The sequence below is a fragment of the Drosophila bipectinata genome, chromosome XL (assembly GCF_030179905.1).
Source record: "Drosophila bipectinata strain 14024-0381.07 chromosome XL, DbipHiC1v2, whole genome shotgun sequence".
NCBI classification, from domain to species: domain Eukaryota; kingdom Metazoa; phylum Arthropoda; class Insecta; order Diptera; family Drosophilidae; genus Drosophila; species Drosophila bipectinata.
In genome coordinates this window covers 5,810,067-5,954,245 of record NC_091734.1, presented here as the reverse complement: position 1 = coordinate 5,954,245, position 144,179 = coordinate 5,810,067, and the positions used below count along the sequence as shown (strand labels likewise).

General features: G+C 40.4%; 1 protein-coding gene, 1 long non-coding RNA gene and 2 other non-coding genes across 4 annotated transcripts; 2 read left to right on the top strand and 2 right to left on the bottom strand.

The window, feature by feature from the left end:
• Positions 1-91,696: 91,696 nt before the first annotated feature.
• Positions 91,697-142,885, bottom strand: LOC138926237 (uncharacterized). Its single transcript, XR_011442648.1, has 3 exons — positions 142,761-142,885; positions 117,300-117,372; positions 91,697-91,813 (listed from the first exon to the last, which is right to left on the bottom strand). It is a non-coding gene; the product is annotated as an uncharacterized lncRNA (long non-coding RNA).
• Positions 94,564-104,569, top strand: Scgdelta (sarcoglycan delta). The gene is made up of 6 exons (XM_017254179.3): positions 94,564-94,970; positions 98,793-99,373; positions 99,510-99,630; positions 101,511-101,772; positions 102,982-103,105; positions 103,220-104,569. Exons 2-6 carry the CDS (start codon positions 98,849-98,851, stop codon positions 103,406-103,408), a joined length of 1,221 nt encoding a protein of 406 aa, XP_017109668.2. The 5' UTR covers positions 94,564-94,970; positions 98,793-98,848; the 3' UTR covers positions 103,409-104,569.
• On the bottom strand, positions 137,742-137,814 carry TRNAV-AAC (transfer RNA valine (anticodon AAC)). The gene has a single exon. It is a non-coding gene; the product is annotated as a tRNA-Val (tRNA).
• TRNAG-GCC (transfer RNA glycine (anticodon GCC)) lies at positions 137,949-138,019 on the top strand. Its single transcript has one exon. It is a non-coding gene; the product is annotated as a tRNA-Gly (tRNA).
• Positions 142,886-144,179: the final 1,294 nt, after the last annotated feature.

Genomic DNA, 144,179 nt, shown 5'->3' with positions numbered 1-144,179 from the left:
GTAACAAAACAAAGCGTTTTCTGCGTGATTATCAGCGGTTTTTGTGATTAAAAGAAAATCGGAATCGCTTATAATTAACACAATTATTATTGTGGGGGTTTCTATCGTTTATTTCATGGAAATTATTGAATATTTTTGTATCTGCTTCAAGCTTTTGTTTATTGATTTTTGTATTTAATATTAAGAGTTTAATTCATGGAAAAATGATATATAATTTTTATTTTTAACAAATTTGATTGTTAGAAGAACCCTGAACCTTTTCACAACCTTGTCAACCTTGTTAGAGTGTCCTTTACTATTTTAAGGTTTCTAAAAATATACTCGATTTTGTTGGGCTTTAGTAGGTAATAGTATTATATTTAGAGATATAAGTAGATGGAAAATATTATATCCTTTTCAAGGGCTTAACAGTCGCAAGAAGCCTCTCCGTCTATCCGTCTTAGTTAGTCCTTATTCTTCAACTATATTTCCTTAGAAACCAAACTCCAATTCAAGAAGTTTTCAGTTAATTTTAGTTGACGGCGACTTGTTAATTTTGAAGCCATGGTTCGATCCTGGGAGTGTCCTATTCCCAGGTGTCCTGTACGTGCACAGAATGCATTCGGCTACAGTTAATTTAGTGTTTGCCCCAACTCGTCCTTATGCGTATGCACAATCCAGTATCCGCCAATAAGTATGTGCCGGGGGGATGGATATAGCCAGGGACCAAGGACCAACGACCAACAGCCAAGGAGCAGGAATGAGGTACGAGGGACTGCCAGGCAATTGGCAGCACTTGACGCCTTTTGCGTGTTGCGACCGAGGTGTTAACACAAGTATGCCTGGCTTTCCAGCCTGCCTGCCTGCGCCTTCCTGCCAGCCTGCCAGCCATCCTGAAACTCTGATGACAATAGAACAATTGGCCACGGCCATGGCTTTCATTTCGAGTGGAGTGGAGGAGGTTTTTTTTTCGCATATTTATACAGGTGTGCCAGGCAGATGATAACCGGAGCCAGCCGAAGACTTTTCCAGTTCTCAGTTCCTGGTCTCCAGTTCCCATCGCTCCCAGTTCGCAGTTACCAGTTACCAGTTCTCAGTTCCCTGTTACCAATCCCAGTCACAGTCACAGCAGGCAATCAGTCTATGTCAAAGCTGGAGGGACTGCATGAGGTGCCTTTGATATTGTTGACACAAGCCGGGTGGACGCACGGACCGAATGAACATCGTGGACAGGACAGCAGAACAGGACACTGTTCTGGCCATAGAGTGTGTGACGGTGTGGTATGACGGTGGTTACACTGATGCGAGGGCACAACAATTTTCCAAAGGATTAAAGTTGTCGTACAGATGCCTGATTGCGTGCATAAAAACATCGAGTAGCAATAACATCAGAACCAGGACGAAATACAACGAAAAAAATGCGAAAAAAACTGAGGTGGAAGACCACACACCGTCACCTAGATCAGGTATAAATGTTTTTCTTTTCATGTATACTCCATTGGCTTTGAATTTAAGGCTACGAAAAGCTAACGAATATTAAATGCTCTTCTAAAGGTTTGAAGAATGGTTTTTTAGAGCAAAATAAAAATATATTTAGGTACCTAATTAAATATAATTAGGTAGCACTAGCTTGTATTAGTTATTATCCTTTATTAGCTATTTATTTTATCTAAACGGAGTCGAACTCTTACCTACAAAATACCAGAAATAGAGACTCAAACTATAAGCCTTCAAACAAAAAAAAAATTATAAAATATCCCTTATCCTTCGTAGTCGAACTCTGTTTGGAATTAGTTGTTTTTAGTCGATTTAAAACCGGTAATTTACATAACGTATCCTGTGAATCCTGTGTACTCCCAACACCCCTTTTGGCTAACCCCCTCTCCCCCGGGGGAAACTCAACCCCGTTAACCCCCTGCCACCCTACCCCCCTCGGTGGCAAGGATATCAGGCAATTCGCGTGTGTGTGCTCGCTCCTGCAAATTGGTCGACGCGATGCTCCCTTTGCCACTTCACGCGTTAAGTGCGCATTCATACACTTGAATAATTTCGGGGCGTGTGTCGAGCTGAACGGGCGATTAACGGACTGGAGTTATCCTTCCGGCAGGCGGACTCCACATTCGAGGACTATACTAAATTAGTTCCAGTTTATCGCGTTGCAGAAAAATTCGAGCCAGGGGGCAGGTAACGATCCTATTTGCATTGATAAGTTAGCTTTTTTTTCCCAGTGAAAATGGCTCTTTGAAGCTAATAGGGATTTTGTCACTATTCTTGAAAGGAATATTATTTTAAGGATGTAATTCAGAGGTATAACCTAGTCCCAAGACAAGCCGTACTTCAAAAAACCTTAAGCTTAGTTTTCGAAATTTTTGGAATGAGAAAAAGGAGGGTCCTGGCATATTCCTGAGCATTTTATTGGAGCCAGAGCTCCGGTTTCAACGTGGCCTTATCTTTCACGCATATTAATAATGGCTTCGTCATTAGACTCTTAGAGACACACAGGCAGGTAGGTGCAGACAGGTGCTCTGGAGGCAAAAATAACAAAAATACTGCAATAAAAGCAACAAATTTTTAAACACAACCAACCAGCCAGGCAACAGCCAGCCAAGGAAAAGCATGCAAAAAGCATAGCACAACCATGGCGAAAAAAGCAAAAGCAAAAGGTAGATGTCCCACGCAGTTGACGTTACAACTCAGCGGAAAAAAAAAAAAAAATAAGCAAAAAAAAAGTGTAAAAGGCAAACATCCTGAAGGAGTTGCCTTCGCCGAGTTGGTGTTGGCTTTGAGTTTGGCTTTTACTTTGGCTTTTGTTGGCAAACAGCTAGTTGTTGGCTAGAGAAAACCAAGCCAAAACGCCGTACAGATTCCATTTTAACATCTCATTAACTTGAGCGGCAGACGTGCCTGGGCAATGGGTAATGGGTAATGTCCTGGCCCAGGACCAGGACCCTCTCCTCTGATGCTGGGTGCCTTCTCACGGCATAAAGTTGCAATAATTTAACAATTCCGCCAGCTTAATTGCCTGCCACATTTCATTTTAACTTGGCTAACAAAAAACTTAAAAAAAACCAACGCGGCAAAACCCAACTCAGAAGAAAGAAAATCTCAATGCCCGGAAACCCATTACCACAATGATGGATTGGAATATCTTTGGTTAAATAAATTATATTCAAGCATATCCAATCCCAGGTATTAAGATTAAGGAATAAGCTGCAGCAATTTTTGAAGTGATTAAATGGAAAGTTTTTTAAGTAGTTTTTTATTAAAATGAGATTATCAGTGGAGAAAGGTAAAAGTTTTGAGAGGAAAATTGGCTAAAGGAGCTAGTATTCTAGTTAAATATATTTTTTAAAGAGTTCAAATATTGCTAAAATATATTTCATATTTTCTATAATTCTGTATCTTAAAGTCCTCTTCATTTGTCTTTAAAAGGAACCCCTCTCTTTGAAATCAAGTCAAGAAAGCTCATATATGTCTTAACCCTCTGCCTTAATCCTTACAAAATAAAATTCCGGGTTTACTTTTTCTCTTTTTCTTACTTCTCCCTTATTTTGAGATTATTTTATGAAATTGCCTTATAAGTTTTCCACCTTTACAGCTTATTTTCTCGAGACCAGCTCGTTCTAATGTGTCAAGCAGATACGCTTAATGCGAAATTAAATGAAAACACCTTAATTGCAGCCGCGTCAGACATGCCACTCACACAAACACACCGACCCACCCACTCCTACTAAAATATATAGTAAGATATATATATAGAAATTTACAGTAACAGTTACAAGGACTATTGCCAGACAGGCAGGACTAACGCACACACTTGTGGCTTTGGATGGCGTTTTATAATTTCACGCATTTCCGCCGGAAGAACAGGACATACAAAGACACCTATACACTTGAGTTGTCATGTGTGTGTATGGGGGATCCTCCAGATCCTGGCTAGCAAGGACTACACCTTTTCGACGTGACGCAAAATGTCATGCGGTTTGGCTACCAAAAAGCGTTATAAAAATGTTATTATCGCACCATTATGACACTTCCAGATGCTTATTATGATGAAGATAAAGGTATCACCTTAGCAGTGCTTTCTTTTCTTCGTCTTCTTCTTCTTTTTGCACTTTCTTTTGCTTTCTTTGGCTTTTATTCCACTCTAAGAAATAAGAAAGAAAAGCCAGTTGCCGCAAAAGAAATGAAAAGAATCCCAGTTGCCGGGAATGGAATTATAAAAAGCTCATTCACTTGACAGAATGGCAAGCAAATCAATCAGTTACTTAATAGTTACATAAAGGTTATCAGGAAAATTATTGGAGTTTTAAGGAGATAGTTTTTAAGTTTATAAGTATTTTAATATATTTTTCCATTATAAAGTGTAAGAATAAAGTGTAAGTAATAAAGTGTAAAAATGTTCTGCTTTTCAGAATTAAATCTTAAAACCCTTTCAAACCCAAAACATTCAGTAATAACCATACATAACTTTTAAAAAAATCCTTATTTATTGGATTTATAGTGGAAAAGTATTCAGAAAATATTCCGATTGATGTCAGAGCCCCATTTCTTTGGCCTTAAATGGTTAAATTCTTATAATTGCATTCCCAAGTGCACTCAGCTACCAGAATGCGAATTGCACATGCCAATCGGGTTTCGCACATGATGGCTTGTACATTTGCCTATACATATAATCTATAGTATATATATATATATGTATGTATATAAGAGAGGGGAACGAGTTGGGGGGGTCAGAGGTCATGTACATACACATAATAGTGTTAGCATTGTGTGAGAGAACGTGCCAATGTGTGGAAGTAATTTGTATTTTCATTAGGTTGGCAAAATTTCCATAACTCTCGGTTGTGTTTTTCAGTTTGCTTGTGTTTAGCAACAATAACGGGCACTACGAACTCATCCTTTTCTATTTTTATTTTTTTTGGGAATGGAGGAGCCTGACTTTACATAGAGATTGCATTCGCACATCCTTGTGTATGTCCTTCATATATTCATGGGGTCCTGCGGAAACTGGCAACAGCTTACGCTAAGTGTCTGAATGTCGGAGAGTCGGAGTGTCTGCCCACGGCCATGACGGGATGTGGCTGCACATTAATGTAAATATTGAGCAAATAAAGTCCTTGATGCCAGGACAAGCGCCCAATTACACACTCGTCCTTTGCCTCTCGTTTCGTTTCGTTTCATTTCGTTCTGAAAATCATTCGATTTCATGTGATTCGATTCTGAACTGACCTCAGTAGCGAGGATTTCTTTTTTCAGATTTTTGTTTTTTTTTTCTCGCCAGGATTACGTGCTATCAGGATGAAGAGTGAGGGGAGGGGCGCGGCGAAAATAAAACCCAGACATCATCGCATTCACGAAAACCCAGAAATCCTGAAATTCTAAAACTCAAAGCGGATATGAATTGTGAACGCGGAAAATGAACAGAAATTAAGTGACTTCCGTGGCAAATGTCTCGCCGTCTGGCCGAATGCAAAATGTTATTTTCAAATGATGCTGAAGAAGGGGTTTATTTTGGGTTTTACTTATATACATACATAAAAATATATAACCCAATACACCTAACAACACCTAGTAGTAGAAAACTACTACCATCAATCAAATAATAAATACACTAATTCTCACTTGAATTTATTGGCTTAACACGTTTTGTTTCATCTAAGCAATTAAATTACAATTACCAAATCGTTTATAGACTATTATTACTCTTTTGTGTGAAATGGCATGGGTCTTTATGGTTCGGAGGATTTTTTTTTATATTTTTTATGAGCTTTCTTTTTGATAGAAACACGTACGCGAATATTTGAATACAATATGTGAAGGGGATGGCTGAGGAATCCAGCAAGGCGAAGGTGTAATGCTCTTTGGGTTTTTAGCTTTCAAATAAATTATAAAAATAGTCAACCCATTTAAAAGCAAGAAGTTTATTTTAAAAAGTCTGAAAAGCGGACAAGCCCAACTTATTGGAAAGAGCTATTTATTTTTCTAAATTGGATAAAGTTTAATCTCAAAATAAATGAGAATAAATCCTTAAGAAATCAAACAAGCAAGGAAGTAAACAAGACATCTTGCAGAAAATCATACAAAACTGTAGGGTATTCCATAGTCGATATCCTTAGAGGAGAAAGCCCCCGACGAAAATTCGTAGAGAAGCCATTGGAAGTGGCGATTGCACACCTTTAACTCCGCTCGTGACAAATTGAAAACGAAAAGGCATCATCGCCAGTTGGAAATCATGGCTGGTAGTCCTGCTCCTGTTGCTTCTCGTCCTTTCCACAGATATATATGTGTATGTGTGAGTGTGGGTGTGTCCTGGGTTATGAGTTATGAAAATCTACATATAATGGAGTAAGAATGTGCATGAATATGAATATAAATTGAATTTACTTCGCATAGTAGAGTGTAAATCGTATTTATATTTATTTGACCATAAATAAGTGCACGGTACATAAAGAATGAAAAAATATATATAGATAGAGTTTATAGAGTTTATACCTTGAAGGCTAAAATAGAAGAGATAAAGTGATATTTGAATATCAAAGAAATAGAAATAGTATATTCATGTTTGTGACCTTGCCATGCCTAGTTTAAAGTTGTCACAAATATTAATATCACATTTCATTTAGAAAATTGTACATTTCAAAGGTATTGTGTAAATAAATTTAAATATTTAAAGGCTGATTTCTGGCTTTGAAAGGGGCCTTGATTGAAACGCCTCGGGACGAAATTGTTTCAGTTTTATTCTCGTATTTATTTATTTATTTATTTGCCTTTGTATTTGTCTGCATGTAAGCCTTCAGTTTTTTTTTTCACACACATTTCACAGATTGAAAGCTAAAAAATAAAAAATGAAAAAAACATGTTCTTATACCTAGATTAGGCCATTTCCTTTATCGTGTGTGTGTGTGTGTGGAATGTGGCATGTGGCAGGATGCTTTTATCTGTTTAGCGTGTTTATTTGCACAGGAAACTCATTACGCAAATCTCCCCCAAAGCTATACGTAAATCCTTTTAGGGTCCTTGGAGGCTGATGTTTGGAGAAGAGTTCCCCCGTCAGCCACCGAGAAGCCCAAAGCCCGCATTTCGGATAAAGGTCTTTCGGTTCGACTTTGATTTAATCGACTCGACTTTTTTTTCCCCTGATTGACCGACCAACAGACCAACCGACCGGCCAACTCGCAATCCACAATTCTCAAAAACAATGTGACAGCTTATGCAAGATGTTGTGGACTCTGAATGGTTGCTGCTGCAAATGCAGCAAATAAAAGTGGAATTTTCAATTTCATTTGCCACCTGCGTCACAGCGGCATCCACTCTGTCTCTCAGTCGTCCTTTCATTTTTTTTTGGCTTGACGGGCAAAGTTAGTGAAATGCAAAAAAATAAAACCTACAGCTTAGTGAAAGTTATAATACCCTTGCCAATACAACACCAAATTATTAAGCTTATTTATTGCATAACAATTTAAGGCCTTGGATTTATTCCATTTTTTTTTTGTAATATTCCAAAAATAAACCGAAAACAATGGAGAATTTTATGTCCTTTGGGGTAGTAGGGAGTAGGGAGTACCACTTGTAAGTGCAATCGTTGGCTATGTGTATTCTGGAACTTTAATTTCAAGTGCAACTCTAAGTAACTCCATCTGAGAGATGGCAACAACAATGGCCAACTTTCGTACATTAAGCCGACAAGAAGCGGAGGTTTGATGATAAAATTAAACCGTTTTTTCTCTACCCTTTAATCGTGGCCCGCAAAAGTATGCTATAGTTTTTGTCAAAGTTGTAAAAGGGCTTGGCATTTCTCAGAAAGCGTCTTATTTGTTGGGAGCTGATAAGGAATCTGTAAAATATCTGTATTTTAATCTTTAAGCATCTTTTTAAGCATCAGCTTAAAAAAAATATATTCAGAACAAAAGAAGTACAAAGCCCATTAAAAACTCCCCAAAAGGTACCAGGTGTTTTATAGCTTTAATAAAATACTTTATTCCTTATCCTACTTAATAAAATCTACTGATCTTAAATTCCTTAAAATTTAGGATCTCCAAAGCCTAAGAAATACTAAGCCCAATTTAAACCTCTTTCCCCCCAAAAAGTACTAGGTATCTTACAGTCTCTAAACTACTATCTCCAACTATCTGTTTCAAGGATCTACTTGGTTTTAAATGCTGTTACGAATCCAAGGAACAGTTCCAGTTGCATGCCACTCTGTTGTGGGTGTTGGGATAAAACGGTAAATAATAAACAAAACGCAATGGAGTTCGGGGCCCAGGGAAATGGGATCTAGCTTGAGTTCTGGATGCGTTCTTCATCCTTTTTTCCATTTTTTTTTTGTGTGCCTTGTGCCTTTTTTTTTTTATTCCTTCTCCTTATTTATGTCGACATCTATGGCGGTACCCATACCAGAAAAACTCACGGCAGGTGCCGCTATCGAAAACAAAACGTAACAAAAACCAAGCAAAAAATGTCTCACAACTTTTAATTAGTTTTTGCTTAAAAGTGACGCACAGAGCACGCTTCCACGCGTTTATGGCACGAAGGCTCAGTTACTGGGATCCCAGGGATCCAGGATTCTGGCCAGAATAGTAGAGACACACAGAGAGAGATATAGAGAGAGAGGTGTGAGGATTGGATTGCCTCGGATTGCCTAGGATTGCCCAGGATCAACGTTAACTGAAGAGGAAAGGACTTTAGGCGTCTAGGCGTCTAGTAGTCTAGGTTCCTTGTTTGCTATTAGAAGATAATCGTACCTGTGTGTTTACATCCACTTACCGGACCAAAAAAAAACTAAGACAACGACCAACCAATGTCAGAAATCGTATAATGACCTTAAATTTTGCAATATCCTGGATGCAAAGGCCAAAATTAATTGCATTTCGTGTCCGGGACACCTTGGGGTTTTTTGCGAAAAGCAGAAACAACAGTCGCTCTTTGCCAACTTTAAATGAAAGGACATCAGCGGGCTTGGGCGTTGTGATGGAGAAAATGTTAATTACTTTTAATGCTATGACGGAATGTCAACAGGGGTTCCTCTCGCTAAGTAACTCGCAGTTGCTAGTAGTTGCGTTGCCCCCTCGGGTTGTCCTGACCTCCATTGAGAAACTGCAAGGCGTTTTGTTGAAAGTCAAAAATCGCTAACCATATGCCGGAGCTCTATATAATTACCATCGCTTACCAAGCGGTTTTTGCTCCCTTCACCCGATACACAGTGAGAAATTCTGCAGACAAGCAGGCTTTGCCTTATATAACAAATCGTATTAGATGATGAAACCTGTTTCCAGTTCAGTTCGGCTCCGTCGGCTAACAAGGTTATACAAAATCGTAATCTGAATCTAAGTCTTGAAAATAAATTCATCAAAAATTTAGTTTTGATATTTTAACATTTTTGATACGAAAGTTTCCAAGTCAAATTTCGATTGTGAGTTTTGTCCATTTTGAGATTTCAAAATGGGATTAAAAGGAGACGCCATGAAGGCGTTTGGCACTAAGGATTTTTACAAGATACTGGGACTGAAGCGTGGTGGTCTGACCAGAACCATCTTACAGGGCGGCTACCAACGAATTATGGAGTACTCTGCCACTCGGCCGGACAAGTGCCGGGTGGTCTACGACATAATGTTCATCCTCACCGATAAGGCTCGCCGGGAACGCTACGATCTGTACGAGAAATGCCGGAAGGTGGCAACAGGATGCGATGTCTGTAGTTTTGAGAATATATTCTCCATGTGCTCCGAGTTAATGGGCATGTCCACCGGGCCATTCGAGACGAATAATCCCTTTGGGACCTTCATTAATCACTACCGCTACTCCGAGCTGGAGCAGTTCGATGTTCAAAGGGCCTATATCGTGAACCATGGATGCATGTTGAAAATAATAAGAGCAGTGCCGATGATGACGATTGAGGACGAGAAGCGAATGCGTCACATGGTCGGTAAAATGGTCGCTCTAAAGCAATTGCCACGTCATCTCAAATTCTTCACCGACACGGCCAAAGAGCGGCGCATCCGCCATATGCATTGCAAAGATTTCACCGAGGAGGCCAAGCAGTTCCAGACAGTGCAGAACGTCATCTTGAAGTTCGGCCGGGAGCGTATTGATGCCCAGTATGAGAAGTTGAAGGATGTAATTCGGGCTAATAAGCACCGATTCCGTGGAAAAGTCCCTAAACGTTCGAATTCGTCCGAGGAGGACGATTACGAGACGGACGACTGCCTTGGGGTAATTGATCCAGAGGAGTCAGTCGGTAACGTCATTCTGAAATATGGAGTAGAAGTGGCAATCGGACTAAAACGATTTCAATCGTTGGCCGACCTTCAATAGCGGAAAGTTTAATTTGTTCTTAAAAATTTGTAAAGGAGATATTAAAAAACTCCCATTAAAAAAATTGTTACTTAAAGTAACCTAAAATTAACAAGCTTTTAAAAATCTTCTTTAAACTCGTGGTTGATTCTCAAGGATCTTGTAAGATTTTTCCCTGTGCAATCGTGTTGCAGACACCTTTGAGGATGTCAACTTTTCAGCGTTGCCAATTTTGATATAATCTTGGCATCTTTTCAGGGCCGGAAGTTGCTCCAACCCCGTTGCTCCTCCCTAACCCCATGGACTTGAGTTAATTTAAAATTTTTCGCCAGCTACCAGCTACCTGATTTGTTCTTGTTGTTTCGGCTAGATGCTTTTCATCACTCGCCCTGACAGTAAACGCCCGGGAAAGTTATATTAATGTTTTTGGTTAATTTTATTGCAACCAGTTGCCGTAGTTTCCTTCGCACTCCATCCGACTACAACTCTGAATGTTTCTCTAATTTAAAGCATAAACAGCGAAACCAGGGTTTTGGGTTTTATAGGAGGAGGTTTTCAAGGGTTATTTTGAACCAAATTGGAGAATAAAGTAAAGTTTTTCATTGTCCGCACGGCAAATTGAAATGAACAAACCGCACCAAAGCCCCGGAGAAACTTCCACCATCTTATCTCATCCAATGGAGCTATGCAGTTGTGGCCGAGGCCAAAATCAAAAGGTTGTTTTGCTTTTGACCCAAGAACTTTGTCACTTTTTAGCCTCTTAGTCTTAGGCTCCTTTAATGCTGGGAGTGGACTTCTTCTCTGCTGTGCTGTGCTGTGCTCGGCCTGGCAAGGAATGGAAAGGATTCGAAAAGTGCAGGCCAAAAACCAAAAAAGGACGAACGCCCACAATTGACCATTTGGCTTGGGTGCTTGGGAATCTTTCCGCATTGGTAATTTGAAGACGGCCAAAAATTCGCCTCGTTTAATATAAATTGCGCCACTAAAACCATTGAGAATAAATATCCTCTTTCTGGCACAGACACGATTCAATTTTCCGGAGATCCTTATTATTTTTTATTTTTCTTTATTTATGATTAATCGTCTTTAGTGCTCAAGCATTTCCATAAAAAAAATAGAATGGAAAGATTGCAACTGTCTTGTAATAAAATGCATCAAACCGAGTCAAGTAAAGTCCAACTTTGCCGCACAGGATGCTTCGATGCTGGATGCTCCTGACTTCTTGTTTTTTGTGGTCCTGGCTGCAGTTCTTTCCTTCGAAATTGAAATCGAAACCTTTATATTTCCAGCTACCCAGACATCCCTAAGACTCAGTACAAAACGTGCCAAACTGGCTGACTTTGGTGCTGTAAACAAACAAATATGAATTTCAACTTTTACGGGTTATGGGTTCTTGTGCCTCAAACCCTTAGACGCTTTTTATTGAATTGAACTTGCATAATAAACTAAATTATAAGGACATTATTTCTTGTTGTCGCTATTTGTGAGGACTTGTGGGCTTCAAGAGCAATGTCTGCCTTGAATTTTGAATTAGATAACAATTATAGCTTGTATATTAAATTATATAATATTGTTATGTTGTAAGACCTTCATGTTCAATTTATTTCTAAACCAAGCTCCCTTCTTATACACAAAATATATGCGGCAATTGAGAACTAAGTCGAAATCAATACGAATACGCTTAAATCGCATAATGTACGAGCATTTGAATATAATTTTGTTCCAAAAAAAAAAAATAATAAAAAAAACCAAAAGCGGATTGAACGAGCGGGAAAGTGAAAAGCGGATATAGAAGGGGGGACCACGGACAGATCCATTGTTTGGTTCGTCAAAAAACTTTAAGGACTCCCTCTGTTTTTTTTTTATTTTTCATTTCAGTTGCGTGTGTCTGTCTACGGCAAAGGACCAAGGAGCAAGAAGCAAGAATCAAGGAGCAAAGGAGCCTCGGGCCATTGAGGCGTTAGATGCCAAGTTGTATGCCACAACCGAAAGCAATGTAATGTAAATGAACTGCTGTCATTGCCCCCCAAAAACACAAAAATCCAAAAAAAAAAAAAGTTCATGACAGGTGAGAACACGCGGCAGAAATCAAATAAATAGTAGGGTGCGAAAATTTTCACCATTTCCGTCAGAGAAAGCACTCATAAAAATCAAGTTTTATGAAGAGGAAATTGCTACCCTAATTGTATTGAAAATTTGCAAAACTATATGATACCCCGTACAAGCTATTAAAAGCTATATACTACTAATAGCTTGTTTACATTTTAATCATATCGGAGAGCCTTTAATTTGGGCTTTAAAAAATCCATTTCACCTTTACCCTCAGACTACCTCATGCCATGCTGGTTAAACTTTGTCGGCTTGTTAGGCAGCTGGGTCGTCCTCGAAATGTCGAAAGTTGAATGTCGGCAGTCCTTCGCATTATTAAGATTGTTAAAAGCCAAGATATTGATTTATGCAGATAAGCGCTATTATGCCAAAGTGCCAGTGAGCTAACCATCCACCTTTCCAGCCAGCATCCACCTACCCAGTCTCCCAGTTCTCCCGGACCTAAAAATCCGAACCCAACTGCGACCCTGACTGACTCACCGACTGACTGACTGACTGACTGCCTAATGGTGCCTGTTAGGCATGTTTGTCGTTAGCTCCTTGCTTGCTCCTTGTTACCGAGTATGTCCTTACATCCCCGGCCTCATCCAGACACTGATGAGCCTTAGGCGAGACCAAGGAGTCGGGGCTTCTATGGCTTATACGTTACGTTACGTTCTGTATCGCAACTGCATAGTACAGCCTGAAATCCCGAGTTCCGAGTCCCGAATCACTTAATGCGGTTTCGGTTCCCTGGAAGATGGCTCTATCCCCTCGCAGGCTCGACTTCATCATCAGAGACACAACATTTAAATTTCAATTATTTTCACTGTGACAACTATAAGCCTAACACGATGTGGCACCTTAAGAGATACCTGGATAGAGAAAGAAAAACACATTTTCTTCACCGAAAAATAACTTGAAGTAAAAAATTTAAAAAAAAGGAACAACCGTGACTGTCCCGTGTCTCTCTGCTTTGGTCCTTAGTCCTTGGTCCTTGGTATTTTTTTGCGATGCGATAAATCAAAACAAATCCCATTTGTTGAATTTCAATGTTACGAAGCAAACAACTTTCAAGATTTGTAGACACACCTCCGCAACTTATACTCTCTTTTTGTTTTCCAAACTTTCATGTAAAGCTACTTCATCCGTAGAGTATTCCCTGGTGCGGCTTGTCAATGTCCTTGCGAAAGGACGACCATAAAAAAAAATGCAAATGCAATACGTATTGATGGGTGAACATGTGTGTAAGGCTCTTCACATTGAAATCCTCCAGCACATCCATCTCTGGCCCGTCCCCCCCGATGTCTGCAAATATCTGCTTAATTTCCCCATTTCAATCTAAAGTAATTATTATCGACTTAGTTTGGCATCGGATTGAATTGAATCGAATCGAATGGATAGGACAGACACACACACACCCACACACTCCCCCACACACCAGCTGACATCGCACACAATATTGTAGAAAAGTGAAAGCCTTGAATGTGTCGTGTTTTCGGCTAAATCGTATCCTGGCAGGAAGCGATTTGTATTTCGTATACAAAATGTATATACATATGAACGCGTATGTATGCGGGTGACACCTGTAGATCTCTTACCTTCGTCAACAAAGTTTGAATGGACTTTGAGAGGTGCTAATTGCATTGGATTTGTGTCCCTACACAGGACAAAATGGTGGGGAATTGGAACACGTACAGTCTCATCTCTCTAAGTGTGACCTTGCTTTAAAATATTTAGTGGAATTTAGTACATTTATTTCAGACTCTTTAAGAAACTGTTTCTGTAAGTGTGACCTTCCTTTTAAATATTTTGCAAAATTAAATACATCTATATCCTATTGTAAAGTAAGTCTCCTTTCCTTGTGAGACAACATACGCTATGTCCTCAAGCCTTAAACATCCTGCCAGCTAAAGAAAGAATGTTAAGGATGCGAGACTCCGACTCCTGCTTCTATGCGAGAGGGAATTTGGAAAATGCGCGCCAACATTTCATGGCGTTTATTTTCTGGCTCGTAAATGCCAAACTGACAAAACAGTCTATTGGCCCGGCCAGGTTCGGTTAGGAACACGGAGCGGGTCATCGCAAAACGTCATCGTAATTAGCTCCTGGCGCCACCAAATGAGTTAAATGAAGTTGCAAAATAATTTCCAGCGATTTTAATGAACTCTCCATGGCCAATGTTTGCCGCCCCAACTCCCCCAGCTCGTTGGCTCCTCAAAGTGGGAAAATGGGGTCCTCTGTTTTCACAGTTTCCCCACTTTCACAGTTGCTCGATTGGGTCAGGAGTGGGTAACAACTTTTTAAAGCCAAGGATAGAATAAGGTTATTCAAGAGCAATTCATTCATTATTTTTAGTAATTTGTTAATGAACCGATTAGCTTTTTCCAGGGTATTTGGCAAGTCGGGCTGTCGTAATTTTGAAAGGACGACCGGAAATCAGAGAGTTCTCCAATGTGCGTGGGTGGAAATGGAGATGAAACTCGATTTTTGTAACGATTTCCGCTTAAAGGCATAAAGGATATGAAGTAGGTGGTTGTTGTGGATTTGTGTCATTAAGGGTTCAGTTCAGTTCAGTTCGGTTTGGTTCGAGGCATTAAATCAATGGGGATTAATTTTTGACATTCAAGCTTATCGTTTGCATAATTTCTTTTACCTTTTTGTGCAACTGTCCAGCAGTTGAGAAATCGAAATTGATCTGAGAGTTTTTCATGTTTTCTTGTTTCCACTTAAAAGTGAGCTCCTGACTTGGTTTTGAATTCGCAAATGAATAAATCCATTTAAATTGCAACATTCATGGCTGGCGACGCAACTTTTGTGCGGAGACTGGAAAGGGCCAGCGGAAAACGCAATGAAAACGCATTTCGAATACATTTTCTTGGCTTTCTTTTTTTTGTGCCACCTTTCCCCCCCCTCGGGTTTTGCTCAGTTTTCTTTACTGTTTTATTATTTTTATTTTTTTTTTTTTGCCCAGCAATCATCGTCACACCCACTAGCCCGCCCATCAGGCCATCAGCCCACCAAACGACCAGACTCCGATTGCGACTAACAAGCGCAAAGTTAAAAGGACAGCTGCTGGAGCAGTCGGTCGCCGGTACATGTTTGTATATAAAAATACTATATATATATATAACTATATATATTTTTGTATATGTGTGTGTTTGTGCATCGTATACTTAATATACGTATACATAATATGGTATGTATCCTTGTGCAGACAGGCTGGCTGGCTGCGATGCCTGGCTTTCGCTGGCTTCTCTGGCTAAAAAAATACAAAAAAATAAAAAAAATATAGTAAAAAAAAAAAATCAGCTACAACCAAAAAGAATGCTAAATCATGGATGAAGTGGATTCCGAGCACAGCTTGCTCTGCATCCGCGCCCGCCGTATAATTGCATTGAACGCAGGCGAAGGTCCTGTTTCCACTTTTCTTTTTTTTTCTTGCGCTTTGCTTTCTTTATTTTAATATTTATACTCTATAGGGGGGTATGATGGGCTTTGACGTCTTTAGAGATTGTCCAACAGATTTTTGGGCTAATTAGTTTCTTAACTTTCAGTTTATCTTTAATTATTAATCCTTTCTATAATGCCCTTTATGGAAAAATGAGATAAAGGGCCCAAAGGTCTTCGTTTTTTTGGGAAGTTAGTCACTCAGTTTCGGATTTAATTTAATAATTTTCTTCTTAGTTTCAAAAAATTCAAAAAAAATGAGAAATTATTTTACTTCTTCTAGGGAAAAGCCAGTTACTATCTTAGACCAGTTCCCAAGCTTATAATTCATTATAGTACCAATTTCTATAATTAAGACTTATACAAATAATATTTATAATATTATCCTATAAATTTTATTTCAAAAAGAGCATCCATCATTCGTTTTATCCCTTAAAAAGCCTTTCTAGCTTTATATTTTTTTTGTTGCCGGCCATCGCTTTCGTTTTTACGGATCCACAATGTACGGCAAGAAAGGCTACTAGCAGCAGGAGGTCAGTGTCAGAGTCAGCGAGAGGCGGTCTCGGCCATGGTGGACCCGGATGAGGTCCTGCCAGGACGAGGTCCTCCGTCCAGTAGTCTTAGTGGCAAAAGGCGTAAGCACAGCGTCACACGGTGCGAATGATCGTTGCCATATTGTGCAAATGGCTGGCTAGCCAGGACCATGACCAGGACGACCAAAGCCCAGGCCAGGACGCAATCTGACGCCGACGGCATAACGCCTCCCCCCTGCTCCACTGTCCTGCGTCCTGCGTGTGGGTGCATTCATAGTGTCCGTGTGTGTGTGTGTGTTTATACGTATCTGTGTGTCGCGGCTGCTAAAAGGAAATTGTGATTGCTGCATAAAATGCTTTTAGAATGGTTGCCAATCGATTTTGGCACGGATTGGCAATGGGGGGGATTGTGAGGCAGGGGTGATGGAGAAGAGCTTGCCACAGAAGGAGGCACCACTGTTAGGTGGATGTGGAGGTGTTAGTGGCTGGGTGACTCTGGGTGGTCTGGTGGGTCAGCCGATAAGCGGCTGACGTCGCATCTATGGAATGTGCGATTTAAAATTGATTGTGAAACATTTGCACAGAATTGTGTTTCGTTGCTGTTGCTGTTGCTGTTTCTGTGTTGCTCTTTTGTTGCTCGACTTCGACAACAGCAGTTGCCGGGGCAAAAAACAAGTAGCAAGCAGAAACCGAAATTGTGCGGCTTGCTCGACACACAAAATACTATCAAGGACCTGGCCCCGCTCCTCTGCCCAGGACTGCCCGCCTGTCTGGTTTGTTGGCTGCCATCCTGGCTCGATGGCTGGTTGGCTGGTTGGTTGGATGGCTAGATGGGCCGCCCCCATTGTCAGATGACAGAGTCACAAAGCAACAACATGTTGCCATTGGCATGAATTGGCTTAACAAATTATGTGCAACATTAGAGCTCCTGCCACAAAGTTCGCGGTTTGAAAATCACAGGGTATATGCCGGCATTAACTTCAAATCAAAATCATTTACAATTAATGATTGAAACAAACTACGCATAGTTTTTTGACTACACAGGACCTAATAGTCCTGTCTGGCTGCAGACAGCAGAATTTGGCTATCCTGGCTACCAGGATACTGATTACTATTTATGGCTGGGGCCCCAAATGTATGCGTCAGTCTGTCGAAAGGGTAGTCCTTGCGTCGGGACCCTCAATTAAGTCACGTGCTGGCATTTAAGTCCGAACGTGCAAAATGAAACATTTCGGTTTTTTTTTTTGCTGTATGTTTCGGGGAAGGATAACAGAGGCCGCCAGCTATTAAGTGGCGTCTCGTCGCAGTGTCTCACTTTTACACAGGACGACAGGATACGACGCCAATTGTGTGTCCTCGTTGCCATATAATTGTATCATTTACTTGAGCACTCGACCAAGTGGCAATCGACGCGTTTTTATTGGCGTCTCGTACCCTCAGCCTTCAGCCGCCTCCGGACAGGAGAAAAAATGTCCTGGAAACTGAACAGACTCCTCCGTCATCCGCTGATTATGAGAGTTATGCAAATAGACTATATACAGACTTTTAATATAGCCAACATATCATAGAGTTGCAAAACAAAAAGAAATCAATTGAAACTTTTGCTCAAGTGTCCTGCGAGTAAGAAGCAAAAACAAAAAAAAAAGAAAAGAAAAGGATATCATCCTGTGGATAGTAAGCGGATAAGAAATATGACACGAGAACACGAGAATAAAAAAGTAACTTAAATTGGTGACGAAAAGCCAGGCAACAAGGCAGAAGCAGAACCAGAAACCAGAAAGCAGAAAGGGATTTCGAAATATCCTGACACAATAACAAGTAGGGATGATGTAGGATGGTTGCAGGGCGGTTAGAGGATGGAGGACACTGGGTCGGCAACAAAGATTGCGTTTTGGCTTAGCCCCGACCACGGCCCATAAACTTGTTGAAAGCTTTTGCTTTTGACTGCTACTCTGCTTTTTCTGCCGGTTACCCAGTACCCGGTACCGGGTATGTATATCTTTGTGTGTGAAAATGGTGTGGCATAACTAGCGGGGCTGCAGATAAAAATAACAATTGAAATAAATGAGCAAGGTCGGTATGGTATGGGTTGGGTGGAAAGGGTCTTAATGCTCTCAAACAAACCAACAAACGAAACGAAACGAAAGTAGGAAGTGACAATGAGCCCAGGACTAAGGAGCAAGGAGTCAGTAGCAAGGAGCAAGCGACGAGGATTGCTGCCTTTGCCTTTATTTTATTTGCATACTTTTAGGCGGCCGTCGGATTCAAGACAATTTGTGGTCAAATTGTGTTTGACTTTCTTTTTTTTTTCCCCCGCCCGACCAAAGTTTTCTTTATTACGCCTTAAAAAATAGAAGCCGGAGTAAAAAAAAAAAAAAGAAAAATTCATAAGAATAAGAGCGGGTTCTGATTACTTTCTTTTATTTTTTTTTCTTTCTTTCCAGCTAACCTTTGATTGCTGTCGTCTCAGACTCACATGGTACTCGCTGAACGAATCCTGCCGAGTTCATCACTTTGCCAAACAACTCCATATTACTCGAGAGTTTTCATATTTTTCCCCATTTTTTTTTCTCATTTTTTTTGTCTTAATTAATCTTATTTTGTTTGGAGTGGTTGTGAGCCAAAGTTGTGAGCCAAAAGTGCCGAAGCGTAGGAAATGCGCGTTAAAAACGAGGTGGGAGAGCAAAGTAAATTAGCTAAAAATGTTACCAGCGAAGCAAAGATGAAGCTCCAAGATGAAGATGAATGTTTCGACATGGCGCTAAAAAGGCCAAAGCCAAAGCTAAAGCCGAAGCCAAAAAGGCTGGGTTTATTGGTAAGGGTTGTTCGTCGTGAGTTCTGGGCCTGGAATTTCTCTGGCCTGGACTCCTACCCGCCAATCGACCCACAACGTCATCAGGTGAAGTGCAAAAGTTTCTGACGGACAACGGACAAGCGGACACGCGGACAAACGGACAGAGGACGCCAGTCGCGAATGCGAATGCGGATGTGGCTGGGTGGTTGGGTCCTGGACTGTAGTCCCGGGGATTTCCACAACGAAACTGGCTGTAGTAATGAAGATAACATTTCCTGTTGTCAGCATTTGCAAAAGTTGAACAAAGCAGGCACCCTTCGCTTTGATGACGTCGTTGTCCGAAACGTGGAAAAAACCTATTCCTCATTTTCAACTTTTTTTTTTGTTTTTGCGTACATCTAGTCGTGATTTCAGACTAGAGATCTGCCTATATGTCCTAGTACATCTTCATTAGTTCACACTAAATAAAAAAATACAAAATACAAGCAATTAAATATAAACGTAAAGTCGTAAATTGTTAAATGCCAACATATCTGTCCCCCGAAAGAGAAAACTAAATTATTTATCACGATGAACAGTCGGAATCCCGATGCCAGTGCTCTTTGTTTGACTCTGAGTTTGGGTTTTAATTTGTGAACAACATCCTGGGGAAGGACAATGGGGCTGGCGGGGCCAGGCTGCGGAGCCAAAGTCATTTACACTGCAATTAATCATGATTACGCGAATGTGCGCTGCGTACTCCAACTACGGTTGACCACTTCTGCGATGGCAGAGCGAGTCCTTACGCCCAGCTCGTCCTTTTTCTATCTTTCTTGTGCTTCTCCTTGTGCTCTCTAGTCTTTCTTTTTTTTTTATTCCTCAACGCTTAAGTCGTAGACGTTTCCTGCGTCCGCTAATTCACTTAGCCGTGCCACCCCAGCACTTCATCACCCCGAAAACTTTTTGTGTTCTACTAGTTGCATGCCCCAGGACTTGAATTAACTGCAAATTTTCCCGATCCGATGAAAAGCTCTAGCAAACGTCCTGCCAAGAAACCCCAAGAACTCAACCGGCATAACCAAAAACCAAATGAATTATTTGCCATATCATGTGGCGGCTTGTACTACTAAAGATATGTGGCCATGTCCAGGATATGTCAAGGATATGTGCCAAAGCCAAGCTGGGGCTGAAGGAGGCTGAAGAGCCGACCTACCTGTGTCTTTATATAAATTATATAAAACCCAATGAATCATGCAATAATAGATAAATAAATAAATCAGGTCTTGACTGCAAACAGCTGCCGGTTAGTCCTGGAGCTTCAGGCACGTACAAGGCTCTTCGTCCTTATGCCATATGGAAGACTTACTGGCTTATGTATATGTTTGTGTGTGTGTCTGCGTAAGTGTGTGTGTATAGCTCAACAGGCTCTAATTAGATTACATGCAAATTAAATGCAGCAAAGAGCAGCAGCACGTAAGTAGAGGTATACACACGAATATATGAAATTCTACTACACAATTACACTGAGAAAATATGAGAGAATTATTCTGAAAGTAAGCTTTAATCAAGGATTGTGTTTTGAGTTTTATATATTTTTTATAAATATTTTATTAAAGATTTTATTAGATTTTAAAGGTAATAAATGGCTTAGGATATTGGGGTTTTTTCTTTAGGGTCTTAAGGATCTAAAAACTTTAAAATATTTTATTAAAAAACTAAAAATAGTATATTTAAAATGTATATTTCTTAAAGCTAATTATTATATATTTTATAAAAAGTCTTACAAGATTTAATAACCTCAATAGTTTTTGCTTAAAAATTTCTATAAAAGTCATTATAACTATTATTCTTAGAATATCTTACAAGGTCGTATAAACTAATCTTAAAACTTAAAATCTTAATCTTAAAATCGAATTTTAATCCTGAAATTTTTTTTCAAAGTGATATATTTATATACTCAATCAAGTAGTCTTGTAATTGGTTATTTACCTGCTCTGCCACCTGGCTAGAAAATCTTAATCTTGTCGAAAATCTCGACTTCCAGCTGGGATGGATGATCACTGAACCACAACAAAAAAAATGTTTACAAAAAAAATAGAGTGTGTGTGTGTGTTAGGTGTGTGTATGTTGAACTTTTGAAGCTTTAACTGGATAACTGGCCAGTTTTGTTTTGAAAAAATGTGGCTTTAACTTGACTAAAGTGATGTTACATATGCGAACAAAAAAGTTTGGCTAGTTTGCCAGTCAGAAGGCAAGTGAGATTGGTGAAAGCCAGAGCACACTAAACTGCCTTGGGACGCGGCAGTTGCACGACTGAACCTTGGCACGTTGCAATGTAGACACGCAGACTCGTGGCACGATGCGCGCCAGGATACTGGTATATTGGCCGAAGGACTAGGAGAAAGGGGGAGGCTAGAGGGAGTTGCGCCTGCAAATCGCGCAACAGGCAGATGGCAACAGGCAGGCCAGGGCGGAACCAGGGCAGGTCCTGGTCCTGGTCTTGGTCCTGGCGCAGATGCATCTCCTCCCTTTCAGTGTTTCAGTGTTTGTGTGTGCGAATAAAAACAAAGGCAAGAGTTGCGAAAAAATCCGAAGACAGCCACAGACACACCCAAAGGCAAGAACAACAACAACAACAGTTCTTCTGGCAGGGGCCAGAAGAAGGAAAAAAAAGTGTGTAGCGGAAAATTGGATTGCAGCAGCAGGTCCTGCAGCAGGACTAAAAACGTAGCAAGCAGTAGCAATTAACGCGAACTATATGCACATAGGCATAAATCAGAGAGACTGAGATAGAGAGAGAGAGAGAGAGAGTGAGTGAGATGGCGAGGTGGGTGTGAGAGGTCCTTTAAAGCAAGGACATCTCCTACAGACAGTGCGGCGGTGGCAGCAGCATGGGCGGCTGTAGTGGGAGGCTGTCTGCGGTGGCGTCACCGCACAAAATGCAGCAGTTGCAGGTTGCAGGTAAGCTGGTAGATGGTAGCATGGTGCCCCGTAGAAGGTACCATGTTGCAGGTTGCAGGTGTGGTCAATGTCACAGCCTGTTGCTGTGCGATATCAAAAGCAGAAAAGCTGTGTGTGCAACAGGCAGCAGCCACACACAAACTTAGTGTCAAATGCACACACTTACATCCACACAAAAAGGACACTCACACACACACTCATATAGATTCGTATAAGTAAAGTCCTGGTCTTGGTCTGCAATCCTGACACATCCGGTTCCGCAACAGGCGGAATTCCTTAACGCAGGAAAATGATTGCAAGTTGGATTTTTCGGGGTGGCCCGGGGATAAGCCCATGCCCTATTTACTCCCTCCATAGTAACTCCTTTCACCAGGATATATGTATATCCTTCCAGCCCTCCACCCCTGAGGGCTTTGTCTAGCCGGAGTCGGAGTTGTTGCAACTTTAAGAAGCAACAGAGCATGAGACTGGCGACGTGCGACTTGCGATTTCTGACAAACCGATTACGGGGGCCAAGTCCGAGTCCTGTTTGGGTATCCTGTTGCTGTTGCAGCCTGTTGCTGGTGTTGCTCCGGCTGCTGCTGCTGCGGGTGCCGCTGTCATCCCCACCACCAATACTATGAAACGTTTTAAGGAGAAAGCTACACCCATACAAGTGCAAAAGTTGAAAGCGACACGCACACCACTAAGGCGAAGCTCTCCAACTGTTGCGCTCGCTCTCTAGCAACAGGTACTCCGAGCAGGTCCTTCGGCAGGACCCGAACCGGATACCCTACGGTCGCATGCGCACAACCAGCACACACACTCTCCCGATTGCTTAGAAAAAAAAACAGGGTGGGAAGTAGGGAGAGGCGACCGAAGAGGTGAAGAAATAAAACGAGAATGCACCTCCTCAGTGTCCTGGCACCTATCAGGATCCTCTGCCAATGTAGGGGAACTTGCACTCGCACTTGCACTGCCTGGGTGTGATACGGACCACAGAGGACTCTGCTAAGCCCATAGCCCGTATTACCAACCTCTTCTCCTCCCCTCCCCCAAACTGCCACACCCCCTGCGCCCAGTTTTCAAGCCCAATCCGTACCGGATCCGGCCAAAGCACTTCTTCCATTTCACTCATGACGGCGCGACGATGCGAATGCCATTACCGTACTTTTATGATGTGCGGTCGTGCAAATGAATGCCATCCGCCCACCTCCCACCTTGACGCCTTCCATCCGCCAGCGCCAGCGGAGATTGCGGATTTAAATGCTAAACTTTTCGTTGACCAGGCCCCCTCTAATTGGCCCAAACAGCCGGCTAAATGGCCAGCTCGCTCCCCCCGGCCATTGTCAAGTCGCTTCACTTGACTTGAGGACCCCGCTTATGCATTATACAGTCTAAGCATGTGGCAGGACCTCCATAAGCCGATTTAATATTCATAACCTCGTTCCTTTATTAAGGACAATAAGATATAATCCACTTTAAGCACAGGATCGGGATTAAAGTTTCTTTCTTACTAATTTGGCGATCGATTTCGACGGTATAAGATATTCGGAACGGGGTCATTCCCGAAAAATAATCAGATTCGTTCCTTTTCCTCATTTTTGAAGGAAGTCCATCAGAAAAATTTGAAAAAATGGGATCCAAAATTTTGTTGTTAGGTTTTGATGCAGATTTAAAGAAAATCGATCCAGAAATCGTTTAAGATACCCCGCTTGGGAATCGGATAAATATTGGCCAAGATATGGCCTTCGCAAGGGCCACTTTTTCAACTTTCGTGATTTTCCCCATTTTTGAAGGGGGTCCATCAGAAAAATTTGAAAAAATGGGATCCAAAATTTTGTTGTTAGGTTTTGATGCAGATTTAAAGAAAATCGATCCAGAAATCGTTTAAGATACCCCGCTTGGGAATCGGATAAATATTGGCCAAGATATGGCCTTCGCAAGGGCCACTTTTTCAACTTTCGTGATTTTCCCCATTTTTGAAGGGGGTCCATCAGAAAAATTTGAAAAAATGGGATCCAAAATTTTGTTGTTAGGTTTTGATGCAGATTTATAGAAAATCGATCCAGAAATCGTTTAAGATACCCCGCTTGGGAATCGGATAAATATTGGCCAAGATATGGCCTTCGCAAGGGCCACTTTTTCAACTTTCGTGATTTTCTCCATTTTTGAGGGTCCATCAGAAAAATTTGAAAAAATGGGATCCAAAATTTTGTTGTTAGGTTTTGATGCAGATTTAAAGAAAATCGATCTAGAGTTCGTTTGAGATAACCCGCTTGGGAATCGGATAAATATTGGCCAAGATATGGCCTTCGGAAGGAACATATTCCGGAAAAATGAAAGAAAGTCGTATTAAAAATGTGGTTTATATTTTTTTCTGCAGATTTATGGAGAATAAGGCTCCAAGGCATTACAGGAACTGCATTTAGAAATCGGGTTTATATTTCCAAAGCCATGAAGTCTTTAAAAAAACCTAACTTTATTGTGGACTAAGACTTGCCTTGTGAAGAAATGGAGAAAAAGGGAAAACTCCATCTGTTAAGAACGGTGTAGCTGCGTCCGGGTTCGGGTCGAAGTCCGGGCTGGATTCCGGGTCGGAGTCCGGGCCCGGGCCCGGGTGCCTGCATGGCTATATAGTCCGGACTATATAGCATGTGTTTTTGTGGATGGAAGCCCGGCAAACTGAGCTGGTAAAAGTTTATTGAATTGCTGGCATTACTGTTCCCATTGTTCTTGTTGATGTTGATGGTGATGTTACTGTTGCTTTTTCTATTGTTTTTGTTGTTTGTTTATTGTTAGCTGTTACTGTTATTGTTGTTGTTGTTGTTGCTATTGCTATTGTTGTTGTCGTCAGTGAGCGGAAGTGCATCCGGTTACATACAAACAAAATGAAGCCCACACCTACGCAGATTCCATAGGAATACACACGGTGGGGCAATCAATTCCTTCAAAGGACAGTCGACTGGGTGGTTCCTAGATGACGCCCTCTCACTCTCTGTGTCCTCGATGCTAGGACGCTGGCAGGACGCAGCAAGCGGTAGAAGGCAGAAGGCATCAGGCAGCAGGCGGCTGGTGGCTGGCAGGACGATGTTGTTTTCCAGGACCCACAATCGCCTGGCGGCTGTTGTAGCTATAACGCTTCAACAAGTGCGCTGGATGCGTTTGACAAAAGTTGCATAAATTAACGTTAAAAGCAAACCTTGTTTCTGTTGCAACACAGCCCCTTTGACTTTGTTAGTGCCGCCTCCCATTCTGGCCAGCAACATGCAATAAAGTCATCAAGTGATGCCACTGCTGCTGTCCTGCTATCCAGATGTCCTTCTGTCGCTCTGCCGTTCTGCCGTAACGCCTCTCCTTTGCCCAACCATCCATTCATTCAATCATCCAACCAACCAACCAGCCACCCATCCATCCAGCCATCAATCCATCCATCCATCCGTCCGTCCAGTCAACGCACTTCATTGCGTTTGCGGCCGACTTTTTACACGCTTTTTTCCCCATCAGGCCTCAGTCTCTATTGTGATGATGTGGAAAAATGAATTTACAACCCATTGCGATGCAGGATAATTTGATTTTGAATCGCACGGACATATCGCGGACATATTAAAGTTGCCACAAACGCCACAACGCAAAGTCGCAAAAATTCCCATAAATAATGGGATGTAATCAACAAGCCAACCAAATGTGTTTTATTTTTAAAATCTACATTCCGAAAACAAATAACCACAGATGAGAATGCAAAAAAAAATCACATTGTAGCTACTTAAAATAAACAATCAAATAAAATCGAATTAAAACCTAATTTATTTATTTAATGATATTTATTTAATCATTGTTTAACTTTTTGGATTATTTTTAGAGAAAGTTTAATGTAAAAATTAATAGGGGTTTGATGGTATGATATGATTTAACACGTATTAGGTTTTTTATAATTTTAAAATAAAACTTACCTTCTATTCAAGGAAGATATCTTAAAAACCTAATGGAAAATGAGCCGAAAACTTTTAGAAACTTGCAAGAAAAGCTTGATTAAAAATATGAGAATTTCCTTACATATTTCTTATAAAACTCTAGTTTATACATATATCTTTATTTATTTACTACAAATAGCTTCAAAGTATTTCTTTAATTCTTTTTATAAAATAAAGACTTTTTGGCTGGATCTAAAAAATACTATAGAAGGCCAAGCTATCATACAGACAATACCTAAAAGTAACTTATCCTAGAGAAGACCTCAACGTTTCAATTAATAATTATTTAAGAAAGAACCCCCCTAAACAAATATCCAAAAACTTGATATTTCAAAATACCCTCCATAAGGAGGGTAACTCCATGAGTTCCAAGGTAATCCAGGCGTAAGAGGAGTGGCATGATTGGAGATTTTCAAATGGTCTCTGGAAAATAGACTCGACAGCCAAAGGCCTGACCTTAAATGCTCACGTGCGGACAGGACACAGGGACACAGGACACATCTCACCCGAGTCCTGTTGGCATCCTGCTGAGCCAAGAGAGGGTGGCAAGGATAACCGAATGGAAAAGGGTTTTCCCTCAGTTCAGCAAAGAAGCAAAGCTAAAAAAAAAAAAAACCAAGCATGGCGCTCAAATCTAAATACAGAAATTAATGAATTATGAGTAAAGGGATTTGTTTCGCTCTCGTGAATCTGGGCAACACCTTTGGACCGGACCAGGTCCGGACTGAGGACTCAGGACTCCGGACTACGGACTACGGACTCCGGACCGAAACCGAACCGAAAACCCCTATACCCCCACCTACCCCTATAAATATATACACACCGCTCCATATCCCGCTGGGTCCCGTGTTACCTTATATCCTTGCCGGGGTATCCTTGCTGGGAGTGTGCCCAGTTAAGCGGAAGACGACATAAATAGTAACCGTGTAACCGTAACCGTATAGCCGTATACGTGAATGTATGTAAATGTGTGGACACATTTTAATCGCTTTGATCTTTATATTCCCATTTAGTAATTAATTAACCGAAAGCTTCTCTGTATTCATGCACTAATATGCATTCAAAATTTCAAGCACATGCTGGTCATTCCAAAAACAAAAGGGGTTTGTCTATTTTTCCGATTAATTGGTTTCACCCGCTGTGTCCTCAAAAAACTGGTTACAATCTCGCATATGATTTACAGAACCAGATACTCCAAAACCTACAAAATACCATAATCATATGTGCGTTGTCTAGTCCAAAATGAAAACTAGTTTATTGGGATTCAAGTGATTGTGTTGTAACCCTAATGAGGACCTCCTGATGTGTGTTATTTGGGTAAGGCACGTGACTCGCTGGGCTCTCGATATTCCAGTTTTCGAACCTGCTAATTTATGGTGAATATCCCGACCGGAGGTCGCTTATTTGATTGCCCATTTTCCATTGGCCCATCAATACCGAAAAGGACACTACAGGACAGAACAGAAGAGGACAGGGCGGGACAGAGCTGGACAGTGCAGGACAGTAGAGAAGCCAGGACAATAGCCACGACACGAATGCTATCATCGCATCGGGTGTGTTGTTTAATTAAATTTCTGAAATTAAAATGTTTTGTTTATATAAATTGAAAAATGCGGACATCAACCACGGCACAATGCTTTCCCAAGAACGGTTGAAGGAACAAATAAAACAAAAACAAAACAAAAAAATGAGAAAAAAAAAGTACAGAAGGCGACATACAAGGACTCGTTTAGTTTTTAACAAACCGTTTATGAAATACTCTTTCGATTTATTGTCCAAAAGTTCAAAAGGTTCTACCTTGCCATTCAATAAGCTTAAGCTTAAGCCGAGAGAGCATGTGGATATCGGGTTGGGTAAAGCATACACGGTTTGGGAGGCTATATTGGTGACTGGCCAGGTGGTGGCCACCAGACACCAGGCCACACCATTGTTCGCCGCTCAAATCGCCGCTGATGGGACACACATCCAACCTAAAGCCCAGTTCTGTCCTTGCCACGAGCATTTTTTTCAATTGGGCAGGCTACAAGTCACTCATCCGGCGTTTGAGTCGCATTCATTTATGCACTGAAAGGAAAAGTGGGAGAATTATTTGATTTTGAATGGATTATATTAAGACAATAAGCCTTAAGATCTTAATATTTGTTTTAAGTTAGTTATTCAAAATGATTTCTTGTCATGGTCGCCATGTTATTCCCTTGGGAGAAAGCTTTGTTTATCTCATTAATTCATACGTTTTTTAAACTAAATTTTAAGCCCTACTTTCTTAAATATTTTCCCAATAATTTCTCCAAGTGCAAACGTGCTGGCACACTCACACCTGCCCAGGTGTCTCCACACGTTGTTGATATCTATGCCAGCCTGTGTCTGAGCTTTGTTGTGTGTGGTGTATGGCGCTGTATGGCGTGTGTGCCAATGTGTGTTTACACAACAACTGTCGCTGGCTTTTCAATTTGATTCATTTCATTTCAATTCTGTTTTCTTTGCATTGTTCAAAATGCGCCGGGGGCGTCGATCAAGCCGACTCCTATAGTCCCTCCCAGAATCCCACCCATAGCTCACTCCGGCTTTTTTTTTTTTGTGAACCACATTGTAGTTGGGGGTAAGGGCTAGAGGTCCCTGGAAAACCGGGACATATATATGTACATATATACATACATTGAGGCACAATCTGTAATACGTTGCGTTCCATACTCACGCATTTGAATAACTGCAATTGAGTCGGATAATCTGGCATTTATTGGGAGCTCTACATATATGACTTCTTGATGTACTATAACCGAAAGTATCAACCATGTTGGCTGCTGCTGCTGCTGCAGTTTAAACTATGACCAATTGATATTCATGACAACACTCCATGGCCACTGGACACTGGCCAGCCCTCTGCTGGAAGGACACTGAGGAAGTGTGGGAGTATCCCCATGGGTTCGGTACAGAGTCCGGAATTGATTGGAGCGCATGTTCAAATATCCGTGTTCGAAAACCAATTATTGCTTAATCTGTCAATTGTGTTTTGGCTGGTTAAATATGCTAACGACTACGTAAATCTATTTCCAAGCTTCGAAAGAACCTGAATCACACTAATTAATCCGCTGCCAGGATTTTGACACAAGGACACAGAGCCAGTGGCAGGGCCAGAGTTTCTTGTGAGTTTTGTGGGTAAAGGAGTTATTGTGAGGACCTCTAGCCAATAGTTTTAACCTGAATGGTTGAATGGCTGAATGGTTGACTGGGATGACTGGCCACAAAAGATGCACTCACATGCTGGGCATTGTTTGGCTGCAAAAGGAATAAAGGAAAAAGCCAAAGTCGCAGGAGCAGGAGCCGGAGCTGCAACAGGAGCAGGATTTCAGGCGGCGTAGCCAGTGAAATGTGAGCGAAAGCGAAAAAGTGAATTTATGGCTTCATAAATCATAAGCAATATTGTCATATTCTAGCATTTCCTGGTCACCTTTTGCTGCTCGATTCTGGCTGCTGGCTGCTAAGGCCAAAGGTCAAAGTCGATGGGGTTGCTAGCCACGAACAAGTAGCAATTTGCTATCCCAGAACTGTTGCGTGTCTATAGGACCCGGTACTAGACTCCACCAAACTCTAGACTCTCGGGTTACCACTCGCACAGGCCATGATCCATCAAAAATCTGGAAGGTCTCCATACTTCCGGGTAGCATCGGTAAGTCTGGTAGCTAATGTTTAAAGCCATGGTGATTACTCAAAGCATAGGTGACTGCTTTTTTCCATAATTGACACGTATCGAGGTGGTCCTTTTAGGTCCATCCTTCGTTTGCTTCTCTGGTCCTGTCGCCTGCCCCTGGTCGCCTGCCTCCTTGGCTCATTTGACACTCGAGTGCCTCAATGTGAGCAAGACCTCATGCATAAAGCCTGAACAAATGAATTTTCGATACCTGACTAAGCACAACTCGTTTGTTTATTTGATCGGTGAGCCAGGACGATTAAGGAGTGGTCGGTTGGTTGGCTGGTTGGTTGGCAAAATAGGTTTCTATTGAAGTACTCGAACACGACCAATACTTTTTGGCCACTAAACGATTCGTTTATTAGCAACTTAACGACAGTTGCCAAACAACACCCAGGATACAGCGCAAACATTCGAGGGTCCTTTCTGGGCCATCGTCCACTAAATAAATATTGTACTAATCAACCCTCGTCACTCAATCAAAACCGGTGTCCTGCGAAACACGAGGATATGCGATGTTTAATGCAAAAATGAAAATGAAATCGAAAATTATTTAATACTTTTGTGATCGCTGTCATGTTTGGAATTTGTACATTCGCTTTGAAGAAGCTGGCCAAAGAGAAGGGAGCTCTTTGGTTACCCTTGAAGTCTCTTGCTTAGTTCCTCGGCTAAGGGATATGTCTAGAAACCTTTAGATTAGAAACCTAGATGGACAATTGTATTGGAAGATACCCTCTGGGGAGTGTATTGAAAGGGTTCATCATGAGATGTCTGTCCGTTTGGGGGGGCTCAACTGTGTTCAATTGCCGGGAAACTCTTCGGTTTCCGACTCACTGCTGTCCAAACATCCAAGCCCACCTCCGAAACGGCCAAGGATAAAGAAAGGAGCACATGTGTCGGGGCCACATATCAGCCAGAAGTCCTGATTGGATGTAACCAGAGAGTGATGCTACTAGGATGCTAGACAAACGGCCGGTCGTCAAGTCGGATGTCAGAGTTCGAGTGCTTACAGGACAATGCGGGACAAGCCGGTGTCAGTGTTGTCGTCATCGTCATCGGCGTCGTCGTCGTCGTCCTGGAACGAAGGTTATCCTCGAACGAAGACGTCTTCTTTTTTTTTTTGTTTTGTGTTTCCCTTCAACGGACATCGCTCCAAATTTCCGCTCTTGTAAATCCATTTCAACTGACTGACAGAATCAGGACTACGGAATTCAGTTTTCAGAAAACAGAAATCAGAATTGAATATTCAGATTCAGGAGTCGGGAATCATGAATCAGGATTCAATCCGGGATGCAGATAAGCCTTCAGTTACGCGTTAATTCCGTCATTCGAATGTCCGCTAGCCATCAAACGGCCGTCAATCAAAATAGCCGGACAATGCAATCACGTCGAAGTAACTGGCCAGAAAATTGTCAAGTTGACTGGCTTCCTCAAATTCAATTACATGGTTCTGCCGCATGGCTTATATCTTGGTGGTTGAATTGCTCTATTGTTTGAGGACATCTGAGGGATAAGAAAGGGGTCTATCCAAAAAAAGGGGGAATGTCCCTAAAATATTCATAGATATATGCTAGTTATTTTCACAAACCAGGGTTTCATTCTCAACTAGGCTTTCATATTTTATTAAGCCTGGTAATGAATCCTTTTTTGAACTTTCAAGTTTATAAAAGCCTAGAGCCTTAAAGCTTTGGTTGGCAAATAAAATAAGGACTTGAATTTGACGCCTGCGCTTGGGATATCCTTCAGATCCTTTTCCTGACTTGGCTGAAGCTTTGAGAAAAAGCCTCTAGCTTTCAATAGCTTTTAGTTAGTGTTTTATCCTTGTTAGAGTTCAAGCTCGTTTAAGCCTAAATAAAGTTTTTATTTTTTTGAAAATTTAACTTCTTTAAGGATGCAACTCCTTGATGAAGAAAAACACCAGGAAAGCAGGTTCGATTTTCTTCACTCATTCCAAATGCACAAAATCAAAATGCAAACTGAGCTGCAAAGGCAACTGGAGTCCTCAACTCCTCAACTGGAGTCCTGGAGGGCGTTTTTGTGGCAAACTGGAGTCTCTGTGTGTGGGTGTTGCATTTGTGAGAGAAGAGTTGAGCAAACAAAGTGCCACAACATTGGGATTTACAAATTGAATAACAACAATGACAGGCTAAGAGCAAACACACTAGCACACATAACAAATCAAAGAGGATACCTTCCTTTTTATTTTACACCAGCCAGGACCTCTTTCAAGTGGCGCTTGGAATCTGAATTGGAATGACATTTTATTATTTGAGCAAGGGAATTTCCTGTGTTGATTTCTTAGCTTCGATAACTTTTGACTCCAAAGGACATACTTTTTCCAGCAGGCTCTCCCCCGAAAAGTCAAGGAGGGCAGGCTTTTTTTTGGGAGGGGTGGTGTGGGTTAACTTTGCAAAAATTTTGCGCATATTAAAATTCTTGGTGAAAGCTTTTGACATAAATTAAAACTTTTATCACAGGACCTTTTCTTGAAAGGAGGAGTGTGTGTGTGTTTTATCAGAGAAGCTATGAAAAATTGCTGGCAAGGTGGAGCAGGTGAGCCTGCCTGTGAGCCCACACACACACGTATATGCTGATTTCCTTTGTTTTCTAAAAGGATTCTTTTCGGGCGAGTTAGGACATGGCCTGCGATTGTTAAGCCTTCGCGTCGTCCTGGTTGCCCTTCCTCCCCAAAAAAAAAAACTAATTGATTGGCAGTTTGGCAATGTCATATTAACAAGTACTTATTGCCCTGGCCTGACATCGATGGCTGATTGAAAACTTTTTTAATTAATTTCGCTGCCAAAAGTAACTGAGCCTGCGACTTTGAGCCCCAAAACTTCCCCAAAGTCTTGTCGCCAAACTGGCAAGCTGATGGACTGTGACCGAGAAGAGAGCATTAAAAATGTATTTCGAATCTGGGTTTGTCTTCTATCCATAGATTTTGTTCATCAAAAATTATTTATGGGCTTACTGTGCGTAACCGTGTATTTCTTTTTCTTCTCGCCAGTGGAGATTCTCTGCTGGCCAATCTATAAAGTAGTATTGCTACGTGATTTCTGTGCCTTTGGGCGAAACTTTTTCAATAATGTATAAATCAAACTGTCATAAAGTCACAGCTTCCAGATTGCCAGAAATCGCGGCTCTAAGTTTCCTGGTCCATTCTGCCTCATTTCTTTCTATGGTATATATATAATATTATTTTCTGTCAAAAAGTACCACCCGCCGCCCATTCCATTTTTGGCGTTTTCTTAGACAATTTAAGTTGCCATTGTGTCGTCCTGATGTGCATTTAATATGTGTCTCTACGTGGGCGAGTGTGTGTGCCATCAGCAGAGAGACAATGTCGAAGCCAGGACTCGAGAACCACCCCAGATGTTACCTGTCGTCTGCCTCCTGCAAGTTTCCTTTAAGCGTTTTTCACATTCATGGAAATATGTCACAAAATTTATTGCAAAATAATTTCGCCATTTTGCTGCTAATGCCCGGGCTATCACGATGTCCTGAATCACGACTCGCCTTGAATCACGAGCTACAACTTAAGCTCAAAGGATAACTGGCCGGTCACAAGGAACCAATGTCAAGAGCAGGCCACATGAAAGGCATGGACAAGGATGTGTGCTTTCTTGGCTTTATCTAAGGTGGCACTCGGAAAAATGTGAATAAAATTAAAAACAAATTATATACCTTAAAAGTAATATAAATCATTCCTTTGTTTTTATACCTCTATATCATTTTAAAATAAAAATTCTTAAGCTTAAAACTTGTGTAGTATTTCTTCTGGTGTATTATCTATCCTCCCCCAACCTTTACATATTAAATTATTAAAAAATTCTTAAGGAAGGTAAGCAAAAAAAGAAAACAGTGTCCTCTCCAAAGTTGAACTCTTGCTTGAAACTTTTCTTTTTTATAAAAAAAAAAATGCGTATTTGAGGTTGCATGAAATATTTTTAATCTACTTTGATGACAACGTTTGCTTTGAAGCCCGAAAAAATCCTGGCAAAAATGCATCTTAATAGATTTTTTGGTTTGGTTGTCCTGAACTTGAGATTGACCATCAAAAATGTGAAATCCTTTTTAAAAACGCATATTTTCGAACACATCCAAATATGCTTTTTGTAAGGCCAACAAAATTTAAGTTGTTCCGCAATTAAACTGCGAAAGGAAAGTAAGCAAATGTTTGTGTTTGTGCGTTGCAGTTCGTTTGAATGCGAAATATTTTTTTACAAATATATTTCGAAACACCAGGGTAAGGAAAATACATTTTTAGTTAAAAGAGAAGTTTCTATGCACTTTCAGAGAATATTAAAATTATTTTTGTTGAAAGAGTATAATTATTTGTGGAGCTTACATAGAAATAGATGGGCCATCCAGAGTAAAATTTTTTTGTAACAAACCAAGTTTGTTAAGGTTTTTAATTCTATAACCTGTACATTTTGCATGTTTTGTCTGTTTTAAAAATTTTAAAAAATTCTTTACACCTTGAATAGCTAAGGTACTCTTTTAGAAAGAGTACACAAATGTAAATACAATAACAACGGCAAAAACCCCTCAAAAGCGTGCCAACGTGCTCTCGGACTTTCGTGTGCGTTTGTATTAACACTGCCAGCGATTCTGTGAATTGGCGGTTCTGAGGGTTGAGTTGTGAGGGGCGGAAAGGCGGTCGCACGGGGCAAAGGGGGGCCTGGCCCACGGGCGGGCTAGTGAAAAGCAGTGAGATTGATCGGCGAGTGCGTGTTTAAACAAAAATTTCGTAATGTAAATCGGCAAATATGCACGCACCAGGAAAATAGCCAGGACTCATTTACAAAGTGTTTTACTTTCCCGCTTTCGTCCTGCTCAAAAAAAAAAAAAGTGTTGGAGTATACCTCCATCACAACTCCAATCGAATATCTATGATATCTACCACCCCCCCTGGCGGGACCCAGTCCAGCCATTCAATTCCTTTGGCTCAGGCACTGTTTGTAAATGTTTTAATTGAATTCGAGTGGCGTTCGAATGGCAGACGTGCTAAATGTTTAATCGAGCTGATAATTACCCGACCTTGTCAGCCCCGGAATGTCCGCACAATCGATGATGTATGTATGCACATACACATATATTTGCTGTCCAGTCCTGTAGTCAGTCGTTCACTCAATCATTCACTCAATCATTCACTCATCCATGTGGCTATGCATATGTAATTCAGAGACGAACGGACCAACGACTTTGGTTTCGATTTTCGGGGAACGGATTTCCTGTTCCTGGCCGAGTCAACGCCTTCGAAGCACTTCCCAATGATTTATTAACTAATTTAGCGGCAATATTATTTATACCAGCACCCAGACAGTCAGGCAGGCGGGCAGCCACGGGGTGGGGTGGTGGTGGGTCTAAGGACTTTGTTCACCCGCCAAGGATAATACTCAAAAATGCTGCCACAAAATGTTAAACAGAAAACAACAAAACGGCCGACACAACACCACAATCGATGACTGCAGCCAGAAGGAATATGAATAAGAGGTTAAAGGGTTTTATAAAACCTAATTTTAAATACTCTAGAATAGTATTTAAAATATATATTAAAAGTAAAGGTTCTTAAAAATAAGGGAGGCTTTTAGACTTGCCTTTCTGGAAAGTGGAGCTATGATAGAAATTGAACCTCTGGTAATAACCCTAATACCCTTCGAAAGAGCATCTCAAGACAACAAAATGGAAGTAAAAATTGAACCCCAAAACATCAGCAGCAGTGGCAACAATGGGTAGTAAGTTGGTAACTTTAAGAAATTTACACCATCAGCAGATAAGAGTGCAAGCCCACCAGGATCCTTGGACTGGGAGGTGCCAGGAGCCAGTAGCCAGGACTGAGGAACAAAACGGATGCACCCGGACTGGGAAAAAGGACTAGAGGGTCCTGGCTGGCTGGTAAGAAGTTCAAACTGCTAAGGAAAATTTGCAGCGCCGGCACTTTTTCCTGCCCTTGTTTGCAGCAAACAATCTGTTTCCCGGCATCAACTTTGCTAGAAAAATTGAAACAAGCTGAACGGTGGCAGTCAACTAGAACAGAGGAATATCAGAGCGGGAAAGGGCTATATATATACATATATATATATAGGGAATATCAGCTTTTTTGGGAGGAGAATGGCCTGTCAGGCAGTATGCTTCTTGAAAATGCAGTAGGCTGCAACTGGCAACTGGTAACTGGTAAGTTGCAACTTGTGGCAGGGGTATGTATCATATTTAGACACGGAAAAGACAGAAATATAAACTTATAAAGACCGGGAACTCCTTCGAATGCCTCCCAAAATATATAGTAGTTGCTGGGCGAAGCACAAAAACCATATTTGGCAACTGAGGAGCAGTTGAAAGGACTTTACAGCGCGCACCACTGATGAATTATGGCCAAAGTTATCGGCTGCTGTTGCTGTCCGGGCAGGCATACTATACTATATAGTAAGTTGTAAGTATACAGGACTCTTACCCACATCCTCACTCCTCCCTCTGGTTTTTGTGCAATGTTTTGCCACACTGCGTGGCAACTACTGATAATAATAAGATATACTTGCCATTGGAAAAGGCGCGCACAGTCGCCCCCCTTCGAAAAACCGCGTCAAACACCCTTTTTGTAGTCCCTACCCCTCGTCCTGCTGGGGAATCTGCAGGATCCGGATGTCTACTAAATAACAACTGGGTAGTCGCTGGGGCAGTCGCAGGCGGACAGGCCTGAGAACTGCAAAATAAAGGCAACTTAAATAAGTTTAATTGTACGAAACGGAAGTGAAACTTTGCCATTTGGCCTCCTGTTCCTGTTATTCCTTTTTTGTGAAATTACATGAAAAAAAAAACAGGAATAAGTTTGTTTTAGAAATTTTAATTAATCATTGTTGCCTAAAATATTTATTTTGCGGAGTTACAAAAAAATACCTTAAGTTGTTAGATAAGCACAACTTGTTCCCAATTTTTAATAAAGTCAACAAATATTTTTTACCAGTGTACTAAAGACTATTTTGTCTTCGTTATCGCGACATATTCCAGGCAATTATATTTCAAAAGGAAATATAAAATTTAATTGAAGTCTCTGGCGAGTTGCAGCACTTAAAGGCGAGATAAAAAAAAAGTCAGTCACACACACACACCGAGAGAGACTGCCAGGATGCCAGGATGCGTTTGGACGCATGAGTCCTAATAGGATTTCAGTTCGCTGATCCCGGCAAGAGTCCAGGAACCCAGGAGTCCTGTGTGTAAAACTGCAGCTTCAATTTGTCGAAGGATGGCGGGCAAGGGTGTGGTGTTGGAAAAAATCACGGCCTGCCTATGATTGCCGTCAATTGAATGCCAATTGTTTTTCTTTTCCCCCCTCGTTTTTCTTTTGATACATTTTTCGATTCGTTTCCGCACCGTTTTGTTTTTAGCATTCACATTCGCATTCACATCGGCATCGGTATTCGTATTCGTATTCGCATCCGCATCCGCATGGGCATCCGCATCCGCATCTGTTGGATCCAGTTTGGATGTGATGTGAGAGAAATCAAACTGTTTTTGGCCAGATCAAGTTGCCAGTTTTGTTGGCTTAGCGGCCATCTCGCCGTTGGCATCAAAATCGGCATCAGAATCGCCAAAACGGCATCGGCATCGGCATTTTCATTTTAACTGCGAGAGTCCTGGGACAAAATGTCTGTAGCTGGCAAACCGCTATCAAAAAAAAAAAAACGAAAAAAAGAAATCAAGGGGTTGGAGAAAGTAGAAAGTCGTGTTTCAGATTGAAAACGCGACTTTGGCCAACCTCCTCTCATCCACTCCGTCCACCCGAATTGTAAAATCTTTATTGGCTATGATTGCCACTGATTTTTCCCACTTTTTTTTGTTGGCATTTCTTTGTTGCCAGTTTAGAGTTTAGTTGGTAACAGCAGGAGGTCAGCTAAAATCAGTGCCAGACGTCAAACTATTTCAACCAAAAAAAAGGGGTTCAATACATTTTTTGTTGTTTTTATTATTTTTTGATTGAAAAAAATGGTTTAAAAGCTGGATGGTTTAAAGTGTTTTGGAATATATTTTATTTTATATAAAAGTATATACTGCCGGCATGGTAATATAAATTTTATTCAATTGTGTGGCTTTTAGCCAAGTACGAATACCAAACAAAAAATGGTAAAAGGACACTCAGGAAAATATTCTAAAAATTTATTTTAAATTCTGTAAAATAGACAATGTTAACAATATTTTTCTTGCTTTTAAAAAATCTTAAAATAAACACAACTAAGCCTTAATAAACTATATAGTTTTTAGCTTTTATTTTGGCAATAAAAATTGAACAGAAAATGTTTATTACTTACTATTTTTTTACTCTTTTATTACTTTTATTATTATTCAAAAATACTTCCAAGTGTAGCAACAGCTGGTACTTCAGTCAAATATCAAAAGTACGTGTATTTTTGGCCGGAAGGACATGTTCCTTGGCAGCAAATGAATATCCTTCGTATTTGGCAGGTGGAAAAATGCATGTGTAGAGCCAAGTGCCTTTTACCTAATTTACATTAAATGGGAACAAATGCAAAATTTATGAGTATTTTGACCCGGCCAAGGAAATTCTTTAACTCTCAAAACCCACACACATACACACGCACCAGTCCACACCATTACCGAGGTGGGTGGGCGGTAATTTATAAGTGGGAGTGACAGTGGGAAGGACTACAAACTCCAGAGTGGAGAGTGCTGGAGTGTCAGGAGTGTCCGGAGTAGGGAGTGCAGCAGGGAAAGCGCAATGGCAGCTCTGAGAAGGGAAATTGTACTAGGAAATTTGCCGGAAATTAAAACTTGTGCAAAATAAATCGCCAAACCTCGAAATAGTAAACGAATCGTAGTCAGAGTCCTAGTCAGAGGCAGTGAGACATTGAAAGATCGATGCACTCCCAACACCCGCAGTTCCAGCCGGATAGACGCACGCCTACACATTTGACCTTTTCCCCTCTTGGCTCTGAATTTGAAAAAAAATTGTTAACCCCTTCGGAACTACTGACCTGCCCTCTTTGTTAGCCCGGATTTGCTGCTAATGGAGTGACAGTTGCCGGAGAATTATTAGATTTTTACATGCGAATCGGGAATAGGAAATCGGGCAAAAAATTATCAAGAAATTGATGAGAAAAGTAAGCAGTAGGATATCTTAAAGGGTCAACAGTATACTCCTCTATGAGCAATGGGTATCGAGAATAGTTACCAATTTCATTAGCCATGAAATGAAGGCTAATTTCCTTAATATTCTCAACAATTACACGATGATTTCTGGCCAGGTCAATGCGATGATATCTCTTCGGCCATCCAATCTAGATCTGGATGTGTGCGTTTTAAACTCGTGAAGTTTAATTTCCTGGCTGGGGGATAGTCCCATCTATCTATGGCCGGCCTTTCGGGGCTGGGCATTATACATTGCCTGACATCGGGTCATAATGCATGTTTGTAGCAGGTAACTTTTGGCACATACAACCTGAGGACACACAGAACAGTGAGGACATCAGCCGGGCATTTAATCAACTTTAATTAAAATTGCACACAAAACCCGAAAACGACTTGATAAAATGCCATTAACTGAGGGCAGAGCTCAACTGACAGCGGTTTTATCGGCGGCTTCATTGCAAAGCTTTTAATTGATAAGTGTGTTGGGTTTTTGGTTTGTGCTGGCAAAAAAAAAGAAGAGTATGGCTGGAAGACAGAATACAGGATACACAACGTGTCAATATATGATGAGAAAGTCCTTTCAGACGGCGTCTTCTTAATTTAGTTAGTTCTGACCATTTAACAGGCCAACCACTTTATGCCACATTATTTTAGGGCTTAGACTCGACGAAATGACGCTCATTTCAAAATTGTTATTGAATCTTTTCTAGCCGGGTAAGATGCTAGCTAGGATGGCTGTGATGGTTAAGTGGGGGGAAAGTAAATAATCCTTGTTGAAATGAAGGAGAAATCCCGTTGCGGCCGCAAGTGGCTTCTTCCTGCCAGAAGGATCTTAACCTTCCAGTCAACCCTCCAGCTACCAATTTTTGGCTTTGTCATGGCAGGACGACCCCCTACCCCCCAGGACTCACCCCTCCACTAAATGCTGCCCAAATTATACGCAATCATTTTGAGCTTAACTAAAGTGCGGCAAGTCTGCGGCCAAGAATGGAGAACTGGAACTGCCAGAGGCTGCTCGCTGCCGGTTAAAAGGGGGGCGGCTGAAAAGGGGATGTGGGGCTTGTGGCTCAGACAACAGCGAATTGGAAGGTTACTTGGAATCCAGCTCGGTGCTGGGAAAAATACGATGACAATGTGTCATCGTAAATTGTTTGTCTGCCCGGCCACTGGGAAGGGGCGGGAGTCTTTCAAATTTATACCTTCATATTAAACTGGCTATTGAGCGGGGCCAAGAATATATCCACTCCATGGAAATTAAAGATTTTAGCCAAGAGTTTTTTTATTAAATAAATATTCGCCTTTAGCTTAAAAGCTTTCGCGCCACAGTCGCTGCCATTTATTTACATGGAATTATTGTTTTATGAGAGTGGTTGGTTGTTGCCAATAACTAAATAAAAGTGTATAAGAATCCGGTGGTTTTTGGTTCGTTGGTTCATTGCTCTATGTAAAAAATGATATATAAATTTATGGTGTATTTGAAGATTAAATGAGACACTTTGCAAAACGCAAAAAAGCAAATGCCGCTCAATTTGCTGCACAAACAGAAACGCAAATCAAATAAGAGTCTTGCCTCTGGGGGCGACACAAAAAGCAGCCTCAGACTATCCAGACATCCCATCGGGGGTCCCAGAGGGTAAGAGGAGGTACTTGCCCTGGTACTGGGAGCTGTCGTAGTCGTTGTCCTCGCTGGCTGCAGTGGTACAATTTATGACAACTTAATTGATTTACTTTACGTACGTGACCAGAAAAATGAATATTGTATTACGTTGGGATTTTCGTTAGAGAGTTTGTCTTTTTTTTTTCTTCATTCCGTTGCCGCCGGAAGTTCTATTTCAACGCTTCGCTGTTTGTCGCCTCCCAAAAAAACCAAAAGACCCATGACACCACCCACCACAGCACCCAAAAAACCACCCAAAAAAATAAGAGGAGTCCTCATCATCATCAGCAGCGATTCATGACAAAAAAATATAGAAAGAGTCGGCGGAGTCTTCACTTAATGCGCACAATTAGCAATGTCGCCAAACGGATTTTGGGTTTCGGAGTTGGCACCTAATTTAATTTGTATATTTTCCCAGAATTTCATTTATTGTTTGGCTTTCACAGTCTCTTAACCGCTGATGGCCCCAAACAGGGTAACCAGAAAACAGCTCTCGCCACTGCAAGGCCAATTAGGTTAAAATTGTCGAAAAACTTAAGGCACTAATCTTCTTATGATTCGTATTAAAGATTCCGATTGGTTTCTTAGGCAGCCCATGACGAAGTCATGTGAAAATATAGTAAGTGAAAATATCATCTCAGCCGTAGATTCCGAAGTTTCCCTTTTTTCGGTGGTTTTTTCTCCAATCGATTTCCATAGCTCTGCCAATTTGTATCCGATTGGAAAATAAAGTATTATTTAGTAATCAGCGAACCCATTTCATTTCATTTTATTTCCAATTCATTTCTTTATTTCATCTTTTACATTTTATTGACTATTATCTAAAATAATGTACTTAAAAATATATTGCATATATCCTGGAATTGTTAAAAAAATGCTCCTCAGGGGAAGCTCTCGTGGTAGTTTCCGGCACGAAAACGAGGTCGACGAGCCGTTGGTTTTTATCCTTCGTAAAAAGGTGATAGTTATCCAGCCTTCGGGATCGGCATCCTGCATCCGAAGGTTCTCGTTCATCTGGGGAAATGGAAATTGTATAAGTTCCAAATAACGTTCTCACATTTGCATTCCCGTTTTTAAACTTTTGGTATTTTTAATTTTTTGAATTTTTTCCTAGGGGTACCCTCACAAAATTGTGGGTTTTCCCAATTTTCCCACTTTTGCTCCTTCGGATGGCCATAGCTCTGCCAATTTCTATCCGATCAGGATATAAAGTACCATTTAGTAATCAGCGAACCCAGAAGCGACTTTCCTCATTCAAAACATTGCCTAAATATCGTTTTTTAATTTTTCGAATTTTTTTTAGGGGTACCCTCACAAAATTGTGGGTTTTCCCAATTTTCCCACTTTTGCTCCTTCGGATGGCCACAGCTCTGCCAATTTGTATCCGATCAGGATATAAAGTACCATTTAGTAATCAGCGAACCCAGAAGCGACTTTCCTCATTCAAAACATTGCCTAAATATCGTTTTTTAATTTTTCGAATTTTTTCCTAGGGGTACCCTCACAAAATTGTGGGTTTTCCCAATTTTCCCACTTTTGCTCCTTCGGATGGCCATAGCTCCGCCAATTTCTATCCGATCAGGATATAAAGTACCATTTAGTAATCAGCAAGCCCAGAAGCGACTTTCCTCATTCAAAACATTGCCTAAATATCGTTTTTTAATTTTTCGAATTTTTTTTAGGGGTACCCTCACAAAATTGTGGGTTTTCCCAATTTTCCCACTTTTGCTCCTTCGGATGGCCACAGCTCTGCCAATTTCTATCCGATCAGGATATAAAGTACCATTTAGTAATCACCGAACCCAGAAGCGACTTTCCTCATTCAAAACATTGCCTAAATATCGTTTTTTAATTTTTCGAATTTTTTCCTAGGGGTACCCTCACAAAATTGTGGGTTTTCCCAATTTTCCCACTTTTGCTCCTTCGGATGGCCACAGCTCTGCCAATTTGTATCCGATCAGGATATAAAGTACCATTTAGTAATCAGCGAACCCAGAAGCGACTTTCCTCATTCAAAACATTGCCTAAATATCGTTTTTTAATTTTTCGAATTTTTTCCTAGGGGTACCCTCACAAAATTGTGGGTTTTCCCCATTTTCCCACTTTTGCTCCTTCGGATGGCCATAGCTCTGCCAATTTCTATCCGATCAGGATATAAAGTACTATTTAGTAATCAGCGAACCCAAAAGCGACTTTCCTCATTCAAAACATTGCCTAAATATCGTTTTTTAATTTTTCGAATTTTTTCCTAGGGGTACCCTCACAAAATTGTGGGTTTTCCCAATTTTCCCACTTTTGCTCCTTCGGATGGCCATAGCTCTGCCAATTTCTATCCGATCAGGATATAAAGTACCATTTAGTAATCAGCAAACCCAGAAGCGACTTTCCTCATTCAAAACATTGCCTAAATATCGTTTTTTAATTTTTTGAATTTTTTCCTAGGGGTACCCTCACAAAATTGTGGGTTTTCACAATTTTCCCACTTTTGCTCCTTCGGATGGCCATAGCTCTGCCAATTTCTATCCGATCAGGATATAAAGTACCATTTAGTAATCAGCGAACCCAAAAGCGACTTTCCTCATTCAAAACATTGCCTAAATATCGTTTTTTAATTTTTCGAATTTTTTTTAGGGGTACCCTCACAAAATTGTGGGTTTTCACAATTTTCCCACTTTTGCTCCTTCGGATGGCCATAGCTCTGCCAATTTCTATCCGATCAGGATATAAAGTACCATTTAGTAATCAGCGAACCCAGAAGCGACTTTCCTCATTCAAAACATTGCCTAAATATCGTTTTTTAATTTTTCGAATTTTTTTTAGGGGTACCCTCACAAAATTGTGGGTTTTCACAATTTTCCCACTTTTGCTCCTTCGGATGGCCATAGCTCTGCCAATTTCTATCCGATCAGGATATAAAGTACCATTTAGTAATCAGCGAACCCAGAAGCGACTTTCCTCATTCAAAACATTGCCTAAATATCGTTTTTTAATTTTTCGAATTTTTTCCTAGGGGTACCCTCACAAAATTGTGGGTTTTCCCAATTTTCCCACTTTTGCTCCTTCGGATGGCCATAGCTCTGCCAATTTCTATCCGATCAGGATATAAAGTACCATTTAGTAATCAGCGAACCCAAAAGCGACTTTCCTCATTCAAAACATTGCCTAAATATCGTTTTTTAATTTTTCGAATTTTTTCCTAGGGGTAACCTCACAAAATTGTGGGTTTTCCCAATTTTCCCACTTTTGCTCCTTCGGATGGCCATAGCTCTGCCAATTTGTATCCGATCAGGATATAAAGTACCATTTAGTAATCAGCAAACCCAGAAGCAACTTTCCTCATTCAAAACATTGCCTAAATATCGTTTTTTAATTTTTTGAATTTTTTCCTAGGGGTACCCTCACAAAATTGTGGGTTTTCCCAATTTTCCCACTTTTGCTCCTTCGGATGGCCATAGCTCTGCCAATTTGTATCCGATCAGGATATAAAGTACCATTTAGTAATCAGCGAACCCAGAAGCGACTTTCCTCATTCAAAACATTGCCTAAATATCGTTTTTTAATTTTTTGAATTTTTTCCTAGGGGTACCCTCACAAAATTGTGGGTTTTTCCAATTTTCCCACTTTTGCTCCTTCGGATGGCCACAGCTCTGCCAATTTGTATCCGATCAGGATATAAAGTACCATTTAGTAATCAGCGAACCCGGAACCGACTTTCCTCATTCAAAACATTGCCTAAATATCGTTTTTTAATTTTTCGAATTTTTTCCTAGGGGTACCCTCACAAAATTGTGGGTTTTCCCAATTTTCCCACTTTTGCTCCTTCGGATGGCCACAGCTCTGCCAATTTGTATCCGATCAGGATATAAAGTACCATTTAGTAATCAGCGAACCCAGAACCGACTTTCCTCATTCAAAACATTGCCTAAATATCGTTTTTTAATTTTTCGAATTTTTTCCTAGGGGTACCCTCACAAAATTGTGGGTTTTCCCAATTTTTCCACTTTTGCTCCTTCGGATGGCCATAGCGCTGCCAATTTCTATCCGATCAGGATATAAAGTACCATTTAGTAATCAGCAAACCCAGAAGCGACTTTCCTCATTCAAAACATTGCCTAAATATAGTTTTTTAATTTTTTGAATTTTTTCCTAGGGGTACCCTCACAAAATTGTGGGTTTTCCCAATTTTCCCACTTTTGCTCCTTCGGATGGTCACAGCTCTGCCAATTTGTATCCGATCAGGATATAAAGTACCATTTAGTAATCAGCAAACCCAGAAGCGACTTTCCTCATTCAAAACATTGCCTAAATATCGTTTTTTAATTTTTCGAATTTTTTCCTAGGGGTACCCTCACAAAATTGTGGGTTTTCCCAATTTTTCCACTTTTGCTCCTTCGGATGGTCACAGCTCTGCCAATTTGTATCCGATCAGGATATAAAGTACCATTTAGTAATCAGCAAACCCAGAAGCGACTTTCCTCATTCAAAACATTGCCTAAATATCGTTTTTTAATTTTTCGAATTTTTTCCTAGGGGTACCCTCACAAAATTGTGGGTTTTCCCAATTTCCCCACTTTTTCTCCTTCGGATGGCCACAGCTCTGCCAATTTGTATCCGATCAGGATATAAAGTACCATTTAGTAATCAGCGAACCCAGAAGCGACTTTCCTCATTCAAAACATTGCCTAAATATAGTTTTTTAATTTTTCGAATTTTTTCCTAGGGGTACCCTCACAAAATTGTGGGTTTTCCCAATTTTCCCACTTTTGCTCCTTCGGATGGTCACAGCTCTGCCAATTTGTATCCGATCAGGATATAAAGTACCATTTAGTAATCAGCAAACCCAGAAGCGACTTTCCTCATTCAAAACATTGCCTAAATATCGTTTTTTAATTTTTCGAATTTTTTCCTAGGGGTACCCTCACAAAATTGTGGGTTTTCCCAATTTTTCCACTTTTGCTCCTTCGGATGGTCACAGCTCTGCCAATTTGTATCCGATCAGGATATAAAGTACCATTTAGTAATCAGCAAACCCAGAAGCGACTTTCCTCATTCAAAACATTGCCTAAATATCGTTTTTTAATTTTTCGAATTTTTTCCTAGGGGTACCCTCACAAAATTGTGGGTTTTCCCAATTTCCCCACTTTTTCTCCTTCGGATGGCCACAGCTCTGCCAATTTGTATCCGATCAGGATATAAAGTACCATTTAGTAATCAGCGAACCCAGAAGCGACTTTCCTCATTCAAAACATTGCCTAAATATCGTTTTTTAATTTTTCGAATTTTTTCCTAGGGGTACCCTCACAAAATTGTGGGTTTTCCCAATTTTCCCACTTTTGCTCCTTCGGATGGCCATAGCTCTGCCAATTTCTATCCGATCAGGATATAAAGTACCATTTAGTAATCAGCGAACCCAAAAGCGACTTTCCTCATTCAAAACATTGCCTAAATATCGTTTTTTAATTTTTCGAATTTTTTCCTAGGGGTACCCTCACAAAATTGTGGGTTTTCCCAATTTTCCCACTTTTGCTCCTTCGGATGGCCATAGCTCTGCCAATTTGTATCCGATCAGGATAAAAAGTACCATTTAGTAATCAGCAAACCCAGAAGCGACTTTCCTCATTCAAAACATTGCCTCAATATCGTTTTTTAATTTTTCGAATTTTTTTTAGGGGTACCCTCACAAAATTGTGGGTTTTTCCAATTTTCCCACTTTTGCTCCTTCGGATGGCCATAGCTCTGCCAATTTCTATCCGATCAGGATATAAAGTACCATTTAGTAATCAGCGAACCCAAAAGCGACTTTCCTCATTCAAAACATTGCCTAAATATCGTTTTTTAATTTTTCGAATTTTTTCCTAGGGGTACCCTCACAAAATTGTGGGTTTTCCCAATTTTCCCACTTTTGCTCCTTCGGATGGCCACAGCTCTGCCAATTTGTATCCGATCAGGATATAAAGTACCATTTAGTAATCAGCGAACCCAGAAGCGACTTTCCTCATTCAAAACATTGCCTAAATATCGTTTTTTAATTTTTCGAATTTTTTCCTAGGGGTACCCTCACAAAATTGTGGGTTTTCCCAATTTTCCCACTTTTGCTCCTTCGGATGGCCATAGCTCTGCCAATTTCTATCCGATCAGGATATAAAGTACCATTTAGTAATCAGCGAACCCAGAAGCGACTTTCCTCATTCAAAACATTGCCTAAATATCGTTTTTTAATTTTTCGAATTTTTTCCTAGGGGTACCCTCACAAAATTGTGGGTTTTTCCAATTTTCCCACTTTTGCTCCTTCGGATGGCCATAGCTCTGCCAATTTGTATCCGATCAAGATATAAAGTACCATTTAGTAATCAGCGTACCCAGAAGCGACTTTTCTCATTCAAAACATTGCCTAAATATCGTTTTTTAATTTTTCGAATTTTTTTTAGGGGTACCCTCACAAAATTGTGGGTTTTCCCAATTTTCCCACTTTTGCTCCTTCGGATGGCCATAGCTCTGCCAATTTCTATCCGATCAGGATACAAAGTACCATTTAGTAATCAGCGAACCCAAAAGCGACTTTCCTCATTCAAAACATTGCCTAAATATCGTTTTTTAATTTTTCGAATTTTCTCCTAGGGGTACCCTCACAAAATTGTGGGTTTTCCCAATTTTCCCACTTTTGCTCCTTCGGATGGCCATAGCTCTGCCAATTTGTATCCGATCAGGATAAAAAGTACCATTTAGTAATCAGCAAACCCAGAAGCGACTTTCCTCATTCAAAACATTGCCTAAATATCGTTTTTTAATTTTTCGAATTTTTTCCTAGGGGTACCCTCACAAAATTGTGGGTTTTCCCAATTTTCCCACTTTTGCTCCTTCGGATGGTCACAGCTCTGCCAATTTGTATCCGATCAGGATATAAAGTACCATTTAGTAATCAGCAAACCCAGAAGCGACTTTCCTCATTCAAAACATTGCCTAAATATCGTTTTTTAATTTTTCGAATTTTTTCCTAGGGGTACCCTCACAAAATTGTGGGTTTTCCCAATTTTCCCACTTTTGCTCCTTCGGATGGCCATAGCTCTGCCAATTTGTATCCGATCAGGATAAAAAGTACCATTTAGTAATCAGCAAACCCAGAAGCGACTTTCCTCATTCAAAACATTGCCTAAATATCGTTTTTTAATTTTTCGAATTTTTTCCTAGGGGTACCCTCACAAAATTGTGGGTTTTCCCAATTTTCCCACTTTTGCTCCTTCGGATGGCCATAGCTCTGCCAATTTGTATCCGATCAAGATATAAAGTACCATTTAGTAATCAGCGTACCCAGAAGCGACTTTTCTCATTCAAAACATTGCCTAAATATCGTTTTTTAATTTTTCGAATTTTTTTTAGGGGTACCCTCACAAAATTGTGGGTTTTCCCAATTTTCCCACTTTTGCTCCTTCGGATGGCCATAGCTCTGCCAATTTCTATCCGATCAGGATATAAAGTACCATTTAGTAATCAGCAAACCCAGAAGCGACTTTCCTCATTCAAAACATTGCCTAAATATCGTTTTTTAATTTTTCGAATTTTTTCCTAGGGGTACCCTCACAAAATTGTGGGTTTTCCCAATTTTCCCACTTTTGCTCCTTCGGATAGCCATAGCTCTGCCAATTTGTATCCGATCAGGATAAAAAGTACCATTTAGTAATCAGCAAACCCAGAAGCGACTTTCCTCATTCAAAACATTGCCTAAATATCGTTTTTTAATTTTTCGAATTTTTTCCTAGGGGTACCCTCACAAAATTGTGGGTTTTCCCAATTTTCCCACTTTTGCTCCTTCGGATGGCCATAGCTCTGCCAATTTGTATCCGATCAGGATAAAAAGTACCATTTAGTAATCAGCAAACCCAGAAGCGACTTTCCTCATTCAAAACATTCAAACATATAAAGTACCATTTAGTAATCAGCGAACCCAGAAGCGACTTTCCTTATTCAAAACATTGCCTAAATATCGTTTTTTAATTTTTCGAATTTTTTCCTAGGGGTACCCTCACAAAATTGTGGGTTTTCCCAATTTTCCCACTTTTGCTCCTTCGGATGGCCATAGCTCTGCCAATTTGTATCCGATCAAGATATAAAGCACCATTTAGTAATCAGCGTACCCAGAAGCGACTTTTCTCATTCAAAACATTGCCTAAATATCGTTTTTTAATTTTTCGAATTTTTTTTAGGGGTACCCTCACAAAATTGTGGGTTTTCCCAATTTTCCCACTTTTGCTCCTTCGGATGGCCATAGCTCTGCCAATTTCTATCCGATCAGGATATAAAGTACCATTTAGTAATCAGCGAACCCAAAAGCGACTTTCCTCATTCAAAACATTGCCTAAATATCGTTTTTTAATTTTTCGAATTTTTTCCTAGGGGTACCGATCAGGATATAAAGTACCATTTAGTAATCAGCGAACTCAGAAGCGACTTTCCTCATTCAAAACATTGCCTAAATATCGTTTTTTAATTTTTCGAATTTTTTCCTAGGGGTACCCTCACAAAATTGTGGGTTTTCCCAATTTTCCCACTTTTACTCCTTCGGATGGCCATAGCTCTGCCAATTTGTATCCGATCAGGATAAAAAGTACCATTTAGTAATCAGCAAACCCAGAAGCGACTTTCCTCATTCAAAACATTGCCTCAATATCGTTTTTTAATTTTTCGAATTTTTTTTTAGGGGTACCCTCACAAAATTGTGGGTTTTTCCAATTTTCCCACTTTTGCTCCTTCGGATGGCCATAGCTCTGCCAATTTCTATCCGATCAGGATATAAAGTACCATTTAGTAATCAGCAAACCCAGAAGCGACTTTCCTCATTCAAAACATTGCCTAAATATCGTTTTTTAATTTTTCGAATTTTTTCCTAGGGGTACCCTCACAAAATTGTGGGTTTTCCCAATTTCCCCACTTTTTCTCCTTCGGATGGCCACAGCTCTGCCAATTTGTATCCGATCAGGATATAAAGTACCATTTAGTAATCAGCGAACCCAGAAGCGACTTTCCTCATTCAAAACATTGCCTAAATATCGTTTTTTAATTTTTCGAATTTTTTCCTAGGGGTACCCTCACAAAATTGTGGGTTTTCCCAATTTTCCCACTTTTGCTCCTTCGGATGGCCATAGCTCTGCCAATTTCTATCCGATCAGGATATAAAGTACCATTTAGTAATCAGCGAACCCAGAAGCGACTTTCCTCATTCAAAACATTGCCTAAATATCGTTTTTTAATTTTTTGAATTTTTTCCTAGGGGTACCCTCACAAAATTGTGGGTTTTTCCAATTTTCCCACTTTTGCTCCTTCGGATGGCCACAGCTCTGCCAATTTGTATCCGATCAAGATATAAAGTACCATTTAGTAATCAGCGTACCCAGAAGCGACTTTCCTCATTCAAAACATTGCCTAAATATCGTTTTTTAATTTTTCGAATTTTTTTTAGGGGTACCCTCACAAAATTGTGGGTTTTCACAATTTTCCCACTTTTGCTCCTTCGGATGGCCATAGCTCTGCCAATTTCTATCCGATCAGGATATAAAGTACCATTTAGTAATCAGCAAACCCAGAAGCGACTTTCCTCATTCAAAACATTGCCTAAATATCGTTTTTTAATTTTTCGAATTTTTTTTAGGGGTACCCTCACAAAATTGTGGGTTTTACCAATTTTCCCACTTTTGCTCCTTCGGATGGCCATAGCTCTGCCAATTTCTATCCGATCAGGATATAAAGTACCATTTAGTAATCAGCGAACCCATAAGCGACTTTCCTCATTCAAAACATTGCCTAAAAATCGTTTTTTAATTTTTTGAATTTTTTCCCAATTTTCCCACTTTTGCTCCTTCGGATGGCCATAGCTCTGCCAATTTCTATCCGATCAGGATATAAAGTACCATTTAGTAATCAGCGAACCCAGAAGCGACTTTCCTCATTCAAAACATTGCCTAAATATCGTTTTTTAATTTTTCGAATTTTTTCCTAGGGGTACCCTCACAAAATTGTGGGTTTTCCCAATTTTCCCACTTTTGCTCCTTCGGATGGCCATAGCTCTGCCAATTTGTATCCGATCAAGATATAAAGTACCATTTAGTAATCAGCGTACCCAGAAGCGACTTTCCTCATTCAAAACATTGCCTAAATATCGTTTTTTAATTTTTCGAATTTTTTTTAGGGGTACCCTCACAAAATTGTGGGTTTTCACAATTTTCCCACTTTTGCTCCTTCGGATGGCCATAGCTCTGCCAATTTCTATCCGATCAGGATATAAAGTACCATTTAGTAATCAGCAAACCCAGAAGCGACTTTCCTCATTCAAAACATTGCCTAAATATCGTTTTTTAATTTTTCGAATTTTTTTTAGGGGTACCCTCACAAAATTGTGGGTTTTACCAATTTTCCCACTTTTGCTCCTTCGGATGGCCATAGCTCTGCCAATTTCTATCCGATCAGGATATAAAGTACCATTTAGTAATCAGCGAACCCAAAAGCGACTTTCCTCATTCAAAGCATTGCCTAACTATCGTTTTTTAATTTTTCGAATTTTTTCCTAGGGGTACCCTCACAAAATGGTGGGTTTTCCCAATTTTCCCACTTTTGCTCCTTCGGATGGCCATAGCTCTGCCAATTTGTATCCGATCAGGATATAAAGTACCATTTAGTAATCAGCGAACCCATAAGCGACTTTCCTCATTCAAAACATTGCCTAAAAATCGTTTGTTAATTTTTTGAATTTTTTCCCAATTTTCCCACTGTTGCTCCTTCGGATGGCCATAGCTCTGCCAATTTCTATCCGATCAGGATATAAAGTACCATTTAGTAATCAGCGAACTCAGAAGCGACTTTCCTCATTCAAAACATTGCCTAAATATCGTTTTTTAATTTTTCGAATTTTTTCCTAGGGGTACCCTCACAAAATGGTGGGTTTTCCCAATTTTCCCACTTTTGCTCCTTCGGATGGCCATAGCTCTGCCAATTTGTATCCGATCAAGATATAAAGTACCATTTAGTAATCAGCGTACCCAGAAGCGACTTTCCTCATTCAAAACATTGCCTAAATATCGTTTTTTAATTTTTCGAATTTTTTTTAGGGGTACCCTCACAAAATTGTGGGTTTTCACAATTTTCCCACTTTTGCTCCTTCGGATGGCCATAGCTCTGCCAATTTCTATCCGATCAGGATATAAAGTACCATTTAGTAATCAGCAAACCCAGAAGCGACTTTCCTCATTCAAAACATTGCCTAAATATCGTTTTTTAATTTTTCGAATTTTTTTTAGGGGTACCCTCGCAAAATTGTGGGTTTTACCAATTTTCCCACTTTTGCTCCTTCGGATGGCCATAGCTCTGCCAATTTCTATCCGATCAGGATATAAAGTACCATTTAGTAATCAGCGAACCCAAAAGCGACTTTCCTCATTCAAAGCATTGCCTAAATATCGTTTTTTAATTTTTTGAATTTTTTCCTAGGGGTACCCTCACAAAATGGTGGGTTTTCCCAATTTTCCCACTTTTGCTCCTTCGGATGGCCATAGCTCTGCCAATTTTTATCCGATCAGGATATAAAGTACCATTTAGTAATCAGCGAACCCAGAAGCGACTTTCCTAATTCAAAACATTGCCTAAATATAGTTTTTTAATTTTTTGAATTTTTTCCTAGGGGTACCCTCACAAAATTGTGGGTTTTTCCAATTTTCCCACTTTTGCTCCTTCGGATGGCCACAGCTCTGCCAATTTGTATCCGATCAGGATATAAAGCACCATTTAGTAATCAGCGAACCCAGAAGCGACTTTCCTCATTCAAAACATTGCCTAAATATCGTTTTTTAATTTTTCGAATTTTTTCCTAGGGGTACCCTCACAAAATTGTGGGTTTTCCCAATTTTCCCACTTTTGCTCTTTCGATGGCCACAGCTCTGCCAATTTGTATCCGATCAGGATATAAAGTACCATTTAGTAATCAGCGAACCCAGAAGCGACTTTCCTCATTCAAAACATTGCCTAAATATCGTTTTTTAATTTTTCGAATTTTTTCCTAGGGGTACCCTCACAAAATTGTGGGTTTTCCCAATTTTCCCACTTTTTCTCCTTCGGATGGTTACAGCTCTGCCAATTTGTATCCGATCAGGATATAAAGTACCATTTAGGAATCAGCGAACCCAGAAGCGACTTTCCTCATTCAAAACATTGCCTAAATATCGTTTTTTAATTTTTCGAATTTTTTCCTAGGGGTACCCTCACAAAATTGTGGGTTTTCCCAATTTTCCCACTTTTGCTCCTTCGGATGGCCACAGCTCTGCCAATTTGTATCCGATCAGGATATAAAGTACCATTTAGTAATCAGCGAACCCAGAAGCGACTTTCCTCATTCAAAACATTGCCTAAATATCGTTTTTTAATTTTTCGAATTTTTTCCTAGGGGTACCCTCACAAAATTGTGGGTTTTCCCAATTTTCCCACTTTTGCTCCTTCGGATGGCCACAGCTCTGCCAATTTGTATCCGATCAGGATATAAAGCACCATTTAGTAATCAGCGAACCCAGAAGCGACTTTCCTCATTCAAAACATTGCCTAAATATCGTTTTTTAATTTTTCGAATTTTTTCCTAGGGGTACCCTCACAAAATTGTGGGTTTTCCCAATTTTCCCACTTTTGCTCTTTCGGATGGCCACAGCTCTGCCAATTTGTATCCGATCAGGATATAAAGTACCATTTAGTAATCAGCGAACCCAGAAGCGACTTTCCTCATTCAAAACATTGCCTAAATATCGTTTTTTAATTTTTCGAATTTTTTCCTAGGGGTACCCTCACAAAATTGTGGGTTTTCCCAATTTTCCCACTTTTTCTCCTTCGGATGGTTACAGCTCTGCCAATTTGTATCCGATCAGGATATAAAGTACCATTTAGGAATCAGCGAACCCAGAAGCGACTTTCCTCATTCAAAACATTGCCTAAATATCGTTTTTTAATTTTTCGAATTTTTTCCTAGGGGTACCCTCACAAAATTGTGGGTTTTCCCAATTTTCCCACTTTTGCTCCTTCGGATGGCCACAGCTCTGCCAATTTGTATCCGATCAGGATATAAAGTACCATTTAGTAATCAGCGAACCCAGAAGCGACTTTCCTCATTCAAAACATTGCCTAAATATCGTTTTTTAATTTTTCGAATTTTTTCCTAGGGGTACCCTCACAAAATTGTGGGTTTTCCCAATTTTCCCTCTTTCGTTCCTTCGGATGGCCACAGCTCTGCCAATTTGTATCCGATCAGGATATAAAGCACCATTTAGTAATCAGCGAACCCAGAAGCGACTTTCCTAATTCAAAACATTGCCTAAATATAGTTTTTTAATTTTTCGAATTTTTTCCTAGGGGTACCACAAAATTGTGGGTTTTTCCAATTTTCCCACTTTTGCTCCTTCGGATGGCCACAGCTCTGCCAATTTGTATCCGATCAGGATATAAAGCACCATTTAGTAATCAGCGAACCCAGAAGCGACTTTCCTCATTCAAAACATTGCCTAAATATCGTTTTTTAATTTTTCGAATTTTTTCCTAGGGGTACCCTCACAAAATTGTGGGTTTTCCCAATTTTCCCACTTTTGCTCCTTCGGATGGCCACAGCTCTGCCAATTTGTATCCGATCAGGATATAAAGCACCATTTAGTAATCAGCGAACCCAGAAGCGACTTTCCTCATTCAAAACATTGCCAAAATATCGTTTTTTAATTTTTCGAATTTTTTCCTAGGGGTACCCTCACAAAATTGTGGGTTTTCCCAATTTTCCCACTTTTGCTCTTTCGGATGGCCACAGCTCTGCAAATTTGTATCCGATCAGGATATAAAGTACCATTTAGTAATCAGCGAACCCAGAAGCGACTTTCCTCATTCAAAACATTGCCTAAATATCGTTTTTTAATTTTTCGAATTTTTTCCTAGGGGTACCCTCACAAAATTGTGGGTTTTCCCAATTTTCCCACTTTTGCTCTTTCGGATGGCCACAGCTCTGCCAATTTGTATCCGATCAGGATATAAAGCACCATTTAGTAATCAGCGAACCCAGAAGCGACTTCCTCATTCAAAACATTGCCAAAATATCGTTTTTTAATTTTTCGAATTTTTTCCTAGGGGTACCCTCACAAAATTGTGGGTTTTCCCAATTTTCCCACTTTTGCTCTTTCGGATGGCCACAGCTCTGCCAATTTGTATCCGATCAGGATATAAAGTACCATTTAGTAATCAGCGAACCCAGAAGCGACTTTCCTCATTCAAAACATTGCCTAAATATCGTTTTTTAATTTTTCGAATTTTTTCCTAGGGGTACCCTCACAAAATTGTGGGTTTTCCCAATTTTTCCACTTTTGCTCTTTCGGATGGCCACAGCTCTGCCAATTTGTATCCGGTCAGGATATAAAGTACCATTTAGTAATCAGCGAACCCAGAAGCGACTTTCCTCATTCAAAACATTGCCTAAATATCGTTTTTTAATTTTTCGAATTTTTTCCTAGGGGTACCCTCACAAAATTGTGGGTTTTCCCAATTTTCCCACTTTTGCTCCTTCGGATGGCCACAGCTCTGCCAATTTGTATCCGATCAGGATATAAAGTACCATTTAGTAATCAGCGAACCCAGAAGCGACTTTCCTCATTCAAAACATTGCCTAAATATCGTTTTTTAATTTTTCGAATTTTTTCCTAGGGGTACCCTCACAAAATTGTGGGTTTTCCCAATTTTCCCACTTTTTCTCCTTCGGATGGTTACAGCTCTGCCAATTTGTATCCGATCAGGATATAAAGTACCATTTAGGAATCAGCGAACCCAGAAGCGACTTTCCTCATTCAAAACATTGCCTAAATATCGTTTTTTAATTTTTCGAATTTTTTCCTAGGGGTACCCTCACAAAATTGTGGGTTTTCCCAATTTTCCCACTTTTGCTCCTTCGGATGGCCACAGCTCTGCCAATTTGTATCCGATCAGGATATAAAGTACCATTTAGTAATCAGCGAACCCAGAAGCGACTTTCCTCATTCAAAACATTGCCAAAATATCGTTTTTTAATTTTTCGAATTTTTTCCTAGGGGTACCCTCACAAAATTGTGGGTTTTCCCAATTTTCCCACTTTTGCTCCTTCGGATGGCCACAGCTCTGCCAATTTGTATCCGATCAGGATATAAAGTACCATTTAGTAATCAGCGAACCCAGAAGCGACTTTCCTCATTCAAAACATTGCCTAAATATCGTTTTTTAATTTTTCGAATTTTTTCCTAGGGGTACCCTCACAAAATTGTGGGTTTTCCCAATTTTCCCACTTTTGCTCCTTCGGATGGTTACAGCTCTGCCAATTTGTATCCGATCAGGATATAAAGTACCATTTAGGAATCAGCGAACCCAGAAGCGACTTTCCTCATTCAAAACATTGCCTAAATATCGTTTTTTAATTTTTCGAATTTTTTCCTAGGGGTACCCTCACAAAATTGTGGGTTTTCCCAATTTTCCCACTTTTGCTCCTTCGGATGGCCACAGCTCTGCCAATTTGTATCCGATCAGGATATAAAGTACCATTTAGTAATCAGCGAACCCAGAAGCGACTTTCCTCATTCAAAACATTGCCTAAATATCGTTTTTTAATTTTTCGAATTTTTTCCTAGGGGTACCCTCCCAAAATTGTGGGTTTTCCCAATTTTCCCTCTTTCGTTCCTTCGGATGGCCACAGCTCTGCCAATTTGTATCCGATCAGGATATAAAGTACCATTTAGTAATCAGCGAACCCAGAAGCGACTTTCCTCATTCAAAACATTGCCTAAATATCGTTTTTTAATTTTTCGAATTTTTTCCTAGGGGTACCCTCACAAAATTGTGGGTTTTCCCAATTTTCCCACTTTTGCTCCTTCGGATGGCCACAGCTCTGCCAATTTGTATCCGATCAGGATATAAAGTACCATTTAGTAATCAGCGAACCCAGAAGCGACTTTCCTCATTCAAAACATTGCCAAAATATCGTTTTTTAATTTTTCGAATTTTTTCCTAGGGGTACCCTCACAAAATTGTGGGTTTTCCCAATTTTCCCACTTTTGCTCTTTCGGATGGCCACAGCTCTGCCAATTTGTATCCGATCAGGATATAAAGTACCATTTAGTAATCAGCGAACCCAGAAGCGACTTTCCTCATTCAAAACATTGCCTAAATATCGTTTTTTAATTTTTCGAATTTTTTCCTAGGGGTACCCTCACAAAATTGTGGGTTTTCCCAATTTTCCCACTTTTGCTCCTTCGGATGGCCACAGCTCTGCCAATTTGTATCCGATCAGGATATAAAGCACCATTTAGTAATCAGCGAACCCAGAAGCGACTTTCCTCATTCAAAACATTGCCTAAATATCGTTTTTTAATTTTTCGAATTTTTTCCTAGGGGTACCCTCACAAAATTGTGGGTTTTCCCAATTTTCCCACTTTTGCTCTTTCGGATGGCCACAGCTCTGCCAATTTGTATCCGATCAGGATATAAAGTACCATTTAGGAATCAGCGAACCCAGAAGCGACTTTCCTCATTCAAAACATTGCCTAAATATCGTTTTTTAATTTTTCGAATTTTTTCCTAGGGGTACCCTCACAAAATTGTGGGTTTTCCCAATTTTCCCACTTTTGCTCCTTCGGATGGCCACAGCTCTGCCAATTTGTATCCGATCAGGATATAAAGTACCATTTAGTAATCAGCGAACCCAGAAGCGACTTTCCTCATTCAAAACATTGCCTAAATATCGTTTTTTAATTTTTCGAATTTTTTCCTAGGGGTACCCTCACAAAATTGTGGGTTTTCCCAATTTTCCCACTTTTGCTCCTTCGGATGGCCACAGCTCTGCCAATTTGTATCCGATCAGGATATAAAGTACCATTTAGTAATCAGCGAACCCAGAAGCGACTTTCCTCATTCAAAACATTGCCTAAATATCGTTTTTTAATTTTTCGAATTTTTTCCTAGGGGTACCCTCACAAAATTGTGGGTTTTCCCAATTTTCCCTCTTTCGTTCCTTCGGATGGCCACAGCTCTGCCAATTTGTATCCGATCAGGATATAAAGTACCATTTAGTAATCAGCGAACCCAGAAGCGACTTTCCTCATTCAAAACATTGCCTAAATATCGTTTTTTAATTTTTCGAATTTTTTCCTAGGGGTACCCTCACAAAATTGTGGGTTTTCCCAATTTTCCCACTTTTGCTCCTTCGGATGGCCACAGCTCTGCCAATTTGTATCCGATCAGGATATAAAGTACCATTTAGTAATCAGCGAACCCAGAAGCGACTTTCCTCATTCAAAACATTGCCTAAATATCGTTTTTTAATTTTTCGAATTTTTTCCTAGGGGTACCCTCACAAAATTGTGGGTTTTCCCAATTTTCCCACTTTTGCTCCTTCGGATGGCCACAGCTCTGCCAATTTGTATCCGATCAGGATATAAAGTACCATTTAGTAATCAGCGAACCCAGAAGCGACTTTCCTCATTCAAAACATTGCCTAAATATCGTTTTTTAATTTTTCGAATTTTTTCCTAGGGGTACCCTCACAAAATTGTGGGTTTTCCCAATTTTCCCACTTTTGCTCCTTCGGATGGCCACAGCTCTGCCAATTTGTATCCGATCAGGATATAAAGTACCATTTAGTAATCAGCGAACCCAGAAGCGACTTTCCTCATTCAAAACATTGCCTAAATATCGTTTTTTAATTTTTCGAATTTTTTCCTAGGGGTACCCTCACAAAATTGTGGGTTTTCCCAATTTTCCCTCTTTCGTTCCTTCGGATGGCCACAGCTCTGCCAATTTGTATCCGATCAGGATATAAAGTACCATTTAGGAATCAGCGAACCCAGAAGCGACTTTCCTCATTCAAAACATTGCCTAAATATCGTTTTTTAATTTTTCGAATTTTTTCCTAGGGGTACCCTCACAAAATGGTGGGTTTTTCCAATTTTCCCACTTTTGCTCCTACGGATGGCGACCGCTCTGCCGATTAGTATCGGATCAGGATATTGTAGACCATTTAGGAAGCAGCGAACTCAGAAGCGACTTTCCTCATTCAAAACATTGCCTAAATATCGTTTTTTAATTTTTCGAATTTTTTCCTAGGGGTACCCTCACAAAATTGTGGGTTTTCCCAATTTTCCCACTTTTGCTCCTTCGGATGGCCACAGCTCTGCCAATTTGTATCCGATCAGGATATAAAGTACCATTTAGTAATCAGCGAACCCAGAAGCGACTTTCCTCATTCAAAACATTGCCTAAATATCGTTTTTTAATTTTTCGAATTTTTTCCTAGGGGTACCCTCACAAAATTGTGGGTTTTCCCAATTTTCCCACTTTTGCTCCTTCGGATGGCCACAGCTCTGCCAATTTGTATCCGATCAGGATATAAAGTACCATTTAGTAATCAGCGAACCCAGAAGCGACTTTCCTCATTCAAAACATTGCCTAAATATCGTTTTTTAATTTTTCGAATTTTTTCCTAGGGGTACCCTCACAAAATTGTGGGTTTTCCCAATTTTCCCACTTTTGCTCCTTCGGATGGCCACAGCTCTGCCAATTTGTATCCGATCAGGATATAAAGTACCATTTAGTAATCAGCGAACCCAGAAGCGACTTTCCTCATTCAAACATTGCCTAAATATCGTTTTTTATTTTTTCGATTTTTTCCCAGGGGGACCCCCCCAAAATTTGTGGTTTTCCCAATTTTCCCACTTTGTTCCTTCGGATGGCCACAGCTCTGCCAATTTGTATCCGATCAGGATATAAAGTACCATTTAGTAATCAGCGAACCCAGAAGCGACTTTCCTCATTCAAAACATTGCCTAAATATCGTTTTTTAATTTTTCGAATTTTTTCCTAGGGGTACCCTCACAAAATTGTGGGTTTTCCAATTTTCCCACTTTTGCTCCTTCGGATGGCCACAGCTCTGCCAATTTGTATCCGATCAGGATATAAAGTACCATTTAGTAATCAGCGAACCCAGAAGCGACTTTCCTCATTCAAAACATTGCCTAAATATCGTTTTTTAATTTTTCGAATTTTTTCCTAGGGGTACCCTAACAAAATTGGGGTTTTCCCAATTTTCCCACTTTTGCTCCTTCGGATGGCCACAGCTCTGCCAATTTGTATCCGATCAGGATATAAAGTACCATTTAGTAATCAGCGAACCCAGAAGCGACTTTCCTCATTCAAAACATTGCCTAAATATCGTTTTTTAATTTTTCGAATTTTTTCCTAGGGGTACCCTCACAAAATTGTGGGTTTTCCCAATTTTCCCACTTTTGCTCCTTCGGATGGCCACAGCTCTGCCAATTTGTATCCGATCAGGATATAAAGTACCATTTAGTAATCAGCGAACCCAGAAGCGACTTTCCTCATTCAAAACATTGCCTAAATATCGTTTTTTAATTTTTCGAATTTTTTCCTAGGGGTACCCTCACAAAATTGTGGGGTTTCCAATTTTCCTCTTTTGTTCCTTCGGATGGCCACAGCTCTGCCAATTTGTATCCGATCAGGATATAAAGTACCATTTAGTAATCAGCGAACCCAGAAGCGACCATTCAAAACATTGCCTAAATATCGTTTTTTAATTTTTCGAATTTTTTCCTAGGGGTACCCTCACAAAATGGTGGGTTTTTCCAATTTTCCCACTTTTGCTCCTTCGGATGGCCACAGCTCTGCCAATTTGTATCCGATCAGGATATAAAGTACCATTTAGTAATCAGCGAACCCAGAAGCGACTTTCCTCATTCAAAACATTGCCTAAATATCGTTTTTTAATTTTTCGAATTTTTTCCTAGGGGTACCCTCACAAAATTGTGGGTTTTCCCAATTTTCCCTCTTTCGTTCCTTCGGATGGCCACAGCTCTGCCAATTTGTATCCGATCAGGATATAAAGTACCATTTAGTAATCAGCGAACCCAGAAGCGACTTTCCTCATTCAAAACATTGCCTAAACATCGTTTTTTAATTTTTCGAATTTTTTCCTAGGGGTACCCTCACAAATTGTGGGTTTTCCCAATTTTCCCACTTTTGCTCCTTCGGATGGCCACAGCTCATTTGTATCCGATCAGGATATAAAGTACCATTTAGTAATCAGCGAACCCAGAAGCGACTTTCCTCATTCAAAACATTGCCTAAATATCGTTTTTTAATTTTTCGAATTTTTTCCTAGGGGTACCCTCACAAAATTGTGGGTTTTCCCAATTTTCCCACTTTTGCTCCTTCGGATGGCCATAGCTCTGCCATCTGCTCTGCTAAATGGTACTTTATATCCTGATCGGATACAAATTGGCAGAGCTTTGGCCATCCGAAGGAGCAAAAGTGGGAAAATTGGGAAAACCCACAATTTTGTGAGGGTACCCCTAGGAAAAAATTCGAAAAATTAAAAAACGATATTTAGGCAATGTTTTGAATGAGGAAAGTCGCTTCTGGGTTCGCTGATTACTAAATGGTACTTTATATCCTGATCGGATACAAATTGGCAGAGCTGTGGCCATCCGAAGGAACGAAAGAGGGAAAATTGGGAAAACCCACAATTTTGTGAGGGCACCCCTAAAAAATTCGAAAAATTAAAAAAATATATTTAGGCAATGTTTTGAATGAGGAAAGTCGCTTCTGGGTTCGCTGATTACTAAATGGTACTTTATATCCTGATCGGATACAAATTGGCAGAGCTGTGGCCATCCGAAGGAGCAAAAGTGGGAAAATTGGGAAAACCCACAATTTTGTGAGGGTACCCCTAGGAAAAAATTCGAAAAATTAAAAAACGATATTTAGGCAATGTTTTGAATGAGGAAAGTCGCTTCTGGGTTCGCTGATTCCTAAATGGTACTTTATATCCTGATCGGATACAAATTGGCAGAGCTGTAACCATCCGAAGGAGAAAAAGTGGGAAAATTGGGAAAACCCACAATTTTGTGAGGGTACCCCTAGGAAAAAATTCGAAAAATTAAAAAACGATATTTAGGCAATGTTTTGAATGAGGAAAGTCGCTTCTGGGTTCGCTGATTACTAAATGGTACTTTATATCCTGATCGGATACAAATTGGCAGAGCTGTGGCCATCCGAAAGAGCAAAAGTGGGAAAATTGGGAAAACCCACATTTTGTGAGGGTACCCCTAGGAAAAATTCGAAAAATTAAAAAACGATATTTGGCAATGTTTTGAATGAGGAAAGTCGCTTCTGGGTTCGCTGATTACTAAATGGTACTTTATATCCTGATCGGATACAAATTGGCAGAGCTGTGGCCATCCGAAGGAGCAAAAGTGGGAAAATTGGAAAAACCCACAATTTTGTGAGGGTACCCCTAGGAAAAAATTCGAAAAATTAAAAAACGATATTTAGGCAATGTTTTGAATGAGGAAAGTCGCTTCTGGGTTCGCTGATTACTAAATGGTACTTTATATCCTGATCGGATACAAATTGGCAGAGCTGTGGCCATCCGAAGGAGCAAAAGTGGGAAAATTGGGAAAACCCACAATTTTGTGAGGGTACCCCTAGGAAAAAATTCGAAAAATTAAAAAACGATATTTAGGCAATGTTTTGAATGAGGAAAGTCGCTTCTGGGTTCGCTGATTACTAAATGGTACTTTATATCCTGATCGGATACAAATTGGCAGAGCTGTGGCCATCCGAAGGAGCAAAAGTGGGAAAATTGGGAAAACCCACAATTTTGTGAGGGTACCCCTAGGAAAAAATTCGAAAAATTAAAAAACGATATTTAGGCAATGTTTTGAATGAGGAAAGTCGCTTCTGGGTTCGCTGATTCCTAAATGGTACTTTATATCCTGATCGGATACAAATTGGCAGAGCTGTGGCCATCCGAAGGAGCAAAAGTGGGAAAATTGGGAAAACCCACAATTTTGTGAGGGTACCCCTAAAAAAAATTCGAAAAATTAAAAAACGATATTTAGGCAATGTTTTGAATGAGGAAAGTCGCTTCTGGGTTCGCTGATTCCTAAATGGTACTTTATATCTTGATCGGATACAAATTGGCAGAGCTGTAACCATCCGAAGGAGAAAAAGTGGGAAAATTGGGAAAACCCACAATTTTGTGAGGGTACCCCTAGGAAAAAATTCGAAAAATTAAAAAACGATATTTAGGCAATGTTTTGAATGAGGAAAGTCGCTTCTGGGTTCGCTGATTACTAAATGGTACTTTATATCCTGATCGGATACAAATTGGCAGAGCTGTGGCCATCCGAAGGAGCAAAAGTGGGAAATTGGGAAAACCCACAATTTTGTGAGGGTACCCCTAGGAAAAAATTCGAAAAATTAAAAAACGATATTTAGGCAATGTTTTGAATGAGGAAAGTCGCTTCTGGGTTCGCTGATTACTAAATGGTACTTTATATCCTGATCGGATACAAATTGGCAGAGCTGTGGCCATCCGAAGGAGCAAAAGTGGGAAAATTGGGAAAACCCACAATTTTGTAAGGGTACCCCTAGGAAAAATTCGAAAAATTAAAAAACGATATTTAGGCAATGTTTTGAATGAGGAAAGTCGCTTCTGGGTTCGCTGATTACTAAATGGTACTTTATATCCTGATCGGATACAAATTGGCAGAGCTGTGGCCATCCGAAGGAGCAAAAGTGGGAAAATTGGGAAAACCCACAATTTTGTGAGGGTACCCCTAGGAAAAAATTCGAAAAATTAAAAAACGATATTTAGGCAATGTTTTGAATGAGGAAAGTCGCTTCTGGGTTCGCTGATTACTAAATGGTACTTTATATCCTGATCGGATACAAATTGGCAGAGCTGTGGCCATCCGAAGGAGCAAAAGTGGGAAATTGGGAAAACCCACAATTTTGTGAGGGTACCCCTAGGAAAAAATTCGAAAAATTAAAAAACGATATTTAGGCAATGTTTTGAATGAGGAAAGTCGCTTCTGGGTTCGCTGATTACTAAATGGTACTTTATATCCTGATCGGATACAAATTGGCAGAGCTGTGGCCATCCGAAGGAGCAAAAGTGGGAAAATTGGGAAAACCCACAATTTTGTGAGGGTACCCCTAGGAAAAAATTCGAAAAATTAAAAAACGATATTTAGGCAATGTTTTGAATGAGGAAAGTCGCTTCTGGGTTCGCTGATTACTAAATGGTACTTTATATCCTGATCGGATACAAATTGGCAGAGCTGTGGCCATCCGAAGGAGCAAAAGTGGGAAAATTGGGAAAACCCACAATTTTGTGAGGGTACCCCTAGGAAAAAATTCGAAAAATTAAAAAACGATATTTAGGCAATGTTTTGAATGAGGAAAGTCGCTTCTGGGTTCGCTGATTACTAAATGGTACTTTATATCCTGATCGGATACAAATTGGCAGAGCTGTGGCCATCCGAAGGAGCAAAAGTGGGAAAATTGGGAAAACCCACAATTTTGTGAGGGTACCCCTAGGAAAAAATTCGAAAAATTAAAAAACGATATTTAGGCAATGTTTTGAATGAGGAAAGTCGCTTCTGGGTTCGCTGATTACTAAATGGTACTTTATATCCTGATCGGATACAAATTGGCAGAGCTGTGGCCATCCGAAGGAGCAAAAGTGGGAAAATTGGGAAAACCCACAATTTTGTGAGGGTACCCCTAGGAAAAAATTCGAAAAATTAAAAAACGATATTTAGGCAATGTTTTGAATGAGGAAAGTCGCTTCTGGGTTCGCTGATTACTAAATGGTACTTTATATCCTGATCGGATACAAATTGGCAGAGCTGTGGCCATCCGAAGGAGCAAAAGTGGGAAAATTGGGAAAACCCACAATTTTGTGAGGGTACCCCTAGGAAAAAATTCGAAAAATTAAAAAACGATATTTAGGCAATGTTTTGAATGAGGAAAGTCGCTTCTGGGTTCGCTGATTACTAAATGGTACTTTATATCCTGATCGGATACAAATTGGCAGAGCTGTGGCCATCCGAAGGAGCAAAAGTGGGAAAATTGGGAAAACCCACAATTTTGTGAGGGTACCCCTAGGAAAAAATTCGAAAAATTAAAAACGATATTTAGGCAATGTTTTGAATGAGGAAAGTCGCTTCTGGGTTCGCTGATTACTAAATGGTACTTTATATCCTGATCGGATACAAATTGGCAGAGCTGTGGCCATCCGAAGGAGCAAAAGTGGGAAAATTGGGAAAACCCACAATTTTGTGAGGGTACCCCTAGGAAAAAATTCGAAAAATTAAAAACGATATTTAGGCAATGTTTTGAATGAGGAAAGTCGCTTCTGGGTTCGCTGATTACTAAATGGTACTTTATATCCTGATCGGATACAAATTGGCAGAGCTGTGGCCATCCGAAGGAGCAAAAGTGGGAAAATTGGGAAAACCCACAATTTTGTGAGGGTACCCCTAGGAAAAAATTCGAAAAATTAAAAAACGATATTTAGGCAATGTTTTGAATGAGGAAAGTCGCTTCTGGGTTCGCTGATTACTAAATGGTACTTTATATCCTGATCGGATACAAATTGGCAGAGCTGTCACCATCCGAAGGAGCAAAGGTGGGAAATTGGGAAAAACCACAATTTTGTGAGGGTACCCCTAGGAAAAAATTCGAAAAATTAAAAAACGATATTTAGGCAATGTTTTGAATGAGGAAAGTCGCTTCTGGGTTCGCTGATTACTAAATGGTACTTTATATCCTGATCGGATACAAATTGGCAGAGCTGTGGCCATCCGAAGGAGCAAAAGTGGGAAAATTGGGAAAACCCACAATTTTGTGAGGGTACCCCTAGGAAAAAATTCGAAAAATTAAAAAACGATATTTAGGCAATGTTTTGAATGAGGAAAGTCGCTTCTGGGTTCGCTGATTACTAAATGGTACTTTATATCCTGATCGGATACAAATTGGCAGAGCTGTGGCCATCCGAAGGAGCAAAAGTGGGAAAATTGGGAAAACCCACAATTTTGTGAGGGTACCCCTAGGAAAAAATTCGAAAAATTAAAAAACGATATTTAGGCAATGTTTTGAATGAGGAAAGTCGCTTCTGGGTTCGCTGATTACTAAATGGTACTTTATATCCTGATCGGATACAAATTGGCAGAGCTGTGGCCATCCGAAGGAGCAAAAGTGGGAAAATTGGGAAAACCCACAATTTTGTGAGGGTACCCCTAGGAAAAAATTCGAAAAATTAAAAAACGATATTTAGGCAATGTTTTGAATGAGGAAAGTCGCTTCTGGGTTCGCTGATTACTAAATGGTACTTTATATCCTGATCGGATACAAATTGGCAGAGCTGTGGCCATCCGAAGGAGCAAAAGTGGGAAAATTGGGAAAACCCACAATTTTGTGAGGGTACCCCTAGGAAAAAATTCGAAAAATTAAAAAACGATATTTAGGCAATGTTTTGAATGAGGAAAGTCGCTTCTGGGTTCGCTGATTACTAAATGGTACTTTATATCCTGATCGGATACAAATTGGCAGAGCTGTGGCCATCCGAAGGAGCAAAAGTGGGAAAATTGGGAAAACCCACAATTTTGTGAGGGTACCCCTAGGAAAAAATTCGAAAAATTAAAAAACGATATTTAGGCAATGTTTTGAATGAGGAAAGTCGCTTCTGGGTTCGCTGATTACTAAATGGTACTTTATATCCTGATCGGATACAAATTGGCAGAGCTGTGGCCATCCGAAGGAGCAAAAGTGGGAAAATTGGGAAAACCCACAATTTTGTGAGGGTACCCCTAGGAAAAAATTCGAAAAATTAAAAAACGATATTTAGGCAATGTTTTGAATGAGGAAAGTCGCTTCTGGGTTCGCTGATTACTAAATGGTACTTTATATCCTGATCGGATACAAATTGGCAGAGCTGTGGCCATCCGAAGGAGCAAAAGTGGGAAAATTGGGAAAACCCACAATTTTGTGAGGGTACCCCTAGGAAAAAATTCGAAAAATTAAAAAACGATATTTAGGCAATGTTTTGAATGAGGAAAGTCGCTTCTGGGTTCGCTGATTACTAAATGGTACTTTATATCCTGATCGGATACAAATTGGCAGAGCTGTGGCCATCCGAAGGAGCAAAAGTGGGAAAATTGGGAAAACCCACAATTTTGTGAGGGTACCCCTAGGAAAAAATTCGAAAAATTAAAAAACGATATTTAGGCAATGTTTTGAATGAGGAAAGTCGCTTCTGGGTTCGCTGATTACTAAATGGTACTTTATATCCTGATCGGATACAAATTGGCAGAGCTGTGGCCATCCGAAGGAGCAAAAGTGGGAAAATTGGGAAAACCCACAATTTTGTGAGGGTACCCCTAGGAAAAAATTCGAAAAATTAAAAAACGATATTTAGGCAATGTTTTGAATGAGGAAAGTCGCTTCTGGGTTCGCTGATTACTAAATGGTACTTTATATCCTGATCGGATACAAATTGGCAGAGCTGTGGCCATCCGAAGGAGCAAAAGTGGGAAAATTGGGAAAACCCACAATTTTGTGAGGGTACCCCTAGGAAAAAATTCGAAAAATTAAAAAACGATATTTAGGCAATGTTTTGAATGAGGAAAGTCGCTTCTGGGTTCGCTGATTACTAAATGGTACTTTATATCCTGATCGGATACAAATTGGCAGAGCTGTGGCCATCCGAAGGAGCAAAAGTGGGAAAATTGGGAAAACCCACAATTTTGTGAGGGTACCCCTAGGAAAAAATTCGAAAAATTAAAAAACGATATTTAGGCAATGTTTTGAATGAGGAAAGTCGCTTCTGGGTTCGCTGATTACTAAATGGTACTTTATATCCTGATCGGATACAAATTGGCAGAGCTGTGGCCATCCGAAGGAGCAAAAGTGGGAAAATTGGGAAAACCCACAATTTTGTGAGGGTACCCCTAGGAAAAAATTCGAAAAATTAAAAAACGATATTTAGGCAATGTTTTGAATGAGGAAAGTCGCTTCTGGGTTCGCTGATTACTAAATGGTACTTTATATCCTGATCGGATACAAATTGGCAGAGCTGTGGCCATCCGAAGGAGCAAAAGTGGGAAAATTGGGAAAACCCACAATTTTGTGAGGGTACCCCTAGGAAAAAATTCGAAAAATTAAAAAACGATATTTAGGCAATGTTTTGAATGAGGAAAGTCGCTTCTGGGTTCGCTGATTACTAAATGGTACTTTATATCCTGATCGGATACAAATTGGCAGAGCTATGGCCATCCGAAGGAGCAAAAGTGGGAAAATTGGGAAAACCCACAATTTTGTGAGGGTACCCCTAGGAAAAAATTCGAAAAATTAAAAAACGATATTTAGGCAATGTTTTGAATGAGGAAAGTCGCTTCTGGGTTCGCTGATTACTAAATGGTACTTTATATCCTGATCGGATACAAATTGGCAGAGCTGTGGCCATCCGAAGGAGCAAAAGTGGGAAAATTGGGAAAACCCACAATTTTGTGAGGGTACCCCTAGGAAAAAATTCGAAAAATTAAAAAACGATATTTAGGCAATGTTTTGAATGAGGAAAGTCGCTTCTGGGTTCGCTGATTACTAAATGGTACTTTATATCCTGATCGGATACAAATTGGCAGAGCTGTGGCCATCCGAAGGAGCAAAAGTGGGAAAATTGGGAAAACCCACAATTTTGTGAGGGTACCCCTAGGAAAAAATTCGAAAAATTAAAAAACGATATTTAGGCAATGTTTTGAATGAGGAAAGTCGCTTCTGGGTTCGCTGATTACTAAATGGTACTTTATATCCTGATCGGATACAAATTGGCAGAGCTGTGGCCATCCGAAGGAGCAAAAGTGGGAAAATTGGGAAAACCCACAATTTTGTGAGGGTACCCCTAGGAAAAAATTCGAAAAATTAAAAAACGATATTTAGGCAATGTTTTGAATGAGGAAAGTCGCTTCTGGGTTCGCTGATTACTAAATGGTACTTTATATCCTGATCGGATACAAATTGGCAGAGCTGTGGCCATCCGAAGGAGCAAAAGTGGGAAAATTGGGAAAACCCACAATTTTGTGAGGGTACCCCTAGGAAAAAATTCGAAAAATTAAAAAACGATATTTAGGCAATGTTTTGAATGAGGAAAGTCGCTTCTGGGTTCGCTGATTACTAAATGGTACTTTATATCCTGATCGGATACAAATTGGCAGAGCTGTGGCCATCCGAAGGAGCAAAAGTAGGAAAATTGGGAAAACCCACAATTTTGTGAGGGTACCCCTAGGAAAAAATTCGAAAAATTAAAAAACGATATTTAGGCAATGTTTTGAATGAGGAAAGTCGCTTCTGGGTTCGCTGATTACTAAATGGTACTTTATATCCTGATCGGATACAAATTGGCAGAGCTGTGGCCATCCGAAGGAGCAAAAGTGGGAAAATTGGGAAAACCCACAATTTTGTGAGGGTACCCCTAGGAAAAAATTCGAAAAATTAAAAAACGATATTTAGGCAATGTTTTGAATGAGGAAAGTCGCTTCTGGGTTCGCTGATTACTAAATGGTACTTTATATCCTGATCGGATACAAATTGGCAGAGCTGTGGCCATCCGAAGGAGCAAAAGTGGGAAAATTGGGAAAACCCACAATTTTGTGAGGGTACCCCTAGGAAAAAATTGGAAAAATTAAAAAACGATATTTAGGCAATGTTTTGAATGAGGAAAGTCGCTTCTGGGTTCGCTGATTACTAAATGGTACTTTATATCCTGATCGGATACAAATTGGCAGAGCTGTGGCCATCCGAAGGAGCAAAAGTGGGAAAATTGGGAAAACCCACAATTTTGTGAGGGTACCCCTAGGAAAAAATTCGAAAAATTAAAAAACGATATTTAGGCAATGTTTTGAATGAGGAAAGTCGCTTCTGGGTTCGCTGATTACTAAATGGTACTTTATATCCTGATCGGATACAAATTGGCAGAGCTGTGGCCATCCGAAGGAGCAAAAGTGGGAAAATTGGAAAAACCCACAATTTTGTGAGGGTACCCCTAGGAAAAAATTCGAAAAACTAAAAAACGATATTTAGGCAATGTTTTGAATGAGGAAAGTCGCTTCTGGGTTCGCTGATTACTAAATGGTACTTTATATCCTGATCGGATACAAATTGGCAGAGCTGTGGCCATCCGAAGGAGCAAAAGTGGGAAAATTGGGAAAACCCACAATTTTGTGAGGGTACCCCTAGGAAAAAATTCGAAAAATTAAAAAACGATATTTAGGCAATGTTTTGAATGAGGAAAGTCGCTTCTGGGTTCGCTGATTACTAAATGGTACTTTATATCCTGATCGGATACAAATTGGCAGAGCTGTGACCATCCGAAGGAGCAAAAGTGGGAAAATTGGGAAAACCCACAATTTTGTGAGGGTACCCCTAGGAAAAAATTCAAAAAATTAAAAAACGATATTTAGGCAATGTTTTGAATGAGGAAAGTCGCTTCTGGGTACGCTGATTACTAAATGGTACTTTATATCCTGATCGGATACAAATTGGCAGAGCTGTGGCCATCCGAAGGAGCAAAAGTGGGAAAATTGGGAAAACCCACAATTTTGTGAGGGTACCCCTAGGAAAAAATTCGAAAAATTAAAAAACGATATTTAGGCAATGTTTTGAATGAGGAAAGTCGCTTCTGGGTTCGCTGATTACTAAATGGTACTTTATATCCTGATCGGATACAAATTGGCAGAGCTATGGCCATCCGAAGGAGCAAAAGTGGGAAAATTGTGAAAACCCACAATTTTGTGAGGGTACCCCTAAAAAAAATTCGAAAAATTAAAAAACGATATTTAGGCAATGTTTTGAATGAGGAAAGTCGCTTCTGGGTTCGCTGATTACTAAATGGTACTTTATATCCTGATCGGATAGAAATTGGCAGAGCTATGGCCATCCGAAGGAGCAAAAGTGGGAAAATTGGGAAAACCCACAATTTTGTGAGGGTACCCCTAGGAAAAAATTCGAAAAATTAAAAAACGATATTTAGGCAATGTTTTGAATGAGGAAAGTCGCTTCTGGGTTCGCTGATTACTAAATGGTACTTTATATCCTGATCGGATACAAATTGGCAGAGCTGTGGCCATCCGAAGGAGCAAAAGTGGGAAAATTGGGAAAACCCACAATTTTGTGAGGGTACCCCTAGGAAAAAATTCGAAAAATTAAAAAACGATATTTAGGCAATGTTTTGAATGAGGAAAGTCGCTTCTGGGTTCGCTGATTACCAAATGGTACTTTATATCCTGATCGGATACAAATTGGCAGAGCTGTGGCCATCCGAAGGAGCAAAAGTGGGAAAATTGGGAAAACCCACAATTTTGTGAGGGTACCCCTAGGAAAAAATTCGAAAAATTAAAAAACGATATTTAGGCAATGTTTTGAATGAGGAAAGTCGCTTCTGGGTTCGCTGATTCCTAAATGGTACTTTATATCTTGATCGGATACAAATTGGCAGAGCTGTAACCATCCGAAGGAGAAAAAGTGGGAAAATTGGGAAAACCCACAATTTTGTGAGGGTACCCCTAGGAAAAAATTCGAAAAATTAAAAAACGATATTTAGGCAATGTTTTGAATGAGGAAAGTCGCTTCTGGGTTCGCTGATTACTAAATGGTACTTTATATCCTGATCGGATACAAATTGGCAGAGCTGTGGCCATCCGAAGGAGCAAAAGTAGGAAAATTGGGAAAACCCACAATTTTGTGAGGGTACCCCTAGGAAAAAATTCGAAAAATTAAAAAACGATATTTAGGCAATGTTTTGAATGAGGAAAGTCGCTTCTGGGTTCGCTGATTACTAAATGGTACTTTATATCCTGATCGGATACAAATTGGCAGAGCTGTGGCCATCCGAAGGAGCAAAAGTGGGAAAATTGGGAAAACCCACAATTTTGTGAGGGTACCCCTAGGAAAAAATTGGAAAAATTAAAAAACGATATTTAGGCAATGTTTTGAATGAGGAAAGTCGCTTCTGGGTTCGCTGATTACTAAATGGTACTTTATATCCTGATCGGATACAAATTGGCAGAGCTGTGGCCATCCGAAGGAGCAAAAGTGGGAAAATTGGGAAAACCCACAATTTTGTGAGGGTACCCCTAGGAAAAAATTCGAAAAATTAAAAAGCGATATTTAGGCAATGTTTTGAATGAGGAAAGTCGCTTCTGGTTCGCTGATTACTAAATGGTACTTTATATCCTGATCGGATACAAATTGGCAGAGCTGTGGCCATCCGAAGGAGCAAAAGTGGGAAAATTGGAAAAACCCACAATTTTGTGAGGGTACCCCTAGGAAAAAATTCGAAAAACTAAAAAACGATATTTAGGCAATGTTTTGAATGAGGAAAGTCGCTTCTGGGTTCGCTGATTACTAAATGGTACTTTATATCCTGATCGGATACAAATTGGCAGAGCTGTGGCCATCCGAAGGAGCAAAAGTGGGAAAATTGGGAAAACCCACAATTTTGTGAGGGTACCCCTAGGAAAAAATTCGAAAAATTAAAAAACGATATTTAGGCAATGTTTTGAATGAGGAAAGTCGCTTCTGGGTTCGCTGATTACTAAATGGTACTTTATATCCTGATCGGATACAAATTGGCAGAGCTGTGACCATCCGAAGGAGCAAAAGTGGGAAAATTGGGAAAACCCACAATTTTGTGAGGGTACCCCTAGGAAAAAATTCAAAAAATTAAAAAACGATATTTAGGCAATGTTTTGAATGAGGAAAGTCGCTTCTGGGTACGCTGATTACTAAATGGTACTTTATATCCTGATCGGATACAAATTGGCAGAGCTGTGGCCATCCGAAGGAGCAAAAGTGGGAAAATTGGGAAAACCCACAATTTTGTGAGGGTACCCCTAGGAAAAAATTCGAAAAATTAAAAAACGATATTTAGGCAATGTTTTGAATGAGGAAAGTCGCTTCTGGGTTCGCTGATTACTAAATGGTACTTTATATCCTGATCGGATACAAATTGGCAGAGCTGTGGCCATCCGAAGGAGCAAAAGTGGGAAAATTGGGAAAACCCACAATTTTGTGAGGGTACCCCTAGGAAAAAATTGGAAAAATTAAAAAACGATATTTAGGCAATGTTTTGAATGAGGAAAGTCGCTTCTGGGTTCGCTGATTACTAAATGGTACTTTATATCCTGATCGGATACAAATTGGCAGAGCTGTGGCCATCCGAAGGAGCAAAAGTGGGAAAATTGGGAAAACCCACAATTTTGTGAGGGTACCCCTAGGAAAAAATTCGAAAAATTAAAAAACGATATTTAGGCAATGTTTTGAATGAGGAAAGTCGCTTCTGGGTTCGCTGATTACTAAATGGTACTTTATATCCTGATCGGATACAAATTGGCAGAGCTGTGGCCATCCGAAGGAGCAAAAGTGGGAAAATTGGGAAAACTTACAATTTTGTGAGGGTACCCCTAGGAAAAAATTCGAAAAATTAAAAAACGATATTTAGGCAATGTTTTGAATGAGGAAAGTCGCTTCTGGGTTCGCTGATTACTAAATGGTACTTTATATCCTGATCGGATACAAATTGGCAGAGCTGTGGCCATCCGAAGGAGCAAAAGTGGGAAAATTGGAAAAACCCACAATTTTGTAAGGGTACCCCTAGGAAAAAATTCGAAAAATTAAAAAACGATATTTAGGCAATGTTTTGAATGAGGAAAGTCGCTTCTGGGTTCGCTGATTACTAAATGGTACTTTATATCCTGATCGGATACAAATTGGCAGAGCTGTAACCACCCGAAGGAGAAAAGGGGGGAAATTGGGAAAACCCACAATTTTGTGAGGGTACCCCTAGGAAAAAATTCGAAAAACTAAAAAACGATATTTAGGCAATGTTTTGAATGAGGAAAGTCGCTTCTGGGTTCGCTGATTACTAAATGGTACTTTATATCCTGATCGGATACAAATTGGCAGAGCTGTGGCCATCCGAAGGAGCAAAAGTGGGAAAATTGGGAAAACCCACAATTTTGTGAGGGTACCCCTAGGAAATAATTCGAAAAATTAAAAAACGATATTTAGGCAATGTTTTGAATGAGGAAAGTCGCTTCTGGGTTCGCTGATTACTAAATGGTACTTTATATCCTGATCGGATACAAATTGGCAGAGCTGTGGCCATCCGAAGGAGCAAAAGTGGGAAAATTGGGAAAACCCACAATTTTGTGAGGGTACCCCTAGGAAAAAATTCGAAAAATTAAAAAACGATATTTAGGCAATGTTTTGAATGAGGAAAGTCGCTTCTGGGTTCGCTGATTACCAAATGGTACTTTATATCCTGATCGGATACAAATTGGCAGAGCTGTGGCCATCCGAAGGAGCAAAAGTGGGAAAATTGGGAAAACCCACAATATTGTGAGGGTACCCCTAGGAAAAAATTCGAAAAATTAAAAAACGATATTTAGGCAATGTTTTGAATAAGGAAAGTCGCTTCTGGGTTCGCTGATTACTAAATGGTACTTTATATCCTGATCGGATACAAATTGGCAGAGCTGTGGCCATCCGAAGGAGCAAAAGTGGGAAAATTGGGAAAACCCAAAATTTGGTGAGGGTACCCCTAGGAAAAAATTCGAAAAATTAAAAAACGATATTTAGGCAATGTTTTGAATGAGGAAAGTCGCTTCTGGGTTCGCTGATTCCTAAATGGTACATTATATCTTGATCGGATACAAATTGGCAGAGCTGTAACCACCCGAAGGAGAAAAAGTGGGGAAATTGGGAAAACCCACAATTTTGTGAGGGTACCCCTAGGAAAAAATTCGAAAAATTAAAAAACGATATTTAGGCAATGTTTTGAATGAGGAAAGTCGCTTCTGGGTTCGCTGATTACTAAATGGTACTTTATATCCTGATCGGATACAAATTGGCAGAGCTGTGGCCATCCGAAGGAGCAAAAGTGGGGAAATTGGGAAAACCCACAATTTTGTGAGGGTACCCCTAGGAAAAAATTCGAAAAATTAAAAAACGATATTTAGGCAATGTTTTGAATGAGGAAAGTCGCTTCTGGGTTCGCTGATTACTAAATGGTACTTTATATCCTGATCGGATACAAATTGGCAGAGCTGTGGCCATCCGAAGGAGCAAAAGTGGGAAAATTGGGAAAACTTACAATTTTGTGAGGGTACCCCTAGGAAAAAATTCGAAAAATTAAAAAACGATATTTAGGCAATGTTTTGAATGAGGAAAGTCGCTTCTGGGTTCGCTGATTACTAAATGGTACTTTATATCCTGATCGGATACAAATTGGCAGAGCTGTGGCCATCCGAAGGAGCAAAAGTGGGAAAATTGGGAAAACCCACAATTTTGTGAGGGTACCCCTAGGAAAAAATTCGAAAAATTAAAAAACGATATTTAGGCAATGTTTTGAATGAGGAAAGTCGCTTCTGGGTTCGCTGATTACTAAATGGTACTTTATATCCTGATCGGATACAAATTGGCAGAGCTGTAACCACCCGAAGGAGAAAAGGGGGGAAATTGGGAAAGCCCACAATTTTGTGAGGGTACCCCTAGGAAAAAATTCGAAAAATTAAAAAACGATATTTAGGCAATGTTTTGAATGAGGAAAGTCGCTTCTGGGTTCGCTGATTACTAAATGGTACTTTATATCCTGATCGGATACAAATTGGCAGAGCTGTGGCCATCCGAAGGAGCAAAAGTGGGAAAATTGGGAAAACCCACAATTTTGTGAGGGTACCCCTAGGAAAAAATTTGAAAAATTAAAAAACGATATTTAGGCAATGTTTTGAATGAGGAAAGTCGCTTCTGGGTTCGCTGATTACTAAATGGTACTTTATATCCTGATCGGATACAAATTGGCAGAGCTGTGGCCATCCGAAGGAGCAAAAGTGGGAAAATTGGAAAAACCCACAATTTTGTGAGGGTACCCCTAGGAAAAAATTCGAAAAACTAAAAAACGATATTTAGGCAATGTTTTGAATGAGGAAAGTCGCTTCTGGGTTCGCTGATTACTAAATGGTACTTTATATCCTGATCGGATACAAATTGGCAGAGCTGTGGCCATCCGAAGGAGCAAAAGTGGGAAAATTGGGAAAACCCACAATTTTGTGAGGGTACCCCTAGGAAAAAATTCGAAAAATTAAAAAACGATATTTAGGCAATGTTTTGAATGAGGAAAGTCGCTTCTGGGTTCGCTGATTACTAAATGGTACTTTATATCCTGATCGGATACAAATTGGCAGAGCTGTGACCATCCGAAGGAGCAAAAGTGGGAAAATTGGGAAAACCCACAATTTTGTGAGGGTACCCCTAGGAAAAAATTCGAAAAATTAAAAAACGATATTTAGGCAATGTTTTGAATGAGGAAAGTCGCTTCTGGGTTCGCTGATTACTAAATGGTACTTTATATCCTGATCGGATACAAATTGGCAGAGCTATGGCCATCCGAAGGAGCAAAAGTGGGAAAATTGTGAAAACCCACAATTTTGTGAGGGTACCCCTAAAAAAAATTCGAAAAATTAAAAAACGATATTTAGGCAATGTTTTGAATGAGGAAAGTCGCTTCTGGGTTCGCTGATTACTAAATGGTACTTTATATCCTGATCGGATACAAATTGGCAGAGCTGTGGCCATCCGAAGGAGCAAAAGTGGGAAAATTGGGAAAACCCACCATTTTGTGAGGGTACCCCTAGGAAAATATTCGAAAAATTAAAAAACGATATTTAGGCAATGTTTTGAATGAGGAAAGTCGCTTCTGGGTTCGCTGATTACTAAATGGTACTTTATATCCTGATCGGATACAAATTGGCAGAGCTGTGGCCATCCGAAGGAGCAAAAGTGGGAAAATTGGGAAAACTTACAATTTTGTGAGGGTACCCCTAGGAAAAAATTCGAAAAATTAAAAAACGATATTTAGGCAATGTTTTGAATGAGGAAAGTCGCTTCTGGGTTCGCTGATTACTAAATGGTACTTTATATCCTGATCGGATACAAATTGGCAGAGCTGTGGCCATCCGAAGGAGCAAAAGTGGGAAAATTGGGAAAACCCACAATTTTGTGAGGGTACCCCTAGGAAAAAATTCGAAAAATTAAAAAACGATATTTAGGCAATGTTTTGAATGAGGAAAGTCGCTTCTGGGTTCGCTGATTACTAAATGGTACTTTATATCCTGATCGGATAGAAATTGGCAGAGCTGTGGCCATCCGAAGGAGCAAAAGTGGGAAAATTGGGAAAACTTACAATTTTGTGAGGGTACCCCTAGGAAAAAATTCGAAAAATTAAAAAACGATATTTAGGCAATGTTTTGAATGAGGAAAGTCGCTTCTGGGTTCGCTGATTACTAAATGGTACTTTATATCCTGATCGGATACAAATTGGCAGAGCTGTGGCCATCCGAAGGAGCAAAAGTGGGAAAATTGGGAAAACCCACAATTTTGTGAGGGTACCCCTAGGAAAAAATTCGAAAAATTAAAAAACGATATTTAGGCAATGTTTTGAATGAGGAAAGTCGCTTCTGGGTTCGCTGATTACTAAATGGTACTTTATATCCTGATCGGATACAAATTGGCAGAGCTGTAACCACCCGAAGGAGAAAAGGGGGGAAATTGGGAAAACCCACAATTTTGTGAGGGTACCCCTAGGAAAAAATTCGAAAAATTAAAAAACGATATTTAGGCAATGTTTTGAATGAGGAAAGTCGCTTCTGGGTTCTCTGATTACTAAATGGTACTTTATATCCTGATCGGATACAAATTGGCAGAGCTGTGGCCATCCGAAGGAGCAAAAGTGGGAAAATTGGAAAAACCCACAATTTTGTGAGGGTACCCCTAGGAAAAAATTCGAAAAACTAAAAAACGATATTTAGGCAATGTTTTGAATGAGGAAAGTCGCTTCTGGGTTCGCTGATTACTAAATGGTACTTTATATCCTGATCGGATACAAATTGGCAGAGCTGTGGCCATCCGAAGGAGCAAAAGTGGGAAAATTGGGAAAACCCACAATTTTGTGAGGGTACCCCTAGGAAAAAATTCGAAAAATTAAAAAACGATATTTAGGCAATGTTTTGAATGAGGAAAGTCGCTTCTGGGTTCGCTGATTACTAAATGGTACTTTATATCCTGATCGGATACAAATTGGCAGAGCTGTGACCATCCGAAGGAGCAAAAGTGGGAAAATTGGGAAAACCCACAATTTTGTGAGGGTACCCCTAGGAAAAAATTCGAAAAATTAAAAAACGATATTTAGGCAATGTTTTGAATGAGGAAAGTCGCTTCTGGGTTCGCTGATTACTAAATGGTACTTTATATCCTGATCGGATAGAAATTGGCAGAGCTATGGCCATCCGAAGGAGCAAAAGTGGGAAAATTGTGAAAACCCACAATTTTGTGAGGGTACCCCTAAAAAAAATTCGAAAAATTAAAAAACGATATTTAGGCAATGTTTTGAATGAGGAAAGTCGCTTCTGGGTTCGCTGATTACTAAATGGTACTTTATATCCTGATCGGATACAAATTGGCAGAGCTGTGGCCATCCGAAGGAGCAAAAGTGGGAAAATTGGGAAAACCCACCATTTTGTGAGGGTACCCCTAGGAAAATATTCGAAAAATTAAAAAACGATATTTAGGCAATGTTTTGAATGAGGAAAGTCGCTTCTGGGTTCGCTGATTACTAAATGGTACTTTATATCCTGATCGGATACAAATTGGCAGAGCTGTGGCCATCCGAAGGAGCAAAAGTGGGAAAATTGGGAAAACTTACAATTTTGTGAGGGTACCCCTAGGAAAAAATTCGAAAAATTAAAAAACGATATTTAGGCAATGTTTTGAATGAGGAAAGTCGCTTCTGGGTTCGCTGATTACTAAATGGTACTTTATATCCTGATCGGATACAAATTGGCAGAGCTGTGGCCATCCGAAGGAGCAAAAGTGGGAAAATTGGGAAAACCCACAATTTTGTGAGGGTACCCCTAGGAAAAAATTCGAAAAATTAAAAAACGATATTTAGGCAATGTTTTGAATGAGGAAAGTCGCTTCTGGGTTCGCTGATTACTAAATGGTACTTTATATCCTGATCGGATAGAAATTGGCAGAGCTGTGGCCATCCGAAGGAGCAAAAGTGGGAAAATTGGGAAAACTTACAATTTTGTGAGGGTACCCCTAGGAAAAAATTCGAAAAATTAAAAAACGATATTTAGGCAATGTTTTGAATGAGGAAAGTCGCTTCTGGGTTCGCTGATTACTAAATGGTACTTTATATCCTGATCGGATACAAATTGGCAGAGCTGTAACCACCCGAAGGAGAAAAGGGGGGAAATTGGGAAAACCCACAATTTTGTGAGGGTACCCCTAGGAAAAAATTCGAAAAATTAAAAAACGATATTTAGGCAATGTTTTGAATGAGGAAAGTCGCTTCTGGGTTCTCTGATTACTAAATGGTACTTTATATCCTGATCGGATACAAATTGGCAGAGCTGTGGCCATCCGAAGGAGCAAAAGTGGGAAAATTGGAAAAACCCACAATTTTGTGAGGGTACCCCTAGGAAAATATTCGAAAAATTAAAAAACGATATTTAGGCAATGTTTTGAATGAGGAAAGTCGCTTCTGGGTTCGCTGATTACTAAATGGTACTTTATATCCTGATCGGATACAAATTGGCAGAGCTGTGGCCATCCGAAGGAGCAAAAGTGGGAAAATTGGGAAAACTTACAATTTTGTGAGGGTACCCCTAGGAAAAAATTCGAAAAATTAAAAAACGATATTTAGGCAATGTTTTGAATGAGGAAAGTCGCTTCTGGGTTCGCTGATTACTAAATGGTACTTTATATCCTGATCGGATACAAATTGGCAGAGCTGTGGCCATCCGAAGGAGCAAAAGTGGGAAAATTGGGAAAACCCACAATTTTGTGAGGGTACCCCTAGGAAAAAATTCGAAAAATTAAAAAACGATATTTAGGCAATGTTTTGAATGAGGAAAGTCGCTTCTGGGTTCGCTGATTACTAAATGGTACTTTATATCCTGATCGGATACAAATTGGCAGAGCTGTAACCACCCGAAGGAGAAGAGGGGGGAAATTGGGAAAACCCACAATTTTGTGAGGGTACCCCTAGGAAAAAATTCGAAAAATTAAAAAACGATATTTAGGCAATGTTTTGAATGAGGAAAGTCGCTTCTGGGTTCGCTGATTACTAAATGGTACTTTATATCCTGATCGGATACAAATTGGCAGAGCTGTGGCCATCCGAAGGAGCAAAAGTGGGAAAATTGGGAAAACCCACAATTTTGTGAGGGTACCCCTAGGAAAAAATTCGAAAAATTAAAAAACGATATTTAGGCAATGTTTTGAATGAGGAAAGTCGCTTCTGGGTTCGCTGATTACTAAATGGTACTTTATATCCTGATCGGATAGAAATTGGCAGAGCTGTGGCCATCCGAAGGAGCAAAAGTGGGAAAATTGGGAAAACTTACAATTTTGTGAGGGTACCCCTAGGAAAAAATTCGAAAAATTAAAAAACGATATTTAGGCAATGTTTTGAATGAGGAAAGTCGCTTCTGGGTTCGCTGATTACTAAATGGTACTTTATATCCTGATCGGATACAAATTGGCAGAGCTGTAACCACCCGAAGGAGAAAAGGGGGGAAATTGGGAAAACCCACAATTTTGTGAGGGTACCCCTAGGAAAAAATTCGAAAAATTAAAAAACGATATTTAGGCAATGTTTTGAATGAGGAAAGTCGCTTCTGGGTTCTCTGATTACTAAATGGTACTTTATATCCTGATCGGATACAAATTGGCAGAGCTGTGGCCATCCGAAGGAGCAAAAGTGGGAAAATTGGAAAAACCCACAATTTTGTGAGGGTACCCCTAGGAAAATATTCGAAAAATTAAAAAACGATATTTAGGCAATGTTTTGAATGAGGAAAGTCGCTTCTGGGTTCGCTGATTACTAAATGGTACTTTATATCCTGATCGGATACAAATTGGCAGAGCTGTGGCCATCCGAAGGAGCAAAAGTGGGAAAATTGGGAAAACTTACAATTTTGTGAGGGTACCCCTAGGAAAAAATTCGAAAAATTAAAAAACGATATTTAGGCAATGTTTTGAATGAGGAAAGTCGCTTCTGGGTTCGCTGATTACTAAATGGTACTTTATATCCTGATCGGATACAAATTGGCAGAGCTGTGGCCATCCGAAGGAGCAAAAGTGGGAAAATTGGGAAAACCCACAATTTTGTGAGGGTACCCCTAGGAAAAAATTCGAAAAATTAAAAAACGATATTTAGGCAATGTTTTGAATGAGGAAAGTCGCTTCTGGGTTCGCTGATTACTAAATGGTACTTTATATCCTGATCGGATACAAATTGGCAGAGCTGTAACCACCCGAAGGAGAAGAGGGGGGAAATTGGGAAAACCCACAATTTTGTGAGGGTACCCCTAGGAAAAAATTCGAAAAATTAAAAAACGATATTTAGGCAATGTTTTGAATGAGGAAAGTCGCTTCTGGGTTCTCTGATTACTAAATGGTACTTTATATCCTGATCGGATACAAATTGGCAGAGCTGTGGCCATCCGAAGGAGCAAAAGTGGGAAAATTGGGAAAACCCACAATTTTGTGAGGGTACCCCTAGGAAAAAATTCGAAAAACTAAAAAACGATATTTAGGCAATGTTTTGAATGAGGAAAGTCGCTTCTGGGTTCGCTGATTACTAAATGGTACTTTATATCCTGATCGGATACAAATTGGCAGAGCTGTGGCCATCCGAAGGAGCAAAAGTGGGAAAATTGGGAAAACCCACAATTTTGTGAGGGTACCCCTAGGAAAAAATTCGAAAAATTAAAAAACGATATTTAGGCAATGTTTTGAATGAGGAAAGTCGCTTCTGGGTTCGCTGATTACTAAATGGTACTTTATATCCTGATCGGATACAAATTGGCAGAGCTGTGACCATCCGAAGGAGCAAAAGTGGGAAAATTGGGAAAACCCACAATTTTGTGAGGGTACCCCTAGGAAAAAATTCGAAAAATTAAAAAACGATATTTAGGCAATGTTTTGAATGAGGAAAGTCGCTTCTGGGTTCGCTGATTACTAAATGGTACTTTATATCCTGATCGGATAGAAATTGGCAGAGCTATGGCCATCCGAAGGAGCAAAAGTGGGAAAATTGGGAAAACCCACAATTTTGTGAGGGTACCCCTAGGAAAATATTCGAAAAATTAAAAAACGATATTTAGGCAATGTTTTGAATGAGGAAAGTCGCTTCTGGGTTCGCTGATTACTAAATGGTACTTTATATCCTGATCGGATACAAATTGGCAGAGCTGTGGCCATCCGAAGGAGCAAAAGTGGGAAAATTGGGAAAACTTACAATTTTGTGAGGGTACCCCTAGGAAAAAATTCGAAAAATTAAAAAACGATATTTAGGCAATGTTTTGAATGAGGAAAGTCGCTTCTGGGTTCGCTGATTACTAAATGGTACTTTATATCCTGATCGGATACAAATTGGCAGAGCTGTGGCCATCCGAAGGAGCAAAAGTGGGAAAATTGGGAAAACCCACAATTTTGTGAGGGTACCCCTAGGAAAAAATTCGAAAAATTAAAAAACGATATTTAGGCAATGTTTTGAATGAGGAAAGTCGCTTCTGGGTTCGCTGATTACTAAATGGTACTTTATATCCTGATCGGATACAAATTGGCAGAGCTGTAACCACCCGAAGGAGAAAAGGGGGGAAATTGGGAAAACCCACAATTTTGTGAGGGTACCCCTAGGAAAAAATTCGAAAAATTAAAAAACGATATTTAGGCAATGTTTTGAATGAGGAAAGTCGCTTCTGGGTTCTCTGATTACTAAATGGTACTTTATATCCTGATCGGATACAAATTGGCAGAGCTGTGGCCATCCGAAGGAGCAAAAGTGGGAAAATTGGAAAAACCCACAATTTTGTGAGGGTACCCCTAGGAAAATATTCGAAAAATTAAAAAACGATATTTAGGCAATGTTTTGAATGAGGAAAGTCGCTTCTGGGTTCGCTGATTACTAAATGGTACTTTATATCCTGATCGGATACAAATTGGCAGAGCTGTGGCCATCCGAAGGAGCAAAAGTGGGAAAATTGGGAAAACTTACAATTTTGTGAGGGTACCCCTAGGAAAAAATTCGAAAAATTAAAAAACGATATTTAGGCAATGTTTTGAATGAGGAAAGTCGCTTCTGGGTTCGCTGATTACTAAATGGTACTTTATATCCTGATCGGATACAAATTGGCAGAGCTGTGGCCATCCGAAGGAGCAAAAGTGGGAAAATTGGGAAAACCCACAATTTTGTGAGGGTACCCCTAGGAAAAAATTCGAAAAATTAAAAAACGATATTTAGGCAATGTTTTGAATGAGGAAAGTCGCTTCTGGGTTCGCTGATTACTAAATGGTACTTTATATCCTGATCGGATAGAAATTGGCAGAGCTGTGGCCATCCGAAGGAGCAAAAGTGGGAAAATTGGGAAAACCCACCATTTTGTGAGGGTACCCCTAGGAAAAAATTCGAAAAATTAAAAAACGATATTTAGGCAATGTTTTGAATGAGGAAAGTCGCTTCTGGGTTCGCTGATTACTAAATGGTACTTTATATCCTGATCGGATACAAATTGGCAGAGCTGTGGCCATCCGAAGGAGCAAAAGTGGGAAAATTGGGAAAACCCACAATTTTGTGAGGGTACCCCTAGAAAAAATTCGAAAAATTAAAAAACGATATTTAGGCAATGTTTTGAATGAGGAAAGTCGCTTCTGGGTTCGCTGATTACTAAATGGTACTTTATATCCTGATCGGATAGAAATTGGCAGAGCTGTGGCCATCCGAAGGAGCAAAAGTGGGAAAATTGGGAAAACCCACCATTTTGTGAGGGTACCCCTAGGAAAAAATTCGAAAAATTAAAAAACGATATTTAGGCAATGTTTTGAATGAGGAAAGTCGCTTCTGGGTTCGCTGATTACTAAATGGTACTTTATATCCTGATCGGATACAAATTGGCAGAGCTGTGGCCATCCGAAGGAGCAAAAGTGGGAAAATTGGGAAAACCCACAATTTTGTGAGGGTACCCCTAGGAAAAAATTCGAAAAATTAAAAAACGATATTTAGGCAATGTTTTGAATGAGGAAAGTCGCTTCTGGGTTCGCTGATTACTAAATGGTACTTTATATCCTGATCGGATACAAATTGGCAGAGCTGTGGCCATCCGAAGGAGCAAAAGTGGGAAAATTGGGAAAACCCACCATTTTGTGAGGGTACCCCTAGGAAAAAATTCGAAAAATTAAAAAACGATATTTAGGCAATGTTTTGAATGAGGAAAGTCGCTTCTGGGTTCGCTGATTACTAAATGGTACTTTATATCCTGATCGGATACAAATTGGCAGAGCTGTGGCCATCCGAAGGAGCAAAAGTGGGAAAATTGGGAAAACTTACAATTTTGTGAGGGTACCCCTAGGAAAAAATTCGAAAAATTAAAAAACGATATTTAGGCAATGTTTTGAATGAGGAAAGTCGCTTCTGGGTTCGCTGATTACTAAATGGTACTTTATATCCTGATCGGATACAAATTGGCAGAGCTGTGGCCATCCGAAGGAGCAAAAGTGGGAAAATTGGGAAAACCCACAATTTTGTGAGGGTACCCCTAGGAAAAAATTCGAAAAATTAAAAAACGATATTTAGGCAATGTTTTGAATGAGGAAAGTCGCTTCTGGGTTCGCTGATTACTAAATGGTACTTTATATCCTGATCGGATAGAAATTGGCAGAGCTGTGGCCATCCGAAGGAGCAAAAGTGGGAAAATTGGGAAAACCCACCATTTTGTGAGGGTACCCCTAGGAAAAAATTCGAAAAATTAAAAAACGATATTTAGGCAATGTTTTGAATGAGGAAAGTCGCTTCTGGGTTCGCTGATTACTAAATGGTACTTTATATCCTGATCGGATACAAATTGGCAGAGCTGTGGCCATCCGAAGGAGCAAAAGTGGGAAAATTGGGAAAACCCACAATTTTGTGAGGGTACCCCTAGGAAAAAATTCGAAAAATTAAAAAACGATATTTAGGCAATGTTTTGAATGAGGAAAGTCGCTTCTGGGTTCGCTGATTACTAAATGGTACTTTATATCCTGATCGGATACAAATTGGCAGAGCTGTGGCCATCCGAAGGAGCAAAAGTGGGAAAATTGGGAAAACCCACAATTTTGTGAGGGTACCCCTAGGAAAAAATTCGAAAAATTAAAAAACGATATTTAGGCAATGTTTTGAATGAGGAAAGTCGCTTCTGGGTTCGCTGATTACTAAATGGTACTTTATATCCTGATCGGATACAAATTGGCAGAGCTGTGGCCATCCGAAGGAGCAAAAGTGGGAAAATTGGGAAAACCCACAATTTTGTGAGGGTACCCCTAGGAAAAAATTCGAAAAATTAAAAAACGATATTTAGGCAATGTTTTGAATGAGGAAAGTCGCTTCTGGGTTCGCTGATTACTAAATGGTACTTTATATCCTGATCGGATACAAATTGGCAGAGCTGTAACCACCCGAAGGAGAAAAGGGGGGAAATTGGGAAAACCCACAATTTTGTGAGGGTACCCCTAGGAAAAAATTCGAAAAATTAAAAAACGATATTTAGGCAATGTTTTGAATGAGGAAAGTCGCTTCTGGGTTCGCTGATTACTAAATGGTACTTTATATCCTGATCGGATACAAATTGGCAGAGCTGTAACCACCCGAAGGAGAAAAGGGGGGAAATTGGGAAAACCCACAATTTTGTGAGGGTACCCCTAGGAAAAAATTCGAAAAATTAAAAAACGATATTTAGGCAATGTTTTGAATGAGGAAAGTCGCTTCTGGGTTCGCTGATTACTAAATGGTACTTTATATCCTGATCGGATACAAATTGGCAGAGCTGTGGCCATCCGAAGGAGCAAAAGTGGGAAAATTGGAAAAACCCACAATTTTGTGAGGGTACCCCTAGGAAAAAATTCGAAAAACTAAAAAACGATATTTAGGCAATGTTTTGAATGAGGAAAGTCGCTTCTGGGTTCGCTGATTACTAAATGGTACTTTATATCCTGATCGGATACAAATTGGCAGAGCTGTAACCACCCGAAGGAGAAAAGGGGGGAAATTGGGAAAACCCACAATTTTGTGAGGGTACCCCTAGGAAAAAATTCGAAAAATTAAAAAACGATATTTAGGCAATGTTTTGAATGAGGAAAGTCGCTTCTGGGTTCGCTGATTACTAAATGGTACTTTATATCCTGATCGGATACAAATTGGCAGAGCTGTGGCCATCCGAAGGAGCAAAAGTGGGAAAATTGGAAAAACCCACAATTTTGTGAGGGTACCCCTAGGAAAAAATTCGAAAAACTAAAAAACGATATTTAGGCAATGTTTTGAATGAGGAAAGTCGCTTCTGGGTTCGCTGATTACTAAATGTTACTTTTTATCCTGATCGATTTCAAGATGAGAGAGCAGTGTCAATCAAAAGGAAAATAATCAATGAGGGGATATTTCAAAATTTCCCATTTTCATGGCCTGATATTGTGGCCCAGATTGATCGGGTATCAGGATGGTGTAAGGACATGACTCTGCCTTGAAAGGACACGGTCCAAAAAATGCAAAAAAGTAAGACTTGGCCAACTTTATCGGTCGACTCCGGGGGGAAACTTTGGCCGTATGCTATTTGAGTAACTTAAGCATGCCAGTTTATCCGTCTTAGTTGCTTTGACCTTTTTCCGCCTTCCGTTTCTTTTTATTATTTTTTTATCTTGATTTTGTTTTAGCCTTTTTTTTTGTGTTTGTGCGGTAGTTTGCATGGAAATGCGTACAGAAGGGGCAAGTTTTTGGGCCATTATTTGCCTCCTACGATTTAGTTTGCAAATGTCCAGGGTCCAAAGCGGCGAAAGTTTGCCTTGGCGCTTCATCAATTCACTTTGACTTTGCCATATCCTTTGTGGCACACACACACACACTCACACCCACGCAATCACACTGAGACACACAAACACACACACAACCACATAGATGGAGTTGAGTCTTCTACTTTGGCTTAATCGCACATAAGCGGTGAGTTTTTTGTGTACTTAAGAAACCACTTAAGAAGTCGTTAAATAATCAATGAATAAAGATTCTTGCCGCCTTTCTTGTCTTTTGCGCTTCGGCGATGTTTTCTTTTCGGCGACGCATAAATTGTCATAAATAAATGAGCACAACGAGAGCCTGGCAGGCAGAAAGGACCTCTCCTAGATGACATCTTTAAAAGCAGTTTCACCGCAATCGTCAATGTATGTGGCTTTTCCGTCACATCCTTCCACCGTCTATTATTTTTTTTTTGTGGACAAAACAGCCGACACTTTTCCGTCAGTTTCAGACGGACGGGGGAAAAACTTTTGCCAAGTTGGAGCTACAACAAAAAAAAAGGGTAGTGATTGGAATGGTTGGTAACAATGGGGAACATGAGGCACAACTTTTGCATTCCAGGACCTGCGACAGGTAATTGAGCGGAAACCTGGCCAGATTTAACTGTTTATAGACTTTGAAAGGCATTCAACCTTTCGAGAATTGATTCGTTTTGGCTCAATTGGCTTCCAGCTAACGGCTTTCTAATGACAAATCACTTTACCAAAGTTAGCAGCCATTCAAATTATATTCAAAACTCGAACAATGAGGTTTCCAGAACGAAATCCTTTAATAATTTAATTATTATTCTGTATTCATCCCGCCACTTGTTGCCCTGAATATCCTTTGGCATTTTCGTAGTATCGTAATAGATTTCAAGTCCTTGGGACTTATCCTCCCCCTTTCTATTCAATTTTTTGTCCGTATTTTGCCTGTGACTTTTATTGCATTTGATTGCTGTTTTTCCTCGACTGGATTTTCATCATTCCAGTACCGTTTTGGGGCGCCTCTTCTATGTTATTGACTTTGATTTTACTTTCGGCATTGGCTTTGTGGCTCCTGCACCGCGATTTAACGGCTTTTAGCCAGCCAGGATAGCCCGACCGCCCATTCAAGCACAAAGCCAAGCAGGGGAGCAGGCGCTGGGCCAGGACATTCGACAGCTGTCATGACACCCGGCACACACACACGCACACACACAGACACCCACGGAACCCCACGGCTCCTTTCGATTTCGACTGTCTACGGGAGCAAGTGCCTTAATTTGCGGATTTCGTACAAATGGTTCGGAAGAATTGCTTTAAGTAATTGTTTTCGCCTTCCCTCTCGCTGTCTCTCTTTGGAAATATTGTGCCATTTTTGCCTTTGGTCCTTTCACGTTTGTAAATACCCGGTACTTTTAAGAATACAATAGGGTATATTGGATTCAAAGAAAGGAAATAAATCTGAGAGAATAAATGAGGTATAAGATTGTTTAAGATGTCTGTGCTTCTTTTGATAGTTACAAATTAGTAACTTAAAGTACGGGGTATTTATAGTCTAGAAATTAGCTCTATAAATCTTCAAGTACCGGGTATCTATAGTCGAGAAGAGAGCCAACACATCCTTAACTTAAACCCATGTATCAATCAAATGATGTGAGATTTGAAACTTTTGTGAAATAAAGCAGGTTATCACGTTTGTATCCCAAAATGTAATATTTTAAAGGAATACCTTAGGAGAGGTATGTATGTGGCTGGGTGAGTGAGCTTTAATGAGTCGATGGCCGAACCCTGCGGACCTGGATGGCCGAACGAACCATGGGCGCTTTGCAATTTTCATTTTACATATTGCCCTCGGAGTTGCTTATTTTTTTTTCCTTTCCTTGCCTTTCCTCTCCTGTCTGTTTTTTGTGTTTTGTACCTTTGTGTGTTTGCTAACTGCCTAGCTGGCGGTGAACTAAATGCTGAATGTTGAATGTTGGCTCTTAGAATCTGCATCCAAAACCTAACCACCTCCACTATACACCTACCTCATCCTCATTCTGACTCCGTCTGAATGTCTGAATGTCGGAATGTCTATATATATCTATTCGTGTGCCATTTTCCTCTCTGTTTGCGCACCCTGCCGTGCCGTGCCGTGCCACCTTTTGTACGTTTTTAATTTTCCTGTTTTATTTCCGGTTTTACGATTCCCATCTCAAATCTAGATTGCAATGGCGTCACTCACTGCCTCGCTGCTCCTAATTCCTGTTACTGCTCCTGATTCTCTTCGCCAAGGTGGTACGTGTCTCGTCAAGCAGGATCGTTTATTTACTGTCAAGGATAATCGTGGGGTGATCATTGCTTTAAGTTTTGAATATTATTAGAGGTTTCGTTGTGACTATTTTGTAGCTCCTTTTTAAAGGCTTTCAGGACCTATGCCACAAACTAGAAAGCTTAGGACAATGGGAAGTCATTGGTTTTTAGTTCAACATTATAGTTTTTTTTTTTAAAGAAAGGGTTACTATTATTTAACAAATTATATTTTTTAAAAGAAAACTTTTGACTCATTATTAATAATTTTAACCCTCAAAAAGACATATTCCTCCCATAGTCCTGGTATATGATTTGGCAGAAATTCCATGGACATGGCCAGATAAAGATTGGCATAGAGATAGGCCCAAACGTGGACCGGTACAGCCAACAAAAGGAAAAAACCAAAACCCAAAGGCAACAGTCAACGCTCATGTGCTTCCTTGGGCCACGCCCCCAGAACCTGCCGCCCACTGCACCTGCCGCACCCCCCTAATACGCCCATCGAATTGCCTTGGAAAATATTTGCATAAAAAGGTCAGTGGCACCCGGTGTGTAAGTGTGTTTGTCTTTTGTGCTGGGGTTTGTGGGTGACAAGAGACGGCATGGTGGCATGGGAGGGTGGCAGAGGGCGACAGGACCTGTGTCCCATTGAGGAAGCCAAACGCCATTTGTGACGGGACTGTGGATGGGTGCGACATTGATGCTGACTAACCTGCTGCCCCCACGCCGGTAAAGGTGAGTTTGTCTCGGTTTTTGGTCAGCTGCTCGTCATCATTTGGCCATTATCCAGAGCTCTGGCTAATAACGCAATCATGGCTTTAAAGCGCATTGCTTCTAAAGCAATTCCTTGGCTCGAAAAGTGAACAAAAAAAAATGGGGAAAGACGGCCGAGGGATTTGGATACTACTCCAATGAGCCAAACAACAAAAGGCAATTTGCAAGCCAGAATCTGCGATAAAGGCTGACGGCTGATGGACATGGACGTACGGTGAGACTTCACAAGGGGGTTACGGGTTGAAGTCTGCAGAAACGTGAGAAGAGCATAGACGGAATGGGGGGCTGGAGGACTAAATACTCCTGCGACCAGGAGAGGAATCAACGCGTTTGCTAAAAACGTAAAGACAAAGCATTGTTTTTCGTTGGCCAGCTGAAACCGCTCCAGTTTTTGGCTTTTATACGTCTCTTACGATCTAATGCACTTGGAGAAATATTTGGGGTTTTCTAAATTAACATTTTGGTAGTGAAAAAGTAATATTTAAAGAAAAAGCAAGTCTAACAAGTGTTTAAACTTAAAAGCTTATATTCCAGTTACTTTCTTTCAACACATAAGAACACTTACAGCTTCCCAACAATAAAAAATACTTTTAGTCTTTAAAAACTAAAAGATTTAATGTGTTATGTGCTATGTTTTTTCCTAACTGCTCCTGTCTGCCAAAACAACAAATAAGTTGTGCAGCCCAGAACTCCAAACTCTCACAGGACCCCGTCAGGTCCTGGGCGCTGTCCTAGTCCCTGGGCTGCTGGCTGGCAGATTTCTTGATAAAAAGATTGACAGCGTTGATAGCCGAAATAATTAATTGAATGAAACTGCTACAACAAATGCCTTTAATTAGTGTCTGGTTTCGTTGCCTCACGTTTAGGGGAGAGGGTGTCCTTAAGCCACCAGTCCCCTCAGCCATTTCCTTCGTCCTTTTTCCGTCCGGGGTCTATAGATTTTTCGAAATGGATTGCAACTGGTGCAGTCTGCGCAGTGTTGGCATATCAGAGTAAGAGGAAAGTGTATTTATTGATGGTGAAGGCAACTGGGGGAGCCCAACTCGTCGCCTTGTCGCGAATTTCCATGGAAATTATTCAAGCAGAAGGATATATGATAATTTCCGTCGGAAGTGTAATCAAAAATCGCTTAGACAAGTGCCTGTTGGTTGGATTCCCCACAAATCCCTCAGACTGCTTGTCTATTTTCTGGATATTCAGGGAGAGCTTGCAATAACATGAGACTTTTAAGAGTCTATATAAAAGTTATAGTTGATCTTTTATCTTTTGAATTGAAAACTAGGAGTATTTTTTGTTGTCTAAACAATAAATCGATTGAAACCTAATACCACATGATGATGGCTACTCCACTTTACCTTTTTTCATAGAATATCCTTTTTTTTTTATTTTCCTCATAGAGTGAGAGGAGGCATTCAGGAAAACATCCTGGCAGTGTGTGACAATCGTGTGTGTTTTCAGTTGACTTGTATGCGACAATGCCATTTGGCCATATCGTCAACTATTTGCCATCTTTTTGTTTTCTGTTTTTTTTTTTAAACACGCCTTGTTTTTTGTTCTTTTTGCCGGTTTTTGTTTTTACGAAATACGTATAATCCGCTTTTGCCGGGCCTTCTGATCCTAGTCAGCTTTTGTCCGCTTTCACACCAACCATATATACGGACAAACGGACAGAAGGACAGTGGGACTGGCGGACAGCGATTCGCTCTTTGTTTTCCGGTTGAAGCTTTTTCATTTTCGTTTCATTTTCGCTTTCATTCCAACGTCCAACGTCCAAATGGCCAAACGGCCGAAAAACCAAAAGATTTTAATGCCATAAATTCATATTCCCATCATTCAATTGACAAATGGCCATATGTGGCCAGTGACATGGTTTCTACCCCTACTACCACCCTACCCACGCAAAGACCTCCCCTGGACCTCTTGGATGAGAGAAAAAAGCTGGCCATTGTGTGATGGCCAGTTGATTCCGAGGCTCGACTGAAAATGCTATTGCTGGCGCTGAGTTTTAACAGGATTTGCAATGCATTTTAACTGAATAATTGATAAAATTTTGACACAAAAGTTTATTTAAGTGCAGAGTAGCGGCGGTGGCGTAAACAAAACCAAAATAAAACCCTAACTAAATTGATTGTTCGACGGTGGGATACCTCACAAAAAAACGACTAAAAAAGAAATGGATGTTCACAACTTTTTAGTGAAATCTGGTCAAGTCCTGGTAAAAGGATACATGCCAAAGGATTAACCGCAGCAAAAAAAAGAACAGGGCCAGGTCTGTTATTAATTAATAAGGTTTATGCGAGTACTTTACCTCGAAATGGTTTATTCTCGAATATCCCTTTAGTCAGTCAGTTAGCCAATACTTTTCGTCCTTTCGTCCTGGCTCGTCCTTCGTGTGTTGTCTGTCGCTGACGCTGTGTGATGCCGTGATGTATGTTTTTTCCAAACTGCCTTCTGCAAAAAAGAAAAATGAAATATACAAAATGGAATTGAAGTGGGAATTATTCATGGGCTCATGAGGAGGATAGCAGAAGGAGTAGAAGGTGGCTAGGAGGATGCATCCAGGACATTCCAGGCTGGTGCAATGTGACGGTTGCCCTCCGGCATGTACCGGCTGTGTGGCAGGAAAAGCAACAGGAACCCAGACCCGGCGACACCGGAGTCGGATTCAGAATCAAAATCATAGTCGCGTTGATTTTAATTCCGTAGCTAAAGGATTCTCTATCAATATCTGTTTAATAAGTAAACTTATTCTCTGAAAACAACTCATTTAATGTCGAAATAAAAATTTGGAAAAGTATTTCTAATCGATTTGCATGTCAAGGTGCCATAATAATAAAACCACGCACAGAGGACCATCAATTCGAGGGCTTTAATCTGTGATGACACTCGCACGATACTTGCCAGCAATGAATGAAGGACACAGAACACAGGACATTAAAGCCAAATAGTTTGGCCAATTAATTTTCCCCCTCCATTCCCTTCCAAAAAAAAAACTGGCCCAAAATGAAACTATTCAATGGCTTCAACTTGTCATATTTATGGCCGAAAACGGATGGCTATCGGGTGGGCGGTTGGCAGGACATTTTTATCGACGCCATGCATGCATCGAGATGCAAATTGTTTGTGCAACTAAACAGACACACACACACGCTACAAGCATGTTGCATGTGCAACCCTTCTGTTTTACGTACTTATGTCATATGCATGTTGACTACTTAAAATTCAATTGGCTCTAAAATAAACGATTGCCAAATATGTACGCTTGGGCTGCCACATTTGCCTCATTGCCACACGACCATACTGCCATTTGCCACATGGCCACTGCCACCATTGTAACTAAGTGTCAATTGTCATGTGTCAAATTGTGGCATACAAATTAGGGTAATCAGAGTACAACAGTATGTTTGATTGCTTGCTTTATTTATGATTGTTTGCACAACTTGGAGCTCTCTTGCCCAGCCACAACATCGTGTATCCGGACAGGGACCGGACTCAGGAAAACGGACGACGGACTCCGGCCGTATACCCCAGGTAAACACACACGAGCCAGACAAACGGACAAGCTCTATATATATACATATATGCTCTGGTATATATATTAAATTCTGGCCCGACTATTTGCTCTGAATTTGTACAAAATTGTCATTTGAAAGTAGGGGGTGTTGTGGCTGTCCAATCAACTGGTTAACTTGTCTATTATACAATTTTCAAGGGTTTGTTTAGTTTTTTTTAATTAAGCTTTACAATTTAGACAAGTTATGAATGCTAAATAGTAAGCTATAATAGTAATAATAGGGCTTCAGCAGTAGCTTAAAAATAAGCTTCTTTAGAACCAAGAAACAGACAGACTGATAGGCTAGAGGACAAGATCTGGTATATTTTCAAAGAATTATATTTAAAACTTATACAAAAGGGCAAAAAGTATTTTATTTCGTTTAAATTTAAAACCTTTACTTAGTTTTTTAAGAAATAAGTTTAATATTTTTCCAAGAAACTAAGAATAAGTGTCCTAATTTCTTTGACTTGGCCAACTTCTAATAACTTTTGTTTGGCTATTAAAATATCCCAACATCCTCAACTATTCTCCATTCTTAGCTCTTTTCTATGGCCACTTTTTTTTCTCAAAAAAGAAACCTCATTATTTTTCAAGCAAAAGGCTGCTGCTACTGCTGCTGCTGTTGATAATGTTGGCCAAATCCAAGAGCCAGGCCAAAAACCAGTTGAAAACAAGTTGAAAATATTATAAATGCATAAAGACGAGGGAGTGGCAGGATGGCAGGATGGCAAATAACCCTTTCCTTGATTCTGGAGAACAATTAACATGTGTGGCTGCCCCGAGGGCGGGGTTGGCTAAAAATTTTCAGCCACCATGCTGCTTGCTGGGCTTCTTGGCTTCCTTGGAACGGAAAGACTACAAAAGTCTTTTCGGCCATAGCCCCGTACAAGCCAGCCCAAGAGAAAATGTGGAGCAGCTGGTGGCAGAAGTGGTGGGCGGATCCGGCAACCGGCAGTTTTTGTTTCCTGAAACCCCGGCATCCCTGATCTCCTGGGGACAATTGTGGCCCCAAAACAGACCCGCCCACCTGACCTCTGCGCTTTTTTGGGTGGCATATGTGGTGGGTTGGGGGGTGTGGCAACAAAAACAACAGCTGCTGGTAAGGACAATTAGAAGGAGGCATGTGTGAGGCAGCCGTTACCGCCCCTAATGAAGGCGCAAAAATTATGAACTTTTGGCCAAAGATGAACAGGCTTTTAATTTATAAATAGGCTAGTGGCAAGTGGCATGCGGCATGTGGCATATGGCATAAGGCAAAAGGACACAAAGGAAAATGTCATTGAATAATTAAAGCAATCTGTTTGGAACTTTAATCAGCTTTTTTGGTTGCTTTTTAAGTTCTTAGATTTGGGATTCACCCTCGAGAACAGAAGAGCAACACGTGGTTGATTCTGCCACGTGTTGCTGCCACTCGTGTGGCATGGAAATTGTAAACAAACCGAGTCCGAAGTGCCTGAAAGTCGAGTGTTTGCCGAAATGGAACGATTCGGGCCGAGTCATTGCTTCCCAGCCAACCGATGTTTGAGTGAAACTTTTGGCGCCGTTCGTTCGAAAGCTCTACGGGCACGAGTCCGGCAAAAAATTCAAAAAAAAAAATCGTAATCCGGCTGGGAGCATTCCGGCAAAGTCAAATCCGTGGGCGACGTCAGTTGTTGTGCCAGCGTGTACGAGTGCGGACTGTGCACGCTCCCCTACATTTTCGAGAGAACTAATTCAAAGATATTTTTAATATTCTCAAAACGAAGACATTTTCGAACTATTTTTCAAAAGAAGCGTTTTCCAGTGCTCTCGCTCTCTGTCTATAATTTTTTGTTCGTTTTTTTTTTTCGTTGGCTAGTTTTTTGGTGTGTCATCGATCAAGCACTACTCTTTGAAATCGAAATTCAGATTCAAAAATCGCGAAGGTCTTGGCATCGCGATCGTTTAGTGTCGTAATCTTCGCCGCGTTGGACAAAATAATATCTTTTCTCGAAATTCTGAGTGACAGCTCACTTTCGAGCGACAGTTTTTTGATTTTTTGGCAAACATTTATGACGGCGTGGAAGTGAACAAGTACGTAGAATTAAAAACAAAAATTATAATCAAAATATGAACTATGAAAGTGGAAATATTTTGTGCTAAAGTGTTGAATAAATGGGGTTTTTGAAAAAGCTAATTCTTTTAGAAATTTTATTGCTTAGAGGTTGCAAATTTTTAAACAAAAACTTCCAGATTTCTCTTTGTAGGTTTAGTGATCTCTGAACTCTTTGAAGACTCTTTTAATTCAAAAAGGCTTTATAAATCACAGAAGGAATAATTAAAAGAACCTATGTAGGATACCCAGTACTTTTCTGATACTTTTCTCATAAAAAAATTGATTTCTTACCAATCTGAAGAAACTTATTAAAATTTTGTTGGATCTCCCAAAAGAAAGGGGTTTCTAAATAAAATAATGAGAAAGTTATAGTTTAGCTATAGTGTCTGCAGTTTTCGAAAGATGTTTTTAAAATCTTAAAAGTTTCCAATTCGTACCTTTTTTTATTAACAACAAAAGTATAACTATTCACCAATTAAGAATACCTAATTAAAATTATTTATTAATAATTATTTGCAAAAATAAATATTAATTTATACTCAAAAAATTATATTAAAGAAAGTACAATACAAATGAAAGTTTTATAACAAATAGTGCCAAAATAAACCAAGATCATTTGCTTCAAATTCCAAAATCAAATGGATTTATTTAACCAATTTTGAAATAAATTAAAGATAAAGTTATAGGTATTGAACTTAATTCGATAGAGCAATTAAAAATAAGTTTTTTAAAAGAAAAAAATGCCTTAGTCCAAAATTATTTAAAAACCAAAAAGGCAAAAGAGCTTCAATTTAAACTGGAGCATTGCCAAAAGGCAATAGTCCCTACATTATGTAGTTTATTTCCATAAAAGGCACAGCGGCGAGTTAAGAGGGGGCAAGTAAAGGTTTACAGTCCTTATGCCACTTACGCATGATTGGAATAAAAATGTCCTGCAGGCGGCAACAAGGACATAACAATATACAGGCGGGACAACAAGTGTTGTCTGCTGCTGCCAAAACGTACGAGCGCCATTAAGTGTGGCAACTATTCTGCCACCGAGCACCGAGCACCTTCCTGCCTTTCATCCTTCCACCAAGACACGACACGAAATTGTTGCAAAATATGAAACGGCTGTGCCGCAGTTGGTGTTGCTCTGTTGCTGTTGGTGTTTTGAAGTTGGAGTAACAGTATTATCCCCGAAACCACTCGAGAAAACGCCAGCACCCAGTACACGGACCCAGACCCATATTAGAACCCATGCCCCATAGAACGTGCTTTGTGCCGCAGCACAGACTGTTCCACAGAACCCTTTCCATATGCATATGGGTCTTCCCATTTGTGTCTGTGTCTGTGTGTCTGTCCTTGTTGATAACTTAATAGCAGGACAATGCAATACTTTCCATTTACGAGTTCATTTCTATAAACGGACACTGGCAGTGGCTGGGGCAGGCCAACGCAAAGCCACCTGACTCCATCCAACATCCGATCCCAGACCGATTCTGTCCGTCCGTCCGTCCGACCGTCCGTCTCCTGCGGTTGCCTCGACATAAGCCCATTTCACTTTAAATTAACCAGTTTGGAGTTGCCTGTGGAGGACTTTCAAGGAAGAAACATAAGTTGCCGCTTCCGATGCTTTGTCCGATCCGGATTTTCACTTTACTTTAAATACATAGCTTCTGCGTATGCACATGGCGACCGTGACAGTGGAGATGGTGGAGTTCGGAGTTCAGTGGGAAAAACGGAGTAATTTCCTTTGAATATCACAATGTAAACGGAAACGGAAAATCTGCAGTCGTGGGCCAGTCAGTATGTGACACAAGTTGCCATAAAAACGTGTAACAGTGGCAGTGGCAAGGACGAGAACGGCAACAAGGATAACAGAAAAAAAGTAGCAAAAATTGTAGCAACAAAATTAAGTGAGCGGGCAACTTTACTGTAACGTGCCGTACGTGATGCCAGTGTGCTCAGTGAAGGAGTTTATATTGCACTCGCCAACCTACAACCTTTAGTCCTTTTAGTCCTCCATCCGCCATCCCGGACTCTCCATCCAGCTTCCATACTCCGTGATCCCGTCATTTGGGTGCGTGCTCCAAGCCAACCGGCTGTCTGCAGATACTAAATCAACTTCAACTTCAACCAAATAGTGGCAGTAGTTCCTGGGGCACGATCCTTGTTCGGGCTCTGTTCAGATTTCGGGCAAGGGCAGGAAGGACTCGGCTAACAAATGGCTACATTAGCTACCTCCAGGGTTTTGGGTTTAAAATGGAAATTAAACTATTCGGAAAGTTTTAAACTAATCTGTTAATTACTCAGTGAGTGTTTCAAGGTTAAGGTATATTTTATGTTTTTTAATGCCGATCATTGGAGATCAGAAACAACCCATTATCAGCCACTGTTCTCTGCCAGTCGGCACTTTCAATGCACTAAACCCCAACCATAAACAATTCAGGTAATGGCCAGCACAGACTATATAAACAATACGGAAAATATAAACAAATCAGAGTGCTGGGGCAGCCGCACGATGAGGTGACCGGGTCCTCACCTGAGATCGTAAAATATATATTTACGGGCAATTGGTCGGTACACATGTGGAAAAGATCCCCAGTTCGAATAGTGGCCTTCGTTTCTTGTGGTGGACTGATCAGGAGAACACACCGTGTACTTACGAAATGAATAAAAATAAATTTCAAACAAAAACAAAAAATTATCTATACATTTATTTATACATTTTTTTATTTTTATTGAGAGTCCGCCGAAGTGTATTTCCATTTTTAAGATACTATGACGAAAGATTCCAAACCAAAATAACAAAAACAAATAAACAGCAAAAGATTATTGAAAATTTTGAATGAATTTATATCACCTTTAATGTGAGAAAAAGCTTTCAGCAATCAACTGATTACCTTTGACATCAGATTGGCTGGAAAATAATTTACTTGCAACTCGCTAGAATTACTTATTTATTTATGTGGCACGAGGCATGGATACGTACGTGGCTTGGGGCTTGGGGCGAAAGCAAAAAAAAAAACTCTATAATTTATTCATTTATGATTTTTTATTTTATTTATTATGATTTCTTTTGACAGAATGGTTTAATAAATACACCCAGTCCGCCCATTTCGCAGTTGATGCATGTAAATGTATGGCAGCACAAGTACACTGCCACAAAATGTAGCACAGAGAGACACCTGAACAGGCAGTATATAAATAGCGTATACAGGTAGTACGTACACCTGCAGGCATGCATAATTGAAGAGCTGCACGTGTGAAGTCGCCAACAGCTGACGCCACTAAAGTCATCAACTGTTGCAGTTGCTGTTCCATATACTGTGTTGCTGTTGCTGCTGAAATTGCAATTGCAACTGAAACTGAAGCAATTTTATTGGACGCGTGGCCGTGTGTGGCAGTATGTGGCAGCATGGCAGCAGTACTAACTGCAACAGCCTGCTGCATATTTTAATGCCATTCTGGCCAAACGAGAACTCCATAAAGACGAGGCGACATATTATCCTTGTAGGGAAGATTTATGGTTCGCCCCTCCTTCATATGAAGGCATAGTGCAACTGCAACACAAGCTGAATATGCAACTGAAACTGCATCTGGGTGTGCTTGTTGTACGAGTAATCCCCATGTCTCCACTTCCACAGCCGTTTACTTGCAACTCAATTTGGTTCACTCTCGGTGGGAGGGGGGCAGAGTGCCTTTAATTCTTGAGTAAACTGGGCATTAAGGATGCAGTAAATAAAACGCAGTTGAGGTCCTTTTGGTCCTTCACAGCATATCCTATTAATTACTTCTCAAATCTTTATCCCTTTCAGATCGAGTCCAGACAATCATGAACATCCCAAGGGTGGTGGAAAGTTGCTAAGTTGCGATGTTGGCTGGTGGCAGTGGCGGCGAAAGCAGCAACTTTGGCAGCAACACCATCTCGACCCGGCAGGGTACCACCTCAAAGCGACCGCCCAAGGCCGGCAAGGGCGGGATGACGGCCAGCAGCAGCAACAGCGCCCGCACCTGTCCAGGTGGCAGCAAAGGAGGCAACAACACGACTGCAAGTGGCACCAGTACAAGTGGCGGTGCCATGACAACCGTGACGGCGGCAACGACAACCGGCAAGGCGACCGTCAGCCATGGTCACGGTCGCCACAGGAGTGGACGCAGTGGTACAGCAACCGGATCCGGAACAGGAACAGGAACCGGTAACGGTAGCGGAACCAATAATGGTAGTGGATCGGCACGTTGCAATGTTGATGGATTCGTTGGCGGCATCGAAACATATCTGGGCTTAATTGGTTGGCGAAAGAAGTGCCTATATACGCTACTGTTGCTCCTAATGCTGCTGATTATCACGAATCTGGTGCTCACCCTCTGGATACTCAAAGTGATGGAGTTCTCAACGGTAATTGGTTAACACAGCCCCCCGGCTGAATATCATCCAGAACCGAAAATTTGTTAATCTCTCAACCCTGTCCTCATGCCCCAAAATATGCCCCGTTTCTGTTTCTGTTTCCAAATTGATTTGGTTTCGCTTTCAGGAGGGCATGGGTCAGCTCAAAATCGTGCCCGGTGGCATTCAGTTGTCGGGACAAGCGATAATTATGGACATGCTGCGCGCCTCCACGATCCGTTCGCGTCACGGCCAGCCCCTTTCCATAGGTGAGTGTTTGGTGTGTTTGAGTGAGTGTGTGTTGTTGCATGTGTTGTTGCATGTTGTTCTTGCTACTGGCTTCTGGCTAAATTGGGCGATTAGGCGCGAACATGCACGTCATACATGCGGCACCGCTTAGCCTCCGGCTTAAGCCCCCCACCTCTCTTAATATTCAATTCATAAATGGACACATTGGTTAAGGTTTTGCATCAATATTCACACTGACCTTCCTTGGCCACATTTTCAAAGTCATGGAGAGGTTGAAATGTATGGACAAGCCGGACAGGCACAGGGCCGGACAAATGGACACGCGGACAACCCGGACAATGCGGACACCCGTACAGACTGCTGGATGACTGGCTGAATGGTGGGGCAGTGCATGTTTAATGAACTGCGTCCGCCGACACCGCCGCCGACGCCATTGTGCAGCCTCATTTTGTTCACCTCCGCTGGAGGGTTTAAGCATTCAAGGATGTGTGTGTGGAAGGTGGTGCGGTGGCAAGGGAAAGGACACACAGCAGGTCTCGGCAAACACGATTCAGGACAAATGTGTGCCGTTGCCAGTCAAGACATAAATCAACGGATATCAACAACGTTTCTGTATGTGTGTGTGTGGTTGGTGGGGGGTGGAGGGTGAGGTTGAGGCAGGAAATCAGAGACACTAAGCGTTACCAAATGAGATCGGGGGCAGCAACACCATCCTTCCTGCTCCAGTGCCAGCCAACCAGCCAACCAGCCAAGATGTACAATTACAGATAAACCGTGCGAAAGGATGCCCAAAGAAGACGGATGCGATTGCCAGGAGACCTTCGTCCATGTGTCGACAAGAAATTGCTATCACGGAATGGACAGGAGACTGAGTTGGAGAAGGAGTCCTCGGAGATGGAGCTGGGAGTGGAGCTGGTAGAAGTAGCATTTCCCGGGGCGATAAGTAGCACCGCAGACACGCACGCGGATGTGGGCACAAGACTGTGACGGTTGACAGGATCTCTAGGTAGATGTACTTCGAAAAAAAATAATGATAAAGATCTTTAACAAATGAGGGACAAAAAACCGTGGCAAGTAGTTAGAGTTGAGGTTCTTGCTTTGTTTTAAATATAATGCTTAACAAATATTGAAATGGAATGCATAGATCTGAGCTTCTAAGGAGTACTTCACAGTTGGCACAGAGATTAGTTATTGAAATACTATCGATACTATCATTAGCTTTCAAAGAAACAAAATAGTAAAAAATATTTTAAATTTAGAGACCTTTTTTAATGGCTTTAGGCTTAATACTCTTCGAATTTTCAATCCCTAAGTGTTTATTTTTATAAAAGGCATGAAAATTAAATGAAAATATTAAGATCCAAAAGTTTAAAATCACAAAAAAAACGACCAAAAAGCATAAACAAAGTAGTACCTTATGTTTGGACCTTATTTTTCTTTAAGAAAAATATTTAAAAAATCCTCCAGAATAAGTATTTAGTTTAGAAATATAATAAAACCTTCTAAAACACTTGTCTCCCGGTGTATGAGATGAGAAACTGCCGTGGAAAAGCCATGAAAATCCAGGGGGAGACAATGACGCTGGAAATGGCGATGGCGGGTCGAAATTTGATTTCCGTTTCCGCCGTCTTGTTACGTGTTATCATCTTAGGTGCCTGCCACTTCCACTTCCTCTTAGATGTCCTCTTAGCCCCCTCTACACCCCTCTTCAAATGTCAAATGTATGGCTGGCTTGTTTACTTATTTATATTGCAATTACTGCTAAAATTACCCGCATTTGTCAGACAAGCATTCCGGATTAATTGTCTATAATATATCCTTCATTCAACCAAAATATCTATGACATCTTCTCTGAAATTCTCTTCCAAAAAAATACTACCAACATCATCATCATCATCAGAATCATCACGTAATTTTTCAATCAATACACGTGACCCGAATGGCATGATTGAGAATCATTTATTTCTGGGACACGATAAGTTCGAGTGCCTGTCGTCGGGATTTCGCATCAACGACACCAACGGACGGAGTTTGTTTTCGGTGAACCGGGATGAGGTCACCATCGGTGCCCATTCCCTGCGGATCGACGGTGAGGGCGGTGCCGTGTTCCGGGAATCCGTCCAGACGCCACACATCCGAGCAGAGCCAGGACGAGAACTGAGGTGAGTTGAAGGAGGTGATCCTCCAATTAAAGTAAATTCATATAAAAAACTGGGAAAATAATCGGAAAAATTGTTGAAATACAAGGAGTGTAATAAATTTTGAAAAAGTCAAGGGATACAGTTACAGTATCCTGTGGCCCATATCCTGGCCAGCCTTAGTCGATGACGGGAAGAGGAGAAATCTGGTAGAAATAAAAAATTAAAAGCAAACACTCAGTGTTCAGTGTTGGGGTGTCACCTTTTTGCGGTGACGGTAACAAAAAAAAAAACAGCACACACACATACACATAACCTGCCACAAAATGGTTTGAATGGTGGGTCCTGGGGGGGGCCAACTGCATATGTATGCAACTGCCACACACAACCCTCGGTAGGTAGGTGTCGGTGTTCAGCTCAGTGAGCTCGGTGGATTGGGGAACGAAAATATTTATACACATTTGTCTGAATGTCCACAAACGTTGGCAGTGAATTAAAAAGCGCCAAAGGGGCGACATGGATGGACCCCCTCTGGGGTAGTCCTTGTTGCATTATGTGACACTGCCACCCTCTCTGGGTGGCCATCCAGTGCCAATCCTGCCATCCGTTCATCCATCTGACAATCCAGCAATCCATCTGCGGTGTTGTGTGTACACATATGAACCATTAAGGGGATCGGCGGCTTGTAATAACATTTTCATTGACAAATTTGGTGATAGCCCCGATGCCTGTTCATGTTGGTTCATCAAAATTACAAATTGTCTGGCAACAACGATGCAGCCTGCCACCAGGTTGCAAATGCCCCCACACACACACACACACACATGGTTTATCATAGAGAAGCAACAGGGAAGTCACAGCAGCAATTCAAATTGAAATTGCAATGTTTTTAAATCATCGCCATCGTCCTTTTTCAGTCGCTGGGTCGCAATTCAACGACTTTCCGTTTCATTAGACAGGCTGTAGAGTCCTTTTTGGCGTTCGGCTTCAAATAAAGTGCACAGCAAGAATATAATATATATATTCTAGATTTTAAACATGAAGATATAGAAAAGAAGGGCTTAAAAAGAGTAACTCCAAAAAGACCCTTAAATATAGGCTATAAAAAATTATTAACTGGAAGGACTCTTCTCTTAAGGCTCTTTAAGCGTCTCCCCTTAACCTTAGCTCTGAATATTTTTCCCCGTGTAATGCCAGGACCTTCATGGACTGACCAAAGTGATTTAATTACAGACTGGAGTCGCCCACCCGCCAATTGGAGATGACGGCCGCCAAGGACATCAATTTGCAATCGCGGGCCGGCGGCATCGAAGTGGTGTCCCTGGAAGATGTCAAGTTCCGAGCCTTGGACGGAAGCGTAAGTATGATTGGTGATTGGAACAGGGCAAAGGGAAAGGGCTTTAAAAAATATATTTTACTTAAAAATTTCAACTATTTTCTTTCCCATTTTTTTTAACTTTAATCCCATTAGCTACGTCTGGAATCCTCAAAGATCCTGATGCCGAATTTAAGGACTGCCCAGCCACCTATCATGGGCACTGCCCAGAGCCGGGACCATATGCATCGTGTCTTCCAGCTGTGTGCCTGCTCCAGTGGCAAGCTATTTCTGGCGGCGCCACACTCCATATGTGCCGGCGATGATTCCACCGTTTGCAGGTGATTCCCATCCCCAAGGATCAGCAGGAGCGAAGGGAGTAAGCCAGCCACCGGTCACCACCACACTAATCGTTAAATATCCCCCCCATTAACCTCCTAAAGTGTAACATAGATGAAAGGAAAACATAGTGACATATACATATATACCCTGCATCCTGCGTTCATAATTCTTTTGTATATCCTGGCTGGAGGATTTCGTCCTTCGGCCGGTATTCGAAGAACAAAATCAAGAGCTTCTTAGACACTTGGATGTTGTGTACTAGACTAACTAAACGAAAAGGCAATTCAGAGACATAGGCATATCCTTCATAGACATATACCAAAATAAACATAACATATATATATATATAGATATATCAAGGCACAGGCACTCGTATTACTATATATTATATAATAACCGATTTATAAATCGGTGCAGCAAGAAAATCAGTGTAACTGTACTCAACTTCCTTGTGAAAGTGTGCCTACGAAAATGATTGAATAAAGATCACCGCTTTCCCTTGACTTGATTGTAAATAGATGGATACATAATACCCAGTAATAGTAATTGATAAACTCATGTAGATAATACCCCAATATATAGGTCTATATAAAGTAATCACCACCACCACAACCACTACCGACAGAATACTCAATGAAATGGCATTAAAACACAATACGAAGACAATGAAATATCATTAAATGAATCGCAAGAGCTACATAGTTATATGTGTAATGTTTAAAAACGGAAAGTAATAGTATATATAATTAACCAACTATAAATATTAAATATTATATATAAATATGAGTTCGAACATGGCTATGGATATGAAATATTAAAATTATAAATAAATACGAATATTGAATAGAGTTGAAAATAATGAAAATTGCCGTTGAATTTGTCAAGTGTAAGGATACACACTGATATATATAGATATATAGATATATTTATATATAAATAAATAAATAATATTAAAATAATAAATGTATATGTATCTGTACGTATGTAAACATAATGAGAAAGAAATGCTTTTAGAGAGGCATTAAGTTTAATTTGTTGTTGAATTTTTTTTAGCACGATTTAGGAAACATAATGTTTAAAATAAAACCCAAAAAACAACTAGTGACGAAAATAAATAAGTGAATAAATGGATATAAACTTTATATCACATATATATTATATATATATATGTATTGTAATACACCAAACAAACAAAAAATACATGCATAACAAAAAAAAAGAAAAGAAAGAATAGAATCCTTAGAAGACGGGCGGGAACTTGATGTCCTGGATCCTGCAATTGGTTGGCTGTACGGATTTTTTATTCGACGGTGGGGATTGTGCGCACTTTTTGCCACAAAAGCGACCCGAAACGACTCAAAAAAGGACTCAAGCCGACGAGTGCTCCTCGTTGGTTGACGCCTTCCTGGCACTTTTGGAATTCGAAGGACGTTAAGGACGTCCTGACTAGGTTCTACCTCTCTATGCCGTCGTCGTTGTGGGAGTTTCCAGGACACGAACGAGTACGCCACTGTTTCGGGCCAATTGAGCTATTCTCCGAGCTCACTGGCTCTGAACTCTGAACTCTGAGTCGAACAAGGGAATAGAAAATAAAATACCCGAGCTTTGAAGTGAAAGTTAATGCTTCAATTTCGATTTTGAAAAGCTTCAAAAATGTTCAAAAAAATAAACACTTATTGAGTTGCATTCTTGATTGGTTTCTGCATCATTTATGGTCTTAACTTTTTAACCCTTTTTCGAGGTTAATTTGTATGACCTGGCTAAATGGGAATGGGAACGAGGTTCGAAAAATTTCCCACACTTGACGTTCTATTTTAGTATTCCATTAATATTCTAATAGGCGCTTTTGTACTTTTTACCCCCAAAACTCTGTCATATTGTCGCTCTTTTTGTCATTTTGTCGCCATCCCAGGAAACACACACACATCTATGTATGTCCTTCTGTCCGTGTGTCCTTGTGTGTGGTGTATATGGTAGTAATCACATAAAATTTTCTAATTACCACCACTAACAAAAACACACACTCCCCGACACACACACACACACACACACCTGTCAACTTTCGCGATTCTCTTCCATTTTGACACTAGAGTCGCGTGGCAGGACTCTTCTTGGTGGCGCCCCTGCCACGTCAGTGTCCCCACTCCTTTATAGCTCCTAAAGCACATGCATAGTTTAAATTTCAATGCATAACTCAAGTGCTGCCTTTGGGTAGCAGCGAGGCATCAGGCAGGAGGCAGAAGGTCCTTCCCAGTTCGACCTGTCTTAAGCCGTCCTAAAATTTAAATGAAAACACCTTGCGGCGCCTTATGTGAGCGGCCATAAATTCTGCAGGCCATCGTCTTGGCCTAGACCCAAGCCTCCACCCACCCACCTACTCACCCACCAACCCTTTAACACCTTCAGACCATAACCCTTACACACACACACCCCATCCACCAAAAGGGTGTCCTTATACACCTAAAGAAAATAGGACCAGTTGGAGAATGATGGAGTCGGGAACTAAAAATAAATCCTTTTTAAATTTGGAACTAAATAAAACAAATAATAAATTAAATAAAAAAAAAACTTGAACTAGAACCCTTCCTTTTAAAAAGAAACCTATTTCTTCCAGTGTAAAGCATACCATTCACCCCATGGGCGTAGTGGGGGGTGTGTGGGTAGCAACAGTTAGTTAGTTAACGGTATCTAAAATGGGTGTAAACCTGCGCCGAGCTGACAAATTAAGTATGCATGAAAGTGGCAACACACACACACACACATGAGAGTGTCCTTGCCACACACACACTTAAACACACACACTGAAAAGGTAGTAAGTACGTAAGACCCAAGTGGCCCGTGGGAGAAAGCATTTCTTTTACGTTGCAGTTAATAGGATTTGGCTGGAGAACGGAATCAAATTAATTGTTTCATTTGTTTTCATAACGGAGTCAGAGTCATTGTTGTTGCAACAAAGTGTACAAGTGTATGTGATGACAGGATACTGTACGTGTGCGAGTGCAATGTTAACGGTTCTTTGGTTGCATGCCTTAACTGACGTTTAAGTGGGCAATTAGGCAAAAACTGTGTAATGTTTCCATCGTCAAGGAAGTGCCAAGGATGCACACATGTCCTTGCCATTTCAACTTTTGGGTTAGGTCTTCTTCTTCTGCTTCCCGATTTTTTTTTTAGTGCCATCAGTCAAGTCGTTTGAAGCCACATCCTTGTTATCCTTTGCCATTTATTAACTTATTAAATTACACACACTCTCGAGGGCCTTTTGTCTTATTTATTTCCATCCAAGTACCTGCTGGTAAAAGTCCTGAAAAGTCTTAGCCACTCCCTCCCTCCATCCATCCATTTTTTTTTGTTTTTGCATATATCCTGCCGTATCCTGTCGGCATTCGGCATTTTGTTTGTGTGCTATCTTCGGGTCCAGGCAACTAAACGAATTTATGTCGTAATGAATGTCAGTTGCCACATATCTCGTGTCTATCTCAGCCTTCTGCCGACTTCAGCACTGGCTCGGCTGCCTCCAGGACATGCGAGTCCTGCAGTTGCCATCTTGATGTTGGCCATGTGCCTGCTGTTATCCTTATTGCCTTGTGCCTCGCACAATTCCAGGCAAAATTTAATAGTTATTCAAAGCATTCTGTTTTTATGGCCGAGAATTTTTGCGCATTTTTGCGGGGAAAGCTTATCGTTTCGAAACTAAACCTGATTAGCTGGAAGGACAAGGAGAAGAACCAGAGGAGGGCAGCCTACACCTCGGCTTTGTGAAAAAAAAGGCGAAAAAAAAATTCAAGTTTCCCAAAAACCAAAGCCGCTTAAATTACGAGCTGTTCACTTTGTGCTTAACTGTTTCCTCTTGTTTTAACTCATATGTGTTATGCCTCCTCCGGTGGCAGACACTTTGGGGGGAACTTTGAAATACTCTTGGCCAAAAAAAAAATATTTCAGAAATAGTTAACTACTAGAAACAATATATTATTATTTAATTGGATTTATGAGTAGTTATTTTCTTATTTAATAAGTATCTTGTTTCAATTTTTGACCATTTATGGATTTAAGATAAGCTTTTTATTTTTGATCTCTAAGATTTTGTTGAAAAAAATATTTTAAAATAATTCTAAAAAATATTTATCTAAGTCAAGTAAGTAGCCCTCTTTTTAGGCATTCCTAAGAGCATTTATCTTTCGGTTATCCTTGCCCCGGAGGAGGTCCTGCTCCTGCCACTGCCTCTGGCCCTTTTTTACGAGCTGTTACCGGTCGTGCCCGCTATGCGCGAGTGCGTGTTAACAGGCAATTAAATCCGAATTACATTTTGCTTCTTTTTGCAAGGACTCGCCCTCACCCCTCTCTTACATACACACACACATAAAAAAAGATGGTTGTAAGTTGGCTTTAGCAGAAGTTAAACGGCAGGTGTGCCCAGTGCCACGGTCTTGCCTCGAACGAACCTCGGCACCTTGCCACCTGCCACATCCTGGTGCGCGATTTGGGGGGAAGCCTTCGATAAGGCTGTGCCGAGCAAAGTTGAAGAAGCCAGTTGGTTGTTACCATTTGCCAGTTGGCAGGACACGTGCCAATTAAAGATAAATTTTAATTGCCGCCCCGCAATGGAGATTTATGTTGCGGGCATTAAGCACAATCCAATAATCGGCTTCGTTTATCGCCCAAGCCCCGGGGACGGATTTAATTGAATTGACTGACGACCCGGCCATGACCAAAAAGCCGGCCAAACTCTCACCAAAAAAGGACTCGAACGCACTCACCTCCGTCGGCCTCAAATCGAATTGCCAAATGGCCGGGAATCAGCATTTGCATTAGAATGTCAAAGGCGCTAAGCCGCAAAAAGTTAGCCCCAATTGAATTTTGCCAACTTGGACCGTAAAAAAAAAATACAAAAAAAAAAAACAAAAGGACTTGTGTGTAAGGGTGTGTGTGTGTGTGAGCCATGAAAACTCCGTCTGGCAAATGGGTTTTAAACACTGAGAAAATTAATAAAATAAACTCAAAAACTAAGCTGAGAATTAAGAGATTTTTAAGAAAAGGGAGAGAAGTTTGAGAGGGAAAATAGATAAGAAATATTAAGAAAATAAAAACCTAGTTATTGGTTTAATTTTAAGACTTTATATATTTTTTTTATCACTGGTTCTAAGCCCTAAGTTGAAAATCAGGAAGGAAAGTTTTTTTGGGAATCACTTATTTCTCTTCTATTTTTTTACTTTTAATATTTTTCTTCAAGTGCATAATCTGAAACACCTTTTAAAATATCTTCCCCTATTGATAGCTTTAAGCCAAAAATTTTTGTTTCAGTGTCAAAAATATCAGAAGGAATAAAAGTATATATATATATTTGCATAGAAAATGTGAGTCACCGCCATATCATTACTGGCTTTTTCGCAAATGAAGCCATTTTCCCCCCAAACTACTCCGCGGGGATGTCCTGCTCCACAGGATGTGTATGAGTGTGTGTGTGTGGAGAACCAACTTAATCCTTTTGTGAACAAACATACGCTCTCTCTGGCCCGCTGACCGAGGCAGCCCTTTGCCCGACAACGGGCAGGACCTGGCAGGACCTGCTACTGCTAGTGGTCCTGTTTCTGTTTCTGACTCGGCCCAGGGTGTCACACGAAGAGGCAAAGAGGACGGGGGTCATAGGTCACAAAAAGTGTGGCAAGCGGAAATCAAATGAAAAACTCGTGCGTCGCCAACCCGCCCCCGCCTCAGAGGCAAATGCCACACACAAATAGTATAAAACAAAATAAAATAAACTTTTTCGAACGCATTTCTATTGTCAGCGGCACAGTCTTCGGTCGTTGGGTTCGTTCGTTGGGTCTCTGGGTTGGGCGAAAACTTTCAGGGGCCACTGTTCGGTGAGTGCGGGTGCTGGGGTGCCCGCCTTTTGTTTGTTGTTCTCCGACGCAGTAAGAGCGTTTGTTTTCTTTTCCTCCTTTATTACGTATTTCATTTTTTAGCAGTGCCACCCACTCTTGCCACTCCGACCACTCCTGCCACTGCCGCCACTCTTGCCACTCTGGATGTGGCAGCGGCAGTGGCAAGAGCGGCATCTGAATCAGAGAATCCGTTCACTTCATTTGCCTACACGGCCCAGTCAAGGAGCACTTTACACGGCTGAAGGAGGCGCCACGGTGCCAAAAATTGGGGCGGGGGAAGGCACAGTGGTGCTAGACGTCCTGCCGAGGGAGTCCTTTGGCAATGTTCTAGAAATTCAACAAAAAAAAATTCATATTTTGGTTCCTCCGAAGAAACCCTATTTTCCTATTACCGGACTTTCATCATTTTTTTTTGAGGGTCCATCAGAAAAATTTGGAAAATTTGGATCCGAAATTTTATTTATAGGTTGTGATGCAGATTTATTGAAGATCAATCTAGAAATCGTTTAAGATACTCCGCTTGAGAATCGGATGCGTATCGACCAAGATATGACCATCGCAAGGGTTAAAAATTTCACTCCCCACGATTTTCCCACTTTTCGAAGGGGGTCCATCGGAAAAATTTGGAAAAATGGGATCCGAAATTTTATTTCTAGGTTTTGATGCAGATTTATTAGGAATCGATCCAGAAATCGTTTAAGACACTCCGCTTGAGAATCGGATGAGTATTGGCCAAGATATGAGAATCGCAAGGGTAAAAATATCACTCCCCACGATTTTGCCACTTTTTGAAGGGGGTCCATCAGAAAAATTTGGAAAAATGGGATCCGAAATTTTATTTCTAGGTTTTGATGCAGATTTATTAAGAATCGATCCAGAAACCGTTTAAGACACTCCGCTTGAGAATCGGATGAGTATTGGCCAAGATATGCGAATGGCAAGGGTCAAAATATCACTCCCCACGATTTTCCCTATTTTTGAAGGGAGTCCATCAGAAAAATTTGGAAAAATGGGATCCGAAATTTTACTTCTAGGTTTTGATGCAGATTTATTAAGAATCGATCCAGAAATCGTTTAAGACACTCCGCTTGAGAATCGGATGAGTATTGGCCAAGATATGAGAATCGCAAGGGTCAAAATATGACTCCCCACGATTTTCCCACTTTTTGAAGGGGGTCCATCAGAAAAATTTGGAAAAATGGGATCCGAAATTTTACTTCTAGGTTTTGATGCAGATTTATGAAGAATCGATCCAGAAACCGTTTAAGACACTCCGCTTGAGAATCGGATGCGTATCGGCCAAGATATGATCATCGCAAGGGTCAAAATATGACTCCCCACGATTTTCCCACTTTTTGAAGGGGGTCTATCAGAAAAATTTGGAAAAATGGGATCCAAAATTTTATTTCTAGGTTTTGATGCAGATTTATGGAGAATCGATCCAGAAACTGTTTAAGACAGAAAAATTTGGAAAAATGGGATATATCCAATAAATAGATGTATCACTTTGAAAAATATATAATATTGTACACTTTTTTATGTTTTTAAGAAATCTAATTAAAGAATTATTTAAATATAATAAATATAACTTACAGCCCAGTGTGCTGGCGCATTTTGCAGGCGTCGTTGCTGCGGCTGTAGGTGCCCCACAGGCTGAGGGGAAAGGCCAAAGGATGTGGCTGGGGGAAGACGGCAAAGGGGGGACAGCTGCACCGGCAAAAGGACAAACTTTTGTCGCTTGGTAATGATGGCATTTTGGCATTGCCAGCCCTGCTGGTTGTTGTTGGTAAAGTTTTGTGCACACAAGTTTAAACAAAGCAGCCGCCAGTCCCATAAACAGTCGACAGGCGTTGCGTTCTTGGGTCAAAACAGAACAGAAGGATCTAGCAGCGAAGCATGGGGGCAGGACGAGCACTGCCCCAAAAAATAGGCAGCAGCTGCCACTGCAACTGCTATACCCCATGGCGTATACTTAATATGGCCACCAAACACCAATATCAAGTATACGCTCCGTTGTATTTGTGTTTCTATTTTTATTAACAGTCCAATAATAATATTAGGAATGTTATCACTTAATTGAAAGCATAAAACCAGGGTCATTAGTGCCACCCCAAGAAATAACCAATCTTGCTAATCAGCTTACGCATTTCTCCATAACATTCTCCGCCCCTTTCTCCAGTGACATGGCACAGCACAGGACAGCACGGCAAATGGCAAATAACAAATAATTTGCCCGCCAAACATGAACTTCTTGCTATTTGCGATCCTATCACTCCGCTTCACTGAGCACCGGGACACCCAGGGATGTCCTGGGAAAGGAGTTTGGGTCCATCACGGGGGATATGATAAGGACATGACACGGGCAATGTTCCGAGGGAAATGTTGGGGAAAATGCTGCGACAAATGCTCATGGGTTTGCTTTAGATAACACACGTAATTGTGTCCAATGTTACGACAAATTTTCCACAAACTGTTGGCCGGAAACCACAAAAGGTCAGGGGTTAGGGGCTAGAACGATGACCAGTGAGAAGTGAGAAGTTTTCTTAAAAATAAAATAAGAATTATGAATTAAGTTTTTTGCCAACCCTTTTAAGCTTATATATCCAAGAATTTATATACCTGTTATTAGTGTACAGTTATATAGCAAATATTAAATAATAAAACAACAAAAACAAAAAAAAATACAAAAAAAAAATAATTTAATAATCACGATTTTTGAGGCTAGCTTAAGTGCAACCTTTGAGAATCGAGGAGGAGGGCACTTTTTTAAAAATTAATTTATAATTTTTTTTTTATCAAATTGCGACAAAATAAAAACAAATTTTATACTTTTACTTTAAGCAATAAAACCGTAAGCATGTTCTCTTTATTTAGAAACTTTACCCCCAGAGTTACCTCATTAGGAAACCAGATTTTGGTTAAAAAAAAACAAAACAATTTCCTTTAAAAAAATGTTATATTTCTATCATTTTTGTATCCTTTTCCATCGAGTCCTTTATCATAATTAAAAAATGTAACGCTTTTGGATGACATTTACTTTATAGTCCGATGACAAGTTGAATAATTTTGACAAAATGAATGAAGCCTCGAGAGCGCTGATGATGGGAACTTAATGACGCCGATGACGTCGACGGGGGGTCTCGGGTCTTAAAATGCGTTTAATTTGTTTCTCAAGAATTTGCACAAAGCGTGCCAAGATGTTGGCACACAACCCCCCAACCCCCGCCGCCCTCACAGGACTGGGCGTCCTTAAAGTTCAGACAGGACCTTGTTGGGAAGCGTTTCTTTTTATGAACTCTTTGGCGTGGCTTGGGCGCGTTATCTCCGATTGTGAGTCAAGTTCGTTGGCACGCTTAATTACCGTTAAGCTTCCGACCCCTGCCACAGCCATGCCCTTTGCCCTCTACCCTCTTCCCTACCCACCCGATTTTTTTTTTCTTAGTCTTAAGATAACCGACAGTTGAGAGAAATATGCTGTGACGTCATTTAGCTTCAATTAAAATAGCTGAGGATTGCATGAGGATTTTTAATTAAAATTTACTTTGTAAATTATACGCTAAAGGAGTGCGTGCTCTCACATTCTATTTGGTCCTTTTTGGCAAATTGTAGGCCTTCTACTCTTGGCAGAATCGTTAATCGTTTGCTTTTGGAATTTTGTTAAGAACACAACGTTACCCATAAATCTCAACTCCTTTATGTTTTCAACAAAATATATACATACATGTACATGTTCATAGATATATCTATATAGATTTACTATTGAATCGAAGTTAAAACCCAGGGACCAAAGCAATTAATAGACTCACACACACACACACAGTGAAGTCTAAAGTTGTTTTATGTGGAAAATAAATTGGTTTTGCCATTGTGGATGGGCTATGTTTCTGTTTCTGGGGCTTTGTTTTTGCTCTGTCGCTCTATAGCCTGTCGACGCTTATTTGCCAAACGAATTTACAAGCAAAAATGTCTGTTTATTTGCATATGTTGAATATAAATAAATAATTGCCCGGCGTCCATACAATTTATGCATATTTTAATGTAATAATTTCATTGCAAATTAAATCGTTGTTGGCTGCAATGCAATGGGCCAAGTTCCTTTTTGGTTCTTTTGGGATCTCTTTTTATGCTCAATTGACAGCAAATAAAAATGTCAGTTAACTGGTTTCGCCAAACAAACAGCCTGAATAGGGATGGGGGGGGTTTTTATTTTTTTTTTAGGGGTAACCACAAACAAGACAATACCGAACATGGCAAACATGACACTGGATACAGGACAACAAGGGACTATCCAGCAGGATACAGGACACTCAACTTAAGCTAAAACCAAAAACCTAAAACCCCAAAACCAATCCAATTCAATCCCAAACGATCCAAGACGGCAATCGAAAGGCTCACAGACACGCAAACTGAAAAGAAAGTCTGGCAGGGGAGTAAGTCAACTCGAGTCAAGTCAAGAAAAAAAGCTTGACAGCACGCCTTGAAAAATATATATAGGGAGGTGGTGTGAGAGATGGGAGACCTCAGGTCAGCCACTTACGTGGGTTAGATCACCCCGTACTCCCACTCCAATAGTCTTGTGCCCTGAACCGTGTGCGTATATTGAAACGTATGAGCACATTATCTACGTGTTTACATCCCAATTTGATTCCCCGATGATTGCCCGAAGACTCCGCCTTTCCTTTCCTTTCAGTTCCCCTTCGATATATATATGTATATATTTTTTTGTTTTGTCTTGAAAGATTTGTTGGCAATTTCTTTCACACACACACATCTCAATAGTAGTGGCAGTGGCAGTCAGTGGGTTTCTTTTCGATTTCCGTTCAACATCCTCGTATATCCTGTGAGCTTAGTCACTTACAGCCCGAGTCAGTCTCAGGAACAGGCATCTCAACCCACATCCGGCCAGAAAGGACCTGCTTGTGCTCCATTTTTTTTGTAATACTCTAACAGAGAGGTTAGGTTATTCCAGAGAGGTTAAAAATTGGTATATACACTCTTTATAATCGCTTATAACAGATGAATAAGTTTCATCCATATCAGTCTTTTATAAATATATTAAATATATCGGAAAGTGTATCCATACTTCGTCTTCTCTTAAATACTTCCCCTTTTTTTTATTTTACTCCAATGACTACATTGCGTTTGGTTTCGTTTTGGCTTTGCCATGTTATGTTTACTGCCGCCAAGACAGGCTGTCTCATGACTTCCGAGGCAGTCCTAATAACTGCTGATTGTGTGATTTCCCCCGCCAATGGACGTGTTGCGTGTTTGGCAGGAGGTCCTCGGGTCTCCGGTAAGCCTCCTGCCCCCATTCACCCTCTTGGCCTCATGCCATCCCTTTGGCCGTTTGGCTGTCAGCGTTTCTGTGTTGGCATTGACCCTCCGGAGACCTTTTCGTGCACTCATAAATGTCTTTCAATCATAATGTTTCAATAAGTCAAAATCGATTACGAACTTCATATGAAATTTATTGCACTTTCGCAAATATGACATTGACTGGTTGCGTGTGGGTGTGGGTGGATATATATATATGTACACATGTATGTATTTATTGAGGAGGAGGTGTGGCTGTGGGCGGTCCAATACCAAAACTTCAATCTGACGCGCGTGTGTACCGCATTTGCGGTTTGTTTATCGCAAGGTGTATGGGGAAAGTGGCCACATGCACACAAAATTGAATTTGCCGAAGGGGCAAAGTGCTTAAATATTTAGTTAAATGATTGACAGGGATTGCTCTACTGTACCTGTATGTCCTGTGCGGTCCCTCCACCCCTCCGGTTGTCCGTTTGTTGTGTGTTTGTACTGTAGTACAGTGGCAGCACGCACAATCCATTAACATTGACTGTTCGATTATTTGAATATTGACAAATTATTGACTGCTGAGCATTCGGGCGAGCAAAAGGATTATCATGTGACGACGAGTCAAAGCCCCAACGATTATCTCTCACTTTAGTATCCTGTTTGTGTATTTCTGACCACCACATACTATAGTATACAGTACATAACTTTTTATGACTGGTTTTTTTTTTTTTTTTGCTTTTCAATCAACGAAGCGGAAGACCATTTGTTACTGGACCCGAGGGTCGGGTATTAGTTAAGGGAAAGGACTCTATCATATAGGTTGTATAGACTTTATACCCTTTAGTTTAAAGGGATTGAGTTGAAGGGAGATTTTTGTGAAGGTCAAGGGATGTATAAGTCCTTTATAACCTTTAACCTTTATACTAAAAGTAGCGGGTAATGATAGCTTATCATAAATAATGAAGATTGCAGAGGCACCTCTAGCATATCCAACTTATAGCTCTAAAACCCAAAGGTACCGGTTATATATCTCATATATCTAAATCTCAGACTTATTAGTCTTTCTCTTAACCTTATCACCCAAAAGTACCGGGTATTGTTAGTCTTCTACCCTCAACGATTATTTTCTATTTATTTCTACAACATACTACCATACATATTCATATGGGAGAGTTCGCTTGAGCGAGTCCTTTGCCTGGCATCGTCTTCTTGCCGTCAAAAGTCGCTTTTGTGTGCCTTTTTAATTTCACATTTGCATTCGTATTCGCATTTTGCACCAAGAAGGTGCCGACACCAGGATTGCAGCACTGGCGCTTAATCAAAATCATACGCGACGTTGCATCAACATGGCGCACAAAAAAAATAGAAAAATAGAAAATAGAGAAACGTGGCAACAAAGCCAAAGGACAATAAGTCGCAAAGTGGGCCAGGCTGAGTCCAGGTCCTGGAACGACAATTTCTAGGTATTCATTATTTTGAAATTTTTTAGCGCGCATTTCAGCGCCTTTCCGTTTCCGGCGTGTAGAGCAAAGTAAGAGAATTAAAAGAATACACAAGGCTGTTGGGGGGAGATGTTGGGGTAGAAGCATCTGCTTCCATTGCTGGTTTAAATAACAATTTTTCCAGGATAGCCTTCGTCCCTCCCCCGAAAAAGGATGAGTGCAGAGTACAGGGAGTACAGAAGCACCTGGAGCCGCAGGTGTGCATCACCTGCTGTTTGGCTTAATGAATGCGACATTACCACCCAGGCAGGCAAAGTCCTTGGCTCGGATTAGTGAGGCTCGACAGTGGAGGACCCTGCCTCTCACCCAATGGCTTTCAAAGGGTGTGGGGCTCTGTGGCAGCCAGCTTTTCATCTTGCTAACCACCTTGATTAGTATAATGCGCAATAATCGCTGAGCCAGCTCCCACGGCAGTGAAATAAAAGTGAAAGTGAAAGGATTTTATTATTATTACCCCACAGTGAGAAGAGTAGAGGGGGGCAGTGGGGGCTTGTGGCTTGCTAGCTGGTGGCAACTAGAGCTGCATAATTACATCCGGAGACGCGGCACTGTCAGCAACTCGTCACGGGATCATTAAGGAGCCACAACAAAGTCCTGCCTGCCTGCCAGGGGGGATTAAAATGATATCGTTTTATTAGCAACCCACCAGATGTCCAGGTATGTCCTTTCGACATTTTTAATTAAAGCCTAAAATCTAGCTTGGCAATTATTAACTTTAATTGGAACTCTACAGTGTCCGGCACTCGAGTGCGTTTTAAATAACTGACGAAAGACCAAAAAAAAAAGACAAAACATTGCCCCCAAAAAGTGGCAAGAAATTGCAGCAACAAATGCGAGGGGCTGTGCCCCAACAATGATGGCAAAATGAGCAGGGCGTGACCGGTTACCAAGAGGGTGGAGAAGGGGGTTTGGCGAAGGAAGGTGCAACCGGAAGGGGCCCGGGGACAGAGGCTCGGGACAGAGGCAGCCGTGCTAGGGTCATGACGGTGGATGCCACGTCTGCGGCAAACAATGCTGCTGCTTAGCCTCAACAAACAAACGCAAACCCCCAAACAGCCAAACACGGGGGCTATGCTAAAGAGCACTGAAAGAAAATGTTACAGATTTATTTACTTAATTTTTCAAGGGTAATTTAAGGCTATATCTTTGGTTAAACAAGGTGGGTAGAGCACTTAAAAAGTTCTATTAAGTTAAAACAAATTTTTGACTTACCAGTTTTGGGGATTTGGCTTTGATAGTCCTGGTTCTGGACTTAAGTTTCTGGAAAAGTTTTAAGATAGTTCTTCTGCAAATATAAGAAAATTTTTAACATAATATATAAAATGATAGTTATCTTTAAAATAATTAAGAAAACTAAGAAGTATATATTTTCTAACATGAACTTTAAGAAAACTTAAAAGTTACTTTCAAAAGAACTGTTTTATAAAATGTTTCTATGAATTAAGCTAAAACTTGTATATTCTTCATAAATCTTGAAAAACATATATCAGACTCCTTAAAAAATATTTTTCTTTAATTTTTTTACTATTTAAAAACGTAAAAACATAAATCCAATAACTTCCCAAATTTCCAAATAAAAGTTCCAATATTCTCAACCAAAACTTCTCAACCAGAGCTTTAAGTTTAAAGATTCCCAAGATCCAGTTTAATATTTGTCCAGTGTATTTTTGTATATGTGTGAGTGGGCAGGCCGCCTGCATGGCGACTGGCTTCCGTTTCCTGTTTCGTTGTGCTTTCAACTCAACTCGAATCCTGTTTGCCGTTTAATTAGAGACACACTCACACTCACACACACCCATACCCACCATCCCACACCCACTGATAGATGCACAGACAGACACACAGGTGGACCTCCTTGCGTTACGTCACAGCTGCCATGCCAGTGCGAGTGTGTGCGAGTGAGGGGGGGAGGAGGTGTGTGTGTGGATTGTGAGCGTATAACGATGTGGTAGGTAATCAGAAACTGCTTTTAATTATTCAAGGTTCCATTCTGATGAATGAAGACAACAACGATAACAGCGGCGACCAGCGCCAAACTGTGCAATAAAGGCAACAGTGAAGAGAACAGCAAAAGCAACAAAAAAACACTGAACAGTAACAACAATTGCAACAGCAACATGCAACACCAACATGGCCTGCTGTCCGCGGTTTGGACTTGCCATTAAAGCAAAAGCAACAACCACAATACCAAAAATACTGACTGACATTCAACGAAAGGGGATTTAAATTCACTGAAAAAAAAAACAATAAAAAACAAAAAAAAAGAGACAACACAACAACTAAAACAACAACATGAATAACCTTTTGATGTTGCACTTGCAACATTCAATGGGAGAATGCCCAGTTGCAGGGTCCTTCTCATTCCATTGATGATACTTTTGCAGGATCGGGTCCAGCAAGCCATTTAAATGTCTGCATAAAAAGTCAAGCACTGATGGCGAAAACAAAATGAACAAGAAGGGATAATTAAGTGGAGAATAGAGACTATAAGATACCCGGTACTAGGGTTTAAAAAAAGGATGCTTTTTTGATTTAGGTTCTAGGTTAAAGAATTATACTAAGAATTGAAACCATTATGCTTTTCATTTAAATAATAAAAGACTCTAGATCTTGAAAGAAAGAAACAAGAAAGGACTATTAGGTGAATAATAATGACTATAAGATAACCGGTATTCAGGATAAAGAAGCATGCTTTTTATAAAATATTCTATGGTAGAGTTTTTGAAAATGTAGAAGCCTAAAGATATATCCTCTTCTTTTAAAATAAAATTCATTCTCTAGAGTCTAGATCTTAGAGAATATTAGTTAGCAAATATTAATTATTTAAAAAAGAATAAAGACTGTAAGATACCCGGTACCAAGTATTCAAAAAGGATGCTTTTTAAAAACGAATTTATGATACAATTTTTCAAAAAACTTGTAAAGTTCATAAAGTAATATGTACCCAAAAGATACATAATTTTCTTTTAGATTTTGTCAGGCTTTAGATCAAGATACAACTTAAAATACCTCCCAAATCTTTTAGTTTTTTCCGTTTAATCTTCAAAGTTCAAACCCTCAAAGTACCAGGTATCATACAACAATGACGAACAGCTACTGAACAGAGCCACTGACCACAACAAACGCAAATAAGTCACATGAAAAATGCCCAACGACGTGAAAAGTGGCAGTCAGCGGGTGGAATGGGTGGCTCGGGTGGGTTTTGGGGAATCGAGTTCGGGTTTTTGGTGTTGACTGACGGGTGTCCGGTGGCGGTTGGCCAACAATAAGATGCAACACAAATAATTTTAATGCATACGCCTAGCAGGACGCACACCTGCCAGAACTATACAATACCCGATACTTGTGCAACAAAAAATCATAGCCTCTTAACAGGCGTTTGATGATTAATATTTGGTTTAATTTAGTTAACCTTGTTTTCATTGGCACCTTAATAAAAACAAAAAGGCCGTACTTTTTTGGTTAAAAAAGAGTGTGAAAAAAAACCAGAATCCTGGCAATTAACAAAAGCCAAACGCTGACTGACAGAGAGCTGCCTTTGAACCCCCCGGGGGTCACTGAGGTCAGAAAGTATTTGTCACGCTCGTTAAAGCAGCGAAAGTTACGGCTTAGCCGTCGCATTTTTTGGCCATTTGGACAGAGGCCAGCGGGGGTTTTTTTTTTTTGGTTGGTTTGGGTTTTCAGGATTTCTGGGTTTTGGGTTCCGTTAGGGTTTCCTCTCGGAGTAGGTGGAGAAAAGTTAATGGGTGATCGTGATGCGGATGTGATTATGTGTGCGTGTCCGTGAAAAGCGGCCTTGCCACGGCTTTTGTTGTTAATTCTGTTTACTTTAAAATGCCCCAACTTGAACGTCTGGACTGGCAAATATTTGTCGTATTAATGAATGCACGGGTTAATGTGTTTACATGCCGGCTCTCCCACCTTTACTGTATGTGTGTGTGTGTGTGGCATGGAGCATGGGGCATGTGGCAGTGATGGCAGGTGGGTATGAGGCATGGAATGAATTCTGCCGACGACAGCTATCAATTTTGCAAAACGACACGCGACATTGAAAGACGAAAAGTCGCAGAGAGAAAAGGACTGACTGTCTGCGGCTGGAAATAAAATCAATAAATTGTCCTTCAGTCCTTTAGTCCTTTAGCCCATTCAGTTCTCGAATACGATCTGTTTTGGGATCCGAACAGAGAAAGAAATCGCCAACTTTAATGACTTTACTTGACTTTACTTAACCTTACTTACTTTCGGCCAGAAGCTCATTGACCGTACTCGCTACAGTTTACTCTTACACTTGCCTGCCGCAACAAATTATTGTACACATGAATTTCCACTTAAGGCCAATGAAAATGTTTTAACAATGCCCTCGGACCGAGAGTGGCTTCAGTGGCTGTATGGAGCGATGGCGGGGGCATGCCACTGCCACTGCCACACACAGTAAACTGTTTTAAAATGTAAATTTTCGCTAGCAAGCCGGCATTAAGGCCAATAAACAGAGTAAATGTGCCATTTAATAAATGCGAAATACGGAAAGTGAAAAAATAACAACGGAAAACGAACGTCTTCTGTGTGTTTCTGTGTATATGTCTGTACTATACCGTACTGTACTGTACTGTACTGGGAAAAGGCAATAAGTTAAATTGAATTAAAAACAAATTAATTAAATCCCTCATGAAAATGTGCAAACGGTGCCTGCCCATTCCCATACTTATACCCATCCCCAGCTGGGAACTACTTTTTGGCATAAAAAAAGTAAAGCAAAAAAATCTACAAAAATAAATAGAAAGTAGACTTAAAAGGTCTAAGAATTGGAAAAAAAATAATTATGGAAAGTTAAGTAAGAAACTAAATAATTAATTTAATTAAAGAATACTTCATACGTTTTATGAGTTCAAACTCAGTATGAGATAAAGCTTTTAGATAATTCCCTTAAAATTATTGAAAATTATTGTTAATTATTTTATAAATTTTTTAAAATAAATTATCATAAAATAAGTTATAAAATAGCTTTATTTTATTTTAAACTTATATATTTTCTCCCCAAAATATATTTTATTTCATTAACTTTCAAGACATACCTTATACCCCACCAAAGAGTATTCAAATAAGATGATAAATATCTGTAGCCGAAAACTCATTTTCGCATAATTAGCTAACAAATTGAAAGGCCCAGTTTAGACAGCACCTGATGCCACATCCTACTTGCCACACAGACCCCGCCTTATCCGGAGCATCAATCACCCGGTGTTGCGGCGCATAATTACATGTCCTGTAATGCTGGGGAGTAATCTCCACTACACTGCCGAGACAATCAACGGCTGATCAGGGATATATAGACATGGAAAGTTACTACACACTACCGAGAGAACACCAGAACTAATTCCACTAATAGGAATCATAAAAAGGATAACACGCAATAAATAATGGCAAAGGAAGAGGAATTTTTGATATTGGAAATGCACATCACGTATGTATTCAATTACTTGTTGAACCTTGTGCCCAGTTCCCGAAGAGATTTGGGACCCCAAAGGGGGCAGGAAGAGAGCCAAAGATATATACAATGTATAGTCTTGGGAGGTCGAAGGTCGAGGGGTCGTCTGGTGGTGGGCGGACATTGGGACACTGGATGTCATGTCATGGATTGTGATTGTTCGAAAAGGAAATCATATTTTCTGTTATTGTGGCAAAATGAGATTATTAAATGGGTTTTGGGTAAAAACCCAATAAGGCTGGGCCAGGACCTCTGCCTGGTAAACAGTAAACCGACACCAGCATCCTTGGCTGAGCCGAAAAAAGGACGAAAATATCGGAAGCCGGTGGCAGGGCCAACGACAACTGTCTGCTCGTGAAAGTGTAATGGGGTTTGGGGGTTTCCTCGCAAGGAAGTCCTCGCGTACGTGATATGTATACAGTGGACACCCCCTTGCGTCTCGCCCAATATCCTTTCATGACTTTTCAAGGTTCATTTGCGGCCAGACAATAACAACAACAACAATAGCAATTTGTAGACAACCAGCAAGCAAAAAAAAAATGTAAGAAGAAACATAAAATCCAGAAACTATATATCTGTTGCTTGGCAAATATCCTGGCAAAAAAAAAATATCGCAGAAAGGTGCCAGGACACTTGGCACGTATTGTTTGTCCACTCAATATTTGTTTGTTTCTCTGTCTGTTTGTTGGTTTGTCTTTTATAAATATTTGAGCCTGTTGTTGGAGGGATTCTCGCCAAAAAAATGAATTATTGAGGTTCATAATGGTTCGAAATTGTGAAGGTTTAATCTTGAATTGTAGGGGAAAGTCAATTAATTTAAGTCTTTAAAATTAAAACACAAATTATAAAGATAAAGGTCTTAAAATGGTTATAGAAATCATAAACATTTTAAACCTAAAAGGTGTCTAAAAACTAAAGTAATTCAGTGCCCAAAAATAAACGAAAGTCTTGGGAAAAAGATTGCTCAAAACAGTGGCTATTTAAAATGGTTTTTTTATATATATTTTTTAAAGAAATAATTAAGAACGTGTAGGCTTAAATAAGAAAAAAACTACAAATTCTTCAGTGTAAAATAAACTTTAAAAACTGACCCAACTCAGTGTTCTATAGAGTTTCAGAACGCCCTCTCCTTAGTATAGAATGTCCAGAAGAAAGAGCCATTAAAAAGGGCCAGTGGGGCAGGGAAAAGAAAGAAAAAGAAAGCTGAGAAAAGAGAAAAAGAAAGAAGAGAAAGCTGAGAAAGGGGCCACAAAAATAAAATCTTTCTCAAAGGTTAAGGCGTTGCAAAGCTTATGCAAATTATTCAGCAATGAGCAGCCAGCGAACATGTCTTTGAACGTGCGAGATGCGAAATGGATGTCATTCTCTAACTCACAATCCTGAATCCAGAATCGTGAATAGTAGAATCCTTTTTGGTGTCCCTGCACCCGCATCCTTGCATCCTGTGAATCTGAATTCTCTGTCCTGGCTGCAGTGTTGCAACACCGCCAGGCACAAGTTGAAATTAAAATTCAAGCAACGCGACAACGCGGCGTATGGAAAACATTTGCATTTCCAGCCCTCTCGACTTGCTCCTTCCGGAAGGTCCCAGAATCCTTGATTCCTGATCCTTTGACTCCTTTTACCGCCTCACCTTGGCCCTCCAGGTGGATGGCTCTCCGCCCTCACCTTTTGGCTCTGACTTTTGCCACACCTGCGGTATGTTCTTCGAGAGTTTCGTGAGTTTTCGCCCCCCGACATACAAATATACGGGTAGGATACTATATATACATATATATATAGAAAGTGCTGATTACAAACGGAAAATTGAAAATCTTAAGCGCCAGAGCATATTGAAAATGGCAAATGGGGTCAGGGTGGGTGGATGGGTGGATACCACCCTCTCATCTGAGGAGAGTCCCTGCGAATCTCATTCAACCTCAATCGCAATCAGAAGGCCAACTTTATTTCCAGCAGCTGTTTAGACTTTGAGCCACGTGTGCCTTCATTTGATTCGAAACTGTCAATGTTTTGTTTTGTTTCTTACGATTTCATTTTGTCCTTGTTTTTTGCCAGGACGACAGGACAGGAAGGGAAGGAGGACAGGACCACCCTTGTGCCTCCTGCCTCCTGCCCTCGGAATCCAAAAAGTCAAAATTGTGTCGAAAGTCGAAACTGATTCTGGTGCCGTGCATATTAATGAGCCGGGCTAGAGAGATCAAACACAGCACTACGGATGACTTGGACTACAAAACCGTAATCCGTATACCGTAGTCCTTGGTCCTTGACTCCATAGTGTTGTTGTCACGACTGCATCCCGGCGAAAAGTAATAAACTTGCGGTTTAAATTAAATTGTGCAGATGTATCGATAAAGCTTTACGATTTCTGTCTGGCTCGGTGAGTGGCACGGGAGGACCACCCCTGCCACATGGAATTCGACTGCAATTAGGGGTCGCACATCTATCAAATCGAGACGATGCCACTGCCACTGGCAGGACAATACGGAAACAGGACATGCGGTGGATCATCCGAAAAATAACTGATTAAAAGCCTGGCCACAAAACGTATTAACATGTCGACTCCAGAAGGACACGAGCTCTGAGGGCCAGGTTAACATACAAAGCCATCAAGGAGTTGCCACCAAAAGCAAAGCCAAAGCCACAAGGAAACGGAAGTCAGGAATACCCCAAAAAAAAAGGACGAGGACTACAAATAAATAAAAGTGGAAGGGCACTCGGTTTTGGAGTGGCAGTAGAACATTCAATACACTTTTGAAGAGGTTTATTTTAAATATAGATGGCTTATAGCCACCAGATCAGCTAGGGAATGGACAATTTAAATTTTAGCCAAAATATCCTTTTTTCAAGCACTTTTTTATGAATATCTTTACTAATAATCTTCCGATTCGAAAACGGAATACCATTTATAAATCAGAGCTCTATTCCTCTCCAATCTGCATCAAAAGTTCGAAAAATTAATGCAAAAAAATTTTGGGTAAATTTTTGGACAAAAATTATGAAAAAATGTGTACAAAATTTTGTTTCAAGATTTTGATGGAAAATGATGCTACTCAGAGTTCTAAGATCGGGAAAGTATAACATTTTTGGATCTGTTAACTATTAGCCGAGTTATGCTCATTTTTTCTTTCAAAAATCTAAAAATTGGATCTGCTTTTTAAAATTAATATTTTTTAAAAGTTTCAAATTTGTTTTACAGTTTTTAATGAATATTTTAGCTATTTCTCAGCCGATGCAGAAACGGAGTACCATTTAGGAATCAGCGATCTATTCACCTTCGATCTGCATCAAAAACTACCAAGAATTTAACAAAAAAAAATTTGGCCCAATTTTTGGCCAAAATTGTGATGGTACCCCTTAAAAAAATTCGAAAAAATGGCTCAAAAATTTTATTTCAAGATTTTGATGGAAAATGATGCTGCTCGGAGTTCTTAGATCGGGAAGGTATAACATTTTGGGATCCGCCGAATATTAGCAAAGTTATGCACATTTTTTCCGTCAAAAATATTTGAAAATTGTGGAAGTTTTTGAAAGTTTTCTTTTTTGACAAAAATCCAATTTTTTTATGAAGTTTTTAATGAATATCTCAGCTATTTTAAAACCTAATGAAAAACGGAATACCATTTATAAATCAGTGCTCTTTTGCCCTTCGATTTGCATTTAATATTTGTAAAAATCTGACAAAAAAAATTTTGCTCAAGTTTTGGCCAAAAATCAAGGGGTACCCCTTAGAAAATATGCGAAAAATGGGTCACAATTTTTATTGCCAGGTTTTGGTCAAGAATGATGCTACTCGTTGTTCTAAGATCGGAGGGTATACCATTTGAGGATCTGTCAAGTATTAGCTGAGTTATGCCTTATATACCATTTAAAAAACAAAAAAAAATGGAACCAGGTTTTTGATTCTTTTTTTTTTCAAAATCTTAATTGTTGAAAAGCCTTATGAAGAATATTAAAGCCTCCTCCAAAAACAGAAAACCCCTCTTGTAGGGCATAGCACAAAAAAAAAGCATTGAATCGCAGTAGAAAAACAGACAAAACAAAACAAATAAGCCAAACATAAAAGTTTATATTGCGGTCTATGATTCACTCCCGGCCAGGACCAGAGATGACAGAGCGGGTGACATGAGGAGGGAGTCCTGTGGTTGGGCGACGACACAGCTGCAGTCAGGACAATTCAAAAATTTTGACATTTTGCGTTGTGGGCTGCGTTGTCTTCACCCAAGAACCCTGATGTTTACATGCAAGGACCTACAGGACATGGCCTGGCCGGCAATTTCTTTACTTTTCTTACTGTTGTTGTTGTTGTTGTGGGCCAAAGTAAATGAGTCATAGGTTGGCATCTTTGCTGGAGTCTGCCAGAAAGCCAGCCAGCTTGCCAGGCAGCCAGCCAACCTCTCCAGATTGTTCGAAACCCATTTACTTAATGGATATAATAAATTTTTCTACAAATTGAAACTCGTAATTTCCATTGTTCTCGCGCTACTGCTGCTGCTGCTGCTCCTGTTCCACCAGCTCCTGCTGTTTCCTTTGTCCTTGTACCTCTCTTTTCGGTCTTTGGGTCCTTGCGGTTCCTTGCCCCAAAAATTTCGTAAAAGGCAGAAGCTGTCTCCGGGTCCTCCGGGTGTTGTGTTGCCTGGAGCTCAACCGTAAAACTACTTGTAATTACGTTAAGCATTGTGGCTTCAGTGGCCATGTCCTGGTCCTGGTAGGTCCTACCCGGAGGGAGGCGGAGATAGGAGATGGAGCACCACTTGACCCATTGACACCCAAGGACTGAGAATGGAACAAAAGCCAGCGGCATATGATGATCCCAGACGAGGATCAGGACACGGAAAAGGTATAATTTGTAGACAGGATAAGCATCAGTGTATGCAGGAATTAGTGCCGGTAAAAATTGTAATGTCCTTAATTCGTTTTAAACAAAACACACACACACATAGAAAGGGAGAGAACAAGCCTGGCAGGATACCCAAGAAAATATGTTTCTCGGCTCCTTGGGGGGGAACCAGGAAGACTTAATGTCTGGCTTCATAAATTTTATGCTGGTGATGTTTAATTTGGCAACGGTAACTCATGTCTACTCGGACTACAGGACGAGGATGAGGATGAGGACTAGGACGATGAGCCTCATCCGGCTTTAGACGACTGCTTCATTTGCTTGTATAAATAAATTTTTGGGTTACCTCCCCAAGCCCTTACAAGCCCCAATGAAAAGAACACGTAGCTGTGTTTCCTAGACGAGAGAAAAGATGGATTGTTATCGCTCAGAGATAAGCGAGCACCAAGAGGATTCAAGTGGCAGGAGGCTCTGTTATTTCATTAGAGTGTCAGGACTAGGGCACTGACAGGTAACTTTTCATCAAAAAAAAAAAATTACGCACCATTTTGCGATGTTTTTCTTGATTGCTGATTGGATTTTTTTTTATTAGCCACCAAGGACTAAACAAATTCTGTGCATATCGATATGGTATTAACATTTATGAGTTCTTTAATAAGTAATTACCAATTTCTGATCCGGCTGGTCGGTGTCAGCAAATAATCATACACGCTGAAAGAGAGAGAGCTCAAGAACCCACACCTAGATGATTTTGGGAGGATACTAAAAAATTCAATTAGTGCTGCAAAGCCAGATAGTGAAAGTTTAATTCGTAAAGCTCATACTACTCTAAAAAATAAAAGAGTGAAGATTGAATAAGAAATACTATTGTAAAGATTTTAAGATAAAAAAAGACAATTAAATATTTTCTTCTAAAAAACTAATCTTTAAAAAAAAGATTAGTACAAATTTTTAAAAGTATTTCCTTGAAGAAAACATCCTTTTTAAGGACTCTCCACTGTTCTATCTGGACTATTTATATGCGTAGGTATGCGTGGCGACACACAAATGTTAAATCCAAACAATGAAATCAAATGATTTAATTATAACAGACAATAAAGCAACAGAATAATTGCGGCGACAGCGGCGGCAGAGCAGTGCTGCTACCACGCCCACCACTTTATAGCCAGGCCCTTTTTCAAAAGGGCGGGGCAGTAGCAGCAGCAGCAGCAGCAATAACCACAAAATACACCAAACGATGGGGGCAACAAACAGATGCACAACAGCAACAATGAATACCAAAAACAAAGACAATGACAAACACAAATGCAACAGCAATTGCAGCAACAATTGCAACACTGCAACTGCAACAGCAACTGCAATAACAATTGCAATTAAAATTCGTCCAAAAACAACAGGCATAAGAAGCAAAGGCAACATTTAGCCAGCCAATAAAAAATAATGCAAATAATTTACGCGACCGACCACCGACAACAATAACAACACATGTTGCAAACTGTTAAACAATTGATTAACAACAATTAGCCGCTTATTAAATTACAATAACAACCAACCAACCGACCGACCAACCCCTTGACAACAACGCGACTATTGTGCAATAAAGCCAATTCAGGACTCATTCAGGAGTCCTCCCTTCTGATGTGGCCAACAGCTGGCCCCTGGACAAGTCAATCGGTTAGAATTTAATGCGCATAAATTATTATCCTTTGGCAGGCAGGACAACAAAAAAAAACATAGCATACTTATGTGATGAGAATAGAAAAGACCCATTTAAGTAATTTGCATTTTATAGCCTTTAATAGAAAAAATTCCAAAAATATTTAAAGTTTCAACTTTAAACCGTAAAGCAAACAAGTTAGTTAAGAAAAGGGAGTTTGTTTTGAAAATGCAAATTCCAAAAAACAACACAAAAGGACTAAAGTTGCAAATGTCTAAACCACAAAATGGGCGACAAATGTGAAAAGTTTTTTACTTTAATTTCCGACACATTTGGGCGGCCATACCCCCCACCCACCATTCTCCATATTTGATCAATATGCCACACATGCAACACAATGGCATGACACTCATTAATGTTGACCTTCTTGAAAGTAATTAAAAGTGACCCTCAAGTATAATGCTCAGTAATTTTTCAATATGGTTGTGCAGGACTCGGCTGGACTTGCAACAAAAGTGGCCACAAAATCCCAAAAAACGAGTGCCAAGAGGATCAGAGTACCCAGAGGGCTAAAAACCATTTCCATAAGCAATTTATGCATGGCGATAGTTTTCGCACACGGTTACCCATACAAACACACAAATAACACACACACTAGCACACGCACACACCCACAGCCAACACACACACACACACACACAACATGGCTACAAACATTTTGGTTAACGAGACTTTTAATCTGTCCAAAGGTATTTAAAGTTGGCTAAGCCCCAACACTGACTGACTTTTATGGTTACGGAGCAAGTGTCAAAATGTTTGTTGACGACAATGACCGTAGCCTCCGTAGCCTCTATAGTCCTGAACCAGAAGGACCTCCCACATCCACCTCATCGTGGAGGATGAGCTTGAACAACACACCACACCGAGTGGTAATTTATTTTGCCTTTTGCTGGGAGACTCCTCCTACACATCCTTCTCCATCCTGTGCCAAAACATTGCCAGGAGCAATGGCAACAACTTTTTGGGGTCCAACGGCCTCCTCCTCCTCCTCCCCCTCCCCCCATATGAAGCACAAAAGGACAAGTGAGGCAATGATGGCTCAAGGATAGAACAGCAAACAGGACATGCACTTGCAGAAAAATATTTAGAGCAATTCTTAGAGCAAAGCTAACAATTCTTCTGGAATTAAAAGGTCTCCAAAAACGGTAGTCTCTTTCATAAAATAGTATTTTCTTAAAACTATATCCTTTAAGGATTAGAATATCCTTTTTTTCAAGTGCTTACTCCCCACATTAGGCGCTAATCTTGGTTTTGTATGAAGCTTGAAGCCAAAAAAAAGAGGGTTAGCTCGGTCATCTGCCAGTGACAAGTAGCGGGCAAGGTTAAGCAATTGAAACAACAAGCCAGGATCAAGGACTAAGGACCCAGGACCTCAACGCCCCTTCTAAACGAGATAGACAGATGACAGGATATAACAAAAAGAAATAGCCACCTAAGAGATTTAAATGATGAAGCCAACGATATTGCCAAGAATTTGAAGCCAATACCAAGCCAGGACTCGGCTAGGACTTGACCAGGACTTGACCAGGACTTGACCAAGACTCGGCTAAGACTTGACCAAGACTTGCCTAGGACTTGACCCCAACTCTAGAACGAGTTGTGAGGCAAACTGTTAGTTAAGTAACTGAAGGATTAATTCAAAACGTGTAAAAGACGAATCGCTAACGGACGTGTCCGCCACACGTTCCAAAATGGACCAAATATTGTCAGAGCCACTCTATGCACGTATGTATATATGTGTGTGTATGTATATGTATGTCCTTGATGTATCACTTCCGCTGTCTGTTAACTTACGAGTATGGGCCATAAATACGCTTGGCGGCCAAGAGCACACGCGCCGAGCGTTGCGATGCCCCGGCATTCAAACCATTTGATAGCAACACGTCTTTCTGGTATTTTCACACGCTTGAGCATCGCATTGGATTCAACGTCACGTTTTAGTGTCAACCCACCCATAGAGTAACCCATCGAGTCACCCATCGAATGCCATCCCATCGAGTGCCATCCCACCACCCATTCGACCCACCTAATATGCTTATGTTGAATGCCCCTGACTGTCTGCCAGACACGACACAACCCAAAACGCCCAAAAAAAAAATCAAAAAAAAAAAATTCGAAATGGACCACTCACTCGCCGGGGGAGTCGAACCCTTTTTCGTTTTCGTTCTCGTTTTCGCTTTCGGGATTCGAGTGGCCAGAGAATGCCCCAAGAGCTCCAACTCACTCACTCACTGACTGACTGACTCCCTCCTGACTCACTCACGTCAATGTTGATATTTCAACTACAATATTATTTTCACTTTTAGACACTGCAGACAAGCGGGCAACCGAGAGCATACAGTTTAGTTTATTTTGGAAATTATAATAAGCCATTTTGTGGCGTTTGTGACTCCCACTCATCCTGTCATCCAACCATCCAACCATTCATTCAGTCATCCATCTATATGTATATATGGGAGTTATTCCACATCCACCTCCATAACCTGGCTTGCTCCACAAAACTTATTTGAACGTGCTGTCTGCCGACTTTTGATTTTGGGGCTTGGGTTTTGGGTGTCAAACGAGTCCTTGTATGGCAAAGTTTAAATAACCCTAATGTCTTTATGCCGTAAATACTTAAATTTAATTTAAGACAAGGGCTAGACCTTAAATATAATATTTTTTACCAAAAAAACACCCACATATAGCCCACCTCAGGCTGACTGCCTCTTAATAAGGTAAGCCCCCTTGCTAATGGAATCTGAAGGACCTCCTCCTTCTCCTCGGCAGGATGCTGAAGTGCATTCGACAGCCTCGAAGAGCATTTCCAAATTCAATCATCCGTGGAAAGACAGACCATATAAAAAAAAATATAAAAAATAAAGAAAAATGTAATTAAGCCAAGAGAGTATGGAGCATGAAGGATACAGAAGATAGGTCCTGGGTAGCCTGGCAATGGGCTGTAGTCTATGGGGTATGTACCTCCACAAATAGTTATAGAGATGACAGCCAGCAAAGGACACACCAGGACTTCTACCAGTTCTGCCATCCTGCCGCAGATGAATGGCAAAGATAATTAGGATTATGCTCATTACTGGGCTCTCGTCGAGCGGAAAAGTAATTTGCTGGGAATGCAATGCGACAACAGCAGCAAGATGAGAAATGATGAGAGCCAGGGCCAGGACATGGCCGGCCAAGGATCTGCAAATGAAACCTAGATTAGTGAACTCGATCGCACTTCAAACATTCCATTCCCTTCCCCATCATTACTGACCTTTCAAGGCTGGACTCGTTCTGGAAATGAGATATACGGAAAGTTTCCTTCCAGTGCCCGCAAGGACACAACTTTTATCATAAATTTGAGAGGCAGTTCGGGGGGCGGTTGAGGTGGTTAATGTAAAAATATTGCCACTCCTGGCCGCCTTCACCTTCGTCCTTTCGACCTGATCATCCCCCCCAGGTTCTGATTTTTCAACTCGAACTCGACAGTCGACAGTCTTTAAGCTTCCGATTCCAGAACCAGGCCACTAGAGTCCCCCGACACCTTTGGCAACACAACTCAGCTTTTCTCGCGGGATGGATAATTTCCAGTTTTCATTTTTTTCCCCCACCCAACGCCCCGGCAACAGGCTTAAACAGTATTTACGTCTGTTAAATGCTTTTCAACAAGGTCAACAAGGGTTCTGAGCCCCGAAACTGTATCTGTAGCCAAGTCAGTTGACAGCTGGCAGTTTTGGCAATTACCATCCATAGCCTGTACCAGTTCTCCATAGTCTCTGGAATCCCCCGTATCCTGGGAATCCTTCGAATCCAGACAACGACGACAGCCGGAATCAAATGTGTCATCAAGTGGCGGGGCTTCTGTTCTACTGGTTTGCTGGTTTGCCGTATGAATAGTTAATGACCGAAAGGACCAAAAGGACCACACGAGAACAGTGTGTCTGGCCCTGGCCTTGTCCTTGGTTGGACTGGACACTGCACACTGGACACTGGACTACTCCATAAGCATTAAGGACGTTGCCGGACTCGTGCATATTTTGAGGTAAAATCTTACACTGCAGTTTATGCAAAATTTCCGATAGCAATTTGCAAATTTAATGGCGTGAACAAATTCAATCAATGTATGCAAACAAATAGATGGGGTAGAGGAGCATAGTGTCCTGGCTGAATCCTGACTGAGCCAGATTCGGGTAGCTGGCAGCTGGCCATTTGGCCATTTTGGCCATGCCGTTTGCGTTTTAGTTAAAACTGCTAAAAGGCAACAATAATCAATGCACGGCATCGTACCAGCGTCGATAAGTAATACGAAAAGCACACTCCAGAATGTCCTCAATTGTCCTTTAGTCCAGTTGTCTGCCAGTCCTGCCAGGTCCTGCTATCTGAGGACGTCAGGTGCCATAATTGTTTGGCCCTTACTCCTGGGGAACTCTTGCAGCTGCAGTCTCATCGTCTGGAAATCCGATTTGGATTCAGATTTACGAATAAATTTCCCACCTGATCGTATTTGCCAGTTAATTGCCAGGACACTAAACGTGTCCTTATAGACGTGTCCTTGCAGTAACCCTCTCAAAAATGTGGGTCGCTTTTTGCCCGAAAATTTGTCTTCCTGACAACTTCAACCCCAAAGAAACGCTAGCCAGTCAAGAAAGTCGCAAAAAGACAGAAGTGTGTAAGGACTTACAGGACCTACGACTCAGGCATGAACGCGCCGAAGAAATATCTTGTAAATTATTGCAAAAAGCAGCCTGCAAATTAATGATAACGACACGAGCAACACCTCCTTCTAGAACACTAGACCACTAGACTAGGACATGAAACAACCACCCAGGCACTTACTGGGAAGGACCTGCAAGAAGGACATAAGGGTGCCGGCGAAAGGAAGTAAAAAAAACTTGACAAGACTGCGTCCTAGACTGCAGTTTGTTGGCCCAGTGAGTAAACGGCTTCCTGTTGCTATAAACCCTAAAAAACTACTCGCACTCCGTGCTCCAATTGTAACAGACATTCCACGCATGCGAGTTATTTATGAAGAGGACTTTTTCATTAGCTTATCGGATCCTTGCAGCAGGGATACTGGTTTAAAAAAAAATCAGAATACAACACATACATATTTAGGCCATTTACAAAGTGGATTTTGGCCAACAGGTTGTAGGGCTAGAACTTCCGCAGCTGGAAAACCTCGGAGCCTGCAGACGACAAACCAAAATTGACTAAAACCAACGGGCATGAGCTGACAACGGACAACGGACAATGGTTAGCGGACAAGCGGACGAAATGGCGAAATGTGGTGGAAATTCGCACAGTTGGGACGGGGCATGGTTTATGGTCGATCCCCTGTTTGTGACAGCAATTATCCTTCCGCCACGCCACCTCGCTCTCGAGCTCCTCGCCAGGACGACACATTATGCAAATGGTTAATTTTCGGAGGGGCACTGCTCTCCGGCTGCTGATTGGACCAATTAGACATCGGAAGAATTGGAGAAAGTCTTCAAGGCAATGCAATTAGAAAGGCAAACACATCTCACACTTTTCAATACAATTAGAAAAAGCAACAACCGCCAAAGGCGCACAATTCACGAACGTGTCCCCAGCGAGGACATCATCATCATCATTTCCAATCCAATCCAATCCAGACCAGAAGCAAAACAATGTCAAATTGATGTGGGACTGACTACTAGGACACCATCGACTCTGATAGAAATGTATTTATCCTGCGGGGCATATCCTCACACTCCAAACTCCAACTCAACCTCGAACTCTAAACTTGAATCTTGCAATCAGGTTGTCATTTCGCATTCGCATTGTGTTCTGTTCAAGTGTTCATAATGAATTTAATCGCGTATGTTTATTGCTCACTTTGCCATGGGTCCTAGTTCCCCAACACCCATACCCATATCCTTCCCACATCCTTGGTGTCCTTGTTTTCTTAGCCACTGTGTCGACACTTTATCACTTTGTCACGCTCCTTGTTTACGGAGTTGGCTCGTCAGGCATTTGCCTTCTTTTGCATATTGATTTAGCATTGTCCTGTATATCCTTCTGTGTGTGTCCTTGTGCTCCCTCTCCTTCCCTGCCATCTGAATGAATTGTTTGCATACATTAGACACATGCCTGAAATTGCATTTCAAGTGAAGTTCATTTGAAAGTAATTGCAGTTAAACTTGTCATTGCTGTCGCTCTCTCCACTGATTGCGGTTTCATTCCACAAATTCACAAATCCACAGGCCATAAACTCCAAGGATTCCTAGGACAATGGCCAACAATTAGATGAACACACACACGCGTTGACAGCTTTATTCCAGGCTTATCCTATTTTTTTTTTTTGTTGCCAATGCCACGGGGCTAGATAACACAGGTATTGGCCGCGTGTCCTGACAAATCGATGGCTAAGCTGCAACATCAACACTTTGACCGCGACAGTTAGACCCCCCCTCCCCCTGAAACGGTCAGAGGACAACGCATCCTGCTGGCCACAAGCTAAACCAGGAACCAGAAAGGACCCACAGGATCCACCCCACCAAAAACCCAAAATCACTATCAATTTGCGTTTGTAAATACATTTTAATGGCATTTGAAAGTGGGCATCCCGAGAACCGAGATCCTGACCCCCTACGGACCTACACCACTCCTCCCATCCTGCTGTAATCAATTACAGGACCATTTAGAAGGATTTTCGGCAAGTAATGTATATGTACGATATAGTACTCTAGTGTAAGGGAAAGGGTCTCTCTACGAATGACACCGGAAATTCAAAGTACTTCCTGTTTGGTGGCAGCAACGGCAGCAGCAATGGAGGCGGCACATTCGTTAGTCCTGTTTCATTCTCGTTTGGATTTACTTTGGTTGTCTGGATGGATGATGGCTTGGCCAGCGATTTGATTTGTTTTCATTGTAACGAGCCTTTTATTAGCTTCACAGTACGCCTTCCATTCACCCCATTCCACACCATACCACTTCCGCCCCACCACATGGCATACCAAACCCATCATCCCGTTTGAGTATCCTGGCAGACCGGTTAGGACTCTCTGGCCCAGACTCCCATCCCTGACGTTGGCCACGTTATATTGGCTCTATTGCTGTTTTTGTTGCTGTGTCGTTGTGGCCCTGTTCGTTAAATGCAAACACCAAAAGGGTTTTCAAAAACAACAATCAACGCCAGCAGCTACCAACCTTCCAGTCGTCCGCCCAATCGTCCACTCCGTCCCAGCCGACCCGCCATCAGGTCCATAGCCATAGCCATAGCCGTCCAATCGCCCATACTACCACCCTTCCCTTAACCCAGTCTCCCCACCAAATTCCTTCCCCTTTGGGGCAGGATACCAGCCAGGACGACGACGGGAGCGACAGGAACGCCAGCGGCAGGCAACCCGTTTTCAATTCTGTTTGCCCGACACTGGCGGACCACAATGGGGGAGGGGTTAATAGGAGTTGTAATACTTTCTTTTAGATTTTAAAAATATTTACATTTGAATGAATATTGAAACATTTTTTAAATTAAATATTAAAGATTTTAAATAGACTTAAGACCCTTTTAGAATGCCATAGAATTATATACATATTTTAGAAAGAAACTTTCTAATATAAAGTAGAACTCTGTTCTTTTTGGAAGAATTTCTAGTTTGAAAAGCAGTTTTTCTTAAAAAACAATTTACTTTTCTAAAGAATCTTAAAAATTATATTAATGTTTTCAGTATAAGGTTTCTCTTTCTTTTTGATTTAAATGAAAAATACATTATTCTCTTAAGAAAACGTTTGAAATAAACAAAATAACCACCGACTTAATATAAACTGAACTATTATAATGATCTAAAAACAAGAATAGACCATACATTCCAAGCAATACTTTCATAAAACAACAAAAAGCTAAACAATCTAAGATAGTAAATAATCTTTTTTTAAATTTATTATTTTTTAATTTTAATTTTCAATTTTTTAACCAATTCCTAAAAGATTCATAACTCCTAATCAAATATCCTTTCCTGTATCCTTTTTTAATTGTCAGACATTCGCGTTGGAGTGTATGTGTGGGCACAGATGGGTGCCAGTATCGGTGTGACTGACAATGTTCGAGTGTGTGTGCGTGATTTTGTGGATGTATGGGTGTCTTTGTGGGTGAAGGGATACGGGGGTGCGTGGGTGGTCGTTATTGTCAGTCTGTAGGAAAGCGATTTGCATACAAATTTGGCACGAAGTGTAAATATTTAAGCAGATACAAAGTGTGAGTATTAAATTTTTGATACTAATTAATTATGCATGTGTAAATTTTGCAATGAAAATAATTTTAACGCCCCACCCAACCCCCCTCTCTATTCGACTGTGTAACCAACGAACTCGTACAAATCAAATCAAATGTTTGACAAACATAATTCGAACATGAAAGCCCACTGCATTCGTTTTTATCAACACACAGGCACTCCCCTCAAAATTTTATTGGCTTTTCTGCAGTTTAGCTTTACTAATTATGTAATTGGATTAGGGGTTATTAATTGGAATTATCAAAAAAGGAAAAAAATAAAACAAAATATTTTCAAAAGGATTAAGAAGTTTGTGGAGTGGAAGAAATGTTCTATATTGTTTTATATATTTTTCAAATAAAATATAACCCCTCACCTTTTAAGTTAACAATCACTGCCCCATTTCTTGCCCAAAAGGACACCTCCTCAAGGACGATAATAACAAAACACCCAGCCAACAAAATAGACAAAGTCCAGGCTACAATGTAACCAAAGCCTCGAATGTGTTGGGGAATTCAAGATGATTGGGATCGGTTTCTGAATTGAGTATTTTGGGCAGTGGGCAGACAAAAAAAAAGCAAGGATATCAAACAAGAAATTCTATTAAAACTTTTTCACTTTTCGCCTTGAATGTGCAAGTGTTCGATTCAAAAGCCAAATATGCCAATAAATAATTTACTACTCCGGCAGACGCAGAGCTCCACTGTCCGCATACTTAAAGCGCATTAGTTCAGGACTAGGAGACAGGAGGGTAGGGGTGGGGCGGAAAAAAAGGACGAAACTTTCTAAGGAGGCTGGTAAAAAGGCGGCAAGGCAACCCAGGCAGGCGATGATAGCTGCAGATGACGGGGAACTGAAGGCGTCTAGCCGGGAATAACCAGTCCAGCTGCCCTACAAAAAAAAATATATATATAAAAGGCTGGCCAAGTGCGAATCTGTCTGGAAAAAAAAGTGTAATCTATGGCCCAGACCACTGCAGGCTATTTGTATTAATTTGTTGTTGCCGAGTTTGTTGTCGCCACCCACCCACAACCATCCACTCACCCACTGGTCGGGGGATATCGAAAAATGCCAAGGAATTTGTCTGCCCATGCCAAAGCCATGTGCTACCCAAAAGAAAACTTCCAAACGAACAAAAAAATAAAATAAAATCAAAGTAAATGCTGCAACAGCAGGATGCATGTGGCAAAAGCAAAGTGCGTTTTTTAAAGGGTCCCCAAAATAAAAAAAACCAACTAAAGAAACCGCACAGACAAACTTAATTGTTTTCAATTAACAAGCAAACAAAAAGTAACCTCAGCCCTTTGATTAATTAAACATTGCTGTTTTCGTGGATTTGGCTTTTTCAAAAGAAAAGAAAAATAAATAAAATAAGAAAAGAAAAGTAAAAAGAAAGTAAACCTGTTTCCGCCCGGGATCGAACCGGGGGCCTTCTGCGTGTTAGGCAGATGTGATAACCGCTACACCACGGAAACAACTTGATCGCTAGCGTCTCAGCTAGCGCCAAGAGTGGGGCCCAAGGGAGGGGGTAGGCTGAAACGAGTATAGCCAATGGAAAGGGGGAGGCAACAGTGCGTATACATGCTGATTGGGCGCTGCTCCCCAACAAGCATCGGTGGTTCAGTGGTAGAATGCTCGCCTGCCACGCGGGCGGCCCGGGTTCGATTCCCGGCCGATGCAAAACTATTTTTTGTACTTTTTCTTATTTTCTTAAAAGTTTTAAGAGTTAAAATAAACTACTTAAATTTGTTTAAAGTATTTTTTTTCTGTTTTATTTTTATGTCTTTCATATTTACTATTTAATTATAGCATTTAAAAAAAAATATATTACTTTTGTGCTTTTCTATGTACATCTATGTTTTTTAAGAACTTAATCGTTTCTTCATTATCTATTTTTGGCGAACTATAGATATGTATCGATCCAAAAATAGTATGAATAGATTAATTTAAATTTATTTCTTTCGATAAGATAAGAAAGAAAGATAGATAATTCAATAAAAAGAAATAATGTACAAACATTTTTGCGATGAAAAAGTTAATCCCGTCAAACATTTGTCCATCAGAAAAATTTGGAAAAATGGGATCCGAAATTTTATTTCTAGGTTTTGATGCAGACTTATGGAGAATCGATCCAGAAACCGTTTAAGACACTCCGCTTGAGAATCGGATGCGTATCGGCCAAGATATGATCATCGCAAGGGTCCAAATATCCATCCCCACGATTTTCCCACTTTTTGAAGGGGGTCCATCAGAAAAATTTGGAAAAATGGGATCCGAAATTTTATTTCTAGGTTTTGATGCAGACTTATGGAGAATCGATCCAGAAACCGTTTAAGACACTCCTCTTAAGAATCGGATGCGTATCGGCCAAGATATGATCATCGCAAGGGTCCAAATATCCATCCCCACGATTTTCCCACTTTTTGAAGGGGGTCCATCAGAAAAATTGGGAAAAATGGGATCCGAAATTTTATTTCTAGGTTTTGATGCAGACTTATGGAGAATCGATCCAGAAACCGTTTAAGACACTCCGCTTGAGAATCGGATGCGTATCGGCCAAGATATGATCATCGCAAGGGTCAAAATATGACTCCCCACGATTTTCCCACTTTTTGAAGCGGGTCCATCAGAAAAATTTGGAAAAATGGGATCCGAAATTTTATTTTTAGGTTTTGATGCAGACTTATGGAGAATCGATCCAGAAACCGTTTAAGACACTCCGCTTGAGAATCGGATGCGTATCGGCCAAGATATGATCATCGCAAGGGTCAAAATATGACTCCCCACGATTTTCCCACTTTTTAAAGGGGGTCCATTAGAAAAATTTGGAAAAATGGGATCCGAAATTTTATTTCTAGGTTTTGATGCAGATTTATGGAGAATCGATCCAGAAACCGTTTAAAACACTCCGTTTGAGAATCGGATAAGTATTGGCCAAGATATGACCATCGCAAAGGTCAAAATATGACTCCCCACGATTTTCCCACTTTTTGAAGGGGGTCCATCAGAAAAATTTGGAAAAATGGGATCCGAAATTTTATTTCTAGGTTTTGATGCAGACTTATGGAGAATCGATCCAGAAACCGTTTAAGACACTCCGCTTGAGAATCGGATGCGTATCGGCCAAGATATGATCATCGCAAAGGTCAAAATATGACTCCCCACGATTTTCCCACTTTTTGAAGCGGGTCCATCAGAAAAATTTGGAAAAATGGGATCCGAAATTTTATTTCTAGGTTTTGATGCAGATTTATGGAGAATCGATCCAGAAACCGTTTAAGACACTCCGCTTGAGAATCGGATGCGTATCGGCCAAGATATGATCATCGCAAGGGTCCAAATATCCATCCCCACGATTTTCCCACTTTTTGAAGGGGGTCCATCAGAAAAATTTGGAAAAATGGGATCCGAAATTTTATTTCTAGGTTTTGATGCAGACTTATGGAGAATCGATCCAGAAACCGTTTAAGACACTCCGCTTGAGAATCGGATGCGTATCGGCCAAGATATGATCATCGCAAGGGTCCAAATATCCATCCCCACGATTTTCCCACTTTTTGAAGCGGGTCCATCAGAAAAATTTGGAAAAATGGGATCCGAAATTTTATTTCTAGGTTTTGATGCAGACTTATGGAGAATCGATCCAGAAACCGTTTAAGACACTCCGCTTGAGAATCGGATGCGTATCGGCCAAGATATGATCATCGCAAGGGTCCAAATATCCATCCCCACGATTTTCCCACTTTTTGAAGCGGGTCCATCAGAAAAATTTGGAAAAATGGGATCCGAAATTTTATTTCTAGGTTTTGATGCAGACTTATGGAGAATCGATCCAGAAACCGTTTAAGACACTCCGTTTGAGAATCGGATAAGTATTGGCCAAGATATGACAATCGCAAGGGACAAACTATCACTCCCCACGATTTTCCCACTTTTTGAAGGGGGTAGGTGAGATATTATAAGAAGTGGATGATTATGGACCAAAATGTGTATGCGTTTCTTCCAAATGAACCTTGAAGAGTATACCAGCTTCCGTTGTTTGCATCCTCAGAGTCAATTATATGATTTTCATCAAGGAGTCCACAGCCCACTGCCAAAAGTCCTGCCGGACCCATTCCATGGCCATTCGAGTTCCCAATTATTCTGATGTTTCGCCATTGGAATGTGAATGAATTAATGATGCGCCCGCAAATGCCTAAAACAACTTCCCCCCAGACTGCCGGATAGCCGAGGCGCCAGGCTATTAAGGAAGGCATCAAGGATAAAGGATAACGAAGAACTTGCAAAGCGTTTCATCCAATTAGAAAGTGTAGTTTCATTGTTAATTGCTCCATCCAGAGCATCCCGAACTCCGGACCATCTGTGGACGCCTGAAGATGAACTCTCCGCGGCAGCTCAACTTTTTGTCTGCTTTTTTTTTAGTATATTTTTTGTAGTCCCCCCCAAGGCCCCATCAAAGTACCCAATGAGTTGTAATTAACTTTATCCGAAAATCTTCTGGCGTCGCAAACGGTCGAGAATTGTGGCAACTGAAAGGGGGTGTGGTGGGATGGCTCGTTAGCCAGGATCTGGGTCCTCATCCGAATAAGAATCAGGCTACGGATTCAGGATTCAGAATCTGTATCAAAATAAAAGCCGGCTCAAGTGTTGGCGTTTTTATTGAGTTAAGCAGCTAAAGTTATGTAAAGATGCCCTAATTTACGGCCTTTTGAAGGCTAAAGGCATGAAGTCCTTTAGTAATATTTTGGAGTGGTCTAAGTGCACTTAAAGAAAAGGATATTTGGCTTAGAAGCTTAAGAAATACTTCAAAAGGAACAGAATATAAAAGGTCTTAAATGGAAAACCGAGAAGACTTTCTTTCAAAGAAAACCAAAAAACTATTGCCTAGTTTTTGGGGCAATAGATACCTGGTGCTTCCCCCTATTTTAATATATTAATAATAATATGCTCTTTCTAATAGTATAGGACAGTTCTACTTTATAAATCCCATAGTTATAAATTATAAGAAAGAGCCTAAAGCCTTAAAATCATTAAATTTCAATAGAGATTCGTTTTAAACCACAAACTACATAGCTTCTCTTTTTCAAATATTTTTTTTTTATAAAGTTTCAAAACTTTTTCCCAGTGTTGTTAAAGTGCGTGGTCACTCAACACTCAAGGCGTCTCAACACATTATATCCCAACGCTCCGCTCCGCACCACTTCGCATCGCATCACATCACATCCCAGTCCATCCATACCCCATGGCTCCTTGATCCTTTGGGGGCCACCCTTGGTCCTTGTTTGCTTTTGCTTGTTTTATCCCCAGACATTTCCTGTGCCCCCCACACCCTCCTCCCCCCCTGGTTACTGGTCTCTCTGTTTCCTGATTATTTTTGTAATTGTTGTTTAAGTTGTTGCGGCCACATCAGTCGCACTTCCTTCGAGCCAGAGCTTGAGCTTTTTGGGCGTGATTTAATTGAAATCAATTAGCGGTAATGAGTGGTCATTAAGCTGGCTTATGGCTTAGAGTGGCCCTTGCCATCAATCGGATTTATATCGTTTATATATATATATATTTTATTTTTTTTTTATTTCTGTATCGTATTTCCAAACATGTTAATACGAAAGTTTGCTCTACTTTGTATAAAGTTTTCAACGAGGGACCAAAATGGCGACACGAGTTCGAGATGTATTTAAATAGAATTTAATGCAAATTGAAGGCAAACTTTCTCAAATATATTTCAATTAGACAGGCCACCCCAAAGGGCCATGGCAATCGCTAACAATAACAAATTAACTGGGCCCAGTTTTCTTTCTCCATGCCACCATGGAGGTCCTGCAACCCAGTCCTGGGTCCTCTTCCCTTGGACCACCACCACACTACCAACCGCAAGTCCAGTTCACATATTAAATGAAGGCATAACATTTGCCTTCCACAAACGCAACCGAAAGTAGTACCCCTTGACCTTTCACCCCTTGCGGCAGCTGGGATGCGAGGCGGTTGCAAAAATGGCGGATGAACAGTTAAAAGTGCACAGGCCCATCTGCAATAAGGGGGGAGCTTTGTTCGGACCAGCAAAAAAAATTAGGGGGGCAGTTATTACACTTCGAAATAAATACATATTTTTAAGGAATTATACTAAAATAGGTTAAAGTTTTGGTTATATAGTATAGTAATATATAGTAAGTTATATAGTAAGTATATAATATTTTAAAAATCTGAATTTTTATAGACACAAATATTATAGGAATATATTAAACCTTTTTTTAATAAATTTATGAAACTAGATTTAAGATATTTTTGTCTCACAAAGCTTGTATCTTTTGTTTTAAAAATAGTATTATTTTTTTAAAGCTTTTAATACCAAAAACTAATATCCAAATTAAATTATTTGTTTTCAGAAAAAGTTAACTCTAAGAAATAGTATTTTTTTACTTACCAAATCAAGTATACTTTTCTCCAAGTGTCTGGACAATGCAAGCACAACTTTTTAACTAGGTTTTTTAGCGTATTTTTTGGAGGAGGAGAAGAAGGCCGCAAGAAGAAGGGGCCACAGGATGGCTACTGGAGACGGGTTCACTAGGTGGCTCCACTGCTCTGACGGTGGCTTGCTACTGAGTAACTGTGACGAAGGAGGAGGGCAGAGCAGGGGGGCCAATGTGGTTGGCTCAGTGTCGCTCCACTTGGCAAAACGTTACATCCTTTGCTTTGTCCTCGTTCCTGCCAGCCATTCTCTTTGCTGCTTTCGCCTTTCCTCTTTCCCCGCCATTTTGTTTTTTGTTGCTTTCTTTTTTTTTTTAAATTGTTTTGCTGTTTATTGCAAAATTACACAAAAACAATGCAGGCTGATGAAGACGCAGTAGCCGAATGAAGAGCAGAAGCACAAGGACAACGGAATCAGAAAGAGTAACAGAAACCGTTGCTTGAAACAAAATCCGAACGGCAGACGTCCAAATGATGATGATGCTGATGATGATGATAATGATAATGATGCTGCGGCCAAAACGCAAAGCAAAAGCTCCAAAAACAAAAGAAGAGAGAGAGAGATATGTAGTAACCGTAGGCAGAGGCCGTAAAAGAGGCGAGGTAGGCGGAAGTGGCGGACCCGAAGAGCGGAAAGAGTGCGTGTATGGGGTGGGGGAGGCAGAAAGTGCAACTGCAAAAGCCGAAGCAGCACAAAATAAAAACTTTCCGAAATGGGAAAACTTTTTTCCTCAACGAGGACAACGAGGACACCAAGGACGATGGCAACGACCAGCGTAACGAGCCAAGTTGAAAAATCTTTATTGTGTATCAAACCATTTGTATTAATTAGAAGCGGTAGCAGCAGCAAAATAATTACAACAATGCACAAAACAAAAAAAAAAAACTAGAAGGGAAAACAGCAATTGCTGCTACGTTTCATCTCAAGTTACGGAAAGTGTACATTACAAGAAAGAGAGCAGAGCTTACAGACTAACTGATACCCACTCTTATATGACATATTACCTATAAACTCTCTTAAGACAAGCTCTGAAGGTACTCTTGATGTAATGAGTATAGTTCCCCTCTCCCTGTTATATACTCTTATGCCTCAAAACTAGGCATACCCCTATACCCTACTCAAAAGTACCAGGTATTTAAGGCCTGTACACAAAATAAGGGCATGTAAATATAGTTGGCTACTCGATGCCGACCTTTTGGACGTAAAATGGAAGAAAAAAATAAAGTAGAACTTTCCCAATATTGAATTCAAGGCAGCGGAAATAAGAGCTGCGATAATAAACTTATTTACTGCATAGTTTATGTACTGCGGATATCACTCATACGACATGGTGTCGCACATTTAACATGCACCCTGCTGTAAAATGCGATACGA

Coding starts and splice junctions, on each gene's coding strand:
- Scgdelta (XM_017254179.3), top strand. CDS start 98,849: ATGTTGGCTGGTGGCAGTGGCGGCGAAAGCAGCAACTTTGGCAGCAAC. Junction 99,374..99,509: donor AAGTGATGGAGTTCTCAACG/GTAATTGGTTAA, acceptor TTTCGCTTTCAG/GAGGGCATGGGTCAGCTCAA. Junction 103,106..103,219: donor TCCGAGCCTTGGACGGAAGC/GTAAGTATGATT, acceptor TAATCCCATTAG/CTACGTCTGGAATCCTCAAA.